The sequence below is a fragment of the Mchenga conophoros genome, linkage group LG16 (genome assembly GCF_057382185.1).
Source record: "Mchenga conophoros isolate Kocher_MC1m ecotype Shallow Benthic linkage group LG16, M_conophoros_male_GT1.1, whole genome shotgun sequence".
In the NCBI taxonomy this organism is placed as follows: Eukaryota; Metazoa; Chordata; class Actinopteri; order Cichliformes; family Cichlidae; genus Mchenga; species Mchenga conophoros.
The window spans coordinates 32,403,273-32,533,766 of record NC_140541.1 but is presented as its reverse complement, the minus strand read 5'-3'; the positions used below and the strand labels follow the sequence as shown (position 1 = coordinate 32,533,766).

Here is a 130,494-nt window from a genome sequence, read left to right as displayed (position 1 = left end):
ATAAATAAAGTGTCTGTTATGACCACGTTTAAATCAATGAACAGTGATTTAAATGCAGGCTAAATTTTAGTGAGGAAAATTATCGAGAGCAGAATAATTTATAGAAAGTCCCTTACATTTGTCAACTGTGACAACTGTGGCAACATTAAACGACAGTCCAAAAAGTTATGGTGATCAGTTAGAAACACGAAGAAAAACATAAGGAACAATGGAAATGCCGTAAGTCATGAGATAAAGACAATCTAGTTACTTGCAGGAGAAAGAGAGGGGGATTATAGACACCAAGTAGAAGCAGAAGTGACAAGACAGTTGAAAATATTGAGGGTTGGGCAGACAGTTAAGCAGTAGGTAGGACTGACAGAGGTAGGAAGTAAAGCTGACAGCAGGATAAAGAGACCAGGAATTGTCACGGCTCAGTCGCCAGCAGTGAGGAACAGACTCAAAAGCCGATTCACCATGAAGGCTCAGAGCTAAGAATCCAGAAAACTTTATTTACAAAGAGGTGGAAAACAAAATGACCAAGTACTAACGCTATGAACCAGGTTAGAACAAAAACAGGTACTGTGATTAGCAAGCTAGAATACAAGAGACATGAGCTATGAAACACTAGTGCAGGAAGGCTGGGAACATGAACTTAACAACTGGCTGGGCTTGGCAGGGAAACTGTGGCTTGAGAGTTGATGGACTAGGAACAGAAGGAAAAGGGAATCAGGGTGGTCTTGAGAAGTAGTGAGCAAAGTCCAGATGAAAATGTCAAAAGTCTTTTGAAACAACTGTATGATGTATCTTGTTCTTGTACTGTCTCTGTGCCTTTCAAAAACATAAATGAAAAAAAAAAGAAAATGTTAAAAGTCTTACGCATTGGAGGAGCTGGACGGGGAAAGGCGAGTGGTTGTGGTCTGGGTGAGTCCAGTGAGGATTGAGCCTGAGGTTCCAAGCAGTGAAGCTCATGACCATGGGTCACTGATTAACTGTTAAAATGCTCATCAGCTCAGGTTAAAGGCAAGTGTTTATTATGTGATCTAGATATGATGGGTATAATGAATTTTATAGTTGGCTTTAAACACTTTGAAACTTTAATTAATTTTCTCATCAGCAACCTGGAAACACTCCATTGTTGTTGATGTTCTAGCTTCTTCTTTTGGCTCCCTATACACTGTTAAATGTAATTAGTTTCCAGAAATGTAAAAAATTTTTTTAAACTCGTTGCCTTAAAAAGAAAAATTAAGTACTGTTTACTTAAGATGATTAAGTTAGGGCAACCCACATGTTGTGAGGGGTTGCCACAGCAGATGCCTGCACCTTACCCTATGCCCTACAGCCCCATCTGTCACATCAACTCTCACTACATCAATAAATCTCCTCAGCTCTTCCTCTTTTGCCCCTACCTGGCAGCTCCATCTTCAACATCCTTGGTCCAGTATCTCCACTGCAGTCTGCATCTGTCTGCACATGTATGTACCGTCTCAGCCTTGCCTCTCTGACTGTGTCTCCAAACTGTGCCTCTGAAGTGCTCATTTCTATTCTCATCCATTCTGGTCACTCCCAATGCAATTCTTAACATCTTTAGCTCAGCTACATGTCTTTTCGTCCATCTAAAACCATTCACAAATCACTCCTGAAACTCGTCTCCACCCACTCCACCCTGCCTGCACTGTCTTCCATACCTCTCTTGTGCACAGTCCTTTGCTTTGGATGTCTGAACCCAGCCATTTAAACTCATCCACAGTCACCACCTCTGCTCCTTGCATCTTTACCTTTCCACCTGTGTCTCTCTCATTCACACATGTGTATTCTGTCCTGCTTCTTTCGTTCTAATGTTCTCTAATGTCTAATTATTTCTGGATCTGGATTCAGATGGATGTGAGATGGTGATTTACCACAATTAGCCAAAGTCATTTATGAGAGGCAGAGGGTCCAAAGATCTATCACTGAACTCTGTGCCATCCTGAAGTAGCTAGCAGTGTTTGCTTTCCTCCCATGTCAAAGTGTTTGCCACGCTTGTGCCACATTATGTAACAGCTGCTCCCCTACATGAACCTCTAAGGCGGAACATTCAGACTTAAATATTATTCCACTTGCTATTTCACTCGCTTGGCTTCTTGCCCTCTACTTCACTATGCTGTTTACTACATAGTTTCCGCTTTTCATGATTACATGGTGTATATTGTTTGATATACTCTATGCCATGATGGTGAGTTGGAGACTCTTTTAAAAATGAGTCATTCTTGACTGTAACGATTATCCAGCTGCAGACAGCTGGTTTACAATCCCTGTTGCAGCAACTTTAGATTGATTTAAAGCAAGAGTGTGAAAACGGCATGTTTGTCACATCAACAAAACTAAACAGGGGGTTGTGTAGCTATGAATTTTAAATGTGTCAACAGTCATGTCCTGTTATCTAATCACCCCATCCCCATGGTGCAAAACACTGTCAGCACCGCATGTTACATTAAGACAGACGAGGGAACGCAACTGTAAGCCTGATGAGTAACAATTATTTCCAGATGTCAAACAAGGCAACTCATTTTTCCAAATCATGGAAATTACAACTTTTCAAGGTAAGTACCACTCATGGACGACCGGGGGAAAACACGACGGTGAAATGAGTCAGTTCGTAAACATCAGCAGCTCTGAAGGGCCTTTTCAGGACAGCTTAGGACTGTGACAGAGTCCCACCACGTTTCCATCTTCAATGAGGCCGAAAATGTATTTCCAATCATGAATATGTATGTGATTTATTGTGGAGTTGTCATAGCTACTGGACTCTGCATTAATAGATTCCAGCTGTCAATTAAAGACATGCGTTGAGAGTTCAATGGTAGGCATTGTTCAGTCGAATCTGTGAGTCAGAGAAGCACTGGAGGAAGGGGGACTCTGTGGCCATACTTGGCAGGGCAAGAGGGACACGTGAGACACCAGAACCACGTTACAGCAACAGTTAAGTGTTGGAAAGGCATTCAGCCTCTGCCTCTTCTGTGGGGACAAGCAGGAGCCAAGTAACTGCTTTTCTGCAGAGTAGACATTTGCTTAAAAGCTGGTTTAAATAACTGAATGTTAATTTTACCCCCCAAAACCTAATGGAAAACATTTGATAGCATTAACTCATCAGAACATAATCAGTCTCCTCTGTAACTTTGATTTGAGTATATCTGGTCCAATTTTTGAGTTTACCTCCCAGTGAGATTGAGTGGGTGGTGTGGCGAGGAGGTGGTGTGGTGAGGAGGTGTGGTCAGCTGTGCCATCAGTTGTCATGTAAGAAGAGGTGTAACGGCGGTCTGAGGTTGGACATAGGAAAACTAAGAGAAGAATATTCCAGAATGACTTTCCAAACCAAAATGGGTGGAAATATGTGCGCATCACGTGACTGCCCGTGTTACTGAGGCCTTGTTGAAAAAGAACAGTGGACCCATGTTAGCAAAGAGACACTTGGAAGGGAATGACTTGTTCCTTTGAAAGCTTCCAAATAAAATCCCTGACAAGAGGCACTTAAAAATCTTTTATGTTGTATAATGGCTTTACTTTCATTGTTCAAATCTTTTCTATTTTGCATACGTTGTTTACTACTAAAGTGAAGATTCAAAATGTATGAATGTATTACATCATATGGAGTTAATAAATCAGATTACATGCCATATTCATTGGATTTTGCCATAAAACTATTCATGCAAGATTGCCTTCTTGCTGTGTTGAAGTGCCGACACCACCACAGCACATATGCACAACGTGTTTTTATACCGTACACATGCAGATTATTACAATGTCAAAAGCAGCCAGAACTCCTTCTGATACATGATCCCATGTTTGTGTTGCTCTAGAATAGAAGGAATCTTGGAATTCAACAACATGGATACCACAGAGACGCACTAGCATGTAATCCTCCAACAAAGTAAAGGTGCAGCACCTCTGGGAGATGATGCTGTGTAGACTGAATTTCAAAGATTGAGATTGCGATAGAAAGGGAACAACCACAGCAGAGTACAAGAGAAGTGTGAACTGTGGACAACGTCTGCTGTGAAGTTCTTTGTTAGCTCTATTCAAGGCACAAACAGTAATAGCAATAGAATTCTGGTTGTTCCACAGATTCTTGACATTGCTCTTGCAGAAAGCTACAACAGCCTCATACATGTCTGCAAACACTGAACGCTATACGTTGTTGAAGCCTCAAGGCACTTCAGTGGTTTGCGTGAAGATGCTTTGATACCACAACCTTTGACTTTCTGTTGGTCCGATGCATTTATTTCAATCCATTTGAGTACTCATTAAAGAAAACTGACATATTTTTGACTGCCTGTGTGGTACTGTGCAGCAGCAGCCATCAAGGTTACTGAGAAAGGAAGCCAGCGTGTGGACATACTAAACCGAAAACACTGGTTTAGGTCTATAGCTTGTTTCTCACTTCATAGCAACTGCACGAACAGGGTGAATATTTTTAAATTAAAGTTTGTTGCTTTGATTGATAGTTGTGCACATCCAAAGAACTGTGGCTTGTAGCTATCTGCTAGGCCTCACTTCTGAAATTTAGGTCACTGAACAGGGCCTTTTGACTATGTGCATTTTTTAGCTTTTTTTAATAGAATTATCTGATGGCATTATATGGCTTATGGTGTAGTAGAAAGTTTGTGCTCAACCTTTGGTGAGTGACATTGTAGTACTTAGTACATAAGTCTGTTACTTAGCACTAACTAGCTGTTTTTGATGCTCAAGCAGTTAGCTTGTAACTTACCTCTCCACCGTCTTATGGTCACTTGTGGCTCCAAAACATGATAAAACATGCTGAGGCTTCAAAATGCAGCGTCCAGAGACTAGTGCATGACATCCTGTCAGGTAATGTAAATATTAAAAAGTTCAGCAGATTACTTGCTTTGCCACAGTACATTCTCATAGAGTTGCTAGCACAACTGAGGGCTCCAGTCCTCTTTTGCACTAAAGAAAACTGAACTCTGTTAATGGGGGCTTTCACCAAGATCCCAGTGATGATATTTCAGCTTGGGATGATGACATAACAATGTTTGGTTTGGCCTCCACGTGACCAGAAGTGGAAGACGGCGATTTGATGTTATCATTCAAAACCTGACCAGAGTGTTTATAAGGTTACTATCAGAACTCAGATTCCCTCCCCTAATACATCTTCCACTTATTAAAGAAAAGTTATGCAAAATGCTTAACTTTAATGCTTTGAGGTGTCTGTACAAACACACCAGAGAAGTTATCACAATTGTGTGAAATTAAGCAAAAAGCATATAAGCAATATTGTATATACAGTAAATAAAATGAAAATGAATGCTGTGTTTATATTTTTATATGCAAACATCTGAATTCCTGAGAAATTGCATATTATAATTTAGAAATGTTAAGCAGATACTAATAAAAAAATAAAGGGAAGCAAAGCAAAGGAAAGGAAAAAAGGAAAAATGCAAAACTGTAAGAAGATGAAACCAGATAAAGATTCAGGCCACAACAGTATGATGTCCACCACTCATCTGGACTCCTTGGTGCAATTCCAGGTTATCAGTGGTTAATTCCAATAAGAGCAAGGGAAATCAAAGGAAATGGGATCACTGAAGAATGGTACGCAGCTGAGCTCCTCATGTGTGCAACACATTTCTATTTTATAACTCCTTGCTGGCCTAAATTGTTTTTTTCCTCTCGGCCAGCTGCTTTCCCTCCCTGCTTCCTATTTAGTTTTGATTTGTTAGAATTCCTCTATTTCCCAGTGACCCTGTAGATGGTGTTAAAAATTACAGCACAAATCATTTGCATCTTACAGGCTATGCTTATGTGACAGAAATGCTTTTATTTATCATATAAAGAAGGCTGTACTGTAGGTGAATATTTTAGCTCTAAGTAGAATGACTTAATAAAAAGGACATTCACCATGCTTTTCCAGTTATGGTTGCCATTGTTTATCTCATAAACAAAACAACATGTCCAAATAAAAGACATAATAATGCCAAAGCAGAGGTAAGTGGGAACCTCCTACTGTGTGGAAACAGCAAAATAAAAGACTGTTCATTCCTGCCTCCTACCTTTGTAATGATTGCATATTGCAGTGTTTATCTATAACTTTGTCAGATGTTAAAGCTTTGAAGTTTGTGATGATGAAGCTGAATAAAACATAAGGCCACAAGATTCTCTGCCTCTCCCTGACCATCCCTGCAGATGTGAGGCCCAGCAGATAACTGAGATGAAGCACAGCTTTTTAAGGATCTGAGACCAAACAGATGCATGATGTGATAAGTAATTCCACAACGGCGTTAAGACAGAATACGGGGTGGGTTTATTCCCAAAGAGGAAACGGCTTGTATAAATAGTATAAATAGTTTTTGACCTTGTTTCTGACCAACACTAGCAGAGAAGACCAAGCATGGGGGAAAAAAAAATCACAACTCACAATAATTTCTATTGAGAGGTCAGTAGATTCAATTAAATTAAATTCAATTCTTTATACAGTGCCAAATCACAACAGTCGCCTCAGGGTGCTTTATATTGTAAGGTGGACCCTAAATTAATACATAGATATTCTTAGTGTATCGGCTGTGACCAGCTGACCTCTGCTGCTGCTCTGAAGTTTACTGCTTTTTGTGGATTTACACACCTAAATGCAAGATGTAAGCAAAGTTTTCATTAGTTGTCTTGATTGATTTCCATGCTCTACACTGACAATGTACTGTTTATGCTGTCTTTAAATAGACAGTATAAAGTTGGTGTGAAGGTTGACCATGAACACCACAGCTGCTATGCGACAGTTCAACACAATGCTCTTTACTTTAAATACATCATAGTAATACAGCAAACGAATCTGTTTATCCTTCATTTTAATGCACCCTTTAAATAGCACAAAGTTCAGTTTGTTTTGCTGAAGTTTCACAATATGAAAAACACAACTTCACATCATATACAGATTTAAGAATGACTTACATGTAAACTTTAAAATCTCAGTTTATCAAATCCCGCTGAGCAGTCCTTACATTTAAATCCAACCTAAAGTTTGGCTGACATTGGGTCGTGCAACATGACAATGATCCCAAACACGGCAGCAAATCTACAACAAGGTAGCTGAGAAAGAAAAGACTTACGGTGTTGCAATGAATCAGTGAAAGTCCACACCTCAAACTAATTGAGTTGCTGTGGTGGGACCTAAATGAAGTGAAGCCACGTTGTAAAATAAGTCGACCAAAATCCCCCACAGTGATGTGAGAGACCGATAAAGTTATGCAGAAATCCATTACTGCGGGTTGCTGCTCACAGTAATCTATCTACCACTAAAGATGGTTCGAAAAGCTGCAGAATCAGAAGGTGTAATTAGTTTTTCACAGGTCTGCATAGAATCATGTGAAAACCTTTAGTTCCACATGACTGTTTATATATATATATATGTATATATGTGTTTATATATGGTAAAAATGGTAAATGGCCTGTATTTATATAGTGCTTTTCTAGTCCCTAAGGACCCCAAAGCGCTTTACATATCCAGTCATCCACCCATTCACACACACATTCACACACTCACACACTCACACACTGGTGATGGCAAGCTACATTGTAGCCACAGCCACCCTGGGGCGCACTGACAGAGGCGAGGCTGCCGGACACTGGCGCCACCGGGCCCTCTGACCACCACCAGTAGGCAACGGGTGAAGTGTCTTGCCCAAGGACACACGACCGAGACTGTCCAAGCCGGGGCTCGAACCGGCAACCTTCCGATTACAAGGCGAACTCCCAACTCTTGAGCCATGATCGCCCCGATGTGTGTTTATATATATGTTATATATATGTTTATATGTATGTGTGTGTGTGTGTATAAAAAAACACCCAGCACGCCCCTGCGGGCGGTTTATCCTTCAAGCTCGGGTCCTCTACCAGAGGCCTGGGAGCTTGAGGGTCCTGCGCAGTATCTTAGCTGTTCCCAGGACTGCGCTCTTCTGGACAGAGATCTCCGATGTTATTCCCGGGATCTTGCACCCTGCTGTTATGTGCTGGATTGTCTCTGGGGCATCTTTACACAGCCTGCACCTGGGGTCTTGCCTGGTGTGATAGACCCCAGCCTCTATGGATCTTGTGCTCAGAGCTTGTTCTTGTGCTGCCATGATTAGTGCCTCTGTGCTGTCTTTCAGTCCAGCTTTGTCCAGCCACTGGTAGGATTTCTGGATATCAGCCACCTCCTCTATCTGCCGGTGGTACATACCGTGCAGGGGCCTGTCCTTCCATGATGGTTCCTCGTCTCCCTCCTCTTTCTTGGGTTTCTGCTGCCTGAGGTATTCACTGAGCACTCGGTCAGTTGGGGCCATCTTCCCAATGTATTCTTGGATGTTCGTTGTCTCATCCTGGACTGTGGTGCTGACACTCACCAGTCCCCGGCCCCCTTCCTTCCGCTTAGCGTACAGCCTCAGGGTGCTGGACTTGGGGTGAAACCCTCCATGCATGGTAAGGAGCTTTCTTGTCTTTATGTCAGTGGCTTCTATCCCCTCCTTTGGCCAGCCTATTACCCCAGCAGGGTACCTGATCACGGGCAGGGCGTACGTGTTGCTGGCCCGGATCTTGTTCTTACCATTCAGCTGACTCTTCAGGACTTGCCTGACCCTCTGCAGGTACTTGGTGGTTGCAGCTTTTCTAGCGGCTTCTTCATTGTTCCCATTCGCCTGCGGGATCCCCATGTACTTGTAACTGTCCTCTATGTCTGCAATGTTCCCTTCTGGTAGTTCAATCCCCTCAGTTCTGACTACCTTCCCTCTCTTACCATCCGACTACACTTCTCCAGTCCGAATGACATTCCAATGTCATTGCTGTATAGCCTGGTAGTGTGGATCAGTGAATCGATGTCTCGTTCACTCTTGGCATACAGCTTGATGTCATCCATGTACAGGAGGTGGCTGACAACTGCTCCCTTCCGTAGTCGGTATCCGTAGCCAGTCTTGTTAATGATCTCACTGAGGGGGTTCAGGCCTATGCAGAACAGCAGTGGGGACAGAGCATCTCCTTGGTAGATCCCGCACTTGATGGTGACTTGTGCTATGGGCTTGGAGTTGGCCTCTAGTGTTGTACGCCACATCCCCATTGAGTTCCTGATGAAGGCTCTTAGGGTCCCATTGATCTTGTACAATTCTAGGCATTCCAGTATCCAGCTGTGGGGCATTGAGTCATAGGCCTTCTTGTAATCAATCCAGGCAGTGCACAGGTTGGTCAGTCTGGTTGTGCAGTCTCGGCTGACTGTTCTGTCTACCAGTAGCTGGTATTTTGCGCCTCTGGTATTCTTGCCAATTCCTTTCTGTGTCCCACTCATGTATTGACCCATGTGCCTGTTCATCTTAGCCGATATGATGCCTGACAGGAGCTTCCATGTAGTACTGAGGCAGGTTATTGGTCGGTAGTTGGAGGGGACCGGTCCCTTCTTGGGGTCCTTGGGGATCAGGACTGTCCGACCTTCGGTTAGCCATTCCGGGTGTCTCCCGTTAACTAGCAGCTGGTTCATTTGTGCTGCCAGACCCTCGTGGAGTGCAGTCAGCTTCTTTAGCCAGTAGGCGTGAACCATGTCGGGCCCTGGTGCTGTCCAACTCTTCATACTGGAGACCCTTTCTTGGATATCTGCCACTGTGATGGTTACTGGACCCTGTTCAGGGAGGTCGCTGTGGTCTGCCTTCATATCCACCAGCCACTGAGCATTGCCGTTATGGGTTGCGTTCTTCTCCCATATGCTCTTCCAGTATTGCTCCGTCTCCAGCCTTGCTGTTCTCCTATCTGTTTTCGTCTCTTGCCCACCAATGCCTTCTTGTTCCAGTAGCCCACTTTTTGTCAGGGTGGGAGTCCAGATTAAAATCCCGCTCCACCACAACCACCCACACATGCAGGACCTTGGAGTAGGGGTATGGCACCAGGGTGCAGAGGAGGCTACCCCCCCCGTCTGTCCCCTTCTGGCTGCCTCTGCCTCAATTTTATCCCACAACTTAGACATTCACATTACTCACACTCTCATTACACATACATATAGGATCTTGGGGGTGGGCACGATACACGGAATCCAAAGTACCATCAGGGTATACACCCCACCCCTGGCGTCGTTGCCCACCTCTCAATTTTAAATACACGTAGACATTGAGGGCTAGCAGGAGGGACCATGCGCTTACCTGCTGCTCTCTGGCAGGTAGCTCCATGCCCTCCTGGGTTTTAAATGCACCTTAGAACACACATGCATCAACACTACAATGAGCGGGTGGAGGGAGGTTTGGAGTCTTCTCTCACCCCCATTCTCTGCGACCTGCTGGAGCGGGGGGGCTAGGAGGAGTTGGCCGTCCGACTGCGGTCTGGAGTGTGGGGCCTTCCTGCTGCTGTGGAGTCGGGGCGGTCTGCCTCCCCCCACCGCAGGGAAAAGGGTAACACCACCTGGGTCTGGGTGCAGTTCCCCCCTCCAGGGGCAAGGGTACCTAGACCCGGTTTGTAGAGTACGCTTGGGGAGTGTGATCGTGTGTACAGCGTCTCTTTATGTCTGTCTCCACGTTGGTTGAGTGTGGAGTAAGTGCATATGAGAGCATGCGGGTGGGAATGGATGTTTGTATCTGTGTGTGCCTGTATGTCTGTGTCTATATGTCAGGTTGGGTGTCAGGCGCCACCTCTCTGGGGACATCTTAGGCCCTCCAAGGTTTGGAGGCCTATCTCCCCCTACCACCACTTCCCTGCCAGTGGCGGACTCCCTCAGACATCGGTGCGTTGGTGGTTCTTTGTGTCCGGGGATGGGCGTCCAGGTACACACCGGCTCACTCCTTGGCGGCCGCTTATCGGGGCCTGGAGCCTGGGGCTCGCTCGGGCCACTTCGGAGGTGGGGTGCCCCCGGCCTCTCGGCCTGGGGCTCGGTCACTCAGGCACGGGTGGCTGCCGGCGGAGCTCACGGGCATGTCACTGCAACTCCCCCTGGCTTCTGCTCCGCGGCTGCTGAGTGAACCCTCATCTGGGACTCTCCTCAGCTCTTTCTGGGACAGTGGCGCGGCTGCCCCTCTGTTGGTCTTCCTTGGTCTCTTGTGTTCTGGGGGCCTCTGGATGTCTGGAGTTTTGATCTCCTCCATACCTGCTTCATGCCCTGGAGGACGGGGCTGTGGCCCCCCCCACACCCTCTAGCAGATCATTACATGAAGGAACCTTTAAAAAAAAAAAAAACAAGCGCGTCCATGCTCACAGGTGTACACACGGGTGATCACACCCACAAACTACACCCTTTTTGGCTCCTACCTCAAAGCACTCTGTGTTCTGTTGATCTTATGTGCTGCACAATAATGTTTAATATTTAGTATTTACTGTCATATTCCCATATATCATTGTGATGTTGTTTATTCTATTACTCTTGTTCTCTTCTGCTTGTTTTCTTTTTTCTTTCTCAGCAGGTGATCCAGGTGATTGATATATGCATTTTTCTTTTCTTTTTTTTTTCTGCCCGTTCTGTTGGTTTATGTTTTTTGCCCTTCTCCCCCGTCCCTCTTCTCAGCTGTTTCTCTTTCCCTCTTTCTTTCTCCCCTTCTTTCCCCCAGTCAAGTCTGTCCCGTATTCAGTAAGTGAAAATAAAATAAACAATAAAAGGTGAATCAAATGGACCATTATGGCAAGGCTGGGATGGTCAATTTGGTAAAGTAAATCCGTTGGGCATCTTTCTTTGCCTTTAGACAACAATTCTGATGGCAAAAGAGCCAAACGGGACAGGCACAAAAAAAAAAAAAAAATTCGGAAATAGGAAGCTGTTAACTTTGAAGTTTTTAATAATGAAGTGGTTGTTTATTGTGTTATGTAATGGCTACACAATAATGAAACCACCAGGGTTTAGATTGGCTCACTTTCACTACACAATTCTGTTTGAAATCAGTTATGAAAATTCCAGAGAAAATAGAGAGGACGGCTATTCCCTTTTCTAGGTACCAAACAATGTGAACAACTGAATAAATGGAGTGACTCTGGAAAAAGAAAAACGGTCTCATTTTCGGAGACAATAGAACCTTGGAGGACTTACAGAATATGAAATCATACAAAACTGAACTTTGTATGGGTTTACGCTCAGTGGACAGTGTTTCAAGGCTTAAAAAGGCTTGAAAAGCACCATTCAGTTGGTGTTATTTCTACTATAATAGAATGTACTAATACCTGCTAACACACTACAACTTAATTGCCGACTCGTTTTATCAGTACTCGACATTTTCAACCATAAGAGTAAGCCAGGGCCGACCGTCTGGACAGAATGACCTCGCTTGACAAAAATGCTGTTATTTTAATGGTCAAAATAGTTCACAAACCCTCACACAATAGCAAAACACCATGCTCAAGCGAGTGCAGGGATAAGGAAAAACACACATTTGCACTCAGAAACACACACGACATAACAAAACAACACAGCTTGCTAAGACATTCCTGTTAGCAGAGATAAGTCTGTTTCCTCACTCTCTTTCCCTTCAACCTCCCTCCTTTACCATCTGTAGGCAGTTTACTTCAACACCTGAACACACACACACACACACACACACACACACACACACACACACACACACACACACACACACACACACACACACACACATCTGTAACCTGTATCTACTGCTTATTAGAGGCAGCAGCTCCACAGTTCATGGCATGCAAAAGGTTTGCGACTTGACCAATCACATGACCACAGTATGACTTTGTTACATAAACTGCTGGGGGGGGGGGTGAATCAAAGGTGAATCAAATGGACCATTATGGCAAGGCTGGAATGGTCAATTTGTAAGTAAATCCGTTGGGCATCTTTCTTTGCCTTTAGACAATAATTCTGATGGCAAAAGAGCCAAACGGGACAGGCAAAAAAAAAAAAAAAAGTAAACTTCCCAACACTGGTTATGTAATGAATAATATTTTTTGTGCTGCCCTAACGTACAGTGAGTATGACCCTACTGTACTTCATGAAAAGTTGTATACAACTAATGGTAATTACCAAAGCACTATACGCCATTTAGAGGGAAAAAAGAGAGATTAATTTTATGAATTATTTGTATGTATTCATTTCAGAAAGAAAGCTTGTTTATATATATATTTAAAAATGCATGGCAGTAATAGTTCTTTTAATTTTGCTGAAATTAAAAGAATATCATCCTCCACACAAAATATATTACATCAGAAGTAAGGAGAAATAGTGAACAAATCACTGATTTTATATATGACCAGATACGTCTTTATTCAAAGGAAAACAAAGAAAGGCCACTCCAACTTTCTAAGATTAATATGCAACACTTCACTTGGATTTAGGAGCAATCTGGTTAGTATATTAAATAAATTATGTAGAAAATATACAGTACTTACTTGAATTAATGCATAAAGGTTTGTCACTCCTTGTGTGTCAGCTTGGCTAAGAAAACAATCAAACAAAATAAATCTTTCAGGGTTAATGATCTAAAGGAGGGTTTTTTTTCTTACCTGAAGGTAACAAAGTTTAGTTTGGTATTTTTTGGTGTGTAACCTGTCCTTTAAAATAAAGTGAACAGAATAAGATTGTGGAAACTGAAAAAAAAAAAAAAAAAAAAAATAGGCAATAGTGTGCTTAGAAGGGAAATACCTCCAACCTGGACAAACATTTGCCCACACAGCATGCATGAATGTAATGTCTTTGATATGCTGCTTAGAGATGGTGGTGAGTCTCACAGCGGAGTCAGTGAGAACCCAGTGAGAATCGAGAAGATAATTGACAAAGAATCTAATCCATAAGTGATATCGATAATTGATTTGTAATGACTAAATTCTCATCAATTCCCACTGCTAGCTACTGTAGACAAAGGACACCTTGTCTATAACAATGTAACACATGGAGTATATGACACACCTGGATGAAAACATACATATTTAACTTAAGAGGTCTTAAGCGCAAGCCTAGGCTCCATCACTGTCAAGCGAAAGCAGAATGATTACTCAGCATTTTAGTCAGTTATTCAAGTCAAAGCACAGAAGAATTTCCTTAAATAGTTTCCATCATGTGTCCAGATGTGATGGCCATATCCAACATCAGGAAATAAATGATAGCTTGGATTTTGAATAAGGCCACCTGCTGGAAACAGAAAAAAAGTCTCTCAAAGTCCCACCCTTTGTTTTTGGAGTCCAGAGTTCTGGCACAGCAAAGAGCACCTCTGATTATACTATTATTAGGTCAACCATGTGCACTGAAAAATTAACTGTGAATTATGTAGACCTTTTTTGTGATGTAGTACATACACGGTTCACTTCGAAGTGTGCTGTTTGTTAGATTTGGTGCACGAAGAAGACACCATAGGTTTTTATGTGGAATAAAGAAAAATGACGGTTTCATGCAACTCATACTTTCATGAGTCATTGGGTGGTACTGAGTCAAACTCCTTGAAAAAAATGGAACGCACTGGAAAGCCAGTTAGGATTATACCATTTTCAGGAATAGGAAAACCAGTATGGAAACCAGGAAAACCAGTTAGTATGGAGATATTCCCCAGATTTCATTGGATTCTGACTTTAACTGTCAGGCTAACTGGCTAATTTTGGATCCTTGTTTTCTGAACTGAATTTCATATGCCTAAAATCTTACTCCCTTACCGTAGAGCCATTAATATAGCAAGAATGGCATGTATGGTGGACAATGTATACATTTTTATTAATCATAATGTACACTTTAATGAAATTTTTCCATATAAAGTTTATTTTTCAGGCTGACATTGTATTTGCCTATTTGGGGGCTGTTTTGAAAGCTTTCAGTAAACCTAACAAACACAGAAGGTATTTTAGAATTGCATTTAAGTAAAAATAAAAAGAATATAACTACTTTTTTACAAGACTTGGAAAAAAAAAACCTATGCCTTTGTAATGGTTATATGGTAATGCCCAATGTGAGGAAGCTTTAAAAAGGTAAAAATCCTCAGTGGGATTTACTATCTTTGAACTTCTACATTACTGTTATTACTATTAATACTTTCCTCGGAAACAGTATGAGTGACGTAAGGGCAGCACTCCTCTTCCCTTTTATTTGCTTATGCTCCATTGGAAACAAGTGTGTTGGTGAAAGCAACACATTCCCCCAAATAAGCCAATGAACAGTTTGTTCCTAATGCTAAAGCCTTCACAGGAATGGAAAGCAAGCAGTTTGAATACTTCACTTATGTGAAAGGGAGTCTCATGCTTTCATTTGTGAATAAAATAAACAGTGAATGTGTGTTTGGTGTTTTACAGGGCCTTTCATAATTTCCATATACTGTAAGAACCTACCAAAGTCACACCCAAAACATCGTCTGGTTGCCGAAGAAAGTGCCCCCTTGTTTGGGTTTTTGTTTGATGTGATTAAAGGTTAAGTGAGTCCCACCTCTACCTGCGGGTAGTTAATGACAGAAACAATGAGCCGCACTTTCACAAAGTCACCTTGGTGGTGTGCATCAAAGTATCGCCTTACTTCAGACAATTGTTCAAAGCTGTAAGCAGGACATTAGCATCAGCCAACAATATAATTAGCTGTCACTATTGAATGCTTTGATTGTGAGAGGTCTGTGTTCAGTTACTGCTCACTCACAAGGGAATATATGTAAGACATGTTTTCTGTGATGAAGGAATATTTGGATTCAACTGACCCACATCTCACTTTGATCTTAACTTATAACATACATGAATGAATTTAATAAGAACCCAGAATTTTGTCAGCAGTTTCATTCATCATTTGGTATTTGGGACAGTTGCTGCTTATCCATCTTCACTTCCTCTCTGAACATATAACAACTTGTTACTCACACAATATTATAGCAGTGGGGTTGCCTAGCAGCACCATAACAGTGCAGAGTTTGCAGGAAATTTTTGGTGGTGTGAGTAATGACCTTCAGACAACAGAACATGGATGCACTGCTCCACTGTTATAAATGCTTCCATATGGTGCATTTTCAAATCCCTTTTTTGGATGCAGTTTGTGGAAGTGTGACTGCACACAGAGCTCGGTGGAATAAAAGGTTATCTTGTCTTATAATCAACTGTTGTTGTACCTCCACTTACTAGTGTTTTTTCCCCCACAGATATCAGGGAATTAAGTCAGATGCAGCATACTGACCTCCAGGAGCAAAGTCTGTTTTAACTCCCTGGCAGAAATATGCGACAGCAATCCTCCCTCCATCTGGTCTGAACATTTTAAGAGTTCAGCTAGAAGAGTGATGATGAGTCCTTTCTTTTTAACATCCACTTTAGTCCACTGCCTTATAATGGATTCCAGACTACTATCCCATTATAAAAACAGATTGCAGTGATTTGTGAGTAATTAATGACTATATTTAGGTGAAAACAGTTCAAAGACATGTTAAAATATAATGTGAACAATGCATTTTAAGAAAACTGCAACAGGAACATGCTTCTCATTGTGTTTCAATAACCTCTCTTTTAAATACACACTTTGGTTTTGTCATTGTTTCTGTCATTAATACGCACTTTGGCAGCACGGTGGCATGGTGGTTAGCACTGTTGCCGCACAGCAAGAAGGTCCTGAGTTCAATTCCACCATCAGGCCGGGGTCTTTCTGTGTGGAGTTTGCATGTTCTCCCCGTGTTTGCGTGGGTTCTCTCCGGGTACTCCGGCTTCCTCCCACTGTCCAAAGACATGCAGCTTGTGGGGATAGGTTAATTGATTAATCCAAATTGCCACTAGGTGTGAATGTGCAAGTGAATGAGAGTGCGAATGGTTGTCTGTCCCTGTGTGTTGGCCCTGCGACAGACTGGCGACCTGTCCAGGGTGTACCCTGCCTCTCGCCCTATGACAGCTGGGATAGGCTCCAGCGCCCCCCGCGACCCTGAAAAGGATAAGCGGAAGCGAATGGATGGATGGACTTTGGTAAGTGAGAAGGCCAATGACTGGAGGAAAGCAGAATATTCTACAGTTCTTGCTTGATATGGGGTTTCAGCTCTTCACAAGTTCATTGCCTCCTTTGTCATAAATTTAGCTTAACAGCAACATTGCACAGAGTCCTAATATTCACTGTCTATTAACTCAAATTTCTACCAACAACTTGAAAATGCTAACTGTTGCAGCATAGCACAGCTTAAGAGTGGTCCACCATTTGCATCCAAATGGTTGGGCACATTTTGTATGTAACATCTGCACGTTCTAAGATTTTTTGCATCATTTTATGATATAAATGATCCATGAAAAGATCAGGGTTTGGAATTCAAATATTTCATCCAACTCTAGCGACTCCAGGATCATGCTATCTACAGCAGTAACAAGTAATAGGTTTATTTGGTAAATGTGCTGTTAAACATGCATTTTAGCACAGAAAAGACACAAATGAGAGACATTCATGTTATTCATATGTTTTGAGCTTTATTCTCTTCTTCTTCTCCTCAAGAAAAATATATCTCTTCAGCTGCTAAATGGCTAAATGTCCCAGTGTGTTTGCCAGCTAGTTGCTAACTGTGTCCGCTTGAGATACACAGCATTTATTTTAAGGAATTTGTTGCAAAGGTTTTCTATTGTGAATTAGCAGGAACACAGTTGACGGCTAGAAAAATATTAAGTTAGCTAAAATGCTAACATGATCATGATCAACTGAGAAATCTCTAACTAGACCTCCTGTTTACGCCTTGAGTAAAAATGTTCCGTACTTCCTCTCAAGGCTTACTAACTTGTGGCAGTTTAGTGGAAAAGTCCTTTATATGTCTCTTCGTCCTGTATATGTTAGGTACTAACATGATACAAGAAGAAGCAAACAGGCTGCTTGGTGATAAAATACCAGTGTACTTTGTAGCTGGACAGGCACGGCACAATGATGTTTTAAAAGAATTTCAAAAAAATACATATGGCATGGCTCTGTATGTGCTAATTTAGCTTTCTAACTACTTGTGCCTGCACAAGTTTTTGTTATAAGGTATGTTTCTATACTTTTCCACTGATTCTGGAGAAACCAGCTTCATGCATCTGCTGTAACTTGCATGCTAAAAAAAAAAAAGATGAAGGAGAGAAAAATGCAAACAGGCTACATGCACATCCAGCAGAAACAAGTACCAACATTGTTTATGTTGATGTTCATTTTTTAGCTCCTTCTCTCAGTTTTCCAGCGTGAAATACATCCTGTGACACAGTGGTTACACAAATGAACTCATAAGCAGTGTCATTATGCGTGGCTTCATGGCTGATTTTAGTTTGTTGCTGCAGAGCAATAAAATGTATTAGCAGGACTCAAATTTTTAGTGTGCGCCAGTGCACTGTCCTGACTGTGCTTTATGTTTACTGGTGAGCTAGTGAAACTTAATGGCCAGCGCACACAGTGCATTTCATCAGCTGTCTAGACAGTAGAAAATGACATAGCTTCTAATAAGTCATTGACAATACTAGATTGATTGGTGGAAGCTAGTTAAACTGCATTGTGCTTTTACTTGAGTCACTTGAGTCCAACATCAAAAGGAGGATGCATTGACAATTCGAAATCTCAAAATCAAATGAACACCAAGTTAGCTGACATGGCAAAGGCTTGAAAAAAGGGGCTTTGCAGAGATAGAGGAAGAAATGACAATATGTAGGAAAAGGTAAAGAGAAAAGCCCACTCCAGATGTGTGACATCATCCTCCCCGCTGCTTCCATCCAGACCAAACAGGGCCATGTGTCTGGTTTTCATTTACTTCTTTTCTCCCCCTCTTCTCTTCTCTCCTCTCCCTCCTTTTTTTCTTCTTTTTTTAGAGAAAGTGGGCGGAGGAAGAGAGATGGCAGAACTCCAGGAGTTTAGAAGTTTGTCCCATCTCAGCCTTGAACTCAGCACCACAGCTCCTCTGGTTTGAGACCGGGAGGGTGCCTGTTTCTTTCTTTCTCAACCATTTCCCCTCTTCATTCACGACCTCTCTCTGTCTCTCTCTCTGCATCTCTTATCAGTGGCCTTATTACTGCTTTGCTCAGCTACCTTCCTTCGGGGGGTGCTGGAAAAGCCAGCGAAGGGAATTTACCAGGAGGATAATGCCCAGTAGTCTAGTTCTCAGTCGTTTTACATAACTGATATCATTTTTCCTCAAAAACGAATCCAGTGGAGTACAGCTACTTCAGCTCAGGGTAAGTTTTGAATGTGCCGGTGGTGTTGTTGCAGAAAAAGTTTGCATGCTCGCTCAATTTTACTTTTACTTTAAGTTTGACCTCAGTTGCACTTTACATGATTATATATAGTGCATTGACCATAGCATAGTTTCAAGTCAGAACATGTAAAGTCATGATGGGTGAGATAATAGGAGGTTTGTGCAAGACTTTCTGGCATCTACCTCATAAATATCAAACAGCATGCTTTTAGCACTAACACTGAAACCTATACTTCAGTGGTGAGAGTGCTGTGAGGGCAAGAGGTGAGCCGCAGTTAGGGTGAAGGAGGAGACCTCAGCAATGTAGTGAATGATACATGTGAGTGGAGAGAGAAGCATGTTTGCCCCTTCTGTTAAAACTTTGTCTTCTGTGTGACTTTTTTGTCTTTGCTTTATAAATGTCAAATAAATATGTGGTGTAAAATCCCAGAGATGCTACATAAGGTCTTGAAAAATAAGGCATTACTTTGCACCATATGATATACAATTATCCTTTAAGCAAGTAAAACCACAAGCACCATGCTTTGCGATTTCACTAAATAACTAATATCAAGATGTGAGGACTACTGTTTTTGTCTTTGAGGATAGAACAGGATAATTTGTTCCATTAGATCGAATGGGGATTCTTATAGTAACCAAATTTTAAAGTCTCCCCACCCACATGAGAGCTCTAATGAAGAATAGTCGAATGGCTAGATGTTTCCGCTGCAGCCCAATACCACACCCTCCCTGAAACCAGTGCACAAGTGGAAAAGTGTGAACTAAGTGTTCCATGCTTCTGGCCAGATGCACCAGGAGAGCCAAAAGAGGGCTAGTCTATTGGTGGGTGGATGAGAGGTGGTGCTGGTGGTGGTAGAAGGGGGAGCTGCAGGGTTTAGTTGACCAGGTGTGAGTCATTAATCTTCCATTTCTCCTGTACGACTGTCCAAGCGGAGATGGAGGAGTTCAGCAGTGTTTCAGTGTATCCATGTGGGATTTGATGAATTAACTTGTCATATTCTTCTGAATCCAAACGTAATGAGAATGCACTGGAAAAATGATCATGAGTAATTCTCATGAGCTACTGTTCCACGTACTTGTGTGTTTTGCGTGTAAACCCGTTGCTGTGATACAGAGAGGAAGAGCTTGGTCGCGATTCAAATATGGTAGAGGAAACTTGGTGTGCGCTCCAGATTTGGTTTTATGTGTTTGAATTTTTTTTCGACGTGATTTACTACCAGCATTACGACAGTGCTGCAGCTCCCTTTGTAAGCTGGTATCAAAACCTTTATTGGCAGTGGTGCATCGGGACGATTCTTAACAAAAGGGATTTTTAGATATACAGAATAAATCACGATTAATGTGTTTTATAGCTGCTCTGCTCTCTCCAGCTTTTGTCTCTTTTTTTCCGTGATGCAGTGCAGATGTTTGGAAAGTTGGAAGAGTTTTCAGAATGCTCTAGTCTCAGGGATTTAGTACCCCAATCTTCTCTTTTTAAGAAGGCAACCATGAATAATTGTAAGAAATCTGAAGCATATTCTGGTTGGTGAAAGCACGTTTGAGTGGCTGCAAGCGTGCAGACAGATTAATTATAGTGCAATCACTTGCACAGGTCAGCTTAAAGGTATATCAGAAGGAAATCAGGCTTTAAAACAGACCTTTTCCTTGGCTACAAGTTGATCCAGCGTGTGCATCTCTCTCGTCTTTACCAATGCTACAGGAGTGTCAGGTTTAATATGTGAACAGGCTCAGATCGAGCACACATCTGCCAGGTGTCAGACGGTCTAACACACACCAGCTGTGTAGAACTGCCTGTTCAGCCAGCCTCCCCCTCCCGCCTTTTTAACTTCATCATTGATCTTCCTCTCATCTGCTCCACACATGTCACATTGCATCCTTACAGCTGAGGGGTGGCGTGCGGTTGGATGTGCAGGTCCTCACAGATGCAGGATTGACTTTTACATGCTGGAGCACAAAGTCACAAGTGATATTTGTTCACCAGCGAGTGGCGGTGTAGCACCACCTCACGATCAGAACACTTGTAAGAATCTCATGCCTTGTGATTTCACTTATCTGATATAAAAGATACATCTTGTGCATAGAGAGCAGGCCTTAAAAACGGATTTGTGGGGATTGGCAGTGGCATTAAATGTAACAATAAAAGAAAGATATAAAAGTGTAGATGCTGGTTCAGCCTTTATTATGACTCATTAAAGTGTGGATTTCTCATTAAAGTTTCCTGTTAGGTGGATTTTATCCTCTATTTGCTTATTTAAACTAACAGTTAGAATGTTCCCCCTCTTCTCCAGCAGTGCACGTGTAGATTTATAGTTAATGACTCAATTATATTAAAGTAAATTAATGGAAACCATTAGCTAGTATGATGGAGCAAATATAACAACATCTTGTTTATACAGTGAGATGAAAGATCATGTGTGGCTCCCAGTAGTTGAGGTGATGTAAGAAGACATGCTACTGCCATTGACACTGGCTCACTTTTATTTTAAAGTTAGGATAGTATTGTATTTCAAAGTAAAAGACTTAATGTCCCAAATATACCTGTAAGGGCTAAATGCCAACTGTGTTATATAAATGCAGCTCTTTCATCAACATTAATTTTAATAGTTTAATTTGAACACAGGGCCTTAAATTTGTATACTTCAGGCCAGGTTCACTGTTTAACACACGGGTTTTTAAAATCTGTAATCGTTGAGTGTTTAGTGCTTGGCTGGAGCAAAAACAAGCCATCATATGGTGAAAACCTATAGGTTAATATGATCCACATTGAGAATGTGTGTGTGGTGTACAAAAAATTAAACAGCATTAACTATACTTAAAGTGAGTAAAATAAAAGTGCTCATTATGTAGAAACATACAAATTACATTACAGAGTCACAGTTTTTATGATTTTAATGACATAGTTATTAAGTTAGTTATTTAGTTACTTTGTAGTTCTAACATATGACACCATAATACATTAGATTTATAATTCTAAATCTAAAATAATAAATTTGGCAGACACATGACCACTGACCATTTACATTAACTTGTCTGCCACTTAATCATTCATGTCAACATGATTGCCAGGTTGTCCAGATGAAGTGAATAACGCCTCTGTAACAGAGGCCTAAATACTGGTGGAAACAGTTTGTCCCAAATGGTTGTGAGTGGTGCTTGGAGTGTGATGGCATTTGCAGGGATAATGAAAGTCTCAGTAATGTAAGTCTACACTTGTCACTAGGGAAAAAGGTGTATTCCCTAACAGATTGGCAAAAACCTGCTTGGTCACTAGCTTATTTCACAGGTGGTAGTTTGAATAGCAGTGACAAACCTGTCTACAAAAACTGCCCGGGTATTTTCCGAGCTGCTGTAAAACTGAAAAGTGGAACACAAAGTGAAAATGGAGAATGTTCATCTTCAATGTAAAGAGTTGTGCCTCAGCGCTGTCAACATGTTTCAAAAGCCACAGCTTTTACTTTTAAGGCAAACCTTTTCCATTTCCAGTATGTGTCACACTTTTTCAAGTTTTACTACTGCTGGGCTCATAGTTGGAACTACAGGCAACTTTGGCAATCTGCTAGCAACCAATAATCACACAGGAGGTTTTTGGTACAGCACCTTCTTTCCAACTGATTTGAGTGAAATCCCAGTGTAAGCCAGGCTCTTCCAGGAACCACTGCCAACCAGGGGAGTACATGTTCCCCTAGCAGCAAATGGTTGCATCACATCAACTATGGCAGACAGCTATTGAGTAATGTGTACATGACATCAAGTGATGAACCTCACTATAGTACAAAGTACACATTTACATTGAAAATATGTTGGAATGTAAGTACAAAGCATTACTTGATAAAATACTTGTACTTTAAAACTTTCCATAATTTACTTAAGTTACCATACATAGTTATATTTCATTGTTGGTTTTATCCACACTCTCATCTAATGACATTGGTGGGTGGGGCACTATTATGAAGGAGTGGGTGCCACCCGATGTCCCCCCAATATATATGTGTGTGTGTGTGTGTGTGTGTGTGTGTGTGTGTGTGTGTGAGGACCAGCTGCGATTGTATTTACAGAGGGTTCGCAGGCACATTGCAGCACATATCTTCTGTAAATGTAAATCGACTGTATACACTGTGAAGTGGAGTGTTTCTGCTTGTGTAACTTAAAGCATGTGTTTTCAGTCTGACACTTCATGGTCGTGACTTGATCACAGACAAAGTGTTGATGTTGCATATTCACTGAAGTACACATACCGAGGTACACTAGATGATATAGGTAGTTGAATGACCTAAAATATCATAAACTTGCTAAAGTTAAAAATGTAAAAAGGCTAAACATCGGCGCCACCCAGTGGAAGCTGTGAAAAAAAGATATGTAATGGGCTACAAGCTACACAAAGATCAAAACAGCTATTGCAGTTACTGGCTCATTTCTATTCAAACACAACTTTAATGGTATTTTTAAAGATTCTATTCACATTAAACCCACAGAGAGATACTCTTCCAGTGTGTACTTCACAGTAGATTAAATGACAAAGAATAATGTGTGCTGATTTCAGTGGCTCACTGATGAGCCTTTTTGCACCTTTCCCTGTTTGTTCTTTGTGGCTTGGACGTTCCATTAGCGCTCTGTTGTTTGCTATCAAAACCTGGACCTGATGGTAGCATGCCAGAAACAAACTGTTCAGCTTGTTTTTAGAGATGAAGTGGGAAAAAATTGCAGCTTTAAGTTGCTAATTTTCTTCATGAATGCTCTGTCCCCCGTGCTGCCATTGTTTTGGTTGCTTCTATCAGTGAAAACAAGATTCTCCTGCCCTGCTATGTTTTCCTCTGCGGGGATGAGGGGAAGCCATAGTGTTCACACACTGGACGAGCCTGGCTGAACTCTTCAGAGCAGTGGTTTTTGTGTGACCCCAAATCACATGGGTGAACACAAACATCTGCCGCAGTGTCCAAGGCAGCTTAGATTTCCTTGAAATGAATGCTCTTACTGGTTTAAGCCCAATATGGAGAGTAACAGCATCTGGGGACTACGGGGATATTTTACACTTCCCTTATGTGGTTGATCTATATACTGTATATGTTTGTTTCATAAAGCAAACACTAATGCTGAAAATTTAAGGAATAACTCCAAACGTGGACTTTATGGGCACTATACACTGACCCTATAAATGTGATTGATATTATTTGTGTGACACAGCTCTGCAGCTGTTTTCAGTAGTTTTATTTCCTTCACCAGCATTCATCTGCAGGCCAACTTTTGAAAAGTTATGTTTTGTTTGCATTTGAAAGGTCATACTGGCTCACTTGTCTAAGATGGGAATACAAATACAGAGTTGTATGGTCATCTGCAAAACATGGCCTGCACAAACAGAGTGCACAGCAAAGTGTAAACACCATGACTCAGTGCCTGCAATTCTGCATAGAGTACAATGTGTTTAGACTTCATTATAGATTAAATCTACTGTAGCAGACATAGTACTTTTTTGGCTTTTTCTTCCAAGTCTAACACTAGTGCCTTGATGTAATTTAATGTTGTTTTTAAACACCTTGCCAGAAAATTCTTCTTTTGTGTTTTCATTTTCAATATCTACTAATTTTGGACCAAATAGTTGCTGCATAATCCACTTAAACTTACTAACATGCTTTTACCTGGCATTCAATTGACCACATGACATTTTTAAGATCAGATTTAAGGGCTCATGCATGGCATGGAAATCTAGAGGAGTTTCCATAACTTCAACAAGGCAGCTATATGCTGGCTCGCACAATAAAAATAAGCTAACAATAAAATATGGCATTAGCCAAGTTCCAGCTGACTAAAACAAACAAAAAAGAACAAGAAAAATGTAAAATACTGTAGAAAATGGCCCTATTGAGGGTGCTCATTCAAAATTAGATTTTTTGACAAAGACCACAGGATCAAGGTCAAACAATCCCTGGAGAAATTTGATATATATTACTTTATTATAAAAGGTGCTATATCTGCATTCTCCACCAGAGGTCAATTGTCTGTTTATTTAGCTTGCGTTTTGTGCACTGGAAAATACAAACTTTGTTGACATGAAAAAGACCTCCCCTTTTTATAAACTAAAGACATCTACCATAAACCCTTTATGATCCAAAATGTGACTTTTCTCACACCTAACCACCGAGTGCTGAGCTTTTAGCGCTTTTCCTAACAGGCTCTGATGCTATTAAAAAGACTGTTCTGGGTTTGGTTTAATATCCATCATTACCTTAATGAAGAAGAATTTATTGGTCAAAGGCCATGTGTGCCATTTCATTCGTAAGTATTAACCTTTTTGTTTTTGCATTCACTTCCTTGAGTTGAAATGCTTCTTGAGTGGTGAGTCATGCAGATGTTACAAGCATATGTTTATTTCCGCTCTGTCAGCTTCTTCTTAGATACGATTTTTGCACTTTGCTTTTATGCTCTTGGATCTTGAAAAGCTGTACAGACTTCTCTGTTCATGAAGGGCTTTGAATGAGTTGTGGGCTGGGATTTATGGGTTATGATGGTTATGGGAATGAATCATGTCAAAGACAAGTCCTCCACTGTGTGTGTGTGTGTGTGTGTGTGTGTGTGTGTGTTTTGCCTGTACCTGTAGATCTGTCTTTTCAGGCTCTTGATGGGTTGAGACCTTTCTTTGCGCTTAGGTCTCATAAGGTCCTAAGTGAACCATGTGTGACCTCTCTTTCATTTCCTGTGATGTTACCGCTCATCATAATGAAGGAAAATCTAACTAAGTAGAAAAAAAAGCACATCCTCTGTGAAACCAGACTTTCCAGTCTAATACCGCTTTTAAGAGCACATTATTTTTGTGAGCTGGAAAACTGAGTCCCTGCCAGGCAGAGTTTATTACTAAGGCACACTGGATGGTAATTTTCACAGGTGGTTTTGATCATCATCCCTCTCCACTCCGGCACATGCTGTAGCTCCTTCACTTACTGTGGAAATAGGTTGTCATGAATGTACATCAGTACACGCAAAAATGTACGCACAGTGCAATGAAAATAACTCATCGCAGAGTTATTCCCTTGGAAAGATAGCTTTGGAATGGGGAAATTAAAGAGGCAACATGACCACATTTTAGGCTACATTCAGCTAGTACAATGGGTGCATCTCCCACACACAGCATTCCACACACCAAAATTGGAACACAGATATTTTGAACCAGCTATTAGTGCAATTAATTGAACACTAAAGCATATTATTTGTCAACATTCTAGAAAAGCACCACCAGAGGTCCAGTTCAGGTACATGAATTTGCTGAGTTGAAGCCTAGCTAACAGTCACTGCCTAGAGTCACCTGTGCCCACTGACCATGTGTCAAAACCTCTTTTATGGTTATGGTTAATAAACTTTATATTCATGCTTTATAGCTCATATTTCGCTAATTCTGGTTTCACAGGTGCCCTCTTAGTTTCTTCTGAAGATGAGGAGTCATCATTTGCTACCGCTACGTGCTCTTCTGGTCGTCCTGCTTGCAGGACTTCTTCCTAAACTCGATGCCCAGGAAGATGAAGGTAAGTTTAACTAATTTAATCTCATTGCAGTCAGCAGCAGCACTCATTTTACAGATGATAGAACCGGGTCTCAATAAGCAAGTGTTTAAATATCAAATGCAAGCAAAGGGATTATAAAACTGTATTTGCATTTCTGACTTTTACATGTATTATGCTTTCAAGACTGAATGCAAACAGTTAACCTCAAAATGGGACATAAAACTTAGAATATAAAACCTCAAGAGATACTATAGTAGAGTAAGTCTGATACATTTGACACATTAAACATACATAAACAGACTGATGCTATCAAACTGAAGTACATTTATATTGTGCACTTTGTTAGCATCTTTTCACTGGTCTTTACTTTTGTCCTCCCAACACTCCCTTTGGAAGATTGTGCACAAGGTTTGGCAGCTGATATGTACTTTCTAGTGGATTCATCATGGAGTATGGGTCAAGAGAACTTTGAGCATGTCAGACACTTTCTGTACACCTTGATACAATCTCTGCACCAGGTCGGAGGAGAAAGGTTTAAATTTGCCCTTGTACAGTACAATAGCAGGCCTCACACTGAGTTCCAGCTCAACAGCTACAAAACTGCACAGGGAGTCCTGGCACACATCAAGGCTATGTCTTACCGTGGTGGGGGCACGCGGACTGGCTTGGGTTTGGATTTTCTGATACATACACATTTGACTGCTGCTTCGGGCAGCCGTGCTGCTGACGGAGTCGCCCAGGTGGTGGTGGTGCTAACAGACGGCCGCTCGCAGGATGATGTTGCCGAGCCAGCTCAAGTGCTGCGGATGGCAGGCGTGGAGATGTTTGCAGTTGGAGTTCAGGATGCAGTGGACTGGGAGCTCAGGGAGATGGCTAGCCAACCTCAAAGCACTCACGTTTTCAGTGTAGACACTTTCCCAGCCTTACAGAGTATAATTCAAGATTTAGTTGTGGGACTTTGTGATGCAGTGACCCAGTCAGGGGGGTTTCCTGTGGCAAATGAGGCCCCTGTGGCTGGAGGAGGGACAGGTAATGAAATGGGACCAGCGTCACTACCATACTAATGTCTACATGTGCAGAAAGAAGCTGCTGCACATGCGGCTGTGACTGGACCTTTTTATAATTAACATAACGATTTTTTTAACCACAGTAACCTTCCACTGTTCACCTGCAACATTAACACCACTTTTTTGATTTGTCTTTCAACATGTAATATACCTCTAATGCTTCAAAGATCACAGTACGATTTGCATGTGTTCACTTTACTGCATTAGGTGTTGTACCTGGTACTTTTGCAAAAGGTAGGTCTCTGATAGAGGCTGAAATGGCTTCTGTTATAATTCAACACGCCATTTTCAGAAGATCAGATCTTCCCCAGTGTCCTCTTCTAAAACCTTTGGAAGATAACGAGGTCTCTGGGACACTTTAAAAGCTTTTAAAGCCCCCGAAAATCAAACTGTGAGCTTTTAACAATAGCTAACCATGCACCACTGCTTATGTGTCCTGCACATGTGTGTTTGTCTTTTTTCAATCACAATGTCTATCTGTGTAAAATATGTGCAATATTCTGTTTTTGAAACAGTGATGAACCTGTCTGGAGACATCCTTGACCTGTAGAAGCACTTTGAGAATGTTTTTATCTTTAAATAGCCTAATCTATTTGCTGTCATAATTTAATGACATAAGAAAGGCGAACGGTAATGAAGAATGGTAATTTAAGATACTCAAATATCCAAAGGGTACATGTTCATTTCAAATGAAGCATTGCCATTATATGTGGTTTTGCTCTTTTTAAACAAAATCATACGTCTCAATGACTGCAAATATGCAGGCACCAAGGATGGTTCACAGGGTCATGACTGGTCACGTCATCTGAGGTCTGTAACAAGAGTCTGCATGGAGTGGTTGAACTCAGCGGAGCTCATACAAATGGGCATATTACATTATTTTTTAAATATTAAATATCATAAAAGATTATATCTCTTTATATATTTAATCATTTGTTTTCCTCTAGAATGGAAATTCTTAATGCATTATGCCCATCTGCAGATTTTCTTTTAGTTCTTTATGTTCCTAGATGCTCCAGATTTTAAATAGCAGATCATGTTCTGTCACAATTTATTCCCATAGAAAACTGTGAGATACATCCAACTCTAAGACCTAACATTGTCTCAAAACATATAGAAAAATGTATTTTTGTTCAGAAGACATGTAGATAAGAAAAAGCTTAAACACTGTGACTTTTCTGTACATAAATTCTAGTGTTACTGTAATTAGAATTGAATTCAAGTAAAAAAAAAAAAATCTATGGAGCAAAGTAATCGACAAATTACAGGACTTTAGGAAATCTCCTTGGTTCAGCCAACATGCAGTATGATGTTTTGCAGTGTTGTTGATTTATTCACTGAATGACACAGCTAGCACGAGTTCTTTGATTTATGTCTCTGTCTCAGATTCACTTATTTAACGCTTTCACAAGTTCCATTTTGTTTTGTTTTCTCTCTCTCTCCTTAAAGCACAAGACACAGCTGACCTAGTACTGTTAATTGATGGATCACAGAACATTGGAGCAGCAAACTTCCCCTATGTGCGTGAATTGGTTTTGAGAATCATTGAGCGCCTTGATGTGGGCAGGGACACTGTTCGGGTGGCCTTGGTCCTGTACAACAGCAGCCCAGAGATAAAGTTCTATCTAAATAGCTTTTACAGCAAATCATCACTCCTGGATGCTGTGAAAGCCCTCACCTACACAGGGGGCGATGAATCTAACCTGGGGGCTGCCTTGGAGGAAGTGGCCGAGAGCCTTTTAAGTGAAACATCTGGGGGCAGGGCTGACGAGGGTGTGCCCCAGATGTTGGTGGTTATCACTGCTGGGCCATCCACTGATGATACTGGTGCTGGTGACCGAGCTCTTAAGAGGGCCAGTGTTATCACATTCGGCGTGGCGATTGGTGACACTGCCACTGCAGATCTGGAAACAATTGCTACAGATATAAGTTTTGTCCAGTCAGCCTCTGATGTCAGAGAAGTTGCAAACATTGGTGACCAACTGCTTCCACTCATTAACGGGGTGATCCAGCGCACTATTATAGTTCAGAATGAGTTCACAGAAGGTATGTAACTTCTCAGTAAACCCTGGCGGGGCATTACGGTTGTGGAAGGGGACTTCATAATTCAATTGATATGTTATAGTGCACATGGTAGGTTAGTTTCTATATCCCTAATTTTAAGTTTATAACAGAAGTGGTAACACTTAGAAGTCTTATTACCATTTTAAAAATATTTGAAATTTGACTCCATTCCATTAACCCTCTCAAGGCAGACGTTGCCGATTTGCAACAGTTAAAAACTAACAACCTGATTACCCCACATACATATTTTATGAGGTTTTCTTTTACTCAGAAGTAGCACTGCAGGACTTGGTTGTGCATTAGCAACAAAAAACTTAATTTGAGCCTGAGAGGGTTAACTTACATAAATGTTTGATGAAGATAAAGATGTCATTAGTACCAGACAGCCTAATAAGAAAAAGATATTTGTATGTAGGTCTGGTGCTTGTGTTTCCATAAAAGTTGGAATATGATGTCAATAAGAAGAAATCATTATAAAAACAGCATATCAAATGTTGAAACTGAGAACATTTTTGGAATTGATTGTATATATGTTTAGCTTGTCTTGTAGGTCAGTTTTTGTGAATTCAAGATTGGTAAATAATTTTATCTGCTCAGCAGTGGCCTTTTCTGTAATTGTTTTATTTCATAATGTTTTCAATTGAGTACAGGTCTGGACTGCAGGAAGGCCAGTTTAGCATCTAAGCTCTTTTACTACAAAGCTATGTTGCTGGAAAATATGTTCTCATTAAAAAGATTCAATGTAAGAGGCAACAATGTATGGGCAAATAGTAAGATTCTAATGTGTTTAAAACTTTTCACAAGTCTTATCAGCAGTTATTTTTCACTACAAAGGTAATCCACTGTTCCATTGTGATTTTGGCCCTCAACCTTTTTACACAAAATGTCTTTGGATTCTCAGAATATTTTAATATGTAATATTTAATACCTGTAGATTTTGAAATCCAAATTTTATTGTTTATTATTTCTTCAATTTTGTGTTCAGAAAGTGTATTCTCAAATTGTGGAAGTGTTTATCACTGAGCAGTGAATGTCTCTAACTCTCTGGGATGCTATTTTATAATCATTTGATGCAACTTCTTTTCCCAGAGTGATTCTGGAAAAAAGAAAATCAAAATGATAATGTATTTTTCAATAAACAAATTTCTCAGTTTCAGTATCTGATAGGTTGTAATCATTGTAATTAAATGCAGAATTTAAGCTTTTAGCAGATAATCGAATTCCTTTTTAAATTACATTTTACAAAGAGTTACAGCTTTTTTTTTTTAGGTAACTAGGATGTATGTTGCTCAAAATGTGGTTTATTAGACAATATATATTTTTAACAATGGCATAAGATCATCTTAGTTAAATCAGTTAACAGAAAGAGCTTTGTGCATTTGTATTATTTATGCAGTTTAAATTGATTTTTAAAATCTGATAGTTTTAGCGTATTTAACTTATTTTCAAAGGAGCATGCACACTAGCTGTACTTTGTAAAAATATAAAAATATATGGGTTTCAGGAAATAAAATAAATCACTTTATCACTTGATCTATAGCTGTTACAACATTTCTAACATTTTGTAAATTGTAATTGATGTCTATTAGAAGGCATCTGAATTTGTCCTACTTTTTTCCATGTCAGTAATACTTTACCCTCATGCCAAATAATTTAATGCAAATACAAAATATACATTTATTAACAGAATATATTTTCAGAGTTTTGTCAGCCAAAAACTTAGTCTTATAGACCGATTATTATAGCATCTAATATTCCCTCCTAACTGTAATGTTCTTTGTTGTTTCTTTTTCCAGTTATTCAGTCAAAAACAGTTGGAAATCGAGACATCATTTTCCTTATTGACGGTACAATGGGAACAGCAAACATTAACAATGTGCGGAATTTCATCAGAGAGTTTGTGGAAAGCATGCCAATTGGTCCAGATCAAGTTCAATTGGGTATTGCACAGTTTTCTGCTTCCCCGAGAGTTGAGATGGATCTCAACACCCATGGGACCAAGGAGAAAATCATTTCTGCTTTGAGTACTATCAAACCAAGACCAGCACAGGTAGTCAACATCGGAGCAGCCTTGAACTTTGTCCGGGAAAGAATGTTGCAGCCAGAGAAGGGCAGCCGTATTCAGCAGGGTGTACCCCAGCTTGTAATGTTGTTAACCAGCAAAAGATCCAGTGACAGCGTGGAAGAACCTGCAAGTGCCCTGAGGGAACTAGGTGTATTGACCTTGGCTGCAGGCGCAAAGGCAGCTGATGAGCAGCAGCTGAAGCAGATTGCCATTAGTGACGATGCTGTGTTCTACGACAAGGATATACGACCACTGATTAGAACCAAGAAAGAGAAAATGATAAGTGCTCTTTCTACTTTAGCTGGAGGAGTACCCACCACAACAGGTAATGCTACATCTATATAGGTTGTTGAGCCCCTAAGTGCTTGAAATGAAGGCAACAGGACACCCTTTGGTTTGTGAAGAAATTTCGATCTCACCCAAGGGTCTTTTTCAGGTCAAAAACCTGTGGCGAGCCCGAGGTATTTAACCCATGGTGGGGTTATCCCCTTGGAATTGTTACTGATAGTCGTTAACCCACTCTACAATCATGTGAGCCACCGTGTCGATCAAAGAGTTGGTTCTTAATGTCACAGGGGAAAGTCCAGTCCAGTTTAAGAAATCAAAAACAAGTCTGGTTGCTTTCATTTCAAGTGGTCAGTAATGATTTGTCTTTCAGTGAAATTCAGGATAATTAGAAAGGGAAACCTAGGACTAAAATGAACTTTTGATAAATGTGATAGATAAGAAAAACTTTGAATAAATATGTGGAAAAACAACTAAAGCAAAAGTTTCCATTCAAAATTGAAAACTAGGACAATTCTGTGATTTGTGTGGAGTATAAACACAAGAGTCAGTTTCATGCCAGCTGAAAAATATAAATTGATCCTGAGTAAGTAGTTGTGTTAGTGACATTTTTAATGTTTAGTTGGCATTTTTTTCCCTACTTTGGTACTACGTCTTTGTGGTTTGAAATATTCTTCACTGTTATATTTGTAAATAATTGTTAAAAAAATACAAATTGAAGTAATAAATATTGGGCACTTTACATGTTAAATTCTTCATTTGCACAGAGAGAAATGTTGCAACAGTCAATGCGTCACTATTACTGAAAGCACATGTTCTTGGCATTACACAGAGAGTAATTAATACATTTTTTGTGCTTTTCTTCAGTGACGGAGGAAACCATAGTGGAGACTACAAAAATGGTCAGAGACATTGTCTTTCTTGTGGATGGCTCAAACTATGTTGGAAGCAGTAATTTGCCCTATGTGAGAGACTTTATGATCAATACGATCAACCAACTTGATGTAGGTCCTGACAGGGTCCAGATTGGTCTCCTGCAGTTTGCTGAGCGTCCAAAAATAGAATTTTACCTGAGCAACTACAGGACCAGGGAAGAGGTTGTAGAAAAAATCTCTCAACTCAGGCTGACCGGAGGCTCAGCTTTGAATACAGGAGCTGCCATGAATTATGCCCTGGACAACATGTTTCACTCATCAAGGGGGTCACGCAGAAGGCAAGGAGTCCAGCAGGTGTTGGTTCTGATCACAGGTGGTCCACCCCAAGATCAGGTTAAATCTGTGGCTGACAGGTTGGCTCTGGCTGGTGTTTTGACTTTCACCGTCAGTTCTGGACAAGCAGATGAGGCCCTACTCCAGAATATTGCCTTTGTTCCAACTTTGGCTTTCCATGCAAGAAGCTTCTCTGGTTTACCAGGCCTTGCTGAACAAATCATGCCAGAGTTGGTAATAGTGGTTGGCGATACCGACGTGGCAGTATTCCAAGAGGAAACTGGTTAGTTTGGAATTTCTGTTTTCTTTGTCTAATAAAAATATGATCAACTGTATATCTGGCAAAACATAAATAAATGTGTATTGTATTTTTTTCCTTCAGTTGTTGGAGCTGAAAGAGATGTTGCTTTCCTCATTGATGGCACAGATCGAGTTCAAGCAGATTTTGCCTACATAAAGGATTTTATCATTAAAGTAATCGAACCACTTGACATTGGAGATGACAAGGTACGAGTTTCAGTGGTTCAACACAGTGAAAGGCCAACTCTAAGTTTTTACCTTAACACTTATAAAACCAAAGATGAAGTGATAAGAGCTGTCCAAGGACTCAGAGTGACTGGTGGACGTAGTTTAAACACAGGATCCGCTCTGAGATTCATGAAAGACACCATCCTGTCTGGCAGTTATGGTGGTCGTGCTGCACAAAATGTCCCTCAGTTTCTGATTGTTTTGACTGGAGGCCGATCTACGGATAATGTAAGGGAACCCGCTGGAGCACTGAAGACAGATGGAGTTGTACCGTTTGGTGTTGGTGTCAAGGACGCAGACCCAAAGCAGATTGAGGCCATCTCGCACAACCCTTCTTTTGCCTTCAACGTTAAGGAATTCAGTGAGCTCAGCACCATACCGCAAAGACTGAATAATTATGTGAGCCTACCAAGGGAAGAGTTAGAGGTCGTCCTACAGCAAGGTAAGATTATTTTTTTTCGGGTGTCCGGAACTCACAAAATCTGCAATTTTTGGTGCTTTATATCTCATCTAACTTATGTTAACCCCATTTTAATCTTAATTAGATTCTTATTGTTGTCTTAACACAAGATGATGCTGTAAAAATAAATATTGTGTTCCTAGTTGATGGCACTGATAACACTGGAAATGGATTGACAGACATTAAACACTTCATTAAAAACATAACAGAGAACCTTTATATCAGTGAGAACCAAGACAGACTGTCTGTGGTTCAGTTTGCAGATAACACTCAGGTCAGCTTTTATCTAAATTCTCACAAGACAAAGAATTACAATTTAAATGCGATAGACATTTTAAGGCACAAATGAGGGACATGCCATAATATTGGTGCAGCTCTACAGTTTGTGATGCATAGTGTCTTTACTTCCTCCATGGGTAGCAGAAGACTAAAAAGGAATCATCCAGATTTTAATTAAGTGGCAAACTGTCCACTGATAATGCAAGAAGCCCAGCTTTTCCTCTTAAAGAACATTACATTTTACATAACATTTTGGAGTGAGAGATGCCAAAATATCAGAGTTGGAAATGATTGCGCTCAAACCTAGTTTCACATATAAGGTTTCTGAATTACCCTCAGTCCAGTCACAACTTATTATTTCACTGAACAGACACAAAGACACTCAAGACAAAGCTGTCATGTCAGTGTATAAGCTAATATTATTTCATCAGGACAAGTTTTACTCCTTAGCACAGTTGCATTTTCTCATAAAACTAACCCTAAACTCGAATGATTGATAAAATTTTATTTGGTGATTTTGGTAATTATTCACCCCATTATTTAAGCCATTTCTATTGTGTAAATTTCATGATTGTTCTCACTAAAAAGCCTATTCTAGCTGAAAAAGAAATAAATTTTGGTGTGTTTTTCGGTTTTATCTTTTCTTTCCAAGTGTCCATTTCACTTACTACTTTGAAGTCACTTGGAAGATCAGTCATTCAAATGTCTTATACATCTTTTTTGGTAAAAAGATGTTTTTCTTCCCACTTTTCAGAGCAATAGCTCACATCTTTACAGCTCAGTTTTTTCACTGAGCTTGACTTGCTCATGCTAATAAATATGCATGACTGTTAGAACATCTCAAATGCGTAATTCGCAAATCTTCTATCCATCCTTGTATCATCTAGTTGACACACGGAGGGACATAGTGTTTCTCCTTGATGGGTCAGATGACTCCAGAAATGGTCTCCCAGCTATTCGAGAGTTCGTCAGAAGAATGGTTGAAGAGTTGGACGTTGGCGAAGATAAGGTTCGAGTGGGCGTTATACTGTATAGTGATGATGCCTCAATTTACTTCAACCTAATAACTCACAGATCCAAAAAAGCTATTATCTATGCTGTAAGAAGTCTTCGACATAAAGGAGGGAAATCTCGCAATACTGGAGCTGCTTTACAGTTTGTGCAAGACCATGTTTTCACAACTTCATCTGGGAGTAGACACCTGGAGGGAGTTCCTCAGATTCTTTTTTTGCTCACTGGGGGAAAATCCAAAGATGATGTTTCCAGAGCTGCATTTGGACTAAAGCAAATCGGTGTTATGTCTTTTGCAATTGGAATGAAAAATGCTGGACAAGAGGAACTTCAAAAAATTGCCTTCTCCTCCAGATATGTTTTCAACTTGCCTTTCTTTGCTGAAATTTTGTCCATTCAGCCAGATTTAGTAGCATTTGTCCAGACAGAAATATCAGCTAAGCCTGCTACTGTTGTAGGTAAGAAACAAATGTAATATATAATTTAAATTTAAACTGACTCGCTGTTTCTGTTCTTGCTCATTTGGTCTTTCTTAATTTCAAATGTGATGAAACTGAATTATTTTCTGAAGAATGTCATTGATTCAGTTTCACATTTGTTAAATTCTCTTCACTGGCCAGACACATCTTACGTGTTACTTGCTTCTTGGTTGGCTGCCATCCTTTTTTTTTCTTGTACTCCAGAGAGCTTTTCTTTCTTTTCTTAAGCTCTCCCTTGAGCCAGTGATAATCACATCATTGACTGAAAATATGTTCTTTTGAACAAAAGAACTTGTTTGGCTTTAATCTATCTTTCATGCGTGAAAGATGAATATGCTACTTAGCTTGTAATTTCTCAATATCTTTCTTTGTTAGCCAGTTTTCCTACAAATTGTTGCATCTAACACATCGTTTAAAACAATAATTCTTTGAATTTCATTACCAGTTTTAGTATATTTGCCAACAACATAATGGCTAATTATTGCACTACAGTACATTTTGGCTTATGTTTATGTTTGACTGCTAAACGAGGTTTTCATATTCTTTCTCTGAATTAGAATCTCCTCAAAGAGACATAGTATTCCTTTTGGATGGATCGGATAATACACAAAGTGACTTCCCAGCAATAAGGAGTTTTGTGGAACAAATGGTAGAAACACTCACAGTTGATGAGAACAGAGATCGTATTTCTGTGGTTCAGTATAGCGGAGATCCACAGACACATTTCAATTTGAACACCTACATGGCAAAACAAGATGTTCTCGGTGCAATCCAACGTTTGAACCACAAAGGAGGCATATCCCTCAACACTGGGGTAGCTCTTGACTATGTAAGAAAAAATGCTTTTGCCGAGTCCTCAGGTAGTCGGCATCAACAAGGTGTCCCTCAGATATTGATTCTGCTGAGCGATGGAAGATCTCAAGATGATGTTGCAAGTGCTGCTGCTGCTCTAAAACAGGAAAAAATTGTTCCAGTCTGTGTGGGTACCAGTAATGCAAACATACTTGAGCTCCAAATGATTGCACATGACCCTTCCTATGCCTTCTCCATAACTCAATTTGATGATATTGAGAGAATGAATGATCAACTTGTGTCACTTCTAAAAAGGGTTCCTCGGCAGCAGCCAAGACAAAAATCACAAAGTCCTTTAGGTAAGGCTTTTTATTGATGTTTTCATGGTCTATCTGTCTTATAATGCTTAACTCTAACTTAGCATCATCATTTCTGTCAAGATCCTGCAGGTCAAAATGAACCCATTCAACGTGATATTGTGTTTTTACTGGATTCCTCTGATAAAATGCAGAAAACCTTCAATGCTGTTCTTGGCTTTGTTGGAAGAATCATGGAGACACTCAGTGTGGACAAAAACAAAGATCGTGTTTCAGTAGTGCAGTACAGCAGAGAACCTTCTGTTGATTTTCTCCTAAATACATACAACACAAAGCAAGATGTTGCTGACAGTTTGCGAAGGTTGAGGCATAAAGGAGGTGAACCCCTCAATACTGGTGCAGCCCTGCAGTATGTCAAGGATAATGTTTTAACAGCTTCCTCTGGAAGTAGGCACCAGCAAGGTGTCCCCCAGATTTTGATTCTTTTAATTGGTGGACGTTCCAGTGATGATGTCAGAAATGCTGCTGAAAACTTGAATGAAATGGGTGTAACAACTTTTGTGGTTGGAATAGATCATGCAGACACCCTTGAGATTCAGTCTATTGCACAAAAATCAGACCGTGCTTTCCATGCAGCAGATATCAATAATCTATCAGATATTGAACAACTAATCATTTCTACCATGAAGGAGATTAAAAACCCTGCCATCAAACCACCATCGCACGGTAAGGTTGTAATGGTTAGCTCTTACACTGGGCGCGCGACTTAATGGATTGTCAGATTGTTGCAGACATGAAATCCCTTATTTTCGGTGAACGATAGATGATGAACTCCTTCACACTCAAATCTTTTGCTTGACAGAATCCTTTGCTTGATTAGTTGTAATTGAAGCACAAGCTGTGTATGCAGGATAAATGCATATTTACAAGAACAATTTTATTTTTCAATGTCATCATCAACCAATTTGTTCAAATTCCTCTTGATTACAGATCCCAATGGAAGAGACATTGTTTTTTTGCTTGATGGTTCTGATGATTCTCAGCAAAAATTCCCAGATATTATTGACTTTGTAAAGAGGATAACAAAGCATCTAAACGTTGATATAAACAAAGATCGCATGGCTGTGGTCCAGTACAGTGACACTGCAGAGATTAATTTTAACTTGAGTCGTTATTCAACAAAGAATGATATTCTTAAAGCAGTAAATGGTCTGAGACACAAAGGGGGTTATCCTCACAACATTGGAGCTGCTCTCCAGTACTTGAAGGAACATGTATATACCCCTATGTCTGGTAGTAGACGTCAGGAGGGAATTCCACAGATACTCATACTACTGATTGGTGGACGATCTGCAGATGACATAAGAACCCCAGCCAGAATGATGAAGCAAATTGGTGCCATTTCAGTTGTAATTGGGACATCTGATGCTGACACTCTAGAGCTACAGACAATAGCTCATGAACCCAAGTACGCGCTCCCAGTTGCTGAATATGGACAACTTCCTAGTGTTCAGGAAGATGTGTTGGCATTGATAAGAGAGGCTTTGCACCATGTAGAACAAATTGCTCCCACAGCAGGTCTCGGTAAGAATCAATGTTTTCATTATCTAGTAAAGAAGAGAGTTTGGAGGATTTTCAGAAACCGTCATTGTCACATTCTGTTTACATTTTTTTTTTTTTTGCAGATTCTAAGAAAAATGATGTAGTGTTTCTCATTGATGGATCATATGACTCACTGAATGGTTTTGAAGAAATACGAAGCTTTATTGAAAAAACTGTGGAAAGTTTAAATTTGGGCAATGATAGAGACCAAGTGGCTGTTGTTCAGTACAGTCGTGATGCCACTGTTAATTTTTACTTGAATTCTTATTCTTCCAAGAATGATGTGCTCAATTCCATAAGAACAATGAGACATAAATTTGGAAGACCACTGAACATTGGAAAAGCACTGGAGTTTGTCAGAGACAACGTCTTTTCTGCTTCAGTTGGAGGCAGACGTGCAGACTTGGTCCCTCAGTATCTGTATGTTTTTAGTGGTGGAAGATCTGGAGATGATGTCAGAGGACCAGCACAATCACTCAAAGACAATGGCATCAAAACCTTTAGTATTGGAACGGAGAATGCTGATACTTTGGAAATGCAAACTATCTCCTATACACCAGCACATTATTTTTATGTTACAAACTATAATAATCTACAAAGCTTAGATCCATCAGTGGAAGCCATGTTGAGGGGCACTAAAGAAACAACTGAATTTTCAACTATTGGTAAGAGTAACAACAATTTATAATAGCTTCCTTCTGGACATGATTGCATATCATGATTATCGTTTAGGTTATATGTAAGAGGTAAATGTTGTAAAATATTTCATAACCCATTTCAGATACATCTGTGACAGCAGAAACAGGATTCCAGAGTGCTGATATTGTTTTTCTTCTTGATGGATCTGATGATATGCAACCAAGTGAACAACAAGCTTTGGAATTTGTCAGAGAGTTTGTCAAGCAAATAGAAATTGGGCCAAGAAAAGCACAAGTTGCTTTAATCCAGTACAGCACAGAGCCCACAACTGAGTTTCTTCTAAACAAATACTTAATGAAAGATGATATCATTAATCATTTGGACAACATGAAACTGAAAGGAGGGTCCACTGTGAACATTGGTGTAGCCCTTGATTATGTGAAAAATAATGTCTTCACTGCTTCATCTGGAAGCAGAGCACTGCATGCAGTCCCACAGATACTGATACTCTTCAGTGGAAGAAATTCAAATGATGAAATCTTAGGTCCATTAGAAAGGCTCCGAAATGTGGGAATTGTTCTTTTTGGCATTGGTGTGAATAATGCTGATAGGTTTGAGATGGAACAATTAGCTCCTACAGCAATGTATTTTATAAAGAATACTTCTGACTTTCCTCATGTGAGAGAGCAGTTGCTGTCTGTCATATCCTCTCTCAAAAGTACTATCACACCTCATGTGGGTAAGTGAAAATAACATTTGATGATATGAAGTTTGATTAAACAAATATCTCATTTAATATTATTTAAATACAAACCTTGTAAACCTCATGCTGAAGTGTCTTCAACAGTAATTTGATGACTGTTGAATTGGTTAGAAACAACATTTAGACATTTACATGATTTTGAATTTTTTTAGGTTCAAGCTCCAGCATAAAACGAAATATTGTATTTCTCATTGATGGATCTGATGATGTCAGGATGAGTTTCAGTGCCATACGTGAATTTGTTGCCAAAATGGTTGCGAGCTTTGACCTGGACCAAAGAAAAGATAAAGTTGCAGTTGTGCAGTATAGCAACAATGCTGAACTTAACTTTAATCTGGATACTTACAAAACAAAAGCTGATGTCCTAAAGCACATTACAAGTCTTAAACCCAAAGGTGGAAGGCCACAGTATATTGGGGCAGGACTGCAATTTGTGAAGGATAATGTCTTTGTTCCAAATGCTGGAAGTCGACAAGATGAAGGAGTCAAACAAATACTTATTGTATTGGCTGGTGGAAGATCAAGAGATTCTCCAAGAGGACCAGCAAGTATGCTTAAAACAGCAGGTGTCACTACATTTGCAATTGGATCAAGAATGTCCAATTCAGCTGAGATGGAAATGATTTCATCAAACCCAAATTTCAAATACTCAGTCCCAGACTTTGTAAATCTGCCTCGAATTCAGGAAAGTTTGAAGAGTCACTTTACTAAAATGGCAGTTGAAGGGGAAACAATGGGAGGTAAGAATTTAAATGATTTGTCAAATTTAATACGTTAATTTTAATATGTAGATTTTATTCAAGTGAATTAGAGGTGAGTAAAAATTAATCAGCAACTGTATTTCTAATTAAAGAAGAAAAAAAGAAAACAATGAGTGTGAGTTGAATAAATGGCTTTATGTTGAAGAACATTTGACAGGCCAAGATAAACATGTTGAAAACTTTATATCCCTTAGTGGTCAGACAGCCAGCAGGAAGGGATGTGGTGTTTTTGCTGGATGGATCTGATGCTACTAGAAGTGGATTCCCAGCTATGAGAGACTTTGTCCAAAAACAAGTAGACACACTCAGTGTGGATGATGGCAAAGACCGTGTGTCGGTTGTTCAGTACAGCAGCGATCCAGCCGTCCAGTTCTATCTGAACACGTACACCACAAAAAGAGAGGTCCTTGACAGTGTCAGAGGTTTGAGGCACAAAGGCGGACGACCCCTCAACACTGGAGCAGCTCTCCGGTACTTGAGGGATAACGTCTTCACGGCCTCTGCCGGAAGCAGGCGGCCCTCAGGAGTTCCGCAGGTCCTAATATTGATCACTGGTGGAAGATCATTTGACAGTATTGATGAACCAGCCTCTGCTCTCAAACAGCTGGGTGTCTTGACCATTGCAATTGGAACCCGAGGCTCTGACCCCAGAGAACTTCAGACCATAACTGGCGAGCCCAGTCATGCTGTATCTGTGTCTGAGTTCACTGACCTTCCCAATGTTCAAGAACAGCTCTCTTCTGTAATGAGCACAGTGCCAATGAGGGTCACACCTTTGACCCCAACAGTAACTGGTAAGAACATGACCCATCTTCAAAGTCCAGTATCATTGTAGGAAACAGTGTGAAAAGAAATCATTTGGTTTTGCTGTGTTTAATCAGCCAGTGGATTGTTTTTCCTTTTTTTTGTTCTGTTTTCGTTTTTGTTTTTTTTATAAAATAGTTGTGGTTGTAAAGAAAGAGTTCACTTTTACCATGGTGCTTTTTAGCTGCAAAATATTTGATTGACCAAGTTAAACATATGGTAAATCTCATGTCTCTTAGTGGTCAGACAGCCAGCAGGAAGGGATGTGGTGTTTTTGCTGGATGGATCTGATGCTACTAGAAGTGGATTCCCAGCTATGAGAGACTTTGTCCAAAAACAAGTAGACACACTCAGTGTGGATGATGGCAAAGACCGTGTGTCGGTTGTTCAGTACAGCAGCGATCCAGCCGTCCAGTTCTATCTGAACACGTACACCACAAAAAGAGAGGTCCTTGACAGTGTCAGAGGTTTGAGGCACAAAGGCGGACGACCCCTCAACACTGGAGCAGCTCTCCGGTACTTGAGGGATAACGTCTTCACGGCCTCTGCCGGAAGCAGGCGGCCCTCAGGAGTTCCGCAGGTCCTAATATTGATCACTGGTGGAAGATCATTTGACAGTATTGATGAACCAGCCTCTGCTCTCAAACAGCTGGGTGTCTTGACCATTGCAATTGGAACCCGAGGCTCTGACCCCAGAGAACTTCAGACCATAACTGGCGAGCCCAGTCATGCTGTATCTGTGTCTGAGTTCACTGACCTTCCCAATGTTCAAGAACAGCTCTCTTCTGTAATGAGCACAGTGCCAATGAGGGTCACACCTTTGACCCCAACAGTAACTGGTAAGAACATGACCCATCTTCAAAGTCCAGTATCATTGTAGGAAACAGTGTGAAAAGAAATCATTTGGTTTTGCTGTGTTTAATCAGCCAGTGGATTGTTTTTCCTTTTTTTTTGTTCTGTTTTCGTTTTTGTTTTTTTTATAAAATAGTTGTGGTTGTAAAGAAAGAGTTCACTTTTACCATGGTGCTTTTTAGCTGCAAAATATTTGATTGACCAAGTTAAACATATGGTAAATCTCATGTCTCTTAGTGGTCAGACAGCCAGCAGGAAGGGATGTGGTGTTTTTGCTGGATGGATCTGATGCTACTAGAAGTGGATTCCCAGCTATGAGAGACTTTGTCCAAAAACAAGTAGACACACTCAGTGTGGATGATGGCAAAGACCGTGTGTCGGTTGTTCAGTACAGCAGCGATCCAGCCGTCCAGTTCTATCTGAACACGTACACCACAAAAAGAGAGGTCCTTGACAGTGTCAGAGGTTTGAGGCACAAAGGCGGACGACCCCTCAACACTGGAGCAGCTCTCCGGTACTTGAGGGATAACGTCTTCACGGCCTCTGCCGGAAGCAGGCAGCCATCAGGAGTTCCGCAGGTCCTAATATTGATCACTGGTGGAAGATCATTTGACAGTATTGATGAACCAGCCTCTGCTCTCAAACAGCTGGGTGTCTTGACCATTGCAATTGGAACCCGAGGCTCTGACCCCAGAGAACTTCAGACCATAACTGGCGAGCCCAGTTATGCTCTATCTGTGTCTGAACTTACTGACCTACCCAAAGTGCAACAGCAACTTGAGTCCTCTGTGGAAGCTGCAGTTTTTGAAGTCACCCCAGAATTACCAACCGTAATTGGTACGTTGTCAGACACATCCTGTTGCTTGCTCCAAAAGTTATTAATTTTAGCTACAGTGAGGAAAAGCAAATAAATGAATGTGATGTGTGTATAGGTTTTTTGTGCATTTCAAACCAGTTGGTAGCATGCTGTGGTCTTTCTAAAACAGAAGTAGGCCAGGCTAGTGTTGTTAAAATATTAGTGTGCCAGTGAAAGATAATCTCACAAGCTTTGTGAAAGGTTTTCATTTTTTTGTCCTACTGTCTTTTCTCAGCTTCACGTGACAGAAAAGATATTGTATTCCTTCTGGATGGTTCTGATGGCACAAGGAATGGCTTTCCTGCCATGCGTGATTTTGTAGAGAGAGTGGTGGAGAAAATCAATGTGGGAGAAAACAAAGACCATGTCTCTGTGGTCCAGTACAGCAGAGAACCAGAGGTCCATTTCTATCTGAACACATATACCACAAGGGAGGATGTGGTGGACTCGGTCAGAGGGCTTAGACACAGAGGAGGAAGACCCCTAAACACTGGGGCAGCTCTCCAATACGTCAGAGACAACGTCTTTACAAACTCCTCTGGAAGTAGACGCCTGCAGGGTGTCCCACAGATATTGATCTTACTAACTGGGGGAAGGTCTTTTGACAATGTAGATAGCCCAGCCTCAGCTCTCAAACAGCAGGGCATTTATGTGATTGGCATTGGAACTAGGACCTCAGATGCTAGAGAGCTGCAGAAACTATCATATGAGCCCAGTTATGCTCTGTCAGTGTCCGAGTTCCCTGACCTTCCCAGTGTCCAAGAACAGCTCTCTTCTGTAATGAGCAAAGTGATAGTGAGGGCCACGCCCATGACACCAACAGTGACCGGTAAGAACGTGACTCCTTTGTAATCTCCAGTATCATGGTAGGAAACAGTGTGAAAAGAAACCAAATGTGATTTGCTGTGTTCAGTTAGCTAGTGGATTGAGTTTTTTTTTTTAAATAGTTGTGCTTGCGAAGAAAGAGTTCAATTTCAAGATGTTTCTCTTTAGCTGCAAAATATTTGATTGACCAAGTTAAACATATGGTAAATCTCATGTCTCTTAGTGGTCAGACAGCCAGCAGGAAGGGATGTGGTGTTTTTGCTGGATGGATCTGATGCTACTAGAAGTGGATTCCCAGCTATGAGAGACTTTGTCCAAAAACAAGTAGACACACTCAGTGTGGATGATGGCAAAGACCGTGTGTCGGTTGTTCAGTACAGCAGCGATCCAGCCGTCCAGTTCTATCTGAACACGTACACCACAAAAAGAGAGGTCCTTGACAGTGTCAGAGGTTTGAGGCACAAAGGCGGACGACCCCTCAACACTGGAGCAGCTCTCCGGTACTTGAGGGATAACGTCTTCACGGCCTCTGCCGGAAGCAGGCGGCCCTCAGGAGTTCCGCAGGTCCTAATATTGATCACTGGTGGAAGATCATTTGACAGTATTGATGAACCAGCCTCTGCTCTCAAACAGCTGGGTGTCTTGACCATTGCAATTGGAACCCGAGGCTCTGACCCCAGAGAACTTCAGACCATAACTGGCGAGCCCAGTCATGCTGTATCTGTGTCTGAGTTCACTGACCTTCCCAATGTTCAAGAACAGCTCTCTTCTGTAATGAGCACAGTGCCAATGAGGGTCACACCTTTGACCCCAACAGTAACTGGTAAGAACATGACCCATCTTCAAAGTCCAGTATCATTGTAGGAAACAGTGTGAAAAGAAATCATTTGGTTTTGCTGTGTTTAATCAGCCAGTGGATTGTTTTTCCTTTTTTTTTGTTCTGTTTTCGTTTTTGTTTTTTTTATAAAATAGTTGTGGTTGTAAAGAAAGAGTTCACTTTTACCATGGTGCTTTTTAGCTGCAAAATATTTGATTGACCAAGTTAAACATATGGTAAATCTCATGTCTCTTAGTGGTCAGACAGCCAGCAGGAAGGGATGTGGTGTTTTTGCTGGATGGATCTGATGCTACTAGAAGTGGATTCCCAGCTATGAGAGACTTTGTCCAAAAACAAGTAGACACACTCAGTGTGGATGATGGCAAAGACCGTGTGTCGGTTGTTCAGTACAGCAGCGATCCAGCCGTCCAGTTCTATCTGAACACGTACACCACAAAAAGAGAGGTCCTTGACAGTGTCAGAGGTTTGAGGCACAAAGGCGGACGACCCCTCAACACTGGAGCAGCTCTCCGGTACTTGAGGGATAACGTCTTCACGGCCTCTGCCGGAAGCAGGCAGCCATCAGGAGTTCCGCAGGTCCTAATATTGATCACTGGTGGAAGATCATTTGACAGTATTGATGAACCAGCCTCTGCTCTCAAACAGCTGGGTGTCTTGACCATTGCAATTGGAACCCGAGGCTCTGACCCCAGAGAACTTCAGACCATAACTGGCGAGCCCAGTTATGCTCTATCTGTGTCTGAACTTACTGACCTACCCAAAGTGCAACAGCAACTTGAGTCCTCTGTGGAAGCTGCAGTTTTTGAAGTCACCCCAGAATTACCAACCGTAATTGGTACGTTGTCAGACACATCCTGTTGCTTGCTCCAAAAGTTATTAATTTTAGCTACAGTGAGGAAAAGCAAATAAATGAATGTGATGTGTGTATAGGTTTTTTGTGCATTTCAAACCAGTTGGTAGCATGCTGTGGTCTTTCTAAAACAGAAGTAGGCCAGGCTAGTGTTGTTAAAATATTAGTGTGCCAGTGAAAGATAATCTCACAAGCTTTGTGAAAGGTTTTCATTTTTTTGTCCTACTGTCTTTTCTCAGCTTCACGTGACAGAAAAGATATTGTATTCCTTCTGGATGGTTCTGATGGCACAAGGAATGGCTTTCCTGCCATGCGTGATTTTGTAGAGAGAGTGGTGGAGAAAATCAATGTGGGAGAAAACAAAGACCATGTCTCTGTGGTCCAGTACAGCAGAGAACCAGAGGTCCATTTCTATCTGAACACATATACCACAAGGGAGGATGTGGTGGACTCGGTCAGAGGGCTTAGACACAGAGGAGGAAGACCCCTAAACACTGGGGCAGCTCTCCAATACGTCAGAGACAACGTCTTTACAAACTCCTCTGGAAGTAGACGCCTGCAGGGTGTCCCACAGATATTGATCTTACTAACTGGGGGAAGGTCTTTTGACAATGTAGATAGCCCAGCCTCAGCTCTCAAACAGCAGGGCATTTATGTGATTGGCATTGGAACTAGGACCTCAGATGCTAGAGAGCTGCAGAAACTATCATATGAGCCCAGTTATGCTCTGTCAGTGTCCGAGTTCACTGACCTTCCCAGTGTCCAAGAACAGCTCTCTTCTGTAATGAGCAAAGTGATAGTGAGGGCCACGCCCATGACACCAACAGTGACCGGTAAGAACGTGACTCCTTTGTAATCTCCAGTATCATGGTAGGAAACAGTGTGAAAAGAAACCAAATGTGATTTGCTGTGTTCAGTTAGCTAGTGGATTGTGTTTTTTTTTTTAAATAGTTGTGCTTGCGAAGAAAGAGTTCAATTTCAAGATGTTTCTCTTTAGCTGCAAAATATTTGATTGACCAAGTTAAACATATGGTAAATCTCATGTCTCTTAGTGGTCAGACAGCCAGCAGGAAGGGATGTGGTGTTTTTGCTGGATGGATCTGATGCTACTAGAAGTGGATTCCCAGCTATGAGAGACTTTGTCCAAAAACAAGTAGACACACTCAGTGTGGATGATGGCAAAGACCGTGTGTCGGTTGTTCAGTACAGCAGCGATCCAGCCGTCCAGTTCTATCTGAACACGTACACCACAAAAAGAGAGGTCCTTGACAGTGTCAGAGGTTTGAGGCACAAAGGCGGACGACCCCTCAACACTGGAGCAGCTCTCCGGTACTTGAGGGATAACGTCTTCACGGCTTCTGCCGGAAGCAGGCGGCCCTCAGGAGTTCCGCAGGTCCTAATATTGATCACTGGTGGAAGATCATTTGACAGTATTGATGAACCAGCCTCTGCTCTCAAACAGCTGGGTGTCTTGACCATTGCAATTGGAACCCGAGGCTCTGACCCCAGAGAACTTCAGACCATAACTGGCGAGCCCAGTCATGCTGTATCTGTGTCTGAGTTCACTGACCTTCCCAATGTTCAAGAACAGCTCTCTTCTGTAATGAGCACAGTGCCAATGAGGGTCACACCTTTGACCCCAACAGTAACTGGTAAGAACATGACCCATCTTCAAAGTCCAGTATCATTGTAGGAAACAGTGTGAAAAGAAATCATTTGGTTTTGCTGTGTTTAATCAGCCAGTGGATTGTTTTTCCTTTTTTTTGTTCTGTTTTCGTTTTTGTTTTTTTTATAAAATAGTTGTGGTTGTAAAGAAAGAGTTCACTTTTACCATGGTGCTTTTTAGCTGCAAAATATTTGATTGACCAAGTTAAACATATGGTAAATCTCATGTCTCTTAGTGGTCAGACAGCCAGCAGGAAGGGATGTGGTGTTTTTGCTGGATGGATCTGATGCTACTAGAAGTGGATTCCCAGCTATGAGAGACTTTGTCCAAAAACAAGTAGACACACTCAGTGTGGATGATGGCAAAGACCGTGTGTCGGTTGTTCAGTACAGCAGCGATCCAGCCGTCCAGTTCTATCTGAACACGTACACCACAAAAAGAGAGGTCCTTGACAGTGTCAGAGGTTTGAGGCACAAAGGCGGACGACCCCTCAACACTGGAGCAGCTCTCCGGTACTTGAGGGATAACGTCTTCACGGCCTCTGCCGGAAGCAGGCGGCCATCAGGAGTTCCGCAGGTCCTAATATTGATCACTGGTGGAAGATCATTTGACAGTATTGATGAACCAGCCTCTGCTCTCAAACAGCTGGGTGTCTTGACCATTGCAATTGGAACCCGAGGCTCTGACCCCAGAGAACTTCAGACCATAACTGGCGAGCCCAGTTATGCTCTATCTGTGTCTGAACTTACTGACCTACCCAAAGTGCAACAGCAACTTGAGTCCTCTGTGGAAGCTGCAGTTTTTGAAGTCACCCCAGAATTACCAACCGTAATTGGTACGTTGTCAGACACATCCTGTTGCTTGCTCCAAAAGTTATTAATTTTAGCTACAGTGAGGAAAAGCAAATAAATGAATGTGATGTGTGTATAGGTTTTTTGTGCATTTCAAACCAGTTGGTAGCATGCTGTGGTCTTTCTAAAACAGAAGTAGGCCAGGCTAGTGTTGTTAAAATATTAGTGTGCCAGTGAAAGATAATCTCACAAGCTTTGTGAAAGGTTTTCATTTTTTTGTCCTACTGTCTTTTCTCAGCTTCACGTGACAGAAAAGATATTGTATTCCTTCTGGATGGTTCTGATGGCACAAGGAATGGCTTTCCTGCCATGCGTGATTTTGTAGAGAGAGTGGTGGAGAAAATCAATGTGGGAGAAAACAAAGACCATGTCTCTGTGGTCCAGTACAGCAGAGAACCAGAGGTCCATTTCTATCTGAACACATATACCACAAGGGAGGATGTGGTGGACTCGGTCAGAGGGCTTAGACACAGAGGAGGAAGACCCCTAAACACTGGGGCAGCTCTCCAATACGTCAGAGACAACGTCTTTACAAACTCCTCTGGAAGTAGACGCCTGCAGGGTGTCCCACAGATATTGATCTTACTAACTGGGGGAAGGTCTTTTGACAATGTAGATAGCCCAGCCTCAGCTCTCAAACAGCAGGGCATTTATGTGATTGGCATTGGAACTAGGACCTCAGATGCTAGAGAGCTGCAGAAACTATCATATGAGCCCAGTTATGCTCTGTCAGTGTCCGAGTTCACTGACCTTCCCAGTGTCCAAGAACAGCTCTCTTCTGTAATGAGCAAAGTGATAGTGAGGGCCACGCCCATGACACCAACAGTGACCGGTAAGAACGTGACTCCTTTGTAATCTCCAGTATCATGGTAGGAAACAGTGTGAAAAGAAACCAAATGTGATTTGCTGTGTTCAGTTAGCTAGTGGATTGTGTTTTTTTTTTTAAATAGTTGTGCTTGCGAAGAAAGAGTTCAATTTCAAGATGTTTCTCTTTAGCTGCAAAATATTTGATTGACCAAGTTAAACATATGGTAAATCTCATGTCTCTTAGTGGTCAGACAGCCAGCAGGAAGGGATGTGGTGTTTTTGCTGGATGGATCTGATGCTACTAGAAGTGGATTCCCAGCTATGAGAGACTTTGTCCAAAAACAAGTAGACACACTCAGTGTGGATGATGGCAAAGACCGTGTGTCGGTTGTTCAGTACAGCAGCGATCCAGCCGTCCAGTTCTATCTGAACACGTACACCACAAAAAGAGAGGTCCTTGACAGTGTCAGAGGTTTGAGGCACAAAGGCGGACGACCCCTCAACACTGGAGCAGCTCTCCGGTACTTGAGGGATAACGTCTTCACGGCCTCTGCCGGAAGCAGGCGGCCATCAGGAGTTCCGCAGGTCCTAATATTGATCACTGGTGGAAGATCATTTGACAGTATTGATGAACCAGCCTCTGCTCTCAAACAGCTGGGTGTCTTGACCATTGCAATTGGAACCCGAGGCTCTGACCCCAGAGAACTTCAGACCATAACTGGCGAGCCCAGTTATGCTCTATCTGTGTCTGAACTTACTGACCTACCCAAAGTGCAACAGCAACTTGAGTCCTCTGTGGAAGCTGCAGTTTTTGAAGTCACCCCAGAATTACCAACCGTAATTGGTACGTTGTCAGACACATCCTGTTGCTTGCTCCAAAAGTTATTAATTTTAGCTACAGTGAGGAAAAGCAAATAAATGAATGTGATGTGTGTATAGGTTTTTTGTGCATTTCAAACCAGTTGGTAGCATGCTGTGGTCTTTCTAAAACAGAAGTAGGCCAGGCTAGTGTTGTTAAAATATTAGTGTGCCAGTGAAAGATAATCTCACAAGCTTTGTGAAAGGTTTTCATTTTTTTGTCCTACTGTCTTTTCTCAGCTTCACGTGACAGAAAAGATATTGTATTCCTTCTGGATGGTTCTGATGGCACAAGGAATGGCTTTCCTGCCATGCGTGATTTTGTAGAGAGAGTGGTGGAGAAAATCAATGTGGGAGAAAACAAAGACCATGTCTCTGTGGTCCAGTACAGCAGAGAACCAGAGGTCCATTTCTATCTGAACACATATACCACAAGGGAGGATGTGGTGGACTCAGTCAGAGGGCTTAGACACAGAGGAGGAAGACCCCTAAACACTGGGGCAGCTCTCCAATACGTCAGAGACAACGTCTTTACAAACTCCTCTGGAAGTAGACGCCTGCAGGGTGTCCCACAGATATTGATCTTACTAACTGGGGGAAGGTCTTTTGACAATGTAGATAGCCCAGCCTCAGCTCTCAAACAGCAGGGCATTTATGTGATTGGCATTGGAACTAGGACCTCAGATGCTAGAGAGCTGCAGAAACTATCATATGAGCCCAGTTATGCTCTGTCAGTGTCCGAGTTCACTGACCTTCCCAGTGTCCAAGAACAGCTCTCTTCTGTAATGAGCAAAGTGATAGTGAGGGCCACGCCCATGACACCAACAGTGACCGGTAAGAACGTGACTCCTTTGTAATCTCCAGTATCATGGTAGGAAACAGTGTGAAAAGAAACCAAATGTGATTTGCTGTGTTCAGTTAGCTAGTGGATTGTGTTTTTTTTTTTAAATAGTTGTGCTTGCGAAGAAAGAGTTCAATTTCAAGATGTTTCTCTTTAGCTGCAAAATATTTGATTGACCAAGTTAAACATATGGTAAATCTCATGTCTCTTAGTGGTCAGACAGCCAGCAGGAAGGGATGTGGTGTTTTTGCTGGATGGATCTGATGCTACTAGAAGTGGATTCCCAGCTATGAGAGACTTTGTCCAAAAACAAGTAGACACACTCAGTGTGGATGATGGCAAAGACCGTGTGTCGGTTGTTCAGTACAGCAGCGATCCAGCCGTCCAGTTCTATCTGAACACGTACACCACAAAAAGAGAGGTCCTTGACAGTGTCAGAGGTTTGAGGCACAAAGGCGGACGACCCCTCAACACTGGAGCAGCTCTCCGGTACTTGAGGGATAACGTCTTCACGGCCTCTGCCGGAAGCAGGCGGCCCTCAGGAGTTCCGCAGGTCCTAATATTGATCACTGGTGGAAGATCATTTGACAGTATTGATGAACCAGCCTCTGCTCTCAAACAGCTGGGTGTCTTGACCATTGCAATTGGAACCCGAGGCTCTGACCCCAGAGAACTTCAGACCATAACTGGCGAGCCCAGTCATGCTGTATCTGTGTCTGAGTTCACTGACCTTCCCAATGTTCAAGAACAGCTCTCTTCTGTAATGAGCACAGTGCCAATGAGGGTCACACCTTTGACCCCAACAGTAACTGGTAAGAACATGACCCATCTTCAAAGTCCAGTATCATTGTAGGAAACAGTGTGAAAAGAAATCATTTGGTTTTGCTGTGTTTAATCAGCCAGTGGATTGTTTTTCCTTTTTTTTTGTTCTGTTTTCGTTTTTGTTTTTTTTATAAAATAGTTGTGGTTGTAAAGAAAGAGTTCACTTTTACCATGGTGCTTTTTAGCTGCAAAATATTTGATTGACCAAGTTAAACATATGGTAAATCTCATGTCTCTTAGTGGTCAGACAGCCAGCAGGAAGGGATGTGGTGTTTTTGCTGGATGGATCTGATGCTACTAGAAGTGGATTCCCAGCTATGAGAGACTTTGTCCAAAAACAAGTAGACACACTCAGTGTGGATGATGGCAAAGACCGTGTGTCGGTTGTTCAGTACAGCAGCGATCCAGCCGTCCAGTTCTATCTGAACACGTACACCACAAAAAGAGAGGTCCTTGACAGTGTCAGAGGTTTGAGGCACAAAGGCGGACGACCCCTCAACACTGGAGCAGCTCTCCGGTACTTGAGGGATAACGTCTTCACGGCCTCTGCCGGAAGCAGGCGGCCATCAGGAGTTCCGCAGGTCCTAATATTGATCACTGGTGGAAGATCATTTGACAGTATTGATGAACCAGCCTCTGCTCTCAAACAGCTGGGTGTCTTGACCATTGCAATTGGAACCCGAGGCTCTGACCCCAGAGAACTTCAGACCATAACTGGCGAGCCCAGTTATGCTCTATCTGTGTCTGAACTTACTGACCTACCCAAAGTGCAACAGCAACTTGAGTCCTCTGTGGAAGCTGCAGTTTTTGAAGTCACCCCAGAATTACCAACCGTAATTGGTACGTTGTCAGACACATCCTGTTGCTTGCTCCAAAAGTTATTAATTTTAGCTACAGTGAGGAAAAGCAAATAAATGAATGTGATGTGTGTATAGGTTTTTTGTGCATTTCAAACCAGTTGGTAGCATGCTGTGGTCTTTCTAAAACAGAAGTAGGCCAGGCTAGTGTTGTTAAAATATTAGTGTGCCAGTGAAAGATAATCTCACAAGCTTTGTGAAAGGTTTTCATTTTTTTGTCCTACTGTCTTTTCTCAGCTTCACGTGACAGAAAAGATATTGTATTCCTTCTGGATGGTTCTGATGGCACAAGGAATGGCTTTCCTGCCATGCGTGATTTTGTAGAGAGAGTGGTGGAGAAAATCAATGTGGGAGAAAACAAAGACCATGTCTCTGTGGTCCAGTACAGCAGAGAACCAGAGGTCCATTTCTATCTGAACACATATACCACAAGGGAGGATGTGGTGGACTCGGTCAGAGGGCTTAGACACAGAGGAGGAAGACCCCTAAACACTGGGGCAGCTCTCCAATACGTCAGAGACAACGTCTTTACAAACTCCTCTGGAAGTAGACGCCTGCAGGGTGTCCCACAGATATTGATCTTACTAACTGGGGGAAGGTCTTTTGACAATGTAGATAGCCCAGCCTCAGCTCTCAAACAGCAGGGCATTTATGTGATTGGCATTGGAACTAGGACCTCAGATGCTAGAGAGCTGCAGAAACTATCATATGAGCCCAGTTATGCTCTGTCAGTGTCCGAGTTCACTGACCTTCCCAGTGTCCAAGAACAGCTCTCTTCTGTAATGAGCAAAGTGATAGTGAGGGCCACGCCCATGACACCAACAGTGACCGGTAAGAACGTGACTCCTTTGTAATCTCCAGTATCATGGTAGGAAACAGTGTGAAAAGAAACCAAATGTGATTTGCTGTGTTCAGTTAGCTAGTGGATTGTCTTTTTTTTTTTTAAATAGTTGTGCTTGCGAAGAAAGAGTTCAATTTCAAGATGTTTCTCTTTAGCTGCAAAATATTTGATTGACCAAGTTAAACGTATGGTAAATCTCATGTCTCTTAGTGGTCAGACAGCCAGCAGGAAGGGATGTGGTGTTTTTGCTGGATGGATCTGATGCTACTAGAAGTGGATTCCCAGCTATGAGAGACTTTGTCCAAAAACAAGTAGACACACTCAGTGTGGATGATGGCAAAGACCGTGTGTCGGTTGTTCAGTACAGCAGCGATCCAGCCGTCCAGTTCTATCTGAACACGTACACCACAAAAAGAGAGGTCCTTGACAGTGTCAGAGGTTTGAGGCACAAAGGCGGACGACCCCTCAACACTGGAGCAGCTCTCCGGTACTTGAGGGATAACGTCTTCACGGCCTCTGCCGGAAGCAGGCGGCCATCAGGAGTTCCGCAGGTCCTAATATTGATCACTGGTGGAAGATCATTTGACAGTATTGATGAACCAGCCTCTGCTCTCAAACAGCTGGGTGTCTTGACCATTGCAATTGGAACCCGAGGCTCTGACCCCAGAGAACTTCAGACCATAACTGGCGAGCCCAGTCATGCTGTATCTGTGTCTGAGTTCACTGACCTTCCCAATGTTCAAGAACAGCTCTCTTCTGTAATGAGCACAGTGCCAATGAGGGTCACACCTTTGACCCCAACAGTAACTGGTAAGAACATGACCCATCTTCAAAGTCCAGTATCATTGTAGGAAACAGTGTGAAAAGAAATCATTTGGTTTTGCTGTGTTTAATCAGCCAGTGGATTGTTTTTCCTTTTTTTTGTTCTGTTTTCGTTTTTGTTTTTTTTATAAAATAGTTGTGGTTGTAAAGAAAGAGTTCACTTTTACCATGGTGCTTTTTAGCTGCAAAATATTTGATTGACCAAGTTAAACATATGGTAAATCTCATGTCTCTTAGTGGTCAGACAGCCAGCAGGAAGGGATGTGGTGTTTTTGCTGGATGGATCTGATGCTACTAGAAGTGGATTCCCAGCTATGAGAGACTTTGTCCAAAAACAAGTAGACACACTCAGTGTGGATGATGGCAAAGACCGTGTGTCGGTTGTTCAGTACAGCAGCGATCCAGCCGTCCAGTTCTATCTGAACACGTACACCACAAAAAGAGAGGTCCTTGACAGTGTCAGAGGTTTGAGGCACAAAGGCGGACGACCCCTCAACACTGGAGCAGCTCTCCGGTACTTGAGGGATAACGTCTTCACGGCCTCTGCCGGAAGCAGGCGGCCATCAGGAGTTCCGCAGGTCCTAATATTGATCACTGGTGGAAGATCATTTGACAGTATTGATGAACCAGCCTCTGCTCTCAAACAGCTGGGTGTCTTGACCATTGCAATTGGAACCCGAGGCTCTGACCCCAGAGAACTTCAGACCATAACTGGCGAGCCCAGTTATGCTCTATCTGTGTCTGAACTTACTGACCTACCCAAAGTGCAACAGCAACTTGAGTCCTCTGTGGAAGCTGCAGTTTTTGAAGTCACCCCAGAATTACCAACCGTAATTGGTACGTTGTCAGACACATCCTGTTGCTTGCTCCAAAAGTTATTAATTTTAGCTACAGTGAGGAAAAGCAAATAAATGAATGTGATGTGTGTATAGGTTTTTTGTGCATTTCAAACCAGTTGGTAGCATGCTGTGGTCTTTCTAAAACAGAAGTAGGCCAGGCTAGTGTTGTTAAAATATTAGTGTGCCAGTGAAAGATAATCTCACAAGCTTTGTGAAAGGTTTTCATTTTTTTGTCCTACTGTCTTTTCTCAGCTTCACGTGACAGAAAAGATATTGTATTCCTTCTGGATGGTTCTGATGGCACAAGGAATGGCTTTCCTGCCATGCGTGATTTTGTAGAGAGAGTGGTGGAGAAAATCAATGTGGGAGAAAACAAAGACCATGTCTCTGTGGTCCAGTACAGCAGAGAACCAGAGGTCCATTTCTATCTGAACACATATACCACAAGGGAGGATGTGGTGGACTCGGTCAGAGGGCTTAGACACAGAGGAGGAAGACCCCTAAACACTGGGGCAGCTCTCCAATACGTCAGAGACAACGTCTTTACAAACTCCTCTGGAAGTAGACGCCTGCAGGGTGTCCCACAGATATTGATCTTACTAACTGGGGGAAGGTCTTTTGACAATGTAGATAGCCCAGCCTCAGCTCTCAAACAGCAGGGCATTTATGTGATTGGCATTGGAACTAGGACCTCAGATGCTAGAGAGCTGCAGAAACTATCATATGAGCCCAGTTATGCTCTGTCAGTGTCCGAGTTCACTGACCTTCCCAGTGTCCAAGAACAGCTCTCTTCTGTAATGAGCAAAGTGATAGTGAGGGCCACGCCCATGACACCAACAGTGACCGGTAAGAACGTGACTCCTTTGTAATCTCCAGTATCATGGTAGGAAACAGTGTGAAAAGAAACCAAATGTGATTTGCTGTGTTCAGTTAGCTAGTGGATTGTGTTTTTTTTTTTAAATAGTTGTGCTTGCGAAGAAAGAGTTCAATTTCAAGATGTTTCTCTTTAGCTGCAAAATATTTGATTGACCAAGTTAAACATATGGTAAATCTCATGTCTCTTAGTGGTCAGACAGCCAGCAGGAAGGGATGTGGTGTTTTTGCTGGATGGATCTGATGCTACTAGAAGTGGATTCCCAGCTATGAGAGACTTTGTCCAAAAACAAGTAGACACACTCAGTGTGGATGATGGCAAAGACCGTGTGTCGGTTGTTCAGTACAGCAGCGATCCAGCCGTCCAGTTCTATCTGAACACGTACACCACAAAAAGAGAGGTCCTTGACAGTGTCAGAGGTTTGAGGCACAAAGGCGGACGACCCCTCAACACTGGAGCAGCTCTCCGGTACTTGAGGGATAACATCTTCACGGCCTCTGCCGGAAGCAGGCGGCCCTCAGGAGTTCCGCAGGTCCTAATATTGATCACTGGTGGAAGATCATTTGACAGTATTGATGAACCAGCCTCTGCTCTCAAACAGCTGGGTGTCTTGACCATTGCAATTGGAACCCGAGGCTCTGACCCCAGAGAACTTCAGACCATAACTGGCGAGCCCAGTCATGCTGTATCTGTGTCTGAGTTCACTGACCTTCCCAATGTTCAAGAACAGCTCTCTTCTGTAATGAGCACAGTGCCAATGAGGGTCACACCTTTGACCCCAACAGTAACTGGTAAGAACATGACCCATCTTCAAAGTCCAGTATCATTGTAGGAAACAGTGTGAAAAGAAATCATTTGGTTTTGCTGTGTTTAATCAGCCAGTGGATTGTTTTTCCTTTTTTTTTGTTCTGTTTTCGTTTTTGTTTTTTTTATAAAATAGTTGTGGTTGTAAAGAAAGAGTTCACTTTTACCATGGTGCTTTTTAGCTGCAAAATATTTGATTGACCAAGTTAAACATATGGTAAATCTCATGTCTCTTAGTGGTCAGACAGCCAGCAGGAAGGGATGTGGTGTTTTTGCTGGATGGATCTGATGCTACTAGAAGTGGATTCCCAGCTATGAGAGACTTTGTCCAAAAACAAGTAGACACACTCAGTGTGGATGATGGCAAAGACCGTGTGTCGGTTGTTCAGTACAGCAGCGATCCAGCCGTCCAGTTCTATCTGAACACGTACACCACAAAAAGAGAGGTCCTTGACAGTGTCAGAGGTTTGAGGCACAAAGGCGGACGACCCCTCAACACTGGAGCAGCTCTCCGGTACTTGAGGGATAACGTCTTCACGGCCTCTGCCGGAAGCAGGCGGCCATCAGGAGTTCCGCAGGTCCTAATATTGATCACTGGTGGAAGATCATTTGACAGTATTGATGAACCAGCCTCTGCTCTCAAACAGCTGGGTGTCTTGACCATTGCAATTGGAACCCGAGGCTCTGACCCCAGAGAACTTCAGACCATAACTGGCGAGCCCAGTTATGCTCTATCTGTGTCTGAACTTACTGACCTACCCAAAGTGCAACAGCAACTTGAGTCCTCTGTGGAAGCTGCAGTTTTTGAAGTCACCCCAGAATTACCAACCGTAATTGGTACGTTGTCAGACACATCCTGTTGCTTGCTCCAAAAGTTATTAATTTTAGCTACAGTGAGGAAAAGCAAATAAATGAATGTGATGTGTGTATAGGTTTTTTGTGCATTTCAAACCAGTTGGTAGCATGCTGTGGTCTTTCTAAAACAGAAGTAGGCCAGGCTAGTGTTGTTAAAATATTAGTGTGCCAGTGAAAGATAATCTCACAAGCTTTGTGAAAGGTTTTCATTTTTTTGTCCTACTGTCTTTTCTCAGCTTCACGTGACAGAAAAGATATTGTATTCCTTCTGGATGGTTCTGATGGCACAAGGAATGGCTTTCCTGCCATGCGTGATTTTGTAGAGAGAGTGGTGGAGAAAATCAATGTGGGAGAAAACAAAGACCATGTCTCTGTGGTCCAGTACAGCAGAGAACCAGAGGTCCATTTCTATCTGAACACATATACCACAAGGGAGGATGTGGTGGACTCGGTCAGAGGGCTTAGACACAGAGGAGGAAGACCCCTAAACACTGGGGCAGCTCTCCAATACGTCAGAGACAACGTCTTTACAAACTCCTCTGGAAGTAGACGCCTGCAGGGTGTCCCACAGATATTGATCTTACTAACTGGGGGAAGGTCTTTTGACAATGTAGATAGCCCAGCCTCAGCTCTCAAACAGCAGGGCATTTATGTGATTGGCATTGGAACTAGGACCTCAGATGCTAGAGAGCTGCAGAAACTATCATATGAGCCCAGTTATGCTCTGTCAGTGTCCGAGTTCACTGACCTTCCCAGTGTCCAAGAACAGCTCTCTTCTGTAATGAGCAAAGTGATAGTGAGGGCCACGCCCATGACACCAACAGTGACCGGTAAGAACGTGACTCCTTTGTAATCTCCAGTATCATGGTAGGAAACAGTGTGAAAAGAAACCAAATGTGATTTGCTGTGTTCAGTTAGCTAGTGGATTGTCTTTTTTTTTTTTAAATAGTTGTGCTTGCGAAGAAAGAGTTCAATTTCAAGATGTTTCTCTTTAGCTGCAAAATATTTGATTGACCAAGTTAAACGTATGGTAAATCTCATGTCTCTTAGTGGTCAGACAGCCAGCAGGAAGGGATGTGGTGTTTTTGCTGGATGGATCTGATGCTACTAGAAGTGGATTCCCAGCTATGAGAGACTTTGTCCAAAAACAAGTAGACACACTCAGTGTGGATGATGGCAAAGACCGTGTGTCGGTTGTTCAGTACAGCAGCGATCCAGCCGTCCAGTTCTATCTGAACACGTACACCACAAAAAGAGAGGTCCTTGACAGTGTCAGAGGTTTGAGGCACAAAGGCGGACGACCCCTCAACACTGGAGCAGCTCTCCGGTACTTGAGGGATAACGTCTTCACGGCCTCTGCCGGAAGCAGGCGGCCATCAGGAGTTCCGCAGGTCCTAATATTGATCACTGGTGGAAGATCATTTGACAGTATTGATGAACCAGCCTCTGCTCTCAAACAGCTGGGTGTCTTGACCATTGCAATTGGAACCCGAGGCTCTGACCCCAGAGAACTTCAGACCATAACTGGCGAGCCCAGTCATGCTGTATCTGTGTCTGAGTTCACTGACCTTCCCAATGTTCAAGAACAGCTCTCTTCTGTAATGAGCACAGTGCCAATGAGGGTCACACCTTTGACCCCAACAGTAACTGGTAAGAACATGACCCATCTTCAAAGTCCAGTATCATTGTAGGAAACAGTGTGAAAAGAAATCATTTGGTTTTGCTGTGTTTAATCAGCCAGTGGATTGTTTTTCCTTTTTTTTGTTCTGTTTTCGTTTTTGTTTTTTTTATAAAATAGTTGTGGTTGTAAAGAAAGAGTTCACTTTTACCATGGTGCTTTTTAGCTGCAAAATATTTGATTGACCAAGTTAAACATATGGTAAATCTCATGTCTCTTAGTGGTCAGACAGCCAGCAGGAAGGGATGTGGTGTTTTTGCTGGATGGATCTGATGCTACTAGAAGTGGATTCCCAGCTATGAGAGACTTTGTCCAAAAACAAGTAGACACACTCAGTGTGGATGATGGCAAAGACCGTGTGTCGGTTGTTCAGTACAGCAGCGATCCAGCCGTCCAGTTCTATCTGAACACGTACACCACAAAAAGAGAGGTCCTTGACAGTGTCAGAGGTTTGAGGCACAAAGGCGGACGACCCCTCAACACTGGAGCAGCTCTCCGGTACTTGAGGGATAACGTCTTCACGGCCTCTGCCGGAAGCAGGCGGCCATCAGGAGTTCCGCAGGTCCTAATATTGATCACTGGTGGAAGATCATTTGACAGTATTGATGAACCAGCCTCTGCTCTCAAACAGCTGGGTGTCTTGACCATTGCAATTGGAACCCGAGGCTCTGACCCCAGAGAACTTCAGACCATAACTGGCGAGCCCAGTTATGCTCTATCTGTGTCTGAACTTACTGACCTACCCAAAGTGCAACAGCAACTTGAGTCCTCTGTGGAAGCTGCAGTTTTTGAAGTCACCCCAGAATTACCAACCGTAATTGGTACGTTGTCAGACACATCCTGTTGCTTGCTCCAAAAGTTATTAATTTTAGCTACAGTGAGGAAAAGCAAATAAATGAATGTGATGTGTGTATAGGTTTTTTGTGCATTTCAAACCAGTTGGTAGCATGCTGTGGTCTTTCTAAAACAGAAGTAGGCCAGGCTAGTGTTGTTAAAATATTAGTGTGCCAGTGAAAGATAATCTCACAAGCTTTGTGAAAGGTTTTCATTTTTTTGTCCTACTGTCTTTTCTCAGCTTCACGTGACAGAAAAGATATTGTATTCCTTCTGGATGGTTCTGATGGCACAAGGAATGGCTTTCCTGCCATGCGTGATTTTGTAGAGAGAGTGGTGGAGAAAATCAATGTGGGAGAAAACAAAGACCATGTCTCTGTGGTCCAGTACAGCAGAGAACCAGAGGTCCATTTCTATCTGAACACATATACCACAAGGGAGGATGTGGTGGACTCGGTCAGAGGGCTTAGACACAGAGGAGGAAGACCCCTAAACACTGGGGCAGCTCTCCAATACGTCAGAGACAACGTCTTTACAAACTCCTCTGGAAGTAGACGCCTGCAGGGTGTCCCACAGATATTGATCTTACTAACTGGGGGAAGGTCTTTTGACAATGTAGATAGCCCAGCCTCAGCTCTCAAACAGCAGGGCATTTATGTGATTGGCATTGGAACTAGGACCTCAGATGCTAGAGAGCTGCAGAAACTATCATATGAGCCCAGTTATGCTCTGTCAGTGTCCGAGTTCACTGACCTTCCCAGTGTCCAAGAACAGCTCTCTTCTGTAATGAGCAAAGTGATAGTGAGGGCCACGCCCATGACACCAACAGTGACCGGTAAGAACGTGACTCCTTTGTAATCTCCAGTATCATGGTAGGAAACAGTGTGAAAAGAAACCAAATGTGATTTGCTGTGTTCAGTTAGCTAGTGGATTGTGTTTTTTTTTTTAAATAGTTGTGCTTGCGAAGAAAGAGTTCAATTTCAAGATGTTTCTCTTTAGCTGCAAAATATTTGATTGACCAAGTTAAACATATGGTAAATCTCATGTCTCTTAGTGGTCAGACAGCCAGCAGGAAGGGATGTGGTGTTTTTGCTGGATGGATCTGATGCTACTAGAAGTGGATTCCCAGCTATGAGAGACTTTGTCCAAAAACAAGTAGACACACTCAGTGTGGATGATGGCAAAGACCGTGTGTCGGTTGTTCAGTACAGCAGCGATCCAGCCGTCCAGTTCTATCTGAACACGTACACCACAAAAAGAGAGGTCCTTGACAGTGTCAGAGGTTTGAGGCACAAAGGCGGACGACCCCTCAACACTGGAGCAGCTCTCCGGTACTTGAGGGATAACATCTTCACGGCCTCTGCCGGAAGCAGGCGGCCCTCAGGAGTTCCGCAGGTCCTAATATTGATCACTGGTGGAAGATCATTTGACAGTATTGATGAACCAGCCTCTGCTCTCAAACAGCTGGGTGTCTTGACCATTGCAATTGGAACCCGAGGCTCTGACCCCAGAGAACTTCAGACCATAACTGGCGAGCCCAGTCATGCTGTATCTGTGTCTGAGTTCACTGACCTTCCCAATGTTCAAGAACAGCTCTCTTCTGTAATGAGCACAGTGCCAATGAGGGTCACACCTTTGACCCCAACAGTAACTGGTAAGAACATGACCCATCTTCAAAGTCCAGTATCATTGTAGGAAACAGTGTGAAAAGAAATCATTTGGTTTTGCTGTGTTTAATCAGCCAGTGGATTGTTTTTCCTTTTTTTTTGTTCTGTTTTCGTTTTTGTTTTTTTTATAAAATAGTTGTGGTTGTAAAGAAAGAGTTCACTTTTACCATGGTGCTTTTTAGCTGCAAAATATTTGATTGACCAAGTTAAACATATGGTAAATCTCATGTCTCTTAGTGGTCAGACAGCCAGCAGGAAGGGATGTGGTGTTTTTGCTGGATGGATCTGATGCTACTAGAAGTGGATTCCCAGCTATGAGAGACTTTGTCCAAAAACAAGTAGACACACTCAGTGTGGATGATGGCAAAGACCGTGTGTCGGTTGTTCAGTACAGCAGCGATCCAGCCGTCCAGTTCTATCTGAACACGTACACCACAAAAAGAGAGGTCCTTGACAGTGTCAGAGGTTTGAGGCACAAAGGCGGACGACCCCTCAACACTGGAGCAGCTCTCCGGTACTTGAGGGATAACGTCTTCACGGCCTCTGCCGGAAGCAGGCGGCCATCAGGAGTTCCGCAGGTCCTAATATTGATCACTGGTGGAAGATCATTTGACAGTATTGATGAACCAGCCTCTGCTCTCAAACAGCTGGGTGTCTTGACCATTGCAATTGGAACCCGAGGCTCTGACCCCAGAGAACTTCAGACCATAACTGGCGAGCCCAGTTATGCTCTATCTGTGTCTGAACTTACTGACCTACCCAAAGTGCAACAGCAACTTGAGTCCTCTGTGGAAGCTGCAGTTTTTGAAGTCACCCCAGAATTACCAACCGTAATTGGTACGTTGTCAGACACATCCTGTTGCTTGCTCCAAAAGTTATTAATTTTAGCTACAGTGAGGAAAAGCAAATAAATGAATGTGATGTGTGTATAGGTTTTTTGTGCATTTCAAACCAGTTGGTAGCATGCTGTGGTCTTTCTAAAACAGAAGTAGGCCAGGCTAGTGTTGTTAAAATATTAGTGTGCCAGTGAAAGATAATCTCACAAGCTTTGTGAAAGGTTTTCATTTTTTTGTCCTACTGTCTTTTCTCAGCTTCACGTGACAGAAAAGATATTGTATTCCTTCTGGATGGTTCTGATGGCACAAGGAATGGCTTTCCTGCCATGCGTGATTTTGTAGAGAGAGTGGTGGAGAAAATCAATGTGGGAGAAAACAAAGACCATGTCTCTGTGGTCCAGTACAGCAGAGAACCAGAGGTCCATTTCTATCTGAACACATATACCACAAGGGAGGATGTGGTGGACTCAGTCAGAGGGCTTAGACACAGAGGAGGAAGACCCCTAAACACTGGGGCAGCTCTCCAATACGTCAGAGACAACGTCTTTACAAACTCCTCTGGAAGTAGACGCCTGCAGGGTGTCCCACAGATATTGATCTTACTAACTGGGGGAAGGTCTTTTGACAATGTAGATAGCCCAGCCTCAGCTCTCAAACAGCAGGGCATTTATGTGATTGGCATTGGAACTAGGACCTCAGATGCTAGAGAGCTGCAGAAACTATCATATGAGCCCAGTTATGCTCTGTCAGTGTCCGAGTTCACTGACCTTCCCAGTGTCCAAGAACAGCTCTCTTCTGTAATGAGCAAAGTGATAGTGAGGGCCACGCCCATGACACCAACAGTGACCGGTAAGAACGTGACTCCTTTGTAATCTCCAGTATCATGGTAGGAAACAGTGTGAAAAGAAACCAAATGTGATTTGCTGTGTTCAGTTAGCTAGTGGATTGTGTTTTTTTTTTTAAATAGTTGTGCTTGCGAAGAAAGAGTTCAATTTCAAGATGTTTCTCTTTAGCTGCAAAATATTTGATTGACCAAGTTAAACATATGGTAAATCTCATGTCTCTTAGTGGTCAGACAGCCAGCAGGAAGGGATGTGGTGTTTTTGCTGGATGGATCTGATGCTACTAGAAGTGGATTCCCAGCTATGAGAGACTTTGTCCAAAAACAAGTAGACACACTCAGTGTGGATGATGGCAAAGACCGTGTGTCGGTTGTTCAGTACAGCAGCGATCCAGCCGTCCAGTTCTATCTGAACACGTACACCACAAAAAGAGAGGTCCTTGACAGTGTCAGAGGTTTGAGGCACAAAGGCGGACGACCCCTCAACACTGGAGCAGCTCTCCGGTACTTGAGGGATAACATCTTCACGGCCTCTGCCGGAAGCAGGCGGCCCTCAGGAGTTCCGCAGGTCCTAATATTGATCACTGGTGGAAGATCATTTGACAGTATTGATGAACCAGCCTCTGCTCTCAAACAGCTGGGTGTCTTGACCATTGCAATTGGAACCCGAGGCTCTGACCCCAGAGAACTTCAGACCATAACTGGCGAGCCCAGTCATGCTGTATCTGTGTCTGAGTTCACTGACCTTCCCAATGTTCAAGAACAGCTCTCTTCTGTAATGAGCACAGTGCCAATGAGGGTCACACCTTTGACCCCAACAGTAACTGGTAAGAACATGACCCATCTTCAAAGTCCAGTATCATTGTAGGAAACAGTGTGAAAAGAAATCATTTGGTTTTGCTGTGTTTAATCAGCCAGTGGATTGTTTTTCCTTTTTTTTTGTTCTGTTTTCGTTTTTGTTTTTTTTATAAAATAGTTGTGGTTGTAAAGAAAGAGTTCACTTTTACCATGGTGCTTTTTAGCTGCAAAATATTTGATTGACCAAGTTAAACATATGGTAAATCTCATGTCTCTTAGTGGTCAGACAGCCAGCAGGAAGGGATGTGGTGTTTTTGCTGGATGGATCTGATGCTACTAGAAGTGGATTCCCAGCTATGAGAGACTTTGTCCAAAAACAAGTAGACACACTCAGTGTGGATGATGGCAAAGACCGTGTGTCGGTTGTTCAGTACAGCAGCGATCCAGCCGTCCAGTTCTATCTGAACACGTACACCACAAAAAGAGAGGTCCTTGACAGTGTCAGAGGTTTGAGGCACAAAGGCGGACGACCCCTCAACACTGGAGCAGCTCTCCGGTACTTGAGGGATAACGTCTTCACGGCCTCTGCCGGAAGCAGGCGGCCATCAGGAGTTCCGCAGGTCCTAATATTGATCACTGGTGGAAGATCATTTGACAGTATTGATGAACCAGCCTCTGCTCTCAAACAGCTGGGTGTCTTGACCATTGCAATTGGAACCCGAGGCTCTGACCCCAGAGAACTTCAGACCATAACTGGCGAGCCCAGTTATGCTCTATCTGTGTCTGAACTTACTGACCTACCCAAAGTGCAACAGCAACTTGAGTCCTCTGTGGAAGCTGCAGTTTTTGAAGTCACCCCAGAATTACCAACCGTAATTGGTACGTTGTCAGACACATCCTGTTGCTTGCTCCAAAAGTTATTAATTTTAGCTACAGTGAGGAAAAGCAAATAAATGAATGTGATGTGTGTATAGGTTTTTTGTGCATTTCAAACCAGTTGGTAGCATGCTGTGGTCTTTCTAAAACAGAAGTAGGCCAGGCTAGTGTTGTTAAAATATTAGTGTGCCAGTGAAAGATAATCTCACAAGCTTTGTGAAAGGTTTTCATTTTTTTGTCCTACTGTCTTTTCTCAGCTTCACGTGACAGAAAAGATATTGTATTCCTTCTGGATGGTTCTGATGGCACAAGGAATGGCTTTCCTGCCATGCGTGATTTTGTAGAGAGAGTGGTGGAGAAAATCAATGTGGGAGAAAACAAAGACCATGTCTCTGTGGTCCAGTACAGCAGAGAACCAGAGGTCCATTTCTATCTGAACACATATACCACAAGGGAGGATGTGGTGGACTCAGTCAGAGGGCTTAGACACAGAGGAGGAAGACCCCTAAACACTGGGGCAGCTCTCCAATACGTCAGAGACAACGTCTTTACAAACTCCTCTGGAAGTAGACGCCTGCAGGGTGTCCCACAGATATTGATCTTACTAACTGGGGGAAGGTCTTTTGACAATGTAGATAGCCCAGCCTCAGCTCTCAAACAGCAGGGCATTTATGTGATTGGCATTGGAACTAGGACCTCAGATGCTAGAGAGCTGCAGAAACTATCATATGAGCCCAGTTATGCTCTGTCAGTGTCCGAGTTCACTGACCTTCCCAGTGTCCAAGAACAGCTCTCTTCTGTAATGAGCAAAGTGATAGTGAGGGCCACGCCCATGACACCAACAGTGACCGGTAAGAACGTGACTCCTTTGTAATCTCCAGTATCATGGTAGGAAACAGTGTGAAAAGAAACCAAATGTGATTTGCTGTGTTCAGTTAGCTAGTGGATTGTGTTTTTTTTTTTAAATAGTTGTGCTTGCGAAGAAAGAGTTCAATTTCAAGATGTTTCTCTTTAGCTGCAAAATATTTGATTGACCAAGTTAAACATATGGTAAATCTCATGTCTCTTAGTGGTCAGACAGCCAGCAGGAAGGGATGTGGTGTTTTTGCTGGATGGATCTGATGCTACTAGAAGTGGATTCCCAGCTATGAGAGACTTTGTCCAAAAACAAGTAGACACACTCAGTGTGGATGATGGCAAAGACCGTGTGTCGGTTGTTCAGTACAGCAGCGATCCAGCCGTCCAGTTCTATCTGAACACGTACACCACAAAAAGAGAGGTCCTTGACAGTGTCAGAGGTTTGAGGCACAAAGGCGGACGACCCCTCAACACTGGAGCAGCTCTCCGGTACTTGAGGGATAACGTCTTCACGGCCTCTGCCGGAAGCAGGCGGCCCTCAGGAGTTCCGCAGGTCCTAATATTGATCACTGGTGGAAGATCATTTGACAGTATTGATGAACCAGCCTCTGCTCTCAAACAGCTGGGTGTCTTGACCATTGCAATTGGAACCCGAGGCTCTGACCCCAGAGAACTTCAGACCATAACTGGCGAGCCCAGTCATGCTGTATCTGTGTCTGAGTTCACTGACCTTCCCAATGTTCAAGAACAGCTCTCTTCTGTAATGAGCACAGTGCCAATGAGGGTCACACCTTTAACCCCAACAGTAACTGGTAAGAACATGACCCATCTTCAAAGTCCAGTATCATTGTAGGAAACAGTGTGAAAAGAAATCATTTGGTTTTGCTGTGTTTAATCAGCCAGTGGATTGTTTTTCCTTTTTTTTTGGTTCTGTTTTCGTTTTTGTTTTTTTTATAAAATAGTTGTGGTTGTAAAGAAAGAGTTCACTTTTACCATGGTGCTTTTTAGCTGCAAAATATTTGATTGACCAAGTTAAACATATGGTAAATCTCATGTCTCTTAGTGGTCAGACAGCCAGCAGGAAGGGATGTGGTGTTTTTGCTGGATGGATCTGATGCTACTAGAAGTGGATTCCCAGCTATGAGAGACTTTGTCCAAAAACAAGTAGACACACTCAGTGTGGATGATGGCAAAGACCGTGTGTCGGTTGTTCAGTACAGCAGCGATCCAGCCGTCCAGTTCTATCTGAACACGTACACCACAAAAAGAGAGGTCCTTGACAGTGTCAGAGGTTTGAGGCACAAAGGCGGACGACCCCTCAACACTGGAGCAGCTCTCCGGTACTTGAGGGATAACGTCTTCACGGCCTCTGCCGGAAGCAGGCGGCCCTCAGGAGTTCCGCAGGTCCTAATATTGATCACTGGTGGAAGATCATTTGACAGTATTGATGAACCAGCCTCTGCTCTCAAACAGCTGGGTGTCTTGACCATTGCAATTGGAACCCGAGGCTCTGACCCCAGAGAACTTCAGACCATAACTGGCGAGCCCAGTCATGCTGTATCTGTGTCTGAGTTCACTGACCTTCCCAATGTTCAAGAACAGCTCTCTTCTGTAATGAGCACAGTGCCAATGAGGGTCACACCTTTGACCCCAACAGTAACTGGTAAGAACATGACCCATCTTCAAAGTCCAGTATCATTGTAGGAAACAGTGTGAAAAGAAATCATTTGGTTTTGCTGTGTTTAATCAGCCAGTGGATTGTTTTTCCTTTTTTTTTGTTCTGTTTTCGTTTTTGTTTTTTTTATAAAATAGTTGTGGTTGTAAAGAAAGAGTTCACTTTTACCATGGTGCTTTTTAGCTGCAAAATATTTGATTGACCAAGTTAAACATATGGTAAATCTCATGTCTCTTAGTGGTCAGACAGCCAGCAGGAAGGGATGTGGTGTTTTTGCTGGATGGATCTGATGCTACTAGAAGTGGATTCCCAGCTATGAGAGACTTTGTCCAAAAACAAGTAGACACACTCAGTGTGGATGATGGCAAAGACCGTGTGTCGGTTGTTCAGTACAGCAGCGATCCAGCCGTCCAGTTCTATCTGAACACGTACACCACAAAAAGAGAGGTCCTTGACAGTGTCAGAGGTTTGAGGCACAAAGGCGGACGACCCCTCAACACTGGAGCAGCTCTCCGGTACTTGAGGGATAACGTCTTCACGGCCTCTGCCGGAAGCAGGCGGCCATCAGGAGTTCCGCAGGTCCTAATATTGATCACTGGTGGAAGATCATTTGACAGTATTGATGAACCAGCCTCTGCTCTCAAACAGCTGGGTGTCTTGACCATTGCAATTGGAACCCGAGGCTCTGACCCCAGAGAACTTCAGACCATAACTGGCGAGCCCAGTTATGCTCTATCTGTGTCTGAACTTACTGACCTACCCAAAGTGCAACAGCAACTTGAGTCCTCTGTGGAAGCTGCAGTTTTTGAAGTCACCCCAGAATTACCAACCGTAATTGGTACGTTGTCAGACACATCCTGTTGCTTGCTCCAAAAGTTATTAATTTTAGCTACAGTGAGGAAAAGCAAATAAATGAATGTGATGTGTGTATAGGTTTTTTGTGCATTTCAAACCAGTTGGTAGCATGCTGTGGTCTTTCTAAAACAGAAGTAGGCCAGGCTAGTGTTGTTAAAATATTAGTGTGCCAGTGAAAGATAATCTCACAAGCTTTGTGAAAGGTTTTCATTTTTTTGTCCTACTGTCTTTTCTCAGCTTCACGTGACAGAAAAGATATTGTATTCCTTCTGGATGGTTCTGATGGCACAAGGAATGGCTTTCCTGCCATGCGTGATTTTGTAGAGAGAGTGGTGGAGAAAATCAATGTGGGAGAAAACAAAGACCATGTCTCTGTGGTCCAGTACAGCAGAGAACCAGAGGTCCATTTCTATCTGAACACATATACCACAAGGGAGGATGTGGTGGACTCGGTCAGAGGGCTTAGACACAGAGGAGGAAGACCCCTAAACACTGGGGCAGCTCTCCAATACGTCAGAGACAACGTCTTTACAAACTCCTCTGGAAGTAGACGCCTGCAGGGTGTCCCACAGATATTGATCTTACTAACTGGGGGAAGGTCTTTTGACAATGTAGATAGCCCAGCCTCAGCTCTCAAACAGCAGGGCATTTATGTGATTGGCATTGGAACTAGGACCTCAGATGCTAGAGAGCTGCAGAAACTATCATATGAGCCCAGTTATGCTCTGTCAGTGTCCGAGTTCACTGACCTTCCCAGTGTCCAAGAACAGCTCTCTTCTGTAATGAGCAAAGTGATAGTGAGGGCCACGCCCATGACACCAACAGTGACCGGTAAGAACGTGACTCCTTTGTAATCTCCAGTATCATGGTAGGAAACAGTGTGAAAAGAAACCAAATGTGATTTGCTGTGTTCAGTTAGCTAGTGGATTGTCTTTTTTTTTTTTAAATAGTTGTGCTTGCGAAGAAAGAGTTCAATTTCAAGATGTTTCTCTTTAGCTGCAAAATATTTGATTGACCAAGTTAAACGTATGGTAAATCTCATGTCTCTTAGTGGTCAGACAGCCAGCAGGAAGGGATGTGGTGTTTTTGCTGGATGGATCTGATGCTACTAGAAGTGGATTCCCAGCTATGAGAGACTTTGTCCAAAAACAAGTAGACACACTCAGTGTGGATGATGGCAAAGACCGTGTGTCGGTTGTTCAGTACAGCAGCGATCCAGCCGTCCAGTTCTATCTGAACACGTACACCACAAAAAGAGAGGTCCTTGACAGTGTCAGAGGTTTGAGGCACAAAGGCGGACGACCCCTCAACACTGGAGCAGCTCTCCGGTACTTGAGGGATAACGTCTTCACGGCCTCTGCCGGAAGCAGGCGGCCATCAGGAGTTCCGCAGGTCCTAATATTGATCACTGGTGGAAGATCATTTGACAGTATTGATGAACCAGCCTCTGCTCTCAAACAGCTGGGTGTCTTGACCATTGCAATTGGAACCCGAGGCTCTGACCCCAGAGAACTTCAGACCATAACTGGCGAGCCCAGTTATGCTCTATCTGTGTCTGAACTTACTGACCTACCCAAAGTGCAACAGCAACTTGAGTCCTCTGTGGAAGCTGCAGTTTTTGAAGTCACCCCAGAATTACCAACCGTAATTGGTACGTTGTCAGACACATCCTGTTGCTTGCTCCAAAAGTTATTAATTTTAGCTACAGTGAGGAAAAGCAAATAAATGAATGTGATGTGTGTATAGGTTTTTTGTGCATTTCAAACCAGTTGGTAGCATGCTGTGGTCTTTCTAAAACAGAAGTAGGCCAGGCTAGTGTTGTTAAAATATTAGTGTGCCAGTGAAAGATAATCTCACAAGCTTTGTGAAAGGTTTTCATTTTTTTGTCCTACTGTCTTTTCTCAGCTTCACGTGACAGAAAAGATATTGTATTCCTTCTGGATGGTTCTGATGGCACAAGGAATGGCTTTCCTGCCATGCGTGATTTTGTAGAGAGAGTGGTGGAGAAAATCAATGTGGGAGAAAACAAAGACCATGTCTCTGTGGTCCAGTACAGCAGAGAACCAGAGGTCCATTTCTATCTGAACACATATACCACAAGGGAGGATGTGGTGGACTCGGTCAGAGGGCTTAGACACAGAGGAGGAAGACCCCTAAACACTGGGGCAGCTCTCCAATACGTCAGAGACAACGTCTTTACAAACTCCTCTGGAAGTAGACGCCTGCAGGGTGTCCCACAGATATTGATCTTACTAACTGGGGGAAGGTCTTTTGACAATGTAGATAGCCCAGCCTCAGCTCTCAAACAGCAGGGCATTTATGTGATTGGCATTGGAACTAGGACCTCAGATGCTAGAGAGCTGCAGAAACTATCATATGAGCCCAGTTATGCTCTGTCAGTGTCCGAGTTCACTGACCTTCCCAGTGTCCAAGAACAGCTCTCTTCTGTAATGAGCAAAGTGATAGTGAGGGCCACGCCCATGACACCAACAGTGACCGGTAAGAACGTGACTCCTTTGTAATCTCCAGTATCATGGTAGGAAACAGTGTGAAAAGAAACCAAATGTGATTTGCTGTGTTCAGTTAGCTAGTGGATTGTGTTTTTTTTTTTAAATAGTTGTGCTTGCGAAGAAAGAGTTCAATTTCAAGATGTTTCTCTTTAGCTGCAAAATATTTGATTGACCAAGTTAAACATATGGTAAATCTCATGTCTCTTAGTGGTCAGACAGCCAGCAGGAAGGGATGTGGTGTTTTTGCTGGATGGATCTGATGCTACTAGAAGTGGATTCCCAGCTATGAGAGACTTTGTCCAAAAACAAGTAGACACACTCAGTGTGGATGATGGCAAAGACCGTGTGTCGGTTGTTCAGTACAGCAGCGATCCAGCCGTCCAGTTCTATCTGAACACGTACACCACAAAAAGAGAGGTCCTTGACAGTGTCAGAGGTTTGAGGCACAAAGGCGGACGACCCCTCAACACTGGAGCAGCTCTCCGGTACTTGAGGGATAACGTCTTCACGGCCTCTGCCGGAAGCAGGCGGCCCTCAGGAGTTCCGCAGGTCCTAATATTGATCACTGGTGGAAGATCATTTGACAGTATTGATGAACCAGCCTCTGCTCTCAAACAGCTGGGTGTCTTGACCATTGCAATTGGAACCCGAGGCTCTGACCCCAGAGAACTTCAGACCATAACTGGCGAGCCCAGTCATGCTGTATCTGTGTCTGAGTTCACTGACCTTCCCAATGTTCAAGAACAGCTCTCTTCTGTAATGAGCACAGTGCCAATGAGGGTCACACCTTTGACCCCAACAGTAACTGGTAAGAACATGACCCATCTTCAAAGTCCAGTATCATTGTAGGAAACAGTGTGAAAAGAAATCATTTGGTTTTGCTGTGTTTAATCAGCCAGTGGATTGTTTTTCCTTTTTTTTTGTTCTGTTTTCGTTTTTGTTTTTTTTATAAAATAGTTGTGGTTGTAAAGAAAGAGTTCACTTTTACCATGGTGCTTTTTAGCTGCAAAATATTTGATTGACCAAGTTAAACATATGGTAAATCTCATGTCTCTTAGTGGTCAGACAGCCAGCAGGAAGGGATGTGGTGTTTTTGCTGGATGGATCTGATGCTACTAGAAGTGGATTCCCAGCTATGAGAGACTTTGTCCAAAAACAAGTAGACACACTCAGTGTGGATGATGGCAAAGACCGTGTGTCGGTTGTTCAGTACAGCAGCGATCCAGCCGTCCAGTTCTATCTGAACACGTACACCACAAAAAGAGAGGTCCTTGACAGTGTCAGAGGTTTGAGGCACAAAGGCGGACGACCCCTCAACACTGGAGCAGCTCTCCGGTACTTGAGGGATAACGTCTTCACGGCCTCTGCCGGAAGCAGGCGGCCATCAGGAGTTCCGCAGGTCCTAATATTGATCACTGGTGGAAGATCATTTGACAGTATTGATGAACCAGCCTCTGCTCTCAAACAGCTGGGTGTCTTGACCATTGCAATTGGAACCCGAGGCTCTGACCCCAGAGAACTTCAGACCATAACTGGCGAGCCCAGTTATGCTCTATCTGTGTCTGAACTTACTGACCTACCCAAAGTGCAACAGCAACTTGAGTCCTCTGTGGAAGCTGCAGTTTTTGAAGTCACCCCAGAATTACCAACCGTAATTGGTACGTTGTCAGACACATCCTGTTGCTTGCTCCAAAAGTTATTAATTTTAGCTACAGTGAGGAAAAGCAAATAAATGAATGTGATGTGTGTATAGGTTTTTTGTGCATTTCAAACCAGTTGGTAGCATGCTGTGGTCTTTCTAAAACAGAAGTAGGCCAGGCTAGTGTTGTTAAAATATTAGTGTGCCAGTGAAAGATAATCTCACAAGCTTTGTGAAAGGTTTTCATTTTTTTGTCCTACTGTCTTTTCTCAGCTTCACGTGACAGAAAAGATATTGTATTCCTTCTGGATGGTTCTGATGGCACAAGGAATGGCTTTCCTGCCATGCGTGATTTTGTAGAGAGAGTGGTGGAGAAAATCAATGTGGGAGAAAACAAAGACCATGTCTCTGTGGTCCAGTACAGCAGAGAACCAGAGGTCCATTTCTATCTGAACACATATACCACAAGGGAGGATGTGGTGGACTCGGTCAGAGGGCTTAGACACAGAGGAGGAAGACCCCTAAACACTGGGGCAGCTCTCCAATACGTCAGAGACAACGTCTTTACAAACTCCTCTGGAAGTAGACGCCTGCAGGGTGTCCCACAGATATTGATCTTACTAACTGGGGGAAGGTCTTTTGACAATGTAGATAGCCCAGCCTCAGCTCTCAAACAGCAGGGCATTTATGTGATTGGCATTGGAACTAGGACCTCAGATGCTAGAGAGCTGCAGAAACTATCATATGAGCCCAGTTATGCTCTGTCAGTGTCCGAGTTCCCTGACCTTCCCAGTGTCCAAGAACAGCTCTCTTCTGTAATGAGCAAAGTGATAGTGAGGGCCACGCCCATGACACCAACAGTGACCGGTAAGAACGTGACTCCTTTGTAATCTCCAGTATCATGGTAGGAAACAGTGTGAAAAGAAACCAAATGTGATTTGCTGTGTTCAGTTAGCTAGTGGATTGTGTTTTTTTTTTTTAAATAGTTGTGCTTGCGAAGAAAGAGTTCAATTTCAAGATGTTTCTCTTTAGCTGCAAAATATTTGATTGACCAAGTTAAACATATGGTAAATCTCATGTCTCTTAGTGGTCAGACAGCCAGCAGGAAGGGATGTGGTGTTTTTGCTGGATGGATCTGATGCTACTAGAAGTGGATTCCCAGCTATGAGAGACTTTGTCCAAAAACAAGTAGACACACTCAGTGTGGATGATGGCAAAGACCGTGTGTCGGTTGTTCAGTACAGCAGCGATCCAGCCGTCCAGTTCTATCTGAACACGTACACCACAAAAAGAGAGGTCCTTGACAGTGTCAGAGGTTTGAGGCACAAAGGCGGACGACCCCTCAACACTGGAGCAGCTCTCCGGTACTTGAGGGATAACGTCTTCACGGCCTCTGCCGGAAGCAGGCGGCCCTCAGGAGTTCCGCAGGTCCTAATATTGATCACTGGTGGAAGATCATTTGACAGTATTGATGAACCAGCCTCTGCTCTCAAACAGCTGGGTGTCTTGACCATTGCAATTGGAACCCGAGGCTCTGACCCCAGAGAACTTCAGACCATAACTGGCGAGCCCAGTCATGCTGTATCTGTGTCTGAGTTCACTGACCTTCCCAATGTTCAAGAACAGCTCTCTTCTGTAATGAGCACAGTGCCAATGAGGGTCACACCTTTGACCCCAACAGTAACTGGTAAGAACATGACCCATCTTCAAAGTCCAGTATCATTGTAGGAAACAGTGTGAAAAGAAATCATTTGGTTTTGCTGTGTTTAATCAGCCAGTGGATTGTTTTTCCTTTTTTTTTGTTCTGTTTTCGTTTTTGTTTTTTTTATAAAATAGTTGTGGTTGTAAAGAAAGAGTTCACTTTTACCATGGTGCTTTTTAGCTGCAAAATATTTGATTGACCAAGTTAAACATATGGTAAATCTCATGTCTCTTAGTGGTCAGACAGCCAGCAGGAAGGGATGTGGTGTTTTTGCTGGATGGATCTGATGCTACTAGAAGTGGATTCCCAGCTATGAGAGACTTTGTCCAAAAACAAGTAGACACACTCAGTGTGGATGATGGCAAAGACCGTGTGTCGGTTGTTCAGTACAGCAGCGATCCAGCCGTCCAGTTCTATCTGAACACGTACACCACAAAAAGAGAGGTCCTTGACAGTGTCAGAGGTTTGAGGCACAAAGGCGGACGACCCCTCAACACTGGAGCAGCTCTCCGGTACTTGAGGGATAACGTCTTCACGGCCTCTGCCGGAAGCAGGCGGCCATCAGGAGTTCCGCAGGTCCTAATATTGATCACTGGTGGAAGATCATTTGACAGTATTGATGAACCAGCCTCTGCTCTCAAACAGCTGGGTGTCTTGACCATTGCAATTGGAACCCGAGGCTCTGACCCCAGAGAACTTCAGACCATAACTGGCGAGCCCAGTTATGCTCTATCTGTGTCTGAACTTACTGACCTACCCAAAGTGCAACAGCAACTTGAGTCCTCTGTGGAAGCTGCAGTTTTTGAAGTCACCCCAGAATTACCAACCGTAATTGGTACGTTGTCAGACACATCCTGTTGCTTGCTCCAAAAGTTATTAATTTTAGCTACAGTGAGGAAAAGCAAATAAATGAATGTGATGTGTGTATAGGTTTTTTGTGCATTTCAAACCAGTTGGTAGCATGCTGTGGTCTTTCTAAAACAGAAGTAGGCCAGGCTAGTGTTGTTAAAATATTAGTGTGCCAGTGAAAGATAATCTCACAAGCTTTGTGAAAGGTTTTCATTTTTTTGTCCTACTGTCTTTTCTCAGCTTCACGTGACAGAAAAGATATTGTATTCCTTCTGGATGGTTCTGATGGCACAAGGAATGGCTTTCCTGCCATGCGTGATTTTGTAGAGAGAGTGGTGGAGAAAATCAATGTGGGAGAAAACAAAGACCATGTCTCTGTGGTCCAGTACAGCAGAGAACCAGAGGTCCATTTCTATCTGAACACATATACCACAAGGGAGGATGTGGTGGACTCGGTCAGAGGGCTTAGACACAGAGGAGGAAGACCCCTAAACACTGGGGCAGCTCTCCAATACGTCAGAGACAACGTCTTTACAAACTCCTCTGGAAGTAGACGCCTGCAGGGTGTCCCACAGATATTGATCTTACTAACTGGGGGAAGGTCTTTTGACAATGTAGATAGCCCAGCCTCAGCTCTCAAACAGCAGGGCATTTATGTGATTGGCATTGGAACTAGGACCTCAGATGCTAGAGAGCTGCAGAAACTATCATATGAGCCCAGTTATGCTCTGTCAGTGTCCGAGTTCACTGACCTTCCCAGTGTCCAAGAACAGCTCTCTTCTGTAATGAGCAAAGTGATAGTGAGGGCCACGCCCATGACACCAACAGTGACCGGTAAGAACGTGACTCCTTTGTAATCTCCAGTATCATGGTAGGAAACAGTGTGAAAAGAAACCAAATGTGATTTGCTGTGTTCAGTTAGCTAGTGGATTGAGTTTTTTTTTTTAAATAGTTGTGCTTGCGAAGAAAGAGTTCAATTTCAAGATGTTTCTCTTTAGCTGCAAAATATTTGATTGACCAAGTTAAACATATGGTAAATCTCATGTCTCTTAGTGGTCAGACAGCCAGCAGGAAGGGATGTGGTGTTTTTGCTGGATGGATCTGATGCTACTAGAAGTGGATTCCCAGCTATGAGAGACTTTGTCCAAAAACAAGTAGACACACTCAGTGTGGATGATGGCAAAGACCGTGTGTCGGTTGTTCAGTACAGCAGCGATCCAGCCGTCCAGTTCTATCTGAACACGTACACCACAAAAAGAGAGGTCCTTGACAGTGTCAGAGGTTTGAGGCACAAAGGCGGACGACCCCTCAACACTGGAGCAGCTCTCCGGTACTTGAGGGATAACGTCTTCACGGCCTCTGCCGGAAGCAGGCGGCCCTCAGGAGTTCCGCAGGTCCTAATATTGATCACTGGTGGAAGATCATTTGACAGTATTGATGAACCAGCCTCTGCTCTCAAACAGCTGGGTGTCTTGACCATTGCAATTGGAACCCGAGGCTCTGACCCCAGAGAACTTCAGACCATAACTGGCGAGCCCAGTCATGCTGTATCTGTGTCTGAGTTCACTGACCTTCCCAATGTTCAAGAACAGCTCTCTTCTGTAATGAGCACAGTGCCAATGAGGGTCACACCTTTGACCCCAACAGTAACTGGTAAGAACATGACCCATCTTCAAAGTCCAGTATCATTGTAGGAAACAGTGTGAAAAGAAATCATTTGGTTTTGCTGTGTTTAATCAGCCAGTGGATTGTTTTTCCTTTTTTTTTGTTCTGTTTTCGTTTTTGTTTTTTTTATAAAATAGTTGTGGTTGTAAAGAAAGAGTTCACTTTTACCATGGTGCTTTTTAGCTGCAAAATATTTGATTGACCAAGTTAAACATATGGTAAATCTCATGTCTCTTAGTGGTCAGACAGCCAGCAGGAAGGGATGTGGTGTTTTTGCTGGATGGATCTGATGCTACTAGAAGTGGATTCCCAGCTATGAGAGACTTTGTCCAAAAACAAGTAGACACACTCAGTGTGGATGATGGCAAAGACCGTGTGTCGGTTGTTCAGTACAGCAGCGATCCAGCCGTCCAGTTCTATCTGAACACGTACACCACAAAAAGAGAGGTCCTTGACAGTGTCAGAGGTTTGAGGCACAAAGGCGGACGACCCCTCAACACTGGAGCAGCTCTCCGGTACTTGAGGGATAACGTCTTCACGGCCTCTGCCGGAAGCAGGCGGCCATCAGGAGTTCCGCAGGTCCTAATATTGATCACTGGTGGAAGATCATTTGACAGTATTGATGAACCAGCCTCTGCTCTCAAACAGCTGGGTGTCTTGACCATTGCAATTGGAACCCGAGGCTCTGACCCCAGAGAACTTCAGACCATAACTGGCGAGCCCAGTTATGCTCTATCTGTGTCTGAACTTACTGACCTACCCAAAGTGCAACAGCAACTTGAGTCCTCTGTGGAAGCTGCAGTTTTTGAAGTCACCCCAGAATTACCAACCGTAATTGGTACGTTGTCAGACACATCCTGTTGCTTGCTCCAAAAGTTATTAATTTTAGCTACAGTGAGGAAAAGCAAATAAATGAATGTGATGTGTGTATAGGTTTTTTGTGCATTTCAAACCAGTTGGTAGCATGCTGTGGTCTTTCTAAAACAGAAGTAGGCCAGGCTAGTGTTGTTAAAATATTAGTGTGCCAGTGAAAGATAATCTCACAAGCTTTGTGAAAGGTTTTCATTTTTTTGTCCTACTGTCTTTTCTCAGCTTCACGTGACAGAAAAGATATTGTATTCCTTCTGGATGGTTCTGATGGCACAAGGAATGGCTTTCCTGCCATGCGTGATTTTGTAGAGAGAGTGGTGGAGAAAATCAATGTGGGAGAAAACAAAGACCATGTCTCTGTGGTCCAGTACAGCAGAGAACCAGAGGTCCATTTCTATCTGAACACATATACCACAAGGGAGGATGTGGTGGACTCGGTCAGAGGGCTTAGACACAGAGGAGGAAGACCCCTAAACACTGGGGCAGCTCTCCAATACGTCAGAGACAACGTCTTTACAAACTCCTCTGGAAGTAGACGCCTGCAGGGTGTCCCACAGATATTGATCTTACTAACTGGGGGAAGGTCTTTTGACAATGTAGATAGCCCAGCCTCAGCTCTCAAACAGCAGGGCATTTATGTGATTGGCATTGGAACTAGGACCTCAGATGCTAGAGAGCTGCAGAAACTATCATATGAGCCCAGTTATGCTCTGTCAGTGTCCGAGTTCACTGACCTTCCCAGTGTCCAAGAACAGCTCTCTTCTGTAATGAGCAAAGTGATAGTGAGGGCCACGCCCATGACACCAACAGTGACCGGTAAGAACGTGACTCCTTTGTAATCTCCAGTATCATGGTAGGAAACAGTGTGAAAAGAAACCAAATGTGATTTGCTGTGTTCAGTTAGCTAGTGGATTGAGTTTTTTTTTTTAAATAGTTGTGCTTGCGAAGAAAGAGTTCAATTTCAAGATGTTTCTCTTTAGCTGCAAAATATTTGATTGACCAAGTTAAACATATGGTAAATCTCATGTCTCTTAGTGGTCAGACAGCCAGCAGGAAGGGATGTGGTGTTTTTGCTGGATGGATCTGATGGTACTAGAAGTGGATTCCCAGCTATGAGAGACTTTGTCCAAAAACAAGTAGACACACTCAGTGTGGATGATGGCAAAGACCGTGTGTCGGTTGTTCAGTACAGCAGCGATCCAGCCGTCCAGTTCTATCTGAACACGTACACCACAAAAAGAGAGGTCCTTGACAGTGTCAGAGGTTTGAGGCACAAAGGCGGACGACCCCTCAACACTGGAGCAGCTCTCCGGTACTTGAGGGATAACGTCTTCACGGCCTCTGCCGGAAGCAGGCAGCCATCAGGAGTTCCGCAGGTCCTAATATTGATCACTGGTGGAAGATCATTTGACAGTATTGATGAACCAGCCTCTGCTCTCAAACAGCTGGGTGTCTTGACCATTGCAATTGGAACCCGAGGCTCTGACCCCAGAGAACTTCAGACCATAACTGGCGAGCCCAGTCATGCTGTATCTGTGTCTGAGTTCACTGACCTTCCCAATGTTCAAGAACAGCTCTCTTCTGTAATGAGCACAGTGCCAATGAGGGTCACACCTTTGACCCCAACAGTGACTGGTAAGAACATGACCCATCTTCAAAGTCCAGTATCATTGTAGGAAACAGTGTGAAAAGAAACCAAATGTGATTTGCTGTGTTCAGTTAGCTAGTGGATTGTTTTTTTCTTTACAAAATAGTTGTGCTTGCGAAGAAAGAGTTCAATTTCAAGATGTTTCTCTTTAGCTGCAAAATATTTGATTGACCAAGTTAAACATATGGTAAATCTCATGTCTCTTAGTGGTCAGACAGCCAGCAGGAAGGGATGTGGTGTTTTTGCTGGATGGATCTGATGCTACTAGAAGTGGATTCCCAGCTATGAGAGACTTTGTCCAAAAACAAGTAGACACACTCAGTGTGGATGATGGCAAAGACCGTGTGTCGGTTGTTCAGTACAGCAGCGATCCAGCCATCCAGTTCTATCTGAACACGTACACCACAAAAAGAGAGGTCCTTGACAGTGTCAGAGGTTTGAGGCACAAAGGCGGACGACCCCTCAACACTGGAGCAGCTCTCCGGTACTTGAGGGATAACATCTTCACGGCCTCTGCCGGAAGCAGGCGGCCATCAGGAGTTCCGCAGGTCCTAATATTGATCACTGGTGGAAGATCATTTGACAGTATTGATGAACCAGCCTCTGCTCTCAAACAGCTGGGTGTCTTGACCATTGCAATTGGAACCCGAGGCTCTGACCCCAGAGAACTTCAGACCATAACTGGCGAGCCCAGTCATGCTGTATCTGTGTCTGAGTTCACTGACCTTCCCAATGTTCAAGAACAGCTCTCTTCTGTAATGAGCACAGTGCCAATGAGGGTCACACCTTTGACCCCAACAGTGACTGGTAAGAACATGACCCATCTTCAAAGTCCAGTATCATTGTAGGAAACAGTGTGAAAAGAAATCATTTGGTTTTGCTGTGTTTAATCAGCCAGTGGATTGTTTTTCCTTTTTTTTGTTCTGTTTTCGTTTTTGTTTTTTTTATAAAATAGTTGTGGTTGTAAAGAAAGAGTTCACTTTTACCATGGTGCTTTTTAGCTGCAAAATATTTGATTGACCAAGTTAAACATATGGTAAATCTCATGTCTCTTAGTGGTCAGACAGCCAGCAGGAAGGGATGTGGTGTTTTTGCTGGATGGATCTGATGCTACTAGAAGTGGATTCCCAGCTATGAGAGACTTTGTCCAAAAACAAGTAGACACACTCAGTGTGGATGATGGCAAAGACCGTGTGTCGGTTGTTCAGTACAGCAGCGATCCAGCCGTCCAGTTCTATCTGAACACTTACACCACAAAAAGAGAGGTCCTTGACAGTGTCAGAGGTTTGAGGCACAAAGGCGGACGACCCCTCAACACTGGAGCAGCTCTCCGGTACTTGAGGGATAACGTCTTCACGGCCTCTGCCGGAAGCAGGCGGCCCTCAGGAGTTCCGCAGGTCCTAATATTGATCACTGGTGGAAGATCATTTGACAGTATTGATGAACCAGCCTCTGCTCTCAAACAGCTGGGTGTCTTGACCATTGCAATTGGAACCCGAGGCTCTGACCCCAGAGAACTTCAGACCATAACTGGCGAGCCCAGTTATGCTCTATCTGTGACTGAGTTCACTGACCTTCCCAATGTTCAAGAACAGCTCTCTTCTGTAATGAGCACAGTGCCAATGAGGGTCACACCTTTGACCCCAACAGTGACTGGTAAGAACATGACCCATCTTCAAAGTCCAGTATCATTGTAGGAAACAGTGTGAAAAGAAATCATTTGGTTTTGCTGTGTTTAATCAGCCAGTGGATTGTTTTTTCTTTTTTTTTAGTTCTTTTTTTGTTTGTTTTTTTGTTTGTTTTTTTACAAAATAGTTGTGGTTGTAAAGAAAGAGTTCACTTTTACCATGGTGCTTTTTAGCTGCAAAATATTTGATTGACCAAGTTAAACATATGGTAAATCTCATGTCTCTTAGTGGTCAGACAGCCAGCAGGAAGGGATGTGGTGTTTTTGATGGATGGATCTGATGCTACTAGAAGTGGATTCCCAGCTATGAGAGACTTTGTCCAAAAACAAGTAGACACACTCAGTGTGGATGATGGCAAAGACCGTGTGTCGGTTGTTCAGTACAGCAGCGATCCAGCCGTCCAGTTCTATCTGAACACGTACACCACAAAAAGAGAGGTCCTTGACAGTGTCAGAGGTTTGAGGCACAAAGGCGGACGACCCCTCAACACTGGAGCAGCTCTCCGGTACTTGAGGGAAAACGTCTTCACGGCCTCTGCCGGAAGCAGGCGGCCATCAGGAGTTCCGCAGGTCCTAATATTGATCACTGGTGGAAGATCATTTGACAGTATTGATGAACCAGCCTCTGCTCTCAAACAGCTGGGTGTCTTGACCATTGCAATTGGAACCCGAGGCTCTGACCCCAGAGAACTTCAGACCATAACTGGCGAGCCCAGTTATGCTCTATCTGTGACTGAACTTACTGACCTACCCAAAGTGCAACAGCAACTTGAGTCCTCTGTGGAAGCTGCAGTTTTTGAAGTCAGCCCAGAATTATCAACCGTAATTGGTACGTTGTCAGACACATCCTATTGCTGGCTCCAAAAGTTGCTAATTTCAGCTACAGTGAGGAAAAGCAAATAAATGAATGTGATGTTTGTATAGGTTTTTTGTGCATTTCAAACCAGTTGGTAGCATGCTGTGGTCTTTCTAAAACAGAAGTAGGCCAGGCTAGTGTTGTTAAAATATTAGTGTGCCAGTGAAAGATAATTTCACAAGCTTTGTGAAAGGTTTTCATTTTTTTGTCCTACTGTCTTTTCTCAGCTTCACGTGTCATAAAAGATATTGTATTCCTTCTGGATGGTTCTGATGGCACAAGGAATGGCTTTCCTGCCATGCGTGATTTTGTAGAGAGAGTGGTGGAGAAAATCAATGTGGGAGAAAACAAAGACCATGTCTCTGTGGTCCAGTACAGCAGAGAACCAGAGGTCCATTTCTATCTGAACACATATACCACAAGGGAGGATGTGGTGGACTCGGTCAGAGGGCTTAGACACAGAGGAGGAAGACCCCTAAACACTGGGGCAGCTCTCCAATACGTCAGAGACAACGTCTTTACAAACTCCTCTGGAAGTAGACGCCTGCAGGGTGTCCCACAGATATTGATCTTACTAACTGGGGGAAGGTCTTTTGATAATGTAGATAGCCCAGGCTCAGCTCTCAAACAGCAAGGCATTTATGTGATTGGCATTGGAACTAGGACCTCAGATGCTAGAGAGCTGCAGAAACTATCATATGAGCCCAGTTATGCTCTGTCAGTGTCCGAGTTCACTGACCTTCCCAGTGTCCAAGAACAGCTCTCTTCTGTAATGAGCAAAGTGATAGTGAGGGCCACGCCCATGACACCAACAGTGACCGGTAAGAACGTGACTCCTTTGTAATCTCCAGTATCATGGTAGGAAACAGTGTGAAAAGAAACCAAATGTGATTTGCTGTGTTCAGTTAGCTAGTGGATCTTTTTTTTTTTACAAAATAATTGTGCTTGCGAAGAAAGAGTTCAATTTCAAGATGTTTCTCTTTAGCTGCAAAATATTTGATTGACCAAGTTAAACATATGGTAAATCTCATGTCTCTTAGTGGTCAGACAGCCAGCAGGAAGGGATGTGGTGTTTTTGCTGGATGGATCTGATGCTACTAGAAGTGGATTCCCAGCTATGAGAGACTTTGTCCAAAAACAAGTAGACACACTCAGTGTGGATGATGGCAAAGACCGTGTGTCGGTTGTTCAGTACAGCAGCGATCCAGCCGTCCAGTTCTATCTGAACACTTACACCACAAAAAGAGAGGTCCTTGACAGTGTCAGAGGTTTGAGGCACAAAGGCGGACGACCCCTCAACACTGGAGCAGCTCTCCGGTACTTGAGGGATAACGTCTTCACGGCCTCTGCCGGAAGCAGGCGGCCCTCAGGAGTTCCGCAGGTCCTAATATTGATCACTGGTGGAAGATCATTTGACAGTATTGATGAACCAGCCTCTGCTCTCAAACAGCTGGGTGTCTTGACCATTGCAATTGGAACCCGAGGCTCTGACCCCAGAGAACTTCAGACCATAACTGGCGAGCCCAGTCATGCTGTATCTGTGTCTGAGTTCACTGACCTTCCCAATGTTCAAGAACAGCTCTCTTCTGTAATGAGCACAGTGCCAATGAGGGTCACACCTTTGACCCCAACAGTAACTGGTAAGAACATGACCCATCTTCAAAGTCCAGTATCATTGTAGGAAACAGTGTGAAAAGAAATCATTTGGTTTTGCTGTGTTTAATCAGCCAGTGGATTGTTTTTCCTTTTTTTTTGTTCTGTTTTCGTTTTTGTTTTTTTTATAAAATAGTTGTGGTTGTAAAGAAAGAGTTCAATTTTACCATGGTGCTTTTTAGCTGCAAAATATTTGATTGACCAAGTTAAACATATGGTAAATCTCATGTCTCTTAGTGGTCAGACAGCCAGCAGGAAGGGATGTGGTGTTTTTGCTGGATGGATCTGATGCTACTAGAAGTGGATTCCCAGCTATGAGAGACTTTGTCCAAAAACAAGTAGACACACTCAGTGTGGATGATGGCAAAGACCGTGTGTCGGTTGTTCAGTACAGCAGCGATCCAGCCGTCCAGTTCTATCTGAACACGTACACCACAAAAAGAGAGGTCCTTGACAGTGTCAGAGGTTTGAGGCACAAAGGCGGACGACCCCTCAACACTGGAGCAGCTCTCCGGTACTTGAGGGATAACGTCTTCACGGCCTCTGCCGGAAGCAGGCGGCCATCAGGAGTTCCGCAGGTCCTAATATTGATCACTGGTGGAAGATCATTTGACAGTATTGATGAACCAGCCTCTGCTCTCAAACAGCTGGGTGTCTTGACCATTGCAATTGGAACCCGAGGCTCTGACCCCAGAGAACTTCAGACCATAACTGGCGAGCCCAGTTATGCTCTATCTGTGTCTGAACTTACTGACCTACCCAAAGTGCAACAGCAACTTGAGTCCTCTGTGGAAGCTGCAGTTTTTGAAGTCACCCCAGAATTACCAACCGTAATTGGTACGTTGTCAGACACATCCTGTTGCTTGCTCCAAAAGTTATTAATTTTAGCTACAGTGAGGAAAAGCAAATAAATGAATGTGATGTGTGTATAGGTTTTTTGTGCATTTCAAACCAGTTGGTAGCATGCTGTGGTCTTTCTAAAACAGAAGTAGGCCAGGCTAGTGTTGTTAAAATATTAGTGTGCCAGTGAAAGATAATCTCACAAGCTTTGTGAAAGGTTTTCATTTTTTTGTCCTACTGTCTTTTCTCAGCTTCACGTGACAGAAAAGATATTGTATTCCTTCTGGATGGTTCTGATGGCACAAGGAATGGCTTTCCTGCCATGCGTGATTTTGTAGAGAGAGTGGTGGAGAAAATCAATGTGGGAGAAAACAAAGACCATGTCTCTGTGGTCCAGTACAGCAGAGAACCAGAGGTCCATTTCTATCTGAACACATATACCACAAGGGAGGATGTGGTGGACTCGGTCAGAGGGCTTAGACACAGAGGAGGAAGACCCCTAAACACTGGGGCAGCTCTCCAATACGTCAGAGACAACGTCTTTACAAACTCCTCTGGAAGTAGACGCCTGCAGGGTGTCCCACAGATATTGATCTTACTAACTGGGGGAAGGTCTTTTGATAATGTAGATAGCCCAGGCTCAGCTCTCAAACAGCAAGGCATTTATGTGATTGGCATTGGAACTAGGACCTCAGATGCTAGAGAGCTGCAGAAAATATCATATGAGCCCAGTTATGCTCTGTCAGTGTCCGAGTTCACTGACCTTCCCAGTGTCCAAGAACAGCTCTCTTCTGTAATGAGCAAAGTGATAGTGAGGGCCACGCCCATGACACCAACAGTGACCGGTAAGAACGTGACTCCTTTGTAATCTCCAGTATCATGGTAGGAAACAGTGTGAAAAGAAACCAAATGTGATTTGCTGTGTTCAGTTAGCTAGTGGATTGAGTTTTTTTTTTTAAATAGTTGTGCTTGCGAAGAAAGAGTTCAATTTCAAGATGTTTCTCTTTAGCTGCAAAATATTTGATTGACCAAGTTAAACATATGGTAAATCTCATGTCTCTTAGTGGTCAGACAGCCAGCAGGAAGGGATGTGGTGTTTTTGCTGGATGGATCTGATGCTACTAGAAGTGGATTCCCAGCTATGAGAGACTTTGTCCAAAAACAAGTAGACACACTCAGTGTGGATGATGGCAAAGACCGTGTGTCGGTTGTTCAGTACAGCAGCGATCCAGCCGTCCAGTTCTATCTGAACACGTACACCACAAAAAGAGAGGTCCTTGACAGTGTCAGAGGTTTGAGGCACAAAGGCGGACGACCCCTCAACACTGGAGCAGCTCTCCGGTACTTGAGGGATAACGTCTTCACGGCCTCTGCCGGAAGCAGGCGGCCATCAGGAGTTCCGCAGGTCCTAATATTGATCACTGGTGGAAGATCATTTGACAGTATTGATGAACCAGCCTCTGCTCTCAAACAGCTGGGTGTCTTGACCATTGCAATTGGAACCCGAGGCTCTGACCCCAGAGAACTTCAGACCATAACTGGCGAGCCCAGTCATGCTGTATCTGTGTCTGAGTTCACTGACCTTCCCAGTGTTCAAGAACAGCTCTCTTCTGTAATGAGCACAGTGCCAATGAGGGTCACACCTTTGACCCCAACAGTGACTGGTAAGAACATGACCCATCTTCAAAGTCCAGTATCATTGTAGGAAACAGTGTGAAAAGAAACCAAATGTGATTTGCTGTGTTCAGTTAGCTAGTGGATTGTTTTTTTCTTTACAAAATAGTTGTGCTTGCGAAGAAAGAGTTCAATTTCAAGATGTTTCTCTTTAGCTGCAAAATATTTGATTGACCAAGTTAAACATATGGTAAATCTCATGTCTCTTAGTGGTCAGACAGCCAGCAGGAAGGGATGTGGTGTTTTTGCTGGATGGATCTGATGCTACTAGAAGTGGATTCCCAGCTATGAGAGACTTTGTCCAAAAACAAGTAGACACACTCAGTGTGGATGATGGCAAAGACCGTGTGTCGGTTGTTCAGTACAGCAGCGATCCAGCCGTCCAGTTCTATCTGAACACATATACCACAAGGGAGGATGTGGTGGACTCGGTCAGAGGGCTTAGACACAGAGGAGGAAGACCCCTAAACACTGGGGCAGCTCTCCAATACGTCAGAGACAACGTCTTTACAAACTCCTCTGGAAGTAGACGCCTGCAGGGTGTCCCACAGATATTGATTTTACTAACTGGGGGAAGGTCTTTTGACAATGTAGATAGCCCAGCCTCAGCTCTCAAACAGCAGGGCATTTATGTGATTGGCATTGGAACTAGGACCTCAGATGCTAGAGAGCTGCAGAAAATATCATATGAGCCCAGTTATGCTCTGTCAGTGTCCGAGTTCACTGACCTTCCCAGTGTCCAAGAACAGCTCTCTTCTGTAATGAGCAAAGTGATAGTGAGGGCCACACCCATGACACCAACAGTGACCGGTAAGAACGTGACTCCTTTGTAATCTCCAGTATCATGGTAGGAAACAGTGTGAAAAGAAACCAAATGTGATTTGCTGTGTTCAGTTAGCTAGTGGATTGTGTTTTTTTTTTTTAAATAGTTGTGCTTGCGAAGAAAGAGTTCAATTTCAAGATGTTTCTCTTTAGCTGCAAAATATTTGATTGACCAAGTTAAACATATGGTAAATCTCATGTCTCTTAGTGGTCAGACAGCCAGCAGGAAGGGATGTGGTGTTTTTGCTGGATGGATCTGATGCTACTAGAAGTGGATTCCCAGCTATGAGAGACTTTGTCCAAAAACAAGTAGACACACTCAGTGTGGATGATGGCAAAGACCGTGTGTCGGTTGTTCAGTACAGCAGCGATCCAGCCGTCCAGTTCTATCTGAACACGTACACCACAAAAAGAGAGGTCCTTGACAGTGTCAGAGGTTTGAGGCACAAAGGCGGACGACCCCTCAACACTGGAGCAGCTCTCCGGTACTTGAGGGATAACGTCTTCACGGCCTCTGCCGGAAGCAGGCAGCCATCAGGAGTTCCGCAGGTCCTAATATTGATCACTGGTGGAAGATCATTTGACAGTATTGATGAACCAGCCTCTGCTCTCAAACAGCTGGGTGTCTTGACCATTGCAATTGGAACCCGAGGCTCTGACCCCAGAGAACTTCAGACCATAACTGGCGAGCCCAGTCATGCTGTATCTGTGTCTGAGTTCACTGACCTTCCCAATGTTCAAGAACAGCTCTCTTCTGTAATGAGCACAGTGCCAATGAGGGTCACACCTTTGACCCCAACAGTGACTGGTAAGAACATGACCCATCTTCAAAGTCCAGTATCATTGTAGGAAACAGTGTGAAAAGAAATCATTTGGTTTTGCTGTGTTTAATCAGCCAGTGGATTGTTTTTTCTTTTTTTTTAGTTCTTTTTTTGTTTTTGTTTTTTGTTTTTTTTATAAAATAGTTGTGGTTGTAAAGAAAGAGTTCAATTTTACCATGGTGCTTTTTAGCTGCAAAATATTTGATTGACCAAGTTAAACATATGGTAAATCTCATGTCTCTTAGTGGTCAGACAGCCAGCAGGAAGGGATGTGGTGTTTTTGCTGGATGGATCTGATGGTACTAGAAGTGGATTCCCAGCTATGAGAGACTTTGTCCAAAAACAAGTAGACACACTCAGTGTGGATGATGGCAAAGACCGTGTGTCGGTTGTTCAGTACAGCAGCGATCCAGCCGTCCAGTTCTATCTGAACACATATACCACAAGGGAGGATGTGGTGGACTCGGTCAGAGGGCTTAGACACAGAGGAGGAAGACCCCTAAACACTGGGGCAGCTCTCCAATACGTCAGAGACAACGTCTTTACAAACTCCTCTGGAAGTAGACGCCTGCAGGGTGTCCCACAGATATTGATTTTACTAACTGGGGGAAGGTCTTTTGACAATGTAGATAGCCCAGCCTCAGCTCTCAAACAGCAGGGCATTTATGTGATTGGCATTGGAACTAGGACCTCAGATGCTAGAGAGCTGCAGAAAATATCATATGAGCCCAGTTATGCTCTGTCAGTGTCCGAGTTCACTGACCTTCCCAGTGTCCAAGAACAGCTCTCTTCTGTAATGAGCAAAGTGATAGTGAGGGCCACACCCATGACACCAACAGTGACCGGTAAGAACGTGACTCCTTTGTAATCTCCAGTATCATGGTAGGAAACAGTGTGAAAAGAAACCAAATGTGATTTGCTGTGTTCAGTTAGCTAGTGGATTGTGTTTTTTTTTTTAAATAGTTGTGCTTGCGAAGAAAGAGTTCAATTTCAAGATGTTTCTCTTTAGCTGCAAAATATTTGATTGACCAAGTTAAACATATGGTAAATCTCATGTCTCTTAGTGGTCAGACAGCCAGCAGGAAGGGATGTGGTGTTTTTGCTGGATGGATCTGATGCTACTAGAAGTGGATTCCCAGCTATGAGAGACTTTGTCCAAAAACAAGTAGACACACTCAGTGTGGATGATGGCAAAGACCGTGTGTCGGTTGTTCAGTACAGCAGCGATCCAGCCGTCCAGTTCTATCTGAACACGTACACCACAAAAAGAGAGGTCCTTGACAGTGTCAGAGGTTTGAGGCACAAAGGCGGACGACCCCTCAACACTGGAGCAGCTCTCCGGTACTTGAGGGATAACATCTTCACGGCCTCTGCCGGAAGCAGGCGGCCCTCAGGAGTTCCGCAGGTCCTAATATTGATCACTGGTGGAAGATCATTTGACAGTATTGATGAACCAGCCTCTGCTCTCAAACAGCTGGGTGTCTTGACCATTGCAATTGGAACCCGAGGCTCTGACCCCAGAGAACTTCAGACCATAACTGGCGAGCCCAGTCATGCTGTATCTGTGTCTGAGTTCACTGACCTTCCCAATGTTCAAGAACAGCTCTCTTCTGTAATGAGCACAGTGCCAATGAGGGTCACACCTTTGACCCCAACAGTGACTGGTAAGAACATGACCCATCTTCAAAGTCCAGTATCATTGTAGGAAACAGTGTGAAAAGAAATCATTTGGTTTTGCTGTGTTTAATCAGCCAGTGGATTGTTTTTTCTTTTTTTTTGTTCTGTTTTCGTTTTTGTTTTTTGTTTTTTTTATAAAATAGTTGTGGTTGTAAAGAAAGAGTTCAATTTTACCATGGTGCTTTTTAGCTGCAAAATATTTGATTGACCAAGTTAAACATATGGTAAATCTCATGTCTCTTAGTGGTCAGACAGCCAGCAGGAAGGGATGTGGTGTTTTTGCTGGATGGATCTGATGCTACTAGAAGTGGATTCCCAGCTATGAGAGACTTTGTCCAAAAACAAGTAGACACACTCAGTGTGGATGATGGCAAAGACCGTGTGTCGGTTGTTCAGTACAGCAGCGATCCAGCCGTCCAGTTCTATCTGAACACGTACACCACAAAAAGAGAGGTCCTTGACAGTGTCAGAGGTTTGAGGCACAAAGGCGGACGACCCCTCAACACTGGAGCAGCTCTCCGGTACTTGAGGGATAACGTCTTCACGGCCTCTGCCGGAAGCAGGCGGCCATCAGGAGTTCCGCAGGTCCTAATATTGATCACTGGTGGAAGATCATTTGACAGTATTGATGAACCAGCCTCTGCTCTCAAACAGCTGGGTGTCTTGACCATTGCAATTGGAACCCGAGGCTCTGACCCCAGAGAACTTCAGACCATAACTGGCGAGCCCAGTTATGCTCTATCTGTGTCTGAACTTACTGACCTACCCAAAGTGCAACAGCAACTTGAGTCCTCTGTGGAAGCTGCAGTTTTTGAAGTCACCCCAGAATTACCAACCGTAATTGGTACGTTGTCAGACACATCCTATTGCTGGCTCCAAAAGTTACTAATTTCAGCTACAGTGAGGAAAAGCAAATAAATGAATGTGATGTTTGTATAGGTTTTTTGTGCATTTCAAACCAGTTGGTAGCATGCTGTGGTCTTTCTAAAACAGAAGTAGGCCAGGCTAGTGTTGTTAAAATATTAGTGTGCCAGTGAAAGATAATTTCACAAGCTTTGTGAAAGGTTTTCATTTTTTTGTCCTACTGTCTTTTCTCAGCTTCACGTGTCATAAAAGATATTGTATTCCTTCTGGATGGTTCTGATGGCACAAGGAATGGCTTTCCTGCCATGCGTGATTTTGTAGAGAGAGTGGTGGAGAAAATCAATGTGGGAGAAAACAAAGACCATGTCTCTGTGGTCCAGTACAGCAGAGAACCAGAGGTCCATTTCTATCTGAACACATATACCACAAGGGAGGATGTGGTGGACTCGGTCAGAGGGCTTAGACACAGAGGAGGAAGACCCCTAAACACTGGGGCAGCTCTCCAATACGTCAGAGACAACGTCTTTACAAACTCCTCTGGAAGTAGACGCCTGCAGGGTGTCCCACAGATATTGATCTTACTAACTGGGGGAAGGTCTTTTGATAATGTAGATAGCCCAGGCTCAGCTCTCAAACAGCAAGGCATTTATGTGATTGGCATTGGAACTAGGACCTCAGATGCTAGAGAGCTGCAGAAAATATCATATGAGCCCAGTTATGCTCTGTCAGTGTCCGAGTTCACTGACCTTCCCAGTGTCCAAGAACAGCTCTCTTCTGTAATGAGCAAAGTGATAGTGAGGGCCACGCCCATGACACCAACAGTGACCGGTAAGAACGTGACTCCTTTGTAATCTCCAGTATCATGGTAGGAAACAGTGTGAAAAGAAACCAAATGTGATTTGCTGTGTTCAGTTAGCTAGTGGATTGAGTTTTTTTTTTTAAATAGTTGTGCTTGCGATGAAAGAGTTCAATTTCAAGATGTTTCTCTTTAGCTGCAAAATATTTGATTGACCAAGTTAAACATATGGTAAATCTCATGTCTCTTAGTGGTCAGACAGCCAGCAGGAAGGGATGTGGTGTTTTTGCTGGATGGATCTGATGCTACTAGAAGTGGATTCCCAGCTATGAGAGACTTTGTCCAAAAACAAGTAGACACACTCAGTGTGGATGATGGCAAAGACCGTGTGTCGGTTGTTCAGTACAGCAGCGATCCAGCCGTCCAGTTCTATCTGAACACGTACACCACAAAAAGAGAGGTCCTTGACAGTGTCAGAGGTTTGAGGCACAAAGGCGGACGACCCCTCAACACTGGAGCAGCTCTCCGGTACTTGAGGGATAACGTCTTCACGGCCTCTGCCGGAAGCAGGCGGCCATCAGGAGTTCCGCAGGTCCTAATATTGATCACTGGTGGAAGATCATTTGACAGTATTGATGAACCAGCCTCTGCTCTCAAACAGCTGGGTGTCTTGACCATTGCAATTGGAACCCGAGGCTCTGACCCCAGAGAACTTCAGACCATAACTGGCGAGCCCAGTCATGCTGTATCTGTGTCTGAGTTCACTGACCTTCCCAGTGTTCAAGAACAGCTCTCTTCTGTAATGAGCACAGTGCCAATGAGGGTCACACCTTTGACCCCAACAGTGACTGGTAAGAACATGACCCATCTTCAAAGTCCAGTATCATTGTAGGAAACAGTGTGAAAAGAAACCAAATGTGATTTGCTGTGTTCAGTTAGCTAGTGGATTGTTTTTTTCTTTACAAAATAGTTGTGCTTGCGAAGAAAGAGTTCAATTTCAAGATGTTTCTCTTTAGCTGCAAAATATTTGATTGACCAAGTTAAACATATGGTAAATCTCATGTCTCTTAGTGGTCAGACAGCCAGCAGGAAGGGATGTGGTGTTTTTGCTGGATGGATCTGATGCTACTAGAAGTGGATTCCCAGCTATGAGAGACTTTGTCCAAAAACAAGTAGACACACTCAGTGTGGATGATGGCAAAGACCGTGTGTCGGTTGTTCAGTACAGCAGCGATCCAGCCGTCCAGTTCTATCTGAACACATATACCACAAGGGAGGATGTGGTGGACTCGGTCAGAGGGCTTAGACACAGAGGAGGAAGACCCCTAAACACTGGGGCAGCTCTCCAATACGTCAGAGACAACGTCTTTACAAACTCCTCTGGAAGTAGACGCCTGCAGGGTGTCCCACAGATATTGATTTTACTAACTGGGGGAAGGTCTTTTGACAATGTAGATAGCCCAGCCTCAGCTCTCAAACAGCAGGGCATTTATGTGATTGGCATTGGAACTAGGACCTCAGATGCTAGAGAGCTGCAGAAAATATCATATGAGCCCAGTTATGCTCTGTCAGTGTCCGAGTTCACTGACCTTCCCAGTGTCCAAGAACAGCTCTCTTCTGTAATGAGCAAAGTGATAGTGAGGGCCACACCCATGACACCAACAGTGACCGGTAAGAACGTGACTCCTTTGTAATCTCCAGTATCATGGTAGGAAACAGTGTGAAAAGAAACCAAATGTGATTTGCTGTGTTCAGTTAGCTAGTGGATTGTGTTTTTTTTTTTTAAATAGTTGTGCTTGCGAAGAAAGAGTTCAATTTCAAGATGTTTCTCTTTAGCTGCAAAATATTTGATTGACCAAGTTAAACATATGGTAAATCTCATGTCTCTTAGTGGTCAGACAGCCAGCAGGAAGGGATGTGGTGTTTTTGCTGGATGGATCTGATGCTACTAGAAGTGGATTCCCAGCTATGAGAGACTTTGTCCAAAAACAAGTAGACACACTCAGTGTGGATGATGGCAAAGACCGTGTGTCGGTTGTTCAGTACAGCAGCGATCCAGCCGTCCAGTTCTATCTGAACACGTACACCACAAAAAGAGAGGTCCTTGACAGTGTCAGAGGTTTGAGGCACAAAGGCGGACGACCCCTCAACACTGGAGCAGCTCTCCGGTACTTGAGGGATAACGTCTTCACGGCCTCTGCCGGAAGCAGGCAGCCATCAGGAGTTCCGCAGGTCCTAATATTGATCACTGGTGGAAGATCATTTGACAGTATTGATGAACCAGCCTCTGCTCTCAAACAGCTGGGTGTCTTGACCATTGCAATTGGAACCCGAGGCTCTGACCCCAGAGAACTTCAGACCATAACTGGCGAGCCCAGTCATGCTGTATCTGTGTCTGAGTTCACTGACCTTCCCAATGTTCAAGAACAGCTCTCTTCTGTAATGAGCACAGTGCCAATGAGGGTCACACCTTTGACCCCAACAGTGACTGGTAAGAACATGACCCATCTTCAAAGTCCAGTATCATTGTAGGAAACAGTGTGAAAAGAAATCATTTGGTTTTGCTGTGTTTAATCAGCCAGTGGATTGTTTTTTCTTTTTTTTTAGTTCTTTTTTTGTTTTTGTTTTTTGTTTTTTTTATAAAATAGTTGTGGTTGTAAAGAAAGAGTTCAATTTTACCATGGTGCTTTTTAGCTGCAAAATATTTGATTGACCAAGTTAAACATATGGTAAATCTCATGTCTCTTAGTGGTCAGACAGCCAGCAGGAAGGGATGTGGTGTTTTTGCTGGATGGATCTGATGGTACTAGAAGTGGATTCCCAGCTATGAGAGACTTTGTCCAAAAACAAGTAGACACACTCAGTGTGGATGATGGCAAAGACCGTGTGTCGGTTGTTCAGTACAGCAGCGATCCAGCCGTCCAGTTCTATCTGAACACATATACCACAAGGGAGGATGTGGTGGACTCGGTCAGAGGGCTTAGACACAGAGGAGGAAGACCCCTAAACACTGGGGCAGCTCTCCAATACGTCAGAGACAACGTCTTTACAAACTCCTCTGGAAGTAGACGCCTGCAGGGTGTCCCACAGATATTGATTTTACTAACTGGGGGAAGGTCTTTTGACAATGTAGATAGCCCAGCCTCAGCTCTCAAACAGCAGGGCATTTATGTGATTGGCATTGGAACTAGGACCTCAGATGCTAGAGAGCTGCAGAAAATATCATATGAGCCCAGTTATGCTCTGTCAGTGTCCGAGTTCACTGACCTTCCCAGTGTCCAAGAACAGCTCTCTTCTGTAATGAGCAAAGTGATAGTGAGGGCCACACCCATGACACCAACAGTGACCGGTAAGAACGTGACTCCTTTGTAATCTCCAGTATCATGGTAGGAAACAGTGTGAAAAGAAACCAAATGTGATTTGCTGTGTTCAGTTAGCTAGTGGATTGTGTTTTTTTTTTTAAATAGTTGTGCTTGCGAAGAAAGAGTTCAATTTCAAGATGTTTCTCTTTAGCTGCAAAATATTTGATTGACCAAGTTAAACATATGGTAAATCTCATGTCTCTTAGTGGTCAGACAGCCAGCAGGAAGGGATGTGGTGTTTTTGCTGGATGGATCTGATGCTACTAGAAGTGGATTCCCAGCTATGAGAGACTTTGTCCAAAAACAAGTAGACACACTCAGTGTGGATGATGGCAAAGACCGTGTGTCGGTTGTTCAGTACAGCAGCGATCCAGCCGTCCAGTTCTATCTGAACACGTACACCACAAAAAGAGAGGTCCTTGACAGTGTCAGAGGTTTGAGGCACAAAGGCGGACGACCCCTCAACACTGGAGCAGCTCTCCGGTACTTGAGGGATAACATCTTCACGGCCTCTGCCGGAAGCAGGCGGCCCTCAGGAGTTCCGCAGGTCCTAATATTGATCACTGGTGGAAGATCATTTGACAGTATTGATGAACCAGCCTCTGCTCTCAAACAGCTGGGTGTCTTGACCATTGCAATTGGAACCCGAGGCTCTGACCCCAGAGAACTTCAGACCATAACTGGCGAGCCCAGTCATGCTGTATCTGTGTCTGAGTTCACTGACCTTCCCAGTGTTCAAGAACAGCTCTCTTCTGTAATGAGCACAGTGCCAATGAGGGTCACACCTTTGACCCCAACAGTGACTGGTAAGAACATGACCCATCTTCAAAGTCCAGTATCATTGTAGGAAACAGTGTGAAAAGAAATCATTTGGTTTTGCTGTGTTTAATCAGCCAGTGGATTGTTTTTTCTTTTTTTTTGTTCTGTTTTCGTTTTTGTTTTTTGTTTTTTTTATAAAATAGTTGTGGTTGTAAAGAAAGAGTTCAATTTTACCATGGTGCTTTTTAGCTGCAAAATATTTGATTGACCAAGTTAAACATATGGTAAATCTCATGTCTCTTAGTGGTCAGACAGCCAGCAGGAAGGGATGTGGTGTTTTTGCTGGATGGATCTGATGCTACTAGAAGTGGATTCCCAGCTATGAGAGACTTTGTCCAAAAACAAGTAGACACACTCAGTGTGGATGATGGCAAAGACCGTGTGTCGGTTGTTCAGTACAGCAGCGATCCAGCCGTCCAGTTCTATCTGAACACGTACACCACAAAAAGAGAGGTCCTTGACAGTGTCAGAGGTTTGAGGCACAAAGGCGGACGACCCCTCAACACTGGAGCAGCTCTCCGGTACTTGAGGGATAACGTCTTCACGGCCTCTGCCGGAAGCAGGCGGCCATCAGGAGTTCCGCAGGTCCTAATATTGATCACTGGTGGAAGATCATTTGACAGTATTGATGAACCAGCCTCTGCTCTCAAACAGCTGGGTGTCTTGACCATTGCAATTGGAACCCGAGGCTCTGACCCCAGAGAACTTCAGACCATAACTGGCGAGCCCAGTTATGCTCTATCTGTGTCTGAACTTACTGACCTACCCAAAGTGCAACAGCAACTTGAGTCCTCTGTGGAAGCTGCAGTTTTTGAAGTCACCCCAGAATTACCAACCGTAATTGGTACGTTGTCAGACACATCCTATTGCTGGCTCCAAAAGTTACTAATTTCAGCTACAGTGAGGAAAAGCAAATAAATGAATGTGATGTGTGTATAGGTTTTTTGTGCATTTCAAACCAGTTGGTAGCATGCTGTGGTCTTTCTAAAACAGAAGTAGGCCAGGCTAGTGTTGTTAAAATATTAGTGTGCCAGTGAAAGATAATCTCACAAGCTTTGTGAAAGGTTTTCATTTTTTTGTCCTACTGTCTTTTCTCAGCTTCACGTGACAGAAAAGATATTGTATTCCTTCTGGATGGTTCTGATGGCACAAGGAATGGCTTTCCTGCCATGCGTGATTTTGTAGAGAGAGTGGTGGAGAAAATCAATGTGGGAGAAAACAAAGACCATGTCTCTGTGGTCCAGTACAGCAGAGAACCAGAGGTCCATTTCTATCTGAACACATATACCACAAGGGAGGATGTGGTGGACTCGGTCAGAGGGCTTAGACACAGAGGAGGAAGACCCCTAAACACTGGGGCAGCTCTCCAATACGTCAGAGACAACGTCTTTACAAACTCCTCTGGAAGTAGACGCCTGCAGGGTGTCCCACAGATATTGATCTTACTAACTGGGGGAAGGTCTTTTGACAATGTAGATAGCCCAGCTTCAGCTCTCAAACAGCAGGGCATTTATGTGATTGGCATTGGAACTAGGACCTCAGATGCTAGAGAGCTGCAGAAAATATCATATGAGCCCAGTTATGCTCTGTCAGTGTCCGAGTTCACTGACCTTCCCAGTGTCCAAGAACAGCTCTCTTCTGTAATGAGCAAAGTGATAGTGAGGGCCACGCCCATGACACCAACAGTGACCGGTAAGAACGTGACTCCTTTGTAATCTCCAGTATCATGGTAGGAAACAGTGTGAAAAGAAACCAAATGTGATTTGCTGTGTTCAGTTAGCTAGTGGATTGTGTTTTTTTTTTTAAATAGTTGTGCTTGCGAAGAAAGAGTTCAATTTCAAGATGTTTCTCTTTAGCTGCAAAATATTTGATTGACCAAGTTAAACATATGGTAAATCTCATGTCTCTTAGTGGTCAGACAGCCAGCAGGAAGGGATGTGGTGTTTTTGCTGGATGGATCTGATGCTACTAGAAGTGGATTCCCAGCTATGAGAGACTTTGTCCAAAAACAAGTAGACACACTCAGTGTGGATGATGGCAAAGACCGTGTGTCGGTTGTTCAGTACAGCAGCGATCCAGCCGTCCAGTTCTATCTGAACACGTACACCACAAAAAGAGAGGTCCTTGACAGTGTCAGAGGTTTGAGGCACAAAGGCGGACGACCCCTCAACACTGGAGCAGCTCTCCGGTACTTGAGGGATAACATCTTCACGGCCTCTGCCGGAAGCAGGCGGCCCTCAGGAGTTCCGCAGGTCCTAATATTGATCACTGGTGGAAGATCATTTGACAGTATTGATGAACCAGCCTCTGCTCTCAAACAGCTGGGTGTCTTGACCATTGCAATTGGAACCCGAGGCTCTGACCCCAGAGAACTTCAGACCATAACTGGCGAGCCCAGTCATGCTGTATCTGTGTCTGAGTTCACTGACCTTCCCAATGTTCAAGAACAGCTCTCTTCTGTAATGAGCACAGTGCCAATGAGGGTCACACCTTTGACCCCAACAGTGACTGGTAAGAACATGACCCATCTTCAAAGTCCAGTATCATTGTAGGAAACAGTGTGAAAAGAAATCATTTGGTTTTGCTGTGTTTAATCAGCCAGTGGATTGTTTTTTCTTTTTTTTTGTTCTGTTTTCGTTTTTGTTTTTTGTTTTTTTTATAAAATAGTTGTGGTTGTAAAGAAAGAGTTCAATTTTACCATGGTGCTTTTTAGCTGCAAAATATTTGATTGACCAAGTTAAACATATGGTAAATCTCATGTCTCTTAGTGGTCAGACAGCCAGCAGGAAGGGATGTGGTGTTTTTGCTGGATGGATCTGATGCTACTAGAAGTGGATTCCCAGCTATGAGAGACTTTGTCCAAAAACAAGTAGACACACTCAGTGTGGATGATGGCAAAGACCGTGTGTCGGTTGTTCAGTACAGCAGCGATCCAGCCGTCCAGTTCTATCTGAACACGTACACCACAAAAAGAGAGGTCCTTGACAGTGTCAGAGGTTTGAGGCACAAAGGCGGACGACCCCTCAACACTGGAGCAGCTCTCCGGTACTTGAGGGATAACGTCTTCACGGCCTCTGCCGGAAGCAGGCGGCCATCAGGAGTTCCGCAGGTCCTAATATTGATCACTGGTGGAAGATCATTTGACAGTATTGATGAACCAGCCTCTGCTCTCAAACAGCTGGGTGTCTTGACCATTGCAATTGGAACCCGAGGCTCTGACCCCAGAGAACTTCAGACCATAACTGGCGAGCCCAGTCATGCTCTATCTGTGTCTGAACTTACTGACCTACCCAAAGTGCAACAGCAACTTGAGTCCTCTGTGGAAGCTGCAGTTTTTGAAGTCACCCCAGAATTACCAACCGTAATTGGTACGTTGTCAGACACATCCTATTGCTGGCTCCAAAAGTTACTAATTTCAGCTACAGTGAGGAAAAGCAAATAAATGAATGTGATGTGTGTATAGGTTTTTTGTGCATTTCAAACCAGTTGTTAGCATGCTGTGGTCTTTCTAAAACAGAAGTAGGCCAGGCTAGTGTTGTTAAAATATTAGTGTGCCAGTGAAAGATAATCTCACAAGCTTTGTGAAAGGTTTTCATTTTTTTGTCCTACTGTCTTTTCTCAGCTTCACGTGACAGAAAAGATATTGTATTCCTTCTGGATGGTTCTGATGGCACAAGGAATGGCTTTCCTGCCATGCGTGATTTTGTAGAGAGAGTGGTGGAGAAAATCAATGTGGGAGAAAACAAAGACCATGTCTCTGTGGTCCAGTACAGCAGAGAACCAGAGGTCCATTTCTATCTGAACACATATACCACAAGGGAGGATGTGGTGGACTCGGTCAGAGGGCTTAGACACAGAGGAGGAAGACCCCTAAACACTGGGGCAGCTCTCCAATACGTCAGAGACAACGTCTTTACAAACTCCTCTGGAAGTAGACGCCTGCAGGGTGTCCCACAGATATTGATCTTACTAACTGGGGGAAGGTCTTTTGACAATGTAGATAGCCCAGCTTCAGCTCTCAAACAGCAGGGCATTTATGTGATTGGCATTGGAACTAGGACCTCAGATGCTAGAGAGCTGCAGAAAATATCATATGAGCCCAGTTATGCTCTGTCAGTGTCCGAGTTCACTGACCTTCCCAGTGTCCAAGAACAGCTCTCTTCTGTAATGAGCAAAGTGATAGTGAGGGCCACGCCCATGACACCAACAGTGACCGGTAAGAACGTGACTCCTTTGTAATCTCCAGTATCATGGTAGGAAACAGTGTGAAAAGAAACCAAATGTGATTTGCTGTGTTCAGTTAGCTAGTGGATTGTTTTTTTTCTTTACAAAATAGTTGTGCTTGCGAAGAAAGAGTTCAATTTCAAGATGTTTCTCTTTAGCTGCAAAATATTTGATTGACCAAGTTAAACATATGGTAAATCTCATGTCTCTTAGTGGTCAGACAGCCAGCAGGAAGGGATGTGGTGTTTTTGCTGGATGGATCTGATGCTACTAGAAGTGGATTCCCAGCTATGAGAGACTTTGTCCAAAAACAAGTAGACACACTCAGTGTGAATGATGGCAAAGACCGTGTGTCAGTTGTTCAGTACAGCAGCGATCCAGCCGTCCAGTTCTATCTGAACACTTACACCACAAAAAGAGAGGTCCTTGACAGTGTCAGAGGTTTGAGGCACAAAGGCGGACGACCCCTCAACACTGGAGCAGCTCTCCGGTACTTGAGGGATAACGTCTTCACGGCCTCTGCCGGAAGCAGGCGGCCATCAGGAGTTCCGCAGGTCCTAATATTGATCACTGGTGGAAGATCATTTGACAGTATTGATGAACCAGCCTCTGCTCTCAAACAGCTGGGTGTCTTGACCATTGCAATTGGAACCCGAGGCTCTGACCCCAGAGAACTTCAGACCATAACTGGCGAGCCCAGTCATGCTGTATCTGTGTCTGAGTTCACTGACCTTCCCAATGTTCAAGAACAGCTCTCTTCTGTATTGAGCACAGTGCCAATGAGGGTCACACCTTTGACCCCAACAGTGACTGGTAAGAACATGACCCATCTTCAAAGTCCAGTATCATTGTAGGAAACAGTGTGAAAAGAAATCATTTGGTTTTGCTGTGTTTAATCAGCCAGTGGATTGTTTTTTCTTTTTTTTTAGTTCTTTTTTTGTTTGTTTTTTTGTTTGTTTTTTTACAAAATAGTTGTGGTTGTAAAGAAAGAGTTCACTTTTACCATGGTGCTTTTTAGCTGCAAAATATTTGATTGACCAAGTTAAACATATGGTAAATCTCATGTCTCTTAGTGGTCAGACAGCCAGCAGGAAGGGATGTGGTGTTTTTGCTGGATGGATCTGATGCTACTAGAAGTGGATTCCCAGCTATGAGAGACTTTGTCCAAAAACAAGTAGACACACTCAGTGTGGATGATGGCAAAGACCGTGTGTCGGTTGTTCAGTACAGCAGCGATCCAGCCATCCAGTTCTATCTGAACACTTACACCACAAAAAGAGAGGTCCTTGACAGTGTCAGAGGTTTGAGGCACAAAGGCGGACGACCCCTCAACACTGGAGCAGCTCTCCGGTATTTGAAGGATAACGTCTTCACGGCCTCTGCCGGAAGCAGGCGACCATCAGGAGTTCCGCAGGTCCTAATATTGATCACTGGTGGAAGATCATTTGACAGTATTGATGAACCAGCCTCTGCTCTCAAACAGCTGGGTGTCTTGACCATTGCAATTGGAACCCGAGGCTCTGACCCCAGAGAACTTCAGACCATAACTGGCGAGCCCAGTTATGCTCTATCTGTGTCTGAACTTACTGACCTACCCAAAGTGCAACAGCAACTTGATTCCTCTGTGGAGGTTGCAGTTATTGAAGTCACCCCAGAATTACCAACCATAATTGGTACGTTGTCAGACACATCCTAATGCTGGCTCCAAAAGTTACTAATTTCAGCTACAGTGAGGAAAAGCAAATAAATGAATGTGATTTTCTGGTGCATTTCAAACCAGTTGGAAGCATGCTTTGGTCTTTCTTAAACAGAAGTTGGCCAGGCTATTGTCTTTAAGACTTTGAGAACATAGTATGATCGTCTGAACTTCTGTGAGAACACAGAACTTTCCATCATCTGCTTTAAGCTACGATATTTAATTTTTTGTCAATCACTCTTTTGAACTTCTTATTGTTGAAGTTCATTTTAAATTGTCTTTTGAGGCTGCAGTTTTCATTATTATCCCCCAGCCACCAATCTTATTTAGTTTGTTATCCATTAAACCAACGATTCTTTCACTGCTATTTTCACCAAATAACCTCACGTCTTTTACATCTGTAGAATTTGTCACTTTTTGAACTACTATAGTTAAAAGCATTTAATAATATAAATCATTATACATGAAATGAATCAATTTGTCACATGCCATGTGCCAACATGCAGAGTAGTTGCCTAAATTCTAGCCCCACTTATTTCTTTTATCTCATAATGCCATTAAAAGTGTTATAAATGATTAATAATGCATATGAATTCTAACTGATTACAATGCTGAGGCTCCACCGATGAAGACAGTTTGCAATCAAAAGTGATTGAGTCCCTTGTATAACTCACAGACACACACATACTTTAATGCAGGTAACATGTAAGCTCTAGAAAACATGTTGCTATCTATACAAATTTATCTATACTGTAGAGATCTCTGGATAACCAGAATATCTTACTGTTAACCAATGATCCTTAAAACCAAGTCAACTCCAGTTTTCTTTTCACCACTGTAGCCAGGCTGACAATTAGTCAGAGCTCTGTTGAGCTCTTATTCTTTGAGACTGTTCAATAAAGTCCTGCAATTAAACTTAAATAGGATCTGTCTGTCTCTCTGAATATACCCACAAACATGTTTAACAGATCATTTTCATAACTTGAAAGTCCATCCATCCATCCATCTTCATCCGCTTTGTCCGGGGCCGGGTCGCGGGGGCAGCAGCCTAAGCAAAGAGGCCCAGACCTCCCTCTCCCCAGCCACCTCCTCCAGCTTATCCGGGGGAATACCAAGGCGTTCCCAGGCCAGCCGAGAGATATAATCTCTCCAGCGTGTCCTGGGTCTGCCCCGGGGCCTCCTCCCGGTGGGACATGCCTGGAACACCTCACCCAGGAGGCGCCCAACTTGAAAGTCAAATATAAATTTAATTTCAAAAACTTATGTACAAATTTTGCAAACAACATAAATATATACATAACTATTTACATTAAAATGCAGGCAATGTCTCAGGCATTTTTTGTGCAGTGATTTACAAACCAATAATGTATTACAATAGATGCCACAAGACAGATCAAACGTTCTTGTCCAGTCATTTTTGACCAGGATACGTCCTTTAATGTGCATATTCAGCACATTAAATTTATTGCAGCAATTGTGCAATAAATGAATAAACAAAAATAAAAACATCAAGTCTCGGAGTGATGCTGACAAACTAGTTATTGAATTTATTACTCCTAGGCTGGACTATTGTAATTAATTAGTGTTGCGCTGTCCTAAAAACTTCCTGGATCAGGTGACCTTGAATCCTCCGTTAGTTATGCTGCAACAGCTTTAGGCTGCTGGGTGACGTAAAATTATGTTGTTGTTTTGTTTTTTTAAATATAGAGCTCTCAAGAATGTTTGATTATCAGAAGAACATTTTAAAAGGGCCTTCTTTTCATTCATTTGGGGTCATACCTAAAGTCTAATTTTTTTGAGTTTCTCATTTGGAGAACCGGTGTTGAAATGTAAAATTTTCGTAATTTGATCTAATTTGGGGTTTTATGAAACTTTCTAGCTGAAAGTTTTGAAAAACTTGGAAATGAGTAAGATATATTAAGAGATATACAACTTTTTTTTGGTCAAAAACAGGAAAAAAGTGACTTATTTCTTCGAATATGCACCAGAATCTTCATGATAAAAAAAGATGTAGGCTCAATTTACCACCAATACGACCATTTTATTGTCATACATTGATGAAACTGAGCCTAATATCAACTTCTGTCTTTTCCAGCTGCATCACAGGGCCCCAAGAAGGATGTCGTGTTCCTCGTTGATGGATCTGATGGCGTTGGAAGGGAATTTCCAATCATCCAGGAGTTTATCCGCAGGGTCGTCGAGAGTCTCAATGTGGGCGAAAATAAAATCCGTGTTGGTGTGGTCCAGTATGGTGACACTGCTCGGGCTAATATGTATTTAAACACACATACAACCAAAGAAGGTGTTTTGAATGGCATCAAGGGACTGAGGAAGCAAGGTGGAACACAACGTAACCTGGGTCAGGCTTTACAGTTTCTCAATCAGGATATTCTGACAGCAGCACGGGGTAGCAGAAAACAGGATGGTGTTCCACAATTTGTTATTGTTGTGTCTAGTGGGCCTTCTACAGATGATGTCCGTCGTGCAGCTTCTTCTCTTAAACAATCTAGAGTTCTTCCATTCAGCATTGGGACCAGGGATGTGAACCCCACAGAGCTGAGGGTGGTGTCGTATATCTCCAATTACGCCCACGTAATAGATGACCTTCCTGGCCTGTACACAGTTCAAGAAGAATTAATCAACAAACTCACTGAGCTGTCAGATGATGACATCAGCAGGTTGCGTCCAGAGTTCCCAACTTATGAAGGTAAATTGAATTTAATAAAATCTACAGGTTAACACAGTCCTCATTTATATTATTACTGTGTTACTACTATATTAAAGCTAGAATTATACCCCAAATCATACTGTATGTTATATATATTTATCTGTGTACACTATTAGGAACTCTCCATTCAGGATTAGTAATCAGACTGTGTTATTTTGCTTCTATTCCTTTCAAGCACCAGTACCATCTGTACCCACAGGAGGAGAAAAAAGGGATGTTGTATTTCTTATTGATGGCACAACAGCAGTGCGTAGTGAATTCCCTTCCATCCGTGATATGATAGGAAGAGTTGTGGAGAAGCTGGATGTAGGACTGGATAAGGTCCGAGTTTCAGTGGTTCAGTACAGCGATGATCCAAAGATAGAATTTCTATTGAATGCACACTCAACAAAAAATGAAGTGCTCCAGGCCGTGTCGAGACTTCGAAACAAAGGTGGAAATAATCTAAACACAGGACGTGCTCTCGAGTTTGTCGCCAGAAGAGTCTACCAGAGATCAGGCGGAAGCCGTCTTGAGGAACGTGTGCCTCAATTCCTCATTCTAGTTACGGCTGGCAAATCTACTGATGATGTATCCAGCTCAGCCAATGAACTCAAGAAAAGCCTGATAGCACCTCTGGCCATTGGTACAAGAAATGCAGACCAAGATGAACTGAGACAGATTTCCATGAAGCCAGAGCTTGTGTATACAGTTGACAGCTTGAGAGATTTTTCAAAGGTGGAAAAACAGCTTACTGATTCAGTCAAGAAAATATCCACCGATGATATCATTGAAATTTATACTCGTGTCCCAGAAGGTAAGAAATAGTGTGTAATCATTCTGTATATTTAAGACTCCAATTAAGTTCAACTGAAAGTGCTAAAGGCAGTTACTGATTGTCTACATCATTTGCTTTTTATAATTTACCTTCACTGTTATGGAGGCATTTCTTTCCTTATGTTATGTTTTTTTTTTTTTCAGTCATTCTAGATCTCGGGAAAAAGGACATTATTTTCCTAATTGATGGCTCAGATAATACAGATTCTGAAGGGATTGCTCACATCCGTGACTTCATCCTCAAAATTGTTGAACAACTTGATGTGCAGCCCGATAAAATTCGTGTCGCTCTTGTCCAGTATGCAGACAAAGTTAAAACTGAATTTTCGCTCAATTCACACAACAACAAGGCAGCTGTTCTCTCTGCTATCAGAAGACTCCGTCAGATGGGTGGACGATCGTCAGACCTGGCTGATGCTATTGATCACGTTCTGCGCTTTGAGTTAAACTCTTTTGCTGGTGCTCGACCAACTGAGGCCTCCCAGCATCTTGTGGTTCTCACAGGTGGACGTTCACCCCAAGATGTTTCCCTCTATGGACCTTTGCTCAAGACCTCCCGAGTTAACTGTATTGGTATTGGTGCTGATCGTGCTGACACAAGGCAACTGATGAGTATTTCCAAGAGCTCCGCTGATGTCATTCAGGTTTCTAAGTTCTCAAACCTGCCAACAATAAAGGACAAGTTTATTAACAGGTTGAATGTTGTTGAGGATACACCAGGATATGACACTCCAAGTAAGTAACACTAAAATGTACTCATTTTACAGGGCCTAGAATGATTAGGACGTGTTGTGGATTTGGACTAAAAACCAAGGTAAATATTTTCAATATAAACATATCTTAACATATCTGTATTTCCCTTCTTGTAGCACCAGGCCTGCCTCCATCTAAAAAGGCTGATATAGTGTTTTTGGTGGATGGCTCCATTAATGTGGGCCGTGAGGACTTCAAAGAAATCATGATTTTTATCAACAACTTAATTGATCTGTTCTTCACTGAGAGAGATAACTTACAGATTGGCTTGGCACATTATGCTGAAGATGTCAATGATGGCTTTTACCTCAACACATACAGTAACAGGGATGATATGCTAAATGCTCTTGGTCAAATAGAGTACAAAGGTGGACGCAGACTGAACACCGGTGCAGCCCTTCGCACTATTCAAGATGTTTACTTTTCTAAACAAAGGGGCAGTAGGGCTGATGAGGGCACTCCTCAAATTCTTATAACTGTCACTGGAGGAAACTCAGCTGATGACAGTAAATCAGCAGTGCTTGGCTTGAAGAATAAAGGTGTGAGAGTCTTTGCAGTGGGAGTGGGCAACATTCAGAATGAGTTGGAAAACCTGGCAAGTGAACCTTCCATGGTGGCTCGAGCAAGTACCGTTCAGGAACTCTCAGAGCTCAATGAACAAATCCTGGAAACTCTGGATGATGAAGTAAAAGGGAAGCTGTGTGTCGGTGCGAAAGAACTTGCTAAAAGTAAGAGAAGTAATATTATGTGTTTCTTGCTTGTCGATGATACATTAAATTAAATGATTAAAGGTTGTCACATGATTTGGGGTGACCAAAAGTGTCTAAGGTAAAATAATATTATGTTTTACAGCCTCCAATATAGAAGTGTTGGTCGGATTTGATGTGTCCGCCCAGAATATTTTCAGTTCTCAGACCAACCTCCAGAGCAAGATGGAGGCTATTTTGCAGAGGATTTCCAAAATGGCATCCATTAGCTGCTCCGATGGGCAGATTCCATCTGTACAAGTGGGCATGCTGGCCATGGATTCTGCTTCTGAGCCGGTCCAGCTGGACTTCACAACAAATCCAGATGAGTTATTTGAGGCTTTCAGAGCTTTGCGGAGTCGTGGCCCCTTTGTTCTCAATGGCAAGACCATATCAGCTTACACCAACAGATTCAAAGTCAGACAGGATGACACTGTCAAGGTTAGTTACTCAAATATACTAAAGTAGAAATGGCCCAAGCAGTTTACATGTGTCGGTGTCAGGGCTATTCTAGGAATATTTCAATATCTGCTAAAATAATGTATATCTCAAGTTGATGTTGAAAATGTCATGTATTGTCACAAGAGTCATAAAATTTCTCTTGTGCATTTGCTTCAACTGGTGCACTTCTTAGTTAACGTTTCATTCATGTATTAATAATCTGACTTGATTGGTTTAGCAACTTAGTGTAATTATTGAGCTGAGTTAGTTTGACCTATAGACATTGCCGACAAAACTCAAAAAACCCCAAAACAAAACAAGCAAAAAAACAAAGAAACCCCAAAACAAAACAAAAAAAACACAAACAAACCAAAAGCTTTTTTTAGGTTGTTGGTTTTTACCTGGGACACCATATACCATCAGAATAGCTTTAGTATGCCATGACCTTGAATCTTTCCTGGAGCTAAAGTAAAAATTTCACATGAAATCAGCCAGATCCCCTCATTGTTGGGGTCAGTTGTTTAGGTTTGTCCTTGAATTGGTCACTGCCAGTGTATATTAATTGTATTTTTTTTAATATTAAAGAATAAGATCAAGGCTAAAAAACCTTTTTGCCAAACTGTAGAGTTTAAACTTTAGAGTTTATACAGTGAAAAGACTATTGGAAACTTGAAAATTAAGAAAGTATAAAACTTGTATTTTTGCTATTTTCCCCTGAAGGTTGTTATTCATCTGACTGATGGTATTGATGCTCCATATGCTGAAATGAAAAGGCGAGTTGAGGAGCTTCGGCTGTCAGGTAAAAAGATGATGAAACATAAAGTGCACTCAGGTATTATCTATCCTGAAATCGCAAAGGTAATTAGTGAACTTAAATATGTTGCGTTTTGGAAAACAGGAGTGAACAGTTTCATTCTGGTTGGGTTGGAGGGGGTACCCAATTTGGAAGAGGCGTCGCTATTAGAATTTGGTCGTGGCTTCAGGTACACAAGACCCTTAAGACTGAATATCATGGACTTGGACTATGAGCTTCTGGAAGAACTGGTGGGTACTGATGATTAATACATAAAAACTATGCCTTTCATTTATGACACCCATAAACTGAAAATGCTTTCTTTTACTGCACAGGACAACATTGCAGAAAGAGAGATCTGTGGAGTGCCATGCAAATGTACTGGCAACAGAGGAGACAGAGGAGGAGTTGGACAGCCTGGATCTAAGGTATCTTATCCTAAAAAATACCCCTCAGTTATACTTGGAGATTTTGTTTTTAATTACAAAGCTTATATATGTTTTGTTTTTGTCTGTCAGGGTGGTCCAGGATTGTCAGGAAGTCAAGGACATCCTGGAGATGAAGGTGGACCTGTAAGTTTGAATGTTTTGTTTATGGTTGTTGTTCTATTATCTTCTTCATTTATCACCTCTCTGTGTCCTTTCTTAAGATTCTGTTCTGTGGTATTTTGTCAGTGAATTTTGTTGTCATGTTCTGTTAATACAGGGAGAACGGGGTCCTCCTGGTGTGAATGGAACCCAGGGTTTCCAAGGATGTCCTGGCCAGAGAGGTGTCAAGGTAAGCCCTTTAATATTAACCCTGCCATTCAAGTTGTATGGTTTAATTGTTATATATTGTTTTGTTCGTGAATACAATAATCTAACACTCTTTATTTCTATTTAGGGGTCTCGTGGATACTCAGGAGAAAAGGTACGTTTCTTTCTTTCTGTCTGTCTTTCTTTCTTTCTTACATTCTGACAAAAAAAGGCTAACCCACTGCCCCCTTATTTCAGGGTGAAGCTGGAGAACTTGGTCTTGATGGCATCAATGGAGAAGAGGTGAGTCATGTATTTTGTCTTTTATGCTATGTGTTCCATATATTAACAATTAATCATACAAAATCATATAAAATTATCAGCTTTAAAGGCTGTGTTTGATTTGGTTTTAGGGCAAAAGTGGTGTGGCTGGGCCCCCTGGAGAAAGAGGAAACCCTGGCAGAAGAGTGAGTGACTAGATGCATCTGGGTTGTTTTTTTTCTTAATACTGAATATGGTTAATGCTGAGAAATTCTTTTGTTTTTTTAGGGTCCCAAAGGTGCCAAAGGACAAACAGGAGACATAGGACAACAGGGAACCAGAGGAAACCCTGTAAGAAGCTGATTATTATGACATAGTTTTTGACTGATTTTATGTGCATCACTTTTATTTTGCATGCATACATAGTATGTGAGAAAGGAATGTGTAAGAAGAGAGTGTTACTAATGCTTCATGTGAAGCTGCACATACTTACTTTCTAATGAATACAGTTCTTGTGATTAAGGCAATGTTTAAATATGGTTATTTTGTTTGGTTTTTTTAAGACAAATTTGTATTTATTGGTGTTTGGATGTAGCAGCGACTGAAAGAGTGATTTCTGTTTAATAGGGAACAACTGGACAAGATAACAACCAGGCAGGACCCAAAGGAGACCCTGGTGATGCTGGACCAGCGGTAATACCCCCCTGAGCTAATTATAGTGCTGCTGAAATAAATTCTGCATCTCTGTACTCAATTTAATTTTTGAGGCTTAATATCTCTTGTATATTGTTCGTTTGTTTTGTTGTTTTATTTTTTTTTTGGATATCTCTCAGCATGAATTTAATTCACTGGGATGTTTGTCCTGTATGACAGGGAGAGCCTGGTCAGGATGGAAGGAGGGGAGGCCCTGGTGAACCTGGAAGAAGGGTAAACGCTTTCACTGTCTTTTCTGATCACTTACTTGCCAAAGATTATGTTAATGAAGTTTTTTTTTTTAAATTGACTCATTCCTCATTAGGGACCCAATGGTAGAAGAGGTTCACTTGGACCAGCTGTAAGTGCCTTTTTCATTGTTAAAATAGAGTTTAATACCTGCCCTCGTAATGACAGTAACATCTTTCTGCATTATCATTAAAGGGAAATGTTGGAGGCCCTGGATCGCCTGGTGTGCAGGGAGAGTCTGGTATTGATGGACCAAGGGTAAGTTTGTCATCTTCTCACCCTATTTTGGTGCATATCTGTCTGTCTGTCTGTCTGTCTGTCTGTCTCATGAACTGGTACTGCAGCTCTAATATGTAAGTAAGTGGTGCATCACTGATGGCGGATTTGTCTTTTTCCAAGGGTCCGCCTGGACCAAATAGTGCACCAGGAGCAAGAGGAGAAGATGGAAATCCTGGACCTAGAGTGAGTGAATACAATAGGTCAAATTTTCTATGTTGATTGCATTCAAAATCTAATTTTAATGTTCTAATTTCTTCTATTCTAGGGTCCTGGAGGTACCCCAGGTCCTAGTGGAGAAAAAGGTAGAAGAGGACCTCTTGGCCGCAAGGTACTGAATGGAACTAAATTTGGAGTGGCTCATGTTCTTTCATAACAAGTTTGATTTAATCATAAACACACTGGCTTAAGCCAAGCTCTATCACATTACTGGACATACATGTGGAGTCTATTTCAGTGAACCAGAAAGCACTGTAAGAAAACATTAAGGATCTCCTTGCAAAACAAGCACATGTTATTAGTTAAATCTATAGTAAACCAATCATATTAAATATATATAGTCACACTTTATTCATCACTCTGACATTTACCTTACATCTAAAGGTATTTCATTATCTTCATATCTTTGTAGGGAGAGCCAGGAGAACCAGGACCTAAAGGTGATGTTGGACCACCTGGCCCCTTTGGAGAGCCTGTAAGAGCAAATCATCTTATTTTATTGCAATGTTACTGAATGTAAATTTTCTGAATATTGAGCAAGAAATTATTGTTTAATGGGGGGGAAGGGAAGATGATAGCGTTGCTATTGTTTTCCCTCTGCTACCCCAGTATTTTGAATTAAAATATGTTTTTCTTTTACAGGGTGAAGATGGTAGAGATGGTTTTGGTGTTCAAGGGCCTAAAGGAAGAAAGGCAAGTGATTTGTGAACTGAACATGCCTAATTAAAGATAACAACCCCTTCTGTAATGTTGAATAGAGCTGTATACAGGGTGATGGCTCTGATGCATCCAAAATAAAAATTATTTTTGCAGTTTTATACAAAGAGTACTTAATGCATATGTGATTCTTCTTTACAGGGAGATGAAGGATTCCCAGGATTCCCAGGTCCCAAGGTAATGCAGAACACTAGCAGTGAACCTTTAAAACAAACTGTTGTGTTTTCCTCAGATGAGTAAACTTATTATTAGATACTCGTCATTTCCATTTATCCTCTTTTTATCCATCATTTCAGGGAGCAGCTGGAGACCCTGGCACCTCGGGTGGACCTGGATCCAGAGGAAATCGTGGACAGAGGGTAAGTTTTAAGTCCACATTTGAATAAGGTTAATATACACGTCTGTTACAGTTTCATCAGATGCCCCAGCTTTGTTCCAGATCTCAGCTGAGCAGATGTGTTTGCTGTTGTGAAGTAGAGGACAGGTTCTGAAGTTTTGGTTTAAATATATATCATGCATTCTTGGCAGCAAATGACTTGCATGCACATTTGTTTTATGTTTGAAGATAGCAAAGTACAGGGACTGATGGTCTGTTTGAAAGTACGGACATCTGAACTGCTTTAAATGTGAATTTCTTTCTTTCCCCTAACTGTTAACTATTTCCAGGGAGTCTCTGGGGATATTGGTACACAGGGACAAAAGGGAGAAGTTGGATATCCTGGGCCATATGTAAGCATCAAAAAATCTATTTTACAACTTGCGTGAATTTAATTTGCATGACATTATGTCATCAACAAGTTTATTTCAAGTTCATTTATAACTTTGCCTAGATACAGGTGTTTCATGTTTAAATACACAGTTATGGCCAATTTCTTTATATTATTTTATAACCTATTAGTGTAAGCTCTTCACCTTATCCCCCCAACTGGTTGCGGCAGATGACTGCCCCCTTCCTGAGCCTGGTTCTCTCTGAGGTTTCTTACTGTTACAAGGGAGTTTTCTTCCCACTGTCGCCAAAGCTCTTGCTCATAGGGGGTCATATGATTGTTGGGGTTTTCTCTGATTTCTTTGTATTATTGTAGGGCTTTTACATTACAATATAAAGCACCTTGAGGCAACTGTTGTTGTGATATGGCGCTATATAAATAAAACTGAATCGAATTATATTGGCTGTAACTCTCACCCCTAGGCTGGATGTTTATTTAGTTGCTGATACCCTGTTTTCTCTCTAACAGGGTATCAAAGGACAAAGAGGACAAGGAGCTGTGGTATTTGATCAGATATTTGTGTGAACTGCATTGAACAGAGCATAATTCTCATAACTTTACTCAGTTCTACGCATCACAGCCTTTTGTTAAAGAAATGTTTCTGTGGTTTCTTTGTTCCCTCAGCAATGTGACCTTGTCAGAAAGATCAGAGACAATTGTCGTAAGTATAATTTAGTAATTTTCAGCAATGTGATTTAATTTATTTTTGTGAACTATTAATGCCTATGCACTGTGTGCTTCATGAAACATCTTACCATATTCTGTGCAATTTTCTTTACCAGCTTGCTGCTTTGGTAAGTGCAAAATGATTTGCTAATGAAATAATAATTTCTTCGACTTAGACTTTTTGTTTATGTACTGTATCCACAACCACAGTGAGAACAAAAATCCTTTATGTTGACATCATTAGGTAAGCAGGAATGCCCACTCTACCCCACTGAGCTGGCTTTTGCCCTCGACATCTCACAAGGCCTTGGCCGTCCAGTCTTCAACAACATGCGTGACACAGTCCTAAACATAGTCAGAAAAATTACAATCGCTGAAAGTAACTGTCCAAGAGGAGCTCGTGTTGCTTTGACCCTGTATAACAACGAAGTCACCACTGAGGTCCGGTTTGCTGATGCCATGAAGAAACGTGCCCTGGAGGAACGCATTGAAGGACTTCAGATCCCACAGACAAGAAAGCCCCGCAACTTGGAAACAGCCATGAACTTTGTGGCCCAGAACACTTTCAAGAGGATACGCAGTGGCTTCCTCATAAGGAAGGTAGCCATCTTCTTTGTAGGTGATCAAGTTGGTCGGCCACAAGCAATTACTCGTGCAGCCCTCCGCCTTCACAATGCTGGAATTGCCACTTTGCTGCTGGTCAGACAGGAGGACAGAGCACTCTCCAGAGCGGTGCAGGTAACATAACAACATACAGCCAAAGCAAATGTTAATCTTATAGGCCATCAGTTTGTATTCAACTTATAACTTTCCTCTCCTTGTATACCAGGCCAACAACACAGCACTGGCCCAGGTCATTGTCCTTCCCAACGCTAATAGTCCACAGTACAATTCAGTCATCCAGAAGGTTATGAACTGCCATGTCTGCCTGGGTAAGACCTGTTTGGGTGGATTAGTATTTATGAAACAGCTTCTCACTTTTATTTTGTCAGATTTTGATGTACTTTTATCTAAGAATAGAGCCATTTTTTCCAAGCATTGTATAAAAAGAGACTAGATGAAAAACTGTTGAATACAGATTGTCTCAGTCCATGTAAAGGAAAAAAAATGCATAATTTTATTTCTTCTTTTTTAAGATTTCTGCTCTCCGGACCAAATCTGTGACTATGTTCCCCCAACGGCTGGCCGAGATAGGAGATCTTTCACCTCAGATGTCGACATTGACATTGCTTTTGTCATGGACAGCTCTGAGTCTACCTACCCAACTGTCTTTGCCGAGATTAAACACTATATATCTTACATGGTAGAGCATCTTCATGTGTCTTCAAATCCCACATCATCTGCTAACCACGCCAGAGTGTCTGTGATTCAGCAAGCACCTTATGAGTTCCTAAATAACAAATCTGGGTCCCCCCTTCATGTTGACATTGGCTTGACTGAACACACTTCAGCACAAGATATTATCAAATTCCTGGTAGAGAAAACACCCCAGCTGGAAGGTGGCCGGGCACTCGCAGAGGCAATTGAAAGGACGGTGGATCAAGTGTTTGAGAAGGCACCTGTACAACGTGACAAAAAGGTACTCATACTGTTTGTGACAGGAAGTGTGGAACAAGACCAGGAGCAGCTGATACGCATTGCCACTGAGGTCAAGTGCAGGGGCTACTTCCTCGTCATCTTTGGTGTAGGTGAAACATTGAGTGCTAAGGATGCAAGTGTCTTGTCAAACATGGCCAGCGAGCCTTCAGATGTCTTCTTCAAGCAGCTGAAGAGTAGCTCAGACTTTTATGACAGAAACATCCAGACCTTTGGCCAGCTACTGCCCAAGTATATCAGTAGTAAGTTCAAGATATATTTTGATGGGCATGATACATTTTCAATACCTTTTGCTTTTCTTTTTTTAATATTTTAGAATAGATTCTATTTGTTACATCAGTCTAACAAATCCTGAACTAGTTGTGTTCTATGTTGCATTGCTTTTCAGTTGAAAATGCTTTCCACATGTCCCCTGAAGTCTCCAAAAACTGCAAGTGGTTTCAGAATGACCAGCCACTAAAAAACCCCTTCACACCATCACAGGAAGTGGAGTAAGTTTTGTAATTTTTGTAATGCTGTATTATTAATGCTGGAAACATTGGTGGTTTTCTTTACAATTTTTTTTCCCTTAACATTGCCACATTTGTAGGAAACACCAGAAGCATCATGAAAATCACCAAGCAGTTCATGAAAGAAAGCACAAGGGTAAGACTGTTGTTGAACAAATTTTTCTTTACTACTTTTGCATTTTCGGCTAGAAGTACTGACAGCTTTGGTCACTTTAAGTCATACACACTGTCGCTAACTGCTAAAATTGCCTGCCCATAATTCAATAATATTTTTACACTTGTTTTAGAATATTACTTTTATCATGCTTCACAAAGTAAAGATTACTTATAAATTTATGCTTCTTGGCCATGTAGCAAAATAACATTTGTTGACATCATCCACCACAACTACAACATACTCTTTTTCTGTTATTTTCTTACACACAGATGCAGAGGAGCTGCACGTCTCTAATGTCACCTCCAGCAGCTTGAAATTGCGTTGGAGCAGGCCAGATGCAAAGCTCTTTGTTTACTTTGAGGTTGTTGTGGTGAGGCTCCATGACCATGCACTGGTGCTGAAGACCAATGTGTCGGGTACAGAGCTTGCTGTGGACAACTTGGAAAGTGCTCAAATGTATCAGGCTGTAGTCACAGCTTACACGGCCGAGGGCCAAATTGTCTCTACTCTCAAAGGCGTCATTACTACAAGTGAGTTTATAAAGACAGCTTTAGCTTTTTCAGAAATTATTCATTGATATTTTGCATGTGTTGCATATTCAACTGTAAACATGCCATTGGGGTACAGAAGTACACAAGCACAAATGTGGAAGTCTTCAAAAGCTCTTATGGAGACCACTTAAAAAGAGCTAGCTTCAAGCTGTTACAGATGTAACTATCCATTACAGGTTGTGTATCCTAATAAATTTTAGGGGTGTATAATTCTCAGTATATTAGAGTTTGTTTTTTTTTAATTACCACAGGCCTGATAACTTAATGGTGATTAGATCATAAACAAAACAAAAGTGTCTGCATTCTGATGTATACCATGTACATTCATTATTGGAACAATCTTTTGCTGAAAGGTACTTGCTCATAAAGAGTTGTTTGATGTTGGGTTTTTTTGTTTTGTTTTTTTAAACCACTGTAGGATTTTTACCTTGCAATGTAAAGTGCCCTGAGGCAACTGGTGTGATTTGACTCGAAATAAATTACCCCGAATGGAATAGAATACAACCTCTACCAGATTACCATACTTTGAATACAGATTACCCCACATAGGTACTGCAGTACAGGAGGAGGAAACTGTAATATGTGTGGACATTGGTATTAACATTTGTATTAACACCATGTAACACTGGTCTTGATTTCACAGCTGTCCCAACCCTGTGATTCAAATTAAATAGTTCCCCAAAATGGCAAAATAAAATGAACTAGCTTGTTTTAGCTTCTTTGGTTTTAGGGACCACCTCAAGCCGCAGACACACCCTAAGAATTGCCCTTTCCTAGCTAAATAAATTAATTTATTGCATGCTTTCTATTTTTAAAGTTGTATTGACAAATACATTATTTATTATTTCACAGAAGCAGCTGAGCATAAGCTTGCCAGCCAAAACACAAGTACTCCAAATACCACACCCCTGGACAAACCAGAAACTGGTGAGTAACTTTGCATGCTTGTGTCTGTATATTGCTTGGAAACTTCTTTGCTTTTATAACATTTCCTATATAATTAGCAGCCATATATCGGAATACCAGTATATTGGACCTGTAATCAAAATGGGCCAGTAATATATCTTCGAAGTAGCCCCCATAGAGTTGTGTTTTGCTGGGTTTCCAAGGTATTATATTAGCTATGTAAATAAAACCTGTAGGTTCAAGTCAAAGATCGTGGTCTTCTGTAATGCAGCAATATCAAATGGGACTACTGCACTAATATTTTATTTATCAAGTCACTAGTACGTGCAAAGATACACCGCAAGTTGTTTACAAAACCTTACAAAATCGGCAGTTTAAGCCCTAGTGTCTCGGTTTGTTAATCTAATCTTTTCCCTTATGTATCGTGACAAACAATGCACTTGTGGGTAAAATGTGTGGCACTATGAAGGAGTTTGTTTCATCAGAAAATACCAAAGGAAAAGAAACCTTATAGCTGTTGGTCCTTGTGAAAGGCATAGAATTTAGAGCACAACTAAGGCATGAAAACACAAAAGTAACTAACATTTAATGAATTTAGTTACAACTAACTTGTCAGATCCATCCATGAAAACTTAAAAATAATCTTCTTTCATTCTAATCACAACTTTTTTATTTTTTAAATAAGCAAAACCTCTTCTAATATATTGCAATTATCCAGACTCCCATGTAGTGGATATAGTCTCATGCTGAATGCCATTTCTTTTCCTCTGCAGGCACTTAAACTAATTTAAAACCCCTTTCAAATACATCTGAACTTCTAATACATTTGTTTACTTGCTACTTTCAAAGCTTACAGTTTGTTGTATGCTGTATTTGTTCATCTAATCCTCACACAAATGCATCCTCTTTCTCTATTTGTCCTCCATCACTGCTATATCACAGCTATCTGTTTGTTTGTTTGTTTTTTGTTCTGCATGTTCTAGTTAATGAATTGGCAGGCCCATGCTCGCTTGACTATGACCCTGGAATGCCCTGCAAAGACTATGAGGCTAAGTGGTTCTTTGACAGAAAGAACGGGTTCTGTGTACAATTCTGGTATGGAGGTTGTGGAGGGAATGGAAATAGGTTCGACAGTGAGGCCCTCTGCTTGAAAAACTGCGTGAGGTCAGGTAAGTGCAGAGGTGGGTCGAGTATCAAAAAATTGTACTCAAGTAAGAGTAGCATTACTTTAAACAGCGGTCTCCAACCTTTTTTGCGCCACGGACAATATTTTCACGGACCGGCCTTTAAGGTGTTGCGGATAAATACAACAAAATAAAACTAGTTCCGGTACCGAAAAAAAGAAAATTTATTCATAACACACGTGAAAAGACCCAGGAAAGCTGAGTTAACGATAAAAACGGTAACAAAATAACGCTGAAAACCGATAAAAACCCTGAAAACCATACATTTCACACCTGAGCCTCAACTCTCGCGGCCCGGTACCAAACGAGTCACGGACCGGTACCGGTCAGTGTCAGAGTCGAACACCCTCTGAAGGGCCATGGCGGTGTCCTCCTCTCCATCATGCAGCAGTCCAGCCCTTCGAAATCCGTTGGTGATCATGGATGTTTTCACACTTTTCCACGCTGTCAGATTCCACCGGTGGAGTTGAGCATAACTTGCTTTTCGCAAGTTTATCGCCGCTCGTCATCCACGACTCCCGCTGAATGCATAGCGCTACTTTGAAGTTTGTTTTTCACGCTACTTGTACAGCACTATGTTGCCTGGCGGATGGACATGTGACCAACATACCACTCTTGAACCCCGATACTGTGTGTCTGATCACATGCCCTTCCGCCAGGCAACGTAGTGCCGTACAACAGCGGAACAGAAAAGCCGCACCTGACTAAAAGCCGCAGGGTTCAAAGCTTGTGCAAAAAGTAGCGGCTTATAGCCCGACAATTACGGTAGGTCTGGTCATTATAGTGCTGTATACACTGCCAAGCTGCAGATGTTTGTTTGGAGCTAGCCTCCAAAAGCTGGGCATACACTGTGCGATTTTTGGCCCATTTTGAGACGATTTTTCACTCGCGCAACCATTTTGGGGATCGGCCCGAGTTTTGCCTTAATCGTGTGTGCATCGTGTAGTATACATGGGGTAACGAAAAGCAGTTAACACCTCACGACCAGCTCCCAATCATCAATCATATGGTCCCATGATAATCAAACCTGTTTGAAATCCTGTCGCCCCTCAACGCAACCTCTCACACTGCGCACACACAAACACAGAAATGAAAGTGAAAAGGTGGAGCAGCACGTCAGTGCAGCGTGTGATCTGGACACAAGAGATTGAGGCACAACTTGTAGGATGAGGCAAGCTCATCCGAGTACGTAAGCTAGAGCTGCCACCCAGGCAAAAGAAAAATAGAGCTATATCACGTTATAACGTTAAAAGTTTATTGTTCTAACAATATACTTTTCATGTTCGTGCAATATACCTTTCGAACGTGATAATTATGTATATTGTACAAACATGAAAAGTATATTGTTCGTTATAACATGATATAGCTCTATTTTTCTTTTGCCTGGGTGGCAGCTCTACGCTTACGTATCGGAGGCTTTTCAATGTGGCCTCACAAAATTATCACGACTACAACAACCATGAAAAGAGTTGGATGGACATTGCTGCTCAATTGCAGCTGCCTGGTCAATGTTTTTCATTAGTAATTTAGCAAAGTTGATGGTGGTGGTGTGTCTGTGTGAGTGAAAGACACAAAGAGGGAGAGCGAGAGACAGATTTTGTATGATAAGCTTTATGTTATGGATGCACAGTTTGAGCACTCAGGTCGCATCAGAGCATCAGGCCCTGCATCGTGACCTATGAACTTCTAACCTCTGCTATTTAATTGTACAGTTTGAGCAGGAGCGGAACAACGTGACTAAAAAAAATCGCAGTGTTTGACCAGCTTAATGCAGACTGTTTAAACTAAACAAGCTGCTGTTTCGCATAATAAACCCTGTCAGCCGCAGTATTGCCTTCTGTTTTAACAGTTTAAGCAGTAGAGACAAGCTGTTTGCATGTTCGTGGAACTCCAGCGTCATTAACCAGGCTAGCTGTTAGCTTATAGGCTAACCAGCGAGCAGCTAACAGGACAGCCGAAGCTGCACAAAACACCCACAAACTTATCTCACTACAACGTAACGCCGAAAATATGACTCGCAGCTCGAGCTCGACACAGCTGCTGTAACATAAGACTGACATCCAGCTTACCACAGCTAAAAAGATATTTAGAGAGAACTTACCGTTTCCTCAGGTTACACGAGTTGAGTTGTTTCATGCTGAAAAGTTGGTTTGTTTTGGCTCTCACTGAAGACACCGACACTGAAGACATACCTGTTCTTTTGTACTGCTTTTAAGCGAAACATCCTTTGTATGTGAGGAAAATGCTGTTCATCATCTTCAGCTCTAGCATAGACTCTGCCACGTTTTCATGTTTCTTCTTTCCGTGTGTCCGCTACTTTGAAACGCTTGGATCGCTCTGCCCGCCACAGTTTCAAACTGGTCATGTGACTGCATGGCCACATCTCATTGGTAAAAAGGTTACCGGAAACTCCACTGGTGGCATGTTATCTAATGTGTTAAACTAATTATTTTTAAAAAAGTAATGAGTCGAATTTTGCAAATGTAGCGGAGTAAAAGTACCGTTTCTTCTTCACAAATGTACTCAAGTAAAAGTAAAAAGTATCGTGCAAAAAAGGTACTTTAAATGGTAAATGGCCTGTATTTATCTAGCGCTTTACTAGTCCCTAAGGACCCCAAAGCGCTTTACATATCCAGTCATCCACCCATTCACACACACATTCACACACTGTACTTAAAAGTACATTTTTTTCAAAAACTTACTCAAGTAAATGTAACGGAGTAAATGTAACTCGTTACTACCCACCTCTGGGTAAGTGATGTTGTCAGGATTTCAGTGGGAGTGTGCCATCACCTGGTTAATGCAACGTATGCAACATGGGCCTCAACTGGATATGCAAAACTTACTATTTAAATTGTCATTTTTGACATATATTACGGAGCCCCTCAAGGGACATGGGAGAAAAAAAAATGAAGATGAACTTTTGCGAAATCTCGCAAAAGTTCATAGAAAGGCTTATCATACAGCTACTTCATGAATAGGCCATTGTTTGAAGTCTAGCAGATCCCAACCTAGCCTAGTTGCAACCATCTGTCATTCCTAAAAATGCACCCTTTAATATAGTTCAAGCTGCTAGAGATTATTTTAAAATCAAAACCTTGTTAAAAATGAGGCACTAGTCATAGACACCAGAAATAATTATTTCTAGTCTAAAGCTAGTTTTTCAGGAGTCAGCTCACTTTGAGACAGTCTAATAGCATCCAAACCAGGTAGTAGGGGTGGGAGCTTATGAAACAGCCAATGAAAAATGTTGTGGTATTTATTTATGTATTTTATAACAACATCTGCCCCTTTAAGGTTAAACCACGGTAATATTTTTGTATTTTCACAGTGGGAGAGCTTCAGCCAATGGTGAAGCAAGTTGAACAGGTGGAGGTCCTCCCAGATCCTGGTAAGCTCCAATATACACTCACTGGCAATATTAAGACCTGAATATCATGATTACTTCTTTCCAAAAATATTATGTTACACATGCTTTCCTTGCCAACCCACTTTATTGATTAGCTGAAATTGATGTAAATGCATGTGCATGGTATGCAAATATTAACCAGAAGAAAATAAACTTTCCCTTTGGTCTAGTTTTAAGCAAGCAAATCCATATCAAACCTTTTTAGACCATCATTAAACATATACATAACAGCCACTGGCTTTGGAAGTAATATTAGTGTTACGTATATTTTCCACACTGCTGTACGCTGTGCTGACTTTGCAGTACAATTAATACTATGTCTTCAGGGGCATCTGGATCCTCTACTGCCCTTCACATTCTCTAAACATGGCTGATGGTGCAAATAAAAAGCCAAGCCAAGGTTATGTTTTTTTCTCAATGGCGTGAGCCAAGTCACATGGAGAAAATTAATGGAAAGAAAGCTATATTCAAGGATTCATTACTTTTTTTTAGCAGAAGGCTTATTAGATAACAAGGTTAAGTCATCAGTAACTTATCAGCTTTGGAGTAAACTGCCATCACATACTCACAGCTAGGAAATGTACTACAAACCTTTATCTACCTATATGTCCACATATCTCATCTCATATGGAAAACTGCTGATCCCATCAGTCACCAAATCTCATATTTAAAGTGTAATTTAGCACATATCGCATAACCTTTAGCTGCACATGTTTTCATCCTTTTACTGAATACTATTCTTTCTCATTTTCTTCCCAGCTGCTTTTACAGCTGTGGACATTTGCCAGCTTCCACAAGAAGAAGGTACTTGTGCCAAATTTGTTCTCAAGTGGCACTACGATGCTGCCAACAAGAGCTGCATGCGCTTCTGGTACGGTGGCTGTGGTGGAAACCAGAATCGCTTCGACACTTACGAGCAGTGTGTGAAGGCTTGTGGAAAACCAGGTACTCCTCTTGTTAGTAGTACTCTTCTCTCAGTAGGGACTGGTCATATTTAATGAATGGAAAAGTTGAAATCAGCTTGCTGTTCTGCGCTAAATGTCACAGTAAATGTAACAAGACATTAAGCACAAGTAAATCAAATCATGTGATGAATCATCTTAGATGTATAAATCTTTCAGATGGCTTATTGTTTAACTATTTGTCACAGATATGTTTAAGACAAATCTAGCAGAAATGAAAATATGCCCTTATTTTTCTCTCCTGTATCTAAAAATGAATTTTGTGACTTTTTGGAAGGAATTGACCCCAGATCAGGAAAAAACTTTGGAGTAAGGAGTTAAAATGCAGCACAAAACAGGCTGATTATAACAAAATAAAGTTTTATAGCTTATAATGATATTGAGCTATGTTTCACTCTTTTACCAAAAAGAGCCGCTGCTCAGAAAACAATATTATGAACCATTTCACTGTTTGCATGGGCAAGGAGACGCCCAACACAATCCCATAAAATAGGTTTAAAAGTCATAAGCCATCATTCTGAAGGAGTACAAGTTGATTACACTTATCACTGAAAAATGGTTGTTATCATGTTGCAGAAAATTGTATCTTCAAGCCTTTCTTAACTGGCTTAAGCACAAACTCCCCTGCCTTCCTTATCTAAATATGCTTTTAATAATGACCAAATTAGCTAGCCCATATTTGGTTGAATGTAAAGCATCTACATAGAAATAGAGTTAATAAATTGATGTTTAGTTGCTGCTAGCATAACACATACACTTCTCTAGACAGTCTCTTGAGAATCAAGTGATTAAATAGAGATTTAATAGAAATACACGTGGAATTTTGTCAAATACAAAGGACTTAATCATGTTTTCTTCTTCCTTCATCCCCAGAACCAGTGAACCAAAGAGTCATTGCTACAATAAAAACATAGGACGAAAGTCACAGACATGGCCAGCTCTTACCTCCATTTAGCAGATTCTGAGGGGAACCATCCAAAATGGGCATAAAGTAATGGTGGCTGCACTGGATTCCACAAACATGGACTTTATCCCCCAACTCGTGAAGTAGTCTTTTTCACAACAAGAAGGAAGCAACACAATTTGCTGCATGATTTGTTTTAACCTACTGGTGCTACATGATATGTTTGTTTTACAGAAGTTATTTAGTGGATTTGGTTTTGTAAAATCACGTTCTCTTGAACGATCACAGTTTTCATATTTTTTTAAAATTCAGTTTTATGATTAAACAAGAAACATGTTTGAATATCTTGGACAGTGTTTAGCAATGACTCAGTACATGAAGGATTTTAAAGCAGTAATCTTTTTTTATATTGTGGTTAAGTCTTCTTTTTACATTCCAGATTCACATAGCAGCATTGTTTTGTTTTTTTTTTAAACTCACTTCATCCCTGTGGATTATTTCACTATTTCACTGTCACCAAATCCACAGCAATGTTTACACAAGTCTAGTGTGGCAGCGTGTGTGTATGTAAAGACAGCGACCAACTGCTGGGATGCCAACATTAATGTAATGTTTAGTGCACTTCTGGATCCGTTGCCTCAAACACAAGATTTCCAGCTATTGAGAAACAGAATGTACTTTTCAAGCTGTTTTTATTTTTCATTTCATTTTGGATTTGCAGAAAGTTATGTTCCATGTGGGAAAGGGTGAAATAAAAATGAATTAGACTTTCTAATAAACATGAGCAACTGATTCATTTTATTTCTTGTTTTGAATTAAATGTTGCACAGCAGTAAAATGCTAGACATTCATGTCACACAGAGATGTGTTTAATGGAAGTTCATTTGCAAAGTGATAGTTTACTTCATTGGAGTAGCATGATTTAGAGCAGGGGTATCAAATTTGCGGCCCACTTCAACCGTACTTACTTGTATATTGACATGAAGAAATATAATGCAATTTGGCCCTTGAAATTACATTTTTTGTTAAGGAGGACTTGTTTGCTGTTGAGTGCAATGTTAACGTAAGTAAAACAAAACATTATATAATATGAAGACAATATGAGCAGAGAATACATGTTGAGGGACTGGCTGTGTTAGTTCAGTGAGAGAGTTGGAGTAAAGGAAACAGTTTTCACTGCCAGTCAAAAACTACTGTGTACACTTATGACTGCATTTTTATTTTGTTAAATATGAACAAAATTATAGCAGAAGTCCTGCCACGTGTCTGGTCAGAGAGAGAGAGTAACAATGTGTTTATTTGATAGTTCAATGAAAGGCTTCAGTTAAGAGTGAGGGAAAAAAATTGCATTCACGTTTGCAGTTTTGTCTTGCAATACAATATATTTAAAAAACAACAAACAAACAAAACACTATATTTTCGGAGATTTTTGTACAACTTGAGCACTAAAGTGGCCCTCCAGTGAGATGACAGTGCTATCAGGGGGCCACAGCTCATTTAAGTACTGAGGTTTAGAGTTTTAGTTGGCAATCTGATTGCATTAACTAGAGAAAAGCAGAACAACAAGCACCTAGCATTTTAGTGCTGAACTTACTTTCAGTTGAATTAGTGGCCATTAGGATTGTAGACTTAGTTAACTTAGTTATTTTTCCAAGTATTTGTCTAAAATTTTAGGTTGATTTTTTTGTGGCAAGCTTAATTCTTTGTCAATCCTTTAGACCCCAGGCAATCTCTTTAACAAGACTAGATCCAAACCCTCCACCATTTTCAGATAGCTGCTGAGTAGGGCTTCCCCTGACCCCCGACCCCCCCATATTTTTGGTAATATATGATGTCAGATTATCATAAACTACAAATCTTTATTGGGGTCAGAATGAATCCCAGATGGTTGTGCAAAGAGGAATCAAATGGTGAAGAACTAAAAACACAAGAGAAATGTAAAACATTCAGAGAAAACTCAGGCAGCACAACTGGTAACATAACAGATGAGAGAACAAAGAGACTGAGGAAGATAGAACTATGCATACACACTAGAGGAGGGCTAACTGGGGATTAGACAGTTCCTGGAACGAGACAATCAGGGGGAGAAGGACAGGAAGCACTGCAAAGGAAAATAAACTTTCACAGTAAAAGAGGAAATAACCAAAAGACATAAGAAACAAGGAAACAGAAAAGGACCAAGGAATAAACACAGAATAAGGGAAGCAGAAACACCAGAAAGATCATAACAGTTACTACTATAGCACTAAAACTGTTACAACTAAGTAGATGCAACCCCCCCCCCCCCCCCAAAAAAAAAAAAACCCCAAGAAAGCACTAAATCTAAAACTCATTAATATAGACATAAAGTAAACACAGAAACCTAGTATCATTAGGGCTGTACTATGAATTGGATTTGGGCTTATTGACTTCGGGCCTAACCCTGGGTTTTTTTGTACTATAAATGTGTTTCTCTTCACAACAGGATGTATCAACATGGTGAACAAAACCTGCTCCAGAGCAGGTAGTATTCAAGATTAGAGATCAAGAGGTATGAAATCACTGCCTATCACTGTAGAGAGGTGACAAATCAATTGTCTGGGAAAAACAAAAAACGTCACCATTCCTGGAAGACTCCTCAGACCTCTGCATGCAGATAGCTGATGGAAGACAGTTCATTTGTTTTTTCTGATGAGCATCAATAAGAAATATAGATTCTTAGACTCAACTTGTTTTATCCTGTTGGCTGCAAATATTTTCAAAGCAAGTTTATTGTTTTACACATATATATTTTTTCCTTTGTTAACCCCTTACCCTCCAGAGATTGCTCTACAAGACTAGATTTTAACCCTCCATCTTTTTCAGATAGCTGCTGAGTAGGTCTTCCTATGAAATATTTTTTCTACAGTTGAGTTGTTATAATCTATCAGATTCTCCTGTATTTTCATGATAGAGCTGTGATTTTGAACAGTAACAAGAGCTCATCTTCAGCTCAGCTTGCAGCATCTCCAATCCAGTAACAATAAGCTCAGAACCAAATTTTATGGAAGCCCTGTTGCATCCTTAATCCTTATAACTGACAGATTCTAATAATTCATCCTATCTTCACAAGTATGGTGAAAATGTCAGTGATTAATAACTATCCTATTTTTATACAGCACTATATTCTTAAAATCCCGACTACTTCCCAGAAACAATAAAAATCAAAATATTTACAATTAATTGTCTCTGACAGTTATGATCTCTGATTTATTCTCAGGGCAGCCACTGAAATTTTATTCTACTCCTTTGTGATTCTGTGAATGTAATGCATCCGTAAATCATTTCATAGATCATTTCTCTTTTTAACTTTTAAAGCAACACATTGTATTTGCAAGCTTTAAAGATTCCAAAGTGATCAGATAATCTTTCATAAGCATACAAAGGAGAGGAGAAATGCAAACAGCGTGTGAATATAAAAAGTCTGCAGATGTGATTTCTCTTCAGCCACAGCAAAATCTCCAGATGTCATCACTCATGGGGTCTTTAAATATTATCAGTTCTTTCATCATCATTCTGTATCTTACCACAACCATCCTCGTTTCCCATTATGCAACAGAATGTAACATTAGTAACAGAAAGTTAAACTAAATGTTCATCTTAAAAAAAGATTCATATTATCATTATTGAGATTATAGTTCTTTTAAGCTAGAAATGACCATATTTGAATGACGGAATGGGAGGCTAAGTTATGTTAAATGAAATGATTCTTATACAGTGCTTTTCTACTCTATCTGAGCACTCAAAGCACTTTATACAACTTGCCTCACTCACCTTGCACTTTTCCCCTATAATCTTTCTATCAAAGGTTCATACTCAGATAAATGCATCAGAAAGCACCTTGGGATTAGGATCTTGCCCAAGGATATTAGTATGCAGACTGGAGCAGACAGAGATTGAATCACGAACCTTCCAATCAGTAGCTGACCTGCTCTACATCCTGAGCTACACTCACCCAACACATCAGTAGCGTAGGCTGTCTCATGACAGATAAAATGGTCACCTAAGGTTAACAAGCCTGGTCCACAGAAACGAAGCACCAACTCCTTGGATGGTACGTTAAGTGCACAGTGAGCCATATTATTAGCCTAGTAATTTCACTAAAATGCTTGAGTTCAGTAATTAAAATTAGCTCAGGTGAAACCTAGCAGATGGAACATGGCTACAGTTCATTCCCCAAACACCTGCCAATCATGTCCCTCACTCCAGCAGTCATCAAGACATTGATTTATTGGATTGAAATATTTTTAACCCTCAGTGGTTACTAATCAGTACTGTGCCAAATATCTTTGTATCTGCCAACTTTGAGCAGTTTCACTGATGACATAACAGTGGCAACAAAGTCCAGTTTCTGCCTTTTGTAGATGATGTCCTTTTGTTGGTTTCACTGAGCCATGTCCTCATGCTTGTGATGACAAGGTTCACACCCAGTTTTATTGATGTTTTTGATTCTTAGAGGACCAAAATTTACAAAATGGTCATTTTATATTTATAGAACTTGAAGCTAGAAATTGAGCCCATAAACTCTTCAGCTCCTGTTACTCAGATCACAGGGCGGTTTACCCATTAATTTTAATACTCTTGACTTTTTTTTTGCAAACATAGGAGTGACGCATGAGTGTCATTACAAAGAATCCTGGTTTAAGACAAGCCTGTACTGGCTTTGCTTTTATACACAATCTGTGCTCATCCATTCATTCATCAATTTTCTGCTGGTTATCTTTTTTTGCATTGCAGGGGCAGCTGTCTGAGCAGAGACAGCTACCCCTGCATCCAGTGAATCCTGGGTGTGCCAAGGACCTGCTTGGGACAGGACATGCCCGGAATACTTCACCCAGGAAACGCCCAGGAGGCATCGAAGTCAGATGACCGAACCATGCCAACTGGCTACTTTCAATATAGAATATGGCAGAGCCCATTACTGAGCACAGTAGTGGTACTCAGAGATGGGCCTCTAATTCTCCTTTGGTTGGAAAGAGTGACTGGAAAGAAAAGTGAAGGCAGTTTAACCAGCAGATTAACACTTTGGAATGTCATTTTTAGCAAACACATAAGGGTGATGTTCAGATATCTACTTATATGTAGCTAAATACTCTATTTGCAAAAGGCCACACCAATCAAATATAACGTTTTTCTTTTCTTTTCTTTTTTTACAAGTACTGCTCCAGACATGATACATAAATAGACAAAAACCTCACCCTATGATCTAGTTGTTTTGGTTTTCCACGCTTTGCTGTTAAGGCTTTAGTTAAAGTATTTTGAATGACAAACATCACATACAGTCAGACCTTGTTAGCATATCACAAACATTCCGCTAGAGGACAATAATTCAAAACCAGTTCTTTAACTAAAAACAACTGCTCACAATTAGTGGTGAGACTTGATGTATTTACACCAGTGCTGTCTTTTTCTCTACATGGGTGGGAATTTGTACTTTTGGTCTGATGTGTCAAAGATTGGTTACATTGCTTGAGGCTAAAATTCAGATGTACACATGTAATCCTCTTCTGAGATACTGAATATACACATTTGTGGGTTGCATGTTTCTGGAGTTTATCACTAACACACTTGTCACAGTTGTCATTTTTCTCCTTTATATCTATCAGAGTAAATGGTAACTCATCCAGCCACCAGCAGTGACTTCTGAACAGTATATTTCATTTTTTAAATCTTCTTTTTCGAACAGTTAACATGGAAAAAAAACACAAATGTAGAAAAATAAAATTGATCGTTTTATGGAATTTAATAGACTTTAAGAAGTTATTTTACACAGATTATAATGTGATGTATACATAAAGGTTCCGAATGGGCTATCAGATTTTTTTTTTTCTTTTTGGTGTGTGTGTGTGTGTGGGGGGGGGGGGGGGGGGGTCATTTCACACAGTTCATTTGATTGCCAAACAATTTTTACCATAGTTTTCATGAACTTTTTTTCTGCCAAAAACAAGATACAAAAACTAATGCACGAGGACAAAAATTACGCTGATATTTGATGAATAATCAAATATCCTGGCTGGCAGGAGGAAAATAGATATTGTACATCCTTTGTCCAATATAACCACTATCTCTCCTTAACACATCCAAACCATCTCAATCTTGCCTCTCTAACTCTTCTTTCTCGAAAAGTTTATTCTGTTTATCTGGATACTGCATTTTAACACTCATCCAAGTGACACATTCAGTCTCCAGACTCAAGACTCAAATATATATTTAGCCAGCTTATTAGGAAGATCTTGGCAGAGTTTCTTTAATTTTGGGACAAATGCTCAGTGTAATACACTATGTGTAATGATTTCACAAGGTAGATGACCTAAATGTAGGATACAGCTTCCTGGATCATAGATCACCTTTTACTAATACTTGAGGGAATGCCACCCACGCAGATTAAGTCTTTTTTTTGTTTTTAAACACAGGGCTTTGTTCACTGCAAGTTCACAGGTTGTAAAACTAGACCTACAGAAGTTAAAACCAACTTGCCAGACCTCACTGATGTAGAAAAAACGACACAGAAACTGGTAATTGTGTGTCAGAGTTTCCATAGCATGGAGTGAGTTACTGACAGCGGCTCACTGTGATACACTGCCGGGGCATTCAGCACAGGCCAAAGCAAACCACTGTCTTCCAACTTGCAGCTACAAGGCAGAATTTGAACTAAACAAATAACTTCAGAACTGTGTGACAGAGGAAACTATTCTTTCAGTTATAGTGAGGTAATTAATGGGTCATAGAGAATGTGAAAAAGCAGCAATCCTTTCATTAGCTCTTTGGAGCCTTTCATTCAAAATGTACTATTTTACTTTGGTGACTTTTCTTTGGGCCTAAAAAATGTTCATATCCTGTGTTTTCTGCAGGGGTTTTGTAGATGTGAACTGCAGATTGCATGTCATGGGAATTTTTAGTCAGAATTTTCAAGACATGGAAAAAAGTAAGGGACAGCAGAATGGTATTATGATTACCACCATTGCCTAAGAGCAAGAAGATTCTAGGTTTAAATCATTCATATGGAATCTGTGTGAGCTAGTGTTATCCTATATATCCTATCCATATGCTAGCTAGTGTTAGCATAGAAGAAAATGTATGTTTGGATTGAAGAAGATAAAAGATGCTCTCTAAAGTGCATGTGGCATGAGAAAGTACACATTCAAAGATGTTTATTTACAGTACCACAAAATATGTTTCCTTTGTGCAACTTTCCAGCTGCATCCTTTCACTCTGCACACCCTACTCAAATACAGAAGGCATGATCAGACAATAGTCATCAGTGTCACGGTCCTGGGTCGGTGACCCAGTGTTTTGTGTATTGTTATTTTATCATTTTCTTGTAATTTGAGATTTCTAGTGTTTAGTATTGGTTTTGTTCTGTGCCAGTTTGTGTCCTGCATTACTTTGACAGGCTGTGCACTACGTTGGTGTTTCTAGTTTGGCGTCTGCCAGTTCTGTCTGTTAGTTGATGTCAGCTGTGTCTTCCAGGTGTTTTCCCTTTGCCCTGATTTCCTCTTGTATTTAGTGTCTGTGTCTGCTCCTGCTCGTCGTGGTGTCGTACCCTCATTCTGGCCTGTGTGTTTCACTTTCATGCCCTCATCGTTCTGTTCTGTTCCGTTTCCTGATTTATGCCTGCAATAAAGCAGTGGACTTTGAGTTTAAATTCCGCCTCAGCAAGTCTGCATTTTGGGTCCTTTTTCCTGCCTGCCTACACACAGCCATGACAATCAGGTTCTGGTCAGCCTCCGCTGACACCACACCTGAACCTACGGCTCCAACCTTCTCCTGCAGCCGAGCCACAAACCGACGACCTCTCCTGCCTTTTGCCTTGTGACAGCTCATGATTTATTGGTAGGCTTCAGCCACACTCTCACCCTTATTTAGATAAGAAGGAGAACAAAGATGAATTGATGGACAAATGGACAATGATGCATTTTCAGATGCTTCAGAACATTTTAGTAGAATTCTGTGAAGACAGTCTTAGAAAACTTTCAGAAAATCCTAGAAATTCAGGTGGGTTTGAGACAGAAATTTGAGGTCTGTTGTGAAACTAAAGAATACAGTTTCATGACTGAAAGTGTGAAAATAAAACTGATCTGAAGCTACAGAAATATCACAGGTGTCTGTCCATCTGAGAAGATGACTTTTGCCAAATATGCATGAAGTAAATGTTTTCATTTTCATGGATTAGCTCATACAGTGTGCGCTACCACTAAAAGTTAAATATTTCTGCTTGTGTATTCAAATTGC

The 130,494-nt window shown here is 42.3% G+C and overlaps 36 protein-coding genes across 37 annotated transcripts; all 36 read left to right on the top strand.

The window, feature by feature from the left end:
• Nucleotides 1–18,754: 18,754 nt before the first annotated feature.
• LOC146557102 (collagen alpha-3(VI) chain-like) lies at nt 18,755–123,036 on the top strand. 2 transcript variants are annotated; one of them, XM_085250080.1, is made up of 45 exons: nt 18,755–19,023; nt 26,440–26,554; nt 29,050–29,646; nt 31,461–32,054; nt 32,882–33,505; nt 33,605–34,192; nt 103,303–103,914; nt 104,111–104,731; nt 104,896–105,486; nt 105,621–106,232; nt 106,357–106,691; nt 107,412–107,490; nt 107,590–107,735; nt 107,820–107,912; nt 108,003–108,056; nt 108,190–108,261; nt 108,367–108,393; nt 108,477–108,521; nt 108,632–108,685; nt 108,768–108,830; nt 109,107–109,172; nt 109,353–109,406; nt 109,498–109,533; nt 109,617–109,679; nt 109,821–109,883; nt 109,966–110,028; nt 110,329–110,391; nt 110,559–110,609; nt 110,775–110,810; nt 110,930–110,992; nt 111,300–111,362; nt 111,869–111,901; nt 112,025–112,061; nt 112,183–112,194; nt 112,311–112,804; nt 112,896–112,998; nt 113,203–113,904; nt 114,051–114,153; nt 114,252–114,307; nt 114,598–114,858; nt 115,732–115,806; nt 116,769–116,954; nt 120,301–120,360; nt 121,138–121,323; nt 122,214–123,036. In XM_085250080.1, exons 2-45 carry the CDS (start codon nt 26,464–26,466, stop codon nt 122,252–122,254), a joined length of 8,868 nt encoding a protein of 2,955 aa, XP_085106206.1. In that variant the 5' UTR covers nt 18,755–19,023; nt 26,440–26,463; the 3' UTR covers nt 122,255–123,036. The 2 variants fall into 2 exon arrangements, with proteins under 2 accessions (XP_085106206.1, XP_085106207.1); XM_085250081.1 differs by lacking the exon at nt 29,050–29,646 and having other exon boundaries at nt 18,756–19,023.
• Nucleotides 41,110–42,537, top strand: LOC146557137 (collagen alpha-3(VI) chain-like). The gene is made up of 2 exons (XM_085250082.1): nt 41,110–41,647; nt 41,897–42,537. Exons 1-2 carry the CDS (start codon nt 41,125–41,127, stop codon nt 42,535–42,537), a joined length of 1,164 nt encoding a protein of 387 aa, XP_085106208.1. The 5' UTR covers nt 41,110–41,124.
• Nucleotides 42,824–44,217, top strand: LOC146557136 (collagen alpha-3(VI) chain-like). The gene is made up of 2 exons (XM_085250103.1): nt 42,824–43,346; nt 43,601–44,217. Exons 1-2 carry the CDS (start codon nt 42,824–42,826, stop codon nt 44,215–44,217), a joined length of 1,140 nt encoding a protein of 379 aa, XP_085106229.1.
• Nucleotides 44,491–46,007, top strand: LOC146557135 (collagen alpha-3(VI) chain-like). The gene is made up of 3 exons (XM_085249545.1): nt 44,491–45,013; nt 45,264–45,863; nt 45,982–46,007. The coding sequence occupies exons 1-3, from the start codon at nt 44,491–44,493 to the stop codon at nt 46,005–46,007; spliced, it is 1,149 nt and encodes a 382-aa protein (XP_085105671.1).
• On the top strand, nt 45,932–47,571 carry LOC146557134 (collagen alpha-3(VI) chain-like). Its single transcript, XM_085250089.1, has 2 exons — nt 45,932–46,711; nt 46,931–47,571. The coding sequence occupies exons 1-2, from the start codon at nt 46,189–46,191 to the stop codon at nt 47,569–47,571; spliced, it is 1,164 nt and encodes a 387-aa protein (XP_085106215.1). The 5' UTR covers nt 45,932–46,188.
• LOC146557133 (collagen alpha-3(VI) chain-like) lies at nt 47,857–49,250 on the top strand. The gene is made up of 2 exons (XM_085250100.1): nt 47,857–48,379; nt 48,634–49,250. The coding sequence occupies exons 1-2, from the start codon at nt 47,857–47,859 to the stop codon at nt 49,248–49,250; spliced, it is 1,140 nt and encodes a 379-aa protein (XP_085106226.1).
• Nucleotides 49,524–50,917, top strand: LOC146557132 (collagen alpha-3(VI) chain-like). Its single transcript, XM_085250108.1, has 2 exons — nt 49,524–50,046; nt 50,301–50,917. Exons 1-2 carry the CDS (start codon nt 49,524–49,526, stop codon nt 50,915–50,917), a joined length of 1,140 nt encoding a protein of 379 aa, XP_085106234.1.
• On the top strand, nt 51,191–52,707 carry LOC146557131 (collagen alpha-3(VI) chain-like). The gene is made up of 3 exons (XM_085249543.1): nt 51,191–51,713; nt 51,964–52,563; nt 52,682–52,707. Exons 1-3 carry the CDS (start codon nt 51,191–51,193, stop codon nt 52,705–52,707), a joined length of 1,149 nt encoding a protein of 382 aa, XP_085105669.1.
• Nucleotides 52,632–54,272, top strand: LOC146557130 (collagen alpha-3(VI) chain-like). Its single transcript, XM_085250092.1, has 2 exons — nt 52,632–53,411; nt 53,632–54,272. Exons 1-2 carry the CDS (start codon nt 52,889–52,891, stop codon nt 54,270–54,272), a joined length of 1,164 nt encoding a protein of 387 aa, XP_085106218.1. The 5' UTR covers nt 52,632–52,888.
• Nucleotides 54,558–55,951, top strand: LOC146557129 (collagen alpha-3(VI) chain-like). Its single transcript, XM_085250099.1, has 2 exons — nt 54,558–55,080; nt 55,335–55,951. Exons 1-2 carry the CDS (start codon nt 54,558–54,560, stop codon nt 55,949–55,951), a joined length of 1,140 nt encoding a protein of 379 aa, XP_085106225.1.
• Nucleotides 56,225–57,741, top strand: LOC146557128 (collagen alpha-3(VI) chain-like). Its single transcript, XM_085249542.1, has 3 exons — nt 56,225–56,747; nt 56,998–57,597; nt 57,716–57,741. Exons 1-3 carry the CDS (start codon nt 56,225–56,227, stop codon nt 57,739–57,741), a joined length of 1,149 nt encoding a protein of 382 aa, XP_085105668.1.
• On the top strand, nt 57,666–59,306 carry LOC146557127 (collagen alpha-3(VI) chain-like). Its single transcript, XM_085250091.1, has 2 exons — nt 57,666–58,445; nt 58,666–59,306. The coding sequence occupies exons 1-2, from the start codon at nt 57,923–57,925 to the stop codon at nt 59,304–59,306; spliced, it is 1,164 nt and encodes a 387-aa protein (XP_085106217.1). The 5' UTR covers nt 57,666–57,922.
• Nucleotides 59,592–60,985, top strand: LOC146557126 (collagen alpha-3(VI) chain-like). Its single transcript, XM_085250098.1, has 2 exons — nt 59,592–60,114; nt 60,369–60,985. The coding sequence occupies exons 1-2, from the start codon at nt 59,592–59,594 to the stop codon at nt 60,983–60,985; spliced, it is 1,140 nt and encodes a 379-aa protein (XP_085106224.1).
• LOC146557125 (collagen alpha-3(VI) chain-like) lies at nt 61,259–62,775 on the top strand. The gene is made up of 3 exons (XM_085249541.1): nt 61,259–61,781; nt 62,032–62,631; nt 62,750–62,775. Exons 1-3 carry the CDS (start codon nt 61,259–61,261, stop codon nt 62,773–62,775), a joined length of 1,149 nt encoding a protein of 382 aa, XP_085105667.1.
• LOC146557124 (collagen alpha-3(VI) chain-like) lies at nt 62,700–64,339 on the top strand. Its single transcript, XM_085250094.1, has 2 exons — nt 62,700–63,479; nt 63,699–64,339. The coding sequence occupies exons 1-2, from the start codon at nt 62,957–62,959 to the stop codon at nt 64,337–64,339; spliced, it is 1,164 nt and encodes a 387-aa protein (XP_085106220.1). The 5' UTR covers nt 62,700–62,956.
• On the top strand, nt 64,626–66,019 carry LOC146557123 (collagen alpha-3(VI) chain-like). Its single transcript, XM_085250106.1, has 2 exons — nt 64,626–65,148; nt 65,403–66,019. The coding sequence occupies exons 1-2, from the start codon at nt 64,626–64,628 to the stop codon at nt 66,017–66,019; spliced, it is 1,140 nt and encodes a 379-aa protein (XP_085106232.1).
• Nucleotides 66,293–67,707, top strand: LOC146557122 (collagen alpha-3(VI) chain-like). Its single transcript, XM_085250085.1, has 2 exons — nt 66,293–66,815; nt 67,067–67,707. The coding sequence occupies exons 1-2, from the start codon at nt 66,293–66,295 to the stop codon at nt 67,705–67,707; spliced, it is 1,164 nt and encodes a 387-aa protein (XP_085106211.1).
• Nucleotides 67,994–69,387, top strand: LOC146557121 (collagen alpha-3(VI) chain-like). The gene is made up of 2 exons (XM_085250102.1): nt 67,994–68,516; nt 68,771–69,387. The coding sequence occupies exons 1-2, from the start codon at nt 67,994–67,996 to the stop codon at nt 69,385–69,387; spliced, it is 1,140 nt and encodes a 379-aa protein (XP_085106228.1).
• On the top strand, nt 69,662–71,055 carry LOC146557120 (collagen alpha-3(VI) chain-like). The gene is made up of 2 exons (XM_085250097.1): nt 69,662–70,184; nt 70,439–71,055. The coding sequence occupies exons 1-2, from the start codon at nt 69,662–69,664 to the stop codon at nt 71,053–71,055; spliced, it is 1,140 nt and encodes a 379-aa protein (XP_085106223.1).
• Nucleotides 71,329–72,845, top strand: LOC146557119 (collagen alpha-3(VI) chain-like). Its single transcript, XM_085249540.1, has 3 exons — nt 71,329–71,851; nt 72,102–72,701; nt 72,820–72,845. The coding sequence occupies exons 1-3, from the start codon at nt 71,329–71,331 to the stop codon at nt 72,843–72,845; spliced, it is 1,149 nt and encodes a 382-aa protein (XP_085105666.1).
• Nucleotides 72,770–74,410, top strand: LOC146557118 (collagen alpha-3(VI) chain-like). Its single transcript, XM_085250093.1, has 2 exons — nt 72,770–73,549; nt 73,770–74,410. The coding sequence occupies exons 1-2, from the start codon at nt 73,027–73,029 to the stop codon at nt 74,408–74,410; spliced, it is 1,164 nt and encodes a 387-aa protein (XP_085106219.1). The 5' UTR covers nt 72,770–73,026.
• On the top strand, nt 74,697–76,090 carry LOC146557117 (collagen alpha-3(VI) chain-like). Its single transcript, XM_085250101.1, has 2 exons — nt 74,697–75,219; nt 75,474–76,090. Exons 1-2 carry the CDS (start codon nt 74,697–74,699, stop codon nt 76,088–76,090), a joined length of 1,140 nt encoding a protein of 379 aa, XP_085106227.1.
• Nucleotides 76,364–77,880, top strand: LOC146557116 (collagen alpha-3(VI) chain-like). Its single transcript, XM_085249539.1, has 3 exons — nt 76,364–76,886; nt 77,137–77,736; nt 77,855–77,880. The coding sequence occupies exons 1-3, from the start codon at nt 76,364–76,366 to the stop codon at nt 77,878–77,880; spliced, it is 1,149 nt and encodes a 382-aa protein (XP_085105665.1).
• Nucleotides 77,805–79,444, top strand: LOC146557115 (collagen alpha-3(VI) chain-like). The gene is made up of 2 exons (XM_085250090.1): nt 77,805–78,584; nt 78,804–79,444. Exons 1-2 carry the CDS (start codon nt 78,062–78,064, stop codon nt 79,442–79,444), a joined length of 1,164 nt encoding a protein of 387 aa, XP_085106216.1. The 5' UTR covers nt 77,805–78,061.
• Nucleotides 79,701–81,113, top strand: LOC146557114 (collagen alpha-3(VI) chain-like). Its single transcript, XM_085250084.1, has 2 exons — nt 79,701–80,223; nt 80,473–81,113. Exons 1-2 carry the CDS (start codon nt 79,701–79,703, stop codon nt 81,111–81,113), a joined length of 1,164 nt encoding a protein of 387 aa, XP_085106210.1.
• Nucleotides 81,410–82,803, top strand: LOC146557113 (collagen alpha-3(VI) chain-like). The gene is made up of 2 exons (XM_085250104.1): nt 81,410–81,932; nt 82,187–82,803. Exons 1-2 carry the CDS (start codon nt 81,410–81,412, stop codon nt 82,801–82,803), a joined length of 1,140 nt encoding a protein of 379 aa, XP_085106230.1.
• LOC146557112 (collagen alpha-3(VI) chain-like) lies at nt 83,077–84,593 on the top strand. The gene is made up of 3 exons (XM_085249538.1): nt 83,077–83,599; nt 83,850–84,449; nt 84,568–84,593. The coding sequence occupies exons 1-3, from the start codon at nt 83,077–83,079 to the stop codon at nt 84,591–84,593; spliced, it is 1,149 nt and encodes a 382-aa protein (XP_085105664.1).
• Nucleotides 84,518–86,157, top strand: LOC146557111 (collagen alpha-3(VI) chain-like). The gene is made up of 2 exons (XM_085250088.1): nt 84,518–85,297; nt 85,517–86,157. The coding sequence occupies exons 1-2, from the start codon at nt 84,775–84,777 to the stop codon at nt 86,155–86,157; spliced, it is 1,164 nt and encodes a 387-aa protein (XP_085106214.1). The 5' UTR covers nt 84,518–84,774.
• Nucleotides 86,414–87,797, top strand: LOC146557110 (collagen alpha-3(VI) chain-like). The gene is made up of 2 exons (XM_085250083.1): nt 86,414–86,936; nt 87,157–87,797. Exons 1-2 carry the CDS (start codon nt 86,414–86,416, stop codon nt 87,795–87,797), a joined length of 1,164 nt encoding a protein of 387 aa, XP_085106209.1.
• On the top strand, nt 88,040–89,474 carry LOC146557109 (collagen alpha-3(VI) chain-like). The gene is made up of 2 exons (XM_085250095.1): nt 88,040–88,614; nt 88,834–89,474. The coding sequence occupies exons 1-2, from the start codon at nt 88,092–88,094 to the stop codon at nt 89,472–89,474; spliced, it is 1,164 nt and encodes a 387-aa protein (XP_085106221.1). The 5' UTR covers nt 88,040–88,091.
• LOC146557108 (collagen alpha-3(VI) chain-like) lies at nt 89,768–91,161 on the top strand. The gene is made up of 2 exons (XM_085250105.1): nt 89,768–90,290; nt 90,545–91,161. The coding sequence occupies exons 1-2, from the start codon at nt 89,768–89,770 to the stop codon at nt 91,159–91,161; spliced, it is 1,140 nt and encodes a 379-aa protein (XP_085106231.1).
• On the top strand, nt 91,435–92,887 carry LOC146557107 (collagen alpha-3(VI) chain-like). The gene is made up of 2 exons (XM_085250110.1): nt 91,435–91,957; nt 92,193–92,887. The coding sequence occupies exons 1-2, from the start codon at nt 91,435–91,437 to the stop codon at nt 92,798–92,800; spliced, it is 1,131 nt and encodes a 376-aa protein (XP_085106236.1). The 3' UTR covers nt 92,801–92,887.
• On the top strand, nt 93,075–94,478 carry LOC146557106 (collagen alpha-3(VI) chain-like). The gene is made up of 2 exons (XM_085250109.1): nt 93,075–93,597; nt 93,871–94,478. The coding sequence occupies exons 1-2, from the start codon at nt 93,075–93,077 to the stop codon at nt 94,476–94,478; spliced, it is 1,131 nt and encodes a 376-aa protein (XP_085106235.1).
• Nucleotides 94,752–96,205, top strand: LOC146557105 (collagen alpha-3(VI) chain-like). The gene is made up of 2 exons (XM_085249537.1): nt 94,752–95,274; nt 95,532–96,205. The coding sequence occupies exons 1-2, from the start codon at nt 94,752–94,754 to the stop codon at nt 96,203–96,205; spliced, it is 1,197 nt and encodes a 398-aa protein (XP_085105663.1).
• LOC146557104 (collagen alpha-3(VI) chain-like) lies at nt 96,322–97,839 on the top strand. Its single transcript, XM_085250087.1, has 2 exons — nt 96,322–96,979; nt 97,199–97,839. Exons 1-2 carry the CDS (start codon nt 96,457–96,459, stop codon nt 97,837–97,839), a joined length of 1,164 nt encoding a protein of 387 aa, XP_085106213.1. The 5' UTR covers nt 96,322–96,456.
• Nucleotides 98,133–99,526, top strand: LOC146557103 (collagen alpha-3(VI) chain-like). Its single transcript, XM_085250096.1, has 2 exons — nt 98,133–98,655; nt 98,910–99,526. The coding sequence occupies exons 1-2, from the start codon at nt 98,133–98,135 to the stop codon at nt 99,524–99,526; spliced, it is 1,140 nt and encodes a 379-aa protein (XP_085106222.1).
• Nucleotides 123,037–130,494: the final 7,458 nt, after the last annotated feature.

What these genes read in the sequence shown, in the direction of transcription:
- LOC146557102 (XM_085250080.1), top strand. Translation starts at nt 26,464, where the DNA reads ATGAGGAGTCATCATTTGCTACCGCTACGTGCTCTTCTGGTCGTCCTG. An exon ending in GAGGACCTCTTGGCCGCAAG is followed by an intron (nt 110,029 to 110,328) that starts GTACTGAATGGA and finishes ATATCTTTGTAG; the next exon opens with GGAGAGCCAGGAGAACCAGG. An exon ending in GAAAAACTGCGTGAGGTCAG is followed by an intron (nt 116,955 to 120,300) that starts GTAAGTGCAGAG and finishes GTATTTTCACAG; the next exon opens with TGGGAGAGCTTCAGCCAATG.
- LOC146557137 (XM_085250082.1), top strand. Translation starts at nt 41,125, where the DNA reads ATGAGAGACTTTGTCCAAAAACAAGTAGACACACTCAGTGTGGATGAT. An exon ending in TTTGACCCCAACAGTAACTG is followed by an intron (nt 41,648 to 41,896) that starts GTAAGAACATGA and finishes CATGTCTCTTAG; the next exon opens with TGGTCAGACAGCCAGCAGGA.
- LOC146557136 (XM_085250103.1), top strand. Translation starts at nt 42,824, where the DNA reads ATGAGAGACTTTGTCCAAAAACAAGTAGACACACTCAGTGTGGATGAT. An exon ending in AGAATTACCAACCGTAATTG is followed by an intron (nt 43,347 to 43,600) that starts GTACGTTGTCAG and finishes GTCTTTTCTCAG; the next exon opens with CTTCACGTGACAGAAAAGAT.
- LOC146557135 (XM_085249545.1), top strand. Translation starts at nt 44,491, where the DNA reads ATGAGAGACTTTGTCCAAAAACAAGTAGACACACTCAGTGTGGATGAT. An exon ending in TTTGACCCCAACAGTAACTG is followed by an intron (nt 45,014 to 45,263) that starts GTAAGAACATGA and finishes CATGTCTCTTAG; the next exon opens with TGGTCAGACAGCCAGCAGGA. An exon ending in AGAATTACCAACCGTAATTG is followed by an intron (nt 45,864 to 45,981) that starts GTACGTTGTCAG and finishes ATTTCAAACCAG; the next exon opens with TTGGTAGCATGCTGTGGTCT.
- LOC146557134 (XM_085250089.1), top strand. Translation starts at nt 46,189, where the DNA reads ATGCGTGATTTTGTAGAGAGAGTGGTGGAGAAAATCAATGTGGGAGAA. An exon ending in CATGACACCAACAGTGACCG is followed by an intron (nt 46,712 to 46,930) that starts GTAAGAACGTGA and finishes CATGTCTCTTAG; the next exon opens with TGGTCAGACAGCCAGCAGGA.
- LOC146557133 (XM_085250100.1), top strand. Translation starts at nt 47,857, where the DNA reads ATGAGAGACTTTGTCCAAAAACAAGTAGACACACTCAGTGTGGATGAT. An exon ending in AGAATTACCAACCGTAATTG is followed by an intron (nt 48,380 to 48,633) that starts GTACGTTGTCAG and finishes GTCTTTTCTCAG; the next exon opens with CTTCACGTGACAGAAAAGAT.
- LOC146557132 (XM_085250108.1), top strand. Translation starts at nt 49,524, where the DNA reads ATGAGAGACTTTGTCCAAAAACAAGTAGACACACTCAGTGTGGATGAT. An exon ending in AGAATTACCAACCGTAATTG is followed by an intron (nt 50,047 to 50,300) that starts GTACGTTGTCAG and finishes GTCTTTTCTCAG; the next exon opens with CTTCACGTGACAGAAAAGAT.
- LOC146557131 (XM_085249543.1), top strand. Translation starts at nt 51,191, where the DNA reads ATGAGAGACTTTGTCCAAAAACAAGTAGACACACTCAGTGTGGATGAT. An exon ending in TTTGACCCCAACAGTAACTG is followed by an intron (nt 51,714 to 51,963) that starts GTAAGAACATGA and finishes CATGTCTCTTAG; the next exon opens with TGGTCAGACAGCCAGCAGGA. An exon ending in AGAATTACCAACCGTAATTG is followed by an intron (nt 52,564 to 52,681) that starts GTACGTTGTCAG and finishes ATTTCAAACCAG; the next exon opens with TTGGTAGCATGCTGTGGTCT.
- LOC146557130 (XM_085250092.1), top strand. Translation starts at nt 52,889, where the DNA reads ATGCGTGATTTTGTAGAGAGAGTGGTGGAGAAAATCAATGTGGGAGAA. An exon ending in CATGACACCAACAGTGACCG is followed by an intron (nt 53,412 to 53,631) that starts GTAAGAACGTGA and finishes CATGTCTCTTAG; the next exon opens with TGGTCAGACAGCCAGCAGGA.
- LOC146557129 (XM_085250099.1), top strand. Translation starts at nt 54,558, where the DNA reads ATGAGAGACTTTGTCCAAAAACAAGTAGACACACTCAGTGTGGATGAT. An exon ending in AGAATTACCAACCGTAATTG is followed by an intron (nt 55,081 to 55,334) that starts GTACGTTGTCAG and finishes GTCTTTTCTCAG; the next exon opens with CTTCACGTGACAGAAAAGAT.
- LOC146557128 (XM_085249542.1), top strand. Translation starts at nt 56,225, where the DNA reads ATGAGAGACTTTGTCCAAAAACAAGTAGACACACTCAGTGTGGATGAT. An exon ending in TTTGACCCCAACAGTAACTG is followed by an intron (nt 56,748 to 56,997) that starts GTAAGAACATGA and finishes CATGTCTCTTAG; the next exon opens with TGGTCAGACAGCCAGCAGGA. An exon ending in AGAATTACCAACCGTAATTG is followed by an intron (nt 57,598 to 57,715) that starts GTACGTTGTCAG and finishes ATTTCAAACCAG; the next exon opens with TTGGTAGCATGCTGTGGTCT.
- LOC146557127 (XM_085250091.1), top strand. Translation starts at nt 57,923, where the DNA reads ATGCGTGATTTTGTAGAGAGAGTGGTGGAGAAAATCAATGTGGGAGAA. An exon ending in CATGACACCAACAGTGACCG is followed by an intron (nt 58,446 to 58,665) that starts GTAAGAACGTGA and finishes CATGTCTCTTAG; the next exon opens with TGGTCAGACAGCCAGCAGGA.
- LOC146557126 (XM_085250098.1), top strand. Translation starts at nt 59,592, where the DNA reads ATGAGAGACTTTGTCCAAAAACAAGTAGACACACTCAGTGTGGATGAT. An exon ending in AGAATTACCAACCGTAATTG is followed by an intron (nt 60,115 to 60,368) that starts GTACGTTGTCAG and finishes GTCTTTTCTCAG; the next exon opens with CTTCACGTGACAGAAAAGAT.
- LOC146557125 (XM_085249541.1), top strand. Translation starts at nt 61,259, where the DNA reads ATGAGAGACTTTGTCCAAAAACAAGTAGACACACTCAGTGTGGATGAT. An exon ending in TTTGACCCCAACAGTAACTG is followed by an intron (nt 61,782 to 62,031) that starts GTAAGAACATGA and finishes CATGTCTCTTAG; the next exon opens with TGGTCAGACAGCCAGCAGGA. An exon ending in AGAATTACCAACCGTAATTG is followed by an intron (nt 62,632 to 62,749) that starts GTACGTTGTCAG and finishes ATTTCAAACCAG; the next exon opens with TTGGTAGCATGCTGTGGTCT.
- LOC146557124 (XM_085250094.1), top strand. Translation starts at nt 62,957, where the DNA reads ATGCGTGATTTTGTAGAGAGAGTGGTGGAGAAAATCAATGTGGGAGAA. An exon ending in CATGACACCAACAGTGACCG is followed by an intron (nt 63,480 to 63,698) that starts GTAAGAACGTGA and finishes CATGTCTCTTAG; the next exon opens with TGGTCAGACAGCCAGCAGGA.
- LOC146557123 (XM_085250106.1), top strand. Translation starts at nt 64,626, where the DNA reads ATGAGAGACTTTGTCCAAAAACAAGTAGACACACTCAGTGTGGATGAT. An exon ending in AGAATTACCAACCGTAATTG is followed by an intron (nt 65,149 to 65,402) that starts GTACGTTGTCAG and finishes GTCTTTTCTCAG; the next exon opens with CTTCACGTGACAGAAAAGAT.
- LOC146557122 (XM_085250085.1), top strand. Translation starts at nt 66,293, where the DNA reads ATGAGAGACTTTGTCCAAAAACAAGTAGACACACTCAGTGTGGATGAT. An exon ending in TTTAACCCCAACAGTAACTG is followed by an intron (nt 66,816 to 67,066) that starts GTAAGAACATGA and finishes CATGTCTCTTAG; the next exon opens with TGGTCAGACAGCCAGCAGGA.
- LOC146557121 (XM_085250102.1), top strand. Translation starts at nt 67,994, where the DNA reads ATGAGAGACTTTGTCCAAAAACAAGTAGACACACTCAGTGTGGATGAT. An exon ending in AGAATTACCAACCGTAATTG is followed by an intron (nt 68,517 to 68,770) that starts GTACGTTGTCAG and finishes GTCTTTTCTCAG; the next exon opens with CTTCACGTGACAGAAAAGAT.
- LOC146557120 (XM_085250097.1), top strand. Translation starts at nt 69,662, where the DNA reads ATGAGAGACTTTGTCCAAAAACAAGTAGACACACTCAGTGTGGATGAT. An exon ending in AGAATTACCAACCGTAATTG is followed by an intron (nt 70,185 to 70,438) that starts GTACGTTGTCAG and finishes GTCTTTTCTCAG; the next exon opens with CTTCACGTGACAGAAAAGAT.
- LOC146557119 (XM_085249540.1), top strand. Translation starts at nt 71,329, where the DNA reads ATGAGAGACTTTGTCCAAAAACAAGTAGACACACTCAGTGTGGATGAT. An exon ending in TTTGACCCCAACAGTAACTG is followed by an intron (nt 71,852 to 72,101) that starts GTAAGAACATGA and finishes CATGTCTCTTAG; the next exon opens with TGGTCAGACAGCCAGCAGGA. An exon ending in AGAATTACCAACCGTAATTG is followed by an intron (nt 72,702 to 72,819) that starts GTACGTTGTCAG and finishes ATTTCAAACCAG; the next exon opens with TTGGTAGCATGCTGTGGTCT.
- LOC146557118 (XM_085250093.1), top strand. Translation starts at nt 73,027, where the DNA reads ATGCGTGATTTTGTAGAGAGAGTGGTGGAGAAAATCAATGTGGGAGAA. An exon ending in CATGACACCAACAGTGACCG is followed by an intron (nt 73,550 to 73,769) that starts GTAAGAACGTGA and finishes CATGTCTCTTAG; the next exon opens with TGGTCAGACAGCCAGCAGGA.
- LOC146557117 (XM_085250101.1), top strand. Translation starts at nt 74,697, where the DNA reads ATGAGAGACTTTGTCCAAAAACAAGTAGACACACTCAGTGTGGATGAT. An exon ending in AGAATTACCAACCGTAATTG is followed by an intron (nt 75,220 to 75,473) that starts GTACGTTGTCAG and finishes GTCTTTTCTCAG; the next exon opens with CTTCACGTGACAGAAAAGAT.
- LOC146557116 (XM_085249539.1), top strand. Translation starts at nt 76,364, where the DNA reads ATGAGAGACTTTGTCCAAAAACAAGTAGACACACTCAGTGTGGATGAT. An exon ending in TTTGACCCCAACAGTAACTG is followed by an intron (nt 76,887 to 77,136) that starts GTAAGAACATGA and finishes CATGTCTCTTAG; the next exon opens with TGGTCAGACAGCCAGCAGGA. An exon ending in AGAATTACCAACCGTAATTG is followed by an intron (nt 77,737 to 77,854) that starts GTACGTTGTCAG and finishes ATTTCAAACCAG; the next exon opens with TTGGTAGCATGCTGTGGTCT.
- LOC146557115 (XM_085250090.1), top strand. Translation starts at nt 78,062, where the DNA reads ATGCGTGATTTTGTAGAGAGAGTGGTGGAGAAAATCAATGTGGGAGAA. An exon ending in CATGACACCAACAGTGACCG is followed by an intron (nt 78,585 to 78,803) that starts GTAAGAACGTGA and finishes CATGTCTCTTAG; the next exon opens with TGGTCAGACAGCCAGCAGGA.
- LOC146557114 (XM_085250084.1), top strand. Translation starts at nt 79,701, where the DNA reads ATGAGAGACTTTGTCCAAAAACAAGTAGACACACTCAGTGTGGATGAT. An exon ending in TTTGACCCCAACAGTGACTG is followed by an intron (nt 80,224 to 80,472) that starts GTAAGAACATGA and finishes CATGTCTCTTAG; the next exon opens with TGGTCAGACAGCCAGCAGGA.
- LOC146557113 (XM_085250104.1), top strand. Translation starts at nt 81,410, where the DNA reads ATGAGAGACTTTGTCCAAAAACAAGTAGACACACTCAGTGTGGATGAT. An exon ending in AGAATTATCAACCGTAATTG is followed by an intron (nt 81,933 to 82,186) that starts GTACGTTGTCAG and finishes GTCTTTTCTCAG; the next exon opens with CTTCACGTGTCATAAAAGAT.
- LOC146557112 (XM_085249538.1), top strand. Translation starts at nt 83,077, where the DNA reads ATGAGAGACTTTGTCCAAAAACAAGTAGACACACTCAGTGTGGATGAT. An exon ending in TTTGACCCCAACAGTAACTG is followed by an intron (nt 83,600 to 83,849) that starts GTAAGAACATGA and finishes CATGTCTCTTAG; the next exon opens with TGGTCAGACAGCCAGCAGGA. An exon ending in AGAATTACCAACCGTAATTG is followed by an intron (nt 84,450 to 84,567) that starts GTACGTTGTCAG and finishes ATTTCAAACCAG; the next exon opens with TTGGTAGCATGCTGTGGTCT.
- LOC146557111 (XM_085250088.1), top strand. Translation starts at nt 84,775, where the DNA reads ATGCGTGATTTTGTAGAGAGAGTGGTGGAGAAAATCAATGTGGGAGAA. An exon ending in CATGACACCAACAGTGACCG is followed by an intron (nt 85,298 to 85,516) that starts GTAAGAACGTGA and finishes CATGTCTCTTAG; the next exon opens with TGGTCAGACAGCCAGCAGGA.
- LOC146557110 (XM_085250083.1), top strand. Translation starts at nt 86,414, where the DNA reads ATGAGAGACTTTGTCCAAAAACAAGTAGACACACTCAGTGTGGATGAT. An exon ending in CATGACACCAACAGTGACCG is followed by an intron (nt 86,937 to 87,156) that starts GTAAGAACGTGA and finishes CATGTCTCTTAG; the next exon opens with TGGTCAGACAGCCAGCAGGA.
- LOC146557109 (XM_085250095.1), top strand. Translation starts at nt 88,092, where the DNA reads ATGAGAGACTTTGTCCAAAAACAAGTAGACACACTCAGTGTGGATGAT. An exon ending in CATGACACCAACAGTGACCG is followed by an intron (nt 88,615 to 88,833) that starts GTAAGAACGTGA and finishes CATGTCTCTTAG; the next exon opens with TGGTCAGACAGCCAGCAGGA.
- LOC146557108 (XM_085250105.1), top strand. Translation starts at nt 89,768, where the DNA reads ATGAGAGACTTTGTCCAAAAACAAGTAGACACACTCAGTGTGGATGAT. An exon ending in AGAATTACCAACCGTAATTG is followed by an intron (nt 90,291 to 90,544) that starts GTACGTTGTCAG and finishes GTCTTTTCTCAG; the next exon opens with CTTCACGTGTCATAAAAGAT.
- LOC146557107 (XM_085250110.1), top strand. Translation starts at nt 91,435, where the DNA reads ATGAGAGACTTTGTCCAAAAACAAGTAGACACACTCAGTGTGGATGAT. An exon ending in TTTGACCCCAACAGTGACTG is followed by an intron (nt 91,958 to 92,192) that starts GTAAGAACATGA and finishes TCAGACAGCCAG; the next exon opens with CAGGAAGGGATGTGGTGTTT.
- LOC146557106 (XM_085250109.1), top strand. Translation starts at nt 93,075, where the DNA reads ATGAGAGACTTTGTCCAAAAACAAGTAGACACACTCAGTGTGGATGAT. An exon ending in TTTGACCCCAACAGTGACTG is followed by an intron (nt 93,598 to 93,870) that starts GTAAGAACATGA and finishes TCAGACAGCCAG; the next exon opens with CAGGAAGGGATGTGGTGTTT.
- LOC146557105 (XM_085249537.1), top strand. Translation starts at nt 94,752, where the DNA reads ATGAGAGACTTTGTCCAAAAACAAGTAGACACACTCAGTGTGGATGAT. An exon ending in TTTGACCCCAACAGTGACTG is followed by an intron (nt 95,275 to 95,531) that starts GTAAGAACATGA and finishes CATGTCTCTTAG; the next exon opens with TGGTCAGACAGCCAGCAGGA.
- LOC146557104 (XM_085250087.1), top strand. Translation starts at nt 96,457, where the DNA reads ATGCGTGATTTTGTAGAGAGAGTGGTGGAGAAAATCAATGTGGGAGAA. An exon ending in CATGACACCAACAGTGACCG is followed by an intron (nt 96,980 to 97,198) that starts GTAAGAACGTGA and finishes CATGTCTCTTAG; the next exon opens with TGGTCAGACAGCCAGCAGGA.
- LOC146557103 (XM_085250096.1), top strand. Translation starts at nt 98,133, where the DNA reads ATGAGAGACTTTGTCCAAAAACAAGTAGACACACTCAGTGTGGATGAT. An exon ending in AGAATTACCAACCGTAATTG is followed by an intron (nt 98,656 to 98,909) that starts GTACGTTGTCAG and finishes GTCTTTTCTCAG; the next exon opens with CTTCACGTGACAGAAAAGAT.